Genomic DNA, 144179 nt, shown 5'->3' with positions numbered 1-144179 from the left:
ATTTTTTTATTTATTTGGCACTGTGTAAACTGAAGCACCATCCTCTATGACCATCCAAACTTCATGGTAGAAAGGAAGTGGGTGATTGGGTTAACTTTATTACGAATAAACTTTTGGAGTCAACTTCATAGGGACTGTATATCCGCTAGGATGTCATAGTACCAAGCAATCTGTGGGTTGGGAATAGGAGCTACCTTCTCCATCTTGCACTCAGTGGACAAATACTTAGACAGCCATTGTAAATTCTTGTCAAGGGCACCAGTGGTTTATGTGGTAAGTTCTTCAGGTGTAAGATGCTGATCTGGTCAACAACAGGAGCCATGGGAGGTATCGATATGGAGGACAGTGTGCTAGTAAACGATGCGAGTATAGCAGCTGGCACGAAGTATCCATCTGTGTAGCATATTTTGTAAAACTTGTAGACAATCAGTTTATTTTGGACCAGCAAGATCCTAGACTGAGCTGCTACACAGTACCTTAGAGAGAACCGTCGTCTTATATAATCGAATTTTTCTGTGGTACTGAGATTAGCACTCCTGAAAAAGCTTTTCTCCTGAGACAGTCAATATGTTTATGGAGAAAGAAGTGTTTGTCTAAAGTGACCCCTGGGTAAGTCACCATTGACCCCACCCCTCATGGTATATCCCGCCCATGCAGTTTCAGTTTGGTGGGCATCAAGGGGGTTTGTGCTGAAATTGAAGGTTGTCGTCTTAGTGGGATTTAGTACACTTTATTGATCTTACACCAAGTGGCTGTGGCATCCAGTTGATACTGAAGGCATCGAATGTTGGTGTGAATATGTTTTCCGCTGGTGAAGAAAGCTGTATCGTCGGCATACTGTGGAATCTATACCCCTGTGGCAGTTGCCATGTAATTTACATACAGATTAAATAGTAGTGGAGATAAAATAGATCGTTGAGGTAGCTCAGCCTGCGCCAGTCAGGTATCAGACGATTGGCCCTCTACTGTTACAATCATTTCTCTGTCTGTCAAAAAACTAGCTATAAGTTCCACATAACAAATGGATATCGACGTCAGTTCATCCGAATTCGTTGTACTCTCCATACCATAACATAGACCCTACCAATGTCTAAACAGACCGCTGCAGTAGCACTAGACATATTGAAATTTCTGGTAATATGTTCTGCCAAACGAAGGAGTTGCAGCTCTGCCCTGATAATACGATCTGCCACCAGTGGTTCCAAAAAGTGGGCCTGGTTCACTCTCTCGAAGGTTTTGCCCAAACCACAACGAAGACTAATGGGCTGGTAGTTTGTGCCCAGGTTAACATCCTTCTGTGGTTTGGGATTAGGAGCTTCCTTCTCCATCTTGCACTCAGTGGGCTTACTTAGTCAGGAGACAGCCATTGTAAATTCTTGTCAAGGGCACCAGTGGTTTATGTGATACGTTCTTCAGGTGTAAGATGCTGATCTTGTCAACAACAGGTGCCTTCTTCCCATTTAGCTTCCTCAGTATGGCTCTAATTTCGCTAGGTGTAGTGAGACGGGAACGGAACTGGTCAGGAGTGCGAGGATATGATCGACGAGTTGTATGGAGGCGTACTCGTATTCACTCTGGGCTCTGTTCACAGACTCTCTCAGAAGCATCATTTGTAGATCAAACGCCCTCATGAATGTTTCTGTGAATGTGAGTCCTCTGTTAATCCTGAAGAGTCTAAAGAGGTCAGTTGGGCGTGAACTCGGCCCTCAAATTTCTCACTAACCGCCATTCTTCCTTGAATTTCAGGAGAAAAGAGGACATCTTTTCCTCCAACATTTCCACTCGTCAGTCAAGTAATCATAGTCGAAGCTGCCTATCCAGGTGACGTACCCATCGATAGTAAGTTGAGTTGTGTCAGTTGTCATAGCTTTCGGTACTGGTTCTCCTGTAGACGTAATTCTTTAAGTAAGGGAGGCAAGGGATCATGGGTCTGGAAGTCATCAAAAACCGTTACAGACTACAGTTCGTGGGCCTTCTGCAGTTTCTGCCTTAAGTAATCAATGACACAATCGATTTGGGCCGGTGTCTAAACCTCCAGGGTAGGCACAACATTGCTATTTAAGTATGTCTTGAACTTGGGCCAGTTATTTTCCTTGTGAACTTACTGGTTCAGCAGGTGACTGATCTTTGATAGCGTCGCCAGAACAGGATCATGGTTCGACGATAAGTCATTAATAGTCACAAAACAGAAGTCAGTCCCAAGTCCTTGGGTGATAACAGTGTCAACAGCATCTGGACGTTGGTAGCTGTTGGAGGGAGTGTGGGCCAGATCAAGAGTTCCCCAGATCTGTAGGTTTAAGTCTTACTCCAGGCAGTGCAGCACCAGTCCCCTAGGATTGGTGCTATGTGAATTCCAGGTGGGATGCTTCCCATTCCAGACTCCGCCAGTAAAAGTGTTGTCCGTTGGTGGTAAGATATGATGTAAGTCTTGAGCTGTGAGCTGCACTGTGGGGTGAAGATATGCCGTCACAAAAGCTACCTCCCCGAAACTTGTCCAGACTGAAACTGCAGTGGCCTCCAGCTCCTGTAGCTTGGTTAGGTCGACATGCTGTGAGTAACAGCATGGCGAAGGTAAGCTGCTGTGCCACCACTTCGTGCATGTCTGTCAGTGCAGTAACCCACCATATTTCGAAGTTTGAAAGTTTCATTCGCCTATAGGTGAGTCTCTGACATGAGGACTACGTCGATGTTGTGACAGCCAATGAAGTCTTTAAAATCTTGTTATTCAAGCTTCTCGCTGAAAACTCCAGCAACATTCCATAGACAGGTGTAAAGATCCTTCATGTGTGCGGCCATGACGTTAGTCTGACACCTCAAACTGAGCCATTATTTCCAACAGTAGAGCTTGTCTTTATCTGCCAACATCTTTTTCCCAGCAGTGATGAGTTTGTGTAGAAAGTTCTGGCTGCTAAGAAATTTGAGAATGGTGGCATCCTTATCTTTGTCCTGAGATGTCCTCTTTGTTGAATGACCAGTGTCATGCTAGACACCCTATAATGCTGAAGCAAATGGTCAATCCTCCCAAACGAGCGAGGTGGCGCTGTGGTTAGCACACTGGACTCCCATTCGGGAGGATGACAGTTCAAACCCGCGGCCGCCCATCTTGATTTAGGTTTTCCATGATTTTCCTAAACCACTGTAGACAAATGCCAGTATGGTTCCTTTGAAAGGGCACTCCTGTGTTAGATGCAGTCCACTCCTGGTCCCATGGTGGTGGAGTGGGGGGGGGGGGGGAATCTTTTGAGCAGCCACGCCAACCATGTCAGCAATTTCAAGTTTCACACTGTTGGGAACTGTTCGAGATCCGCTATGTGGCTGTGCAGGATGTGAGGCTGATGTGCAAAACTTCTTGAGAGCTTTCTGAAATTCACTACAGCCCTTGCAAGAAGTTGCATCAGGCGCTGGCAACCTGCACATTTAGGAGGTAAGCCTGGAGGTACTGTACATTCGGTTCTAGGGTTCATGGCGCCACACTTAACACAGCATGCTAATAGCCAACAATAATTAGATGTGTGTGTCTAACGTTGACAACATTTACACTGGGACAGTTCCTTGCAAGAGCAATAATCCGCCAGCTGCACTTTCGTCGGCAGCACATAGCAAACTCCATAAACGGTATCTGCCTTTGGTAATGTCACAGTATACACTGACAGTGGGTGGAGCTTTCCCTACTTCCTACATTTGAGCTAGTCTTCATCTTTTATAGCAAAGCCTTGGTATTGTGTGTCTGTGTGCACTTTCTCCACGGTAACCGAAGGTGGCAAATCTTTGATCACCACTTTCATATCCCTCCTGGGGACATCCTGATACGTGTGAAATAATAATTGTTGATTCTTGCAAAAGTCGAGCACCTTCTTGTAATCCTCGGGGTGTTAACGTAAAATTTTACACCCATCAACACGCAAACAGCCAGAATTCTGTTTCCTGATGTCGTGGCACAGCTTAACATGGTTGCCACAGTTGTACATCATTATAGGTGGTATCTTTGGCGCCTTTGGGACCGACAGAGGTGGTGGTGGTTGTGCGTCGGTGGTCATACACTCCTGCGCCGACGCTCCATCTAGGTTGTCATATCTGTTTGTAGTGACAAGTGTCGGTTGCGCGGCTCGTTCCAGTGCCTGGGCAGCACTGCAGCGAAGGATCATCTGAGCTGAACAGGTTGAAACCCCTATTTAGCCACAGTGCCAACAATAGGTTGGCATTCCATAGAGTCACCGACTGGATTTATTGTCCAGTTAGGACCTGTTGCTGTCGCTCCATGCTTGGAGACAGACGGAGATAATTCCTAAGACCTTCAGGCTTTCCCTCACGGTGCTGTAGTTGCACTACAGTGTCACCAAGTGTAGTGTCCAACCCGATGTCGGTGACGTGAGTCAAGCCGTCATCAGAAGGGGAACTGATAGCAGTCTACAATCGTCTTCACGTGTTTGCCGACGTGGCCGTGGGAAACACAGTTGTGCAGGTACTTCCGCGAGCGCACGAAAACTGTCTTACTAATGACGTACGCTGCAGTAAGAACCCTTCGATATAATCGAAAACTCCTAGTGAAACATATCCCTTTTTTTTCTTTATTGTTATTTTCAACACCTTGTACAAAGGTGGGCTGTCAGCAGCGTAATACGCTGCTCTTCAGCCGAGAGTGATACAGTATAAAACATAACGGTGGTACAGGTGATACAAGACAAGTGGCGGGTAAAAAACTGTAGACACTGAAAAATAATATACAAGAAGCCATTCACGCTGGACAAGAAAAAAACACTAAAAGCTGTTGACATGGCGCACATAACACGGATGACTGCGGCGGCACGCGTGAACAGTGGTGGCGTGACGGCGAAAGAGCACTAAACACAAAACGAATGCACACACACGGGACACTGATGGCGATGATCTCTGGTGCGCGAATGTCCACTGAGTGTGTACGAGTCCGGGGACCTGCCAAGAGAGAAGGAGAGGGGGGAGAGGGAGAGGGGAGAGCAGAGATGCCACGGGCAGGGGAAATAATGGGAAGGGTGGAAGGGGGAGGGGAAGCCCAGGGGAAGAGGGGTGGAGGAAGGGGGATGGGGGGAAAAGGAGAGAGAGGGGAGGGAGGGTGCCCAAAAGGAAAAGACACAGGAAGTGGGAGGGGATGATCAAAGTTGATAGGAGGGGTAGATGGAGGGAGGAGGACATCATCAGGGAGGGGGAGCTGGCAGAAGCCACCCTGGGAAAGGGTAAGGAGAGTGGAGAGATGGAGACCAGGTGGGACGTGGGAATACAGGCGCAGCAGCGGGCAGGGGTGGGAGAGGATGGGTGAGACAAGTGGGTGAGGAGGATCGAGTTTACAGGAGGTGTACAGGATCTGTATCCTTTCAAGGAAAAGGAGGAGGTGGGGGAACGGAATGAGTTCGTACAGGATCCGCATTGGGGGAGGGTAGACGGATGCGATAGGCAAGGCAGAGAGCATGGCGTTCAAGGATCTGAAGGGATTTATAAAAGGTAGGGGGGGTGGAGATCCCGGCCGGATGGGCGTAACAAAGGATAGGGCGGCTGAGAGGATTTATAGGTGTGGACTATGGTGGAGGGGACCAGACCCCACGTATGGCTGGAAAGGAGCTTGAGGAGACAGAGTCGGGAGCATGCCTTGTCTTGGATCGTCCGGAGATGGGGGGTCCAGGAGAGGCGACGGTCGAGGGTGATGCCAAGATACCTAAGGGTGGGGGTGAGGGCGATAGGACAGCCATAGATCGTTAGATAGAAATCGAGGAGGTGGAAGGAAGGGGTGGTTTTGCCTACAATGATCGCCTGGGTTTTGGAGGGATTGACCTTGAGCAACCACTTGTTGCGCCAAGCAATGAACCGGTCAAGATGGGATTGGAGAAGGTGTTGGATGCGCTGCAGGGTGGGAGCAAGGGCAAGGAAGGCGGTGTCATCGGCAAACTGGAGATGGTGGACGGGGGGTGACGGCGGCATCATGTCCGCCGTATACAAAAGGTACAGAAGAGGTGAGAGGACGAAGCCTTGGGGCACACCTGCGGCGGGTAAAAAGGTGTAGGAACCCGTGTTATGGATGGTGATGTAGGAAGGAAGTTGGGAGAGAAAGGAGCCGATCAGACGGACGTAGTTAATGGGAAGGGCGAAGGTTTGGAGCTTGAAGAGGAGACTGGAATGCCATACGCAGTCATAGGCACGTTCAATGTCCAGGGACAGGAAGATTGCGGAGCGACGGGAATTAAGCTGCTTGGAAAGTAGACGAGTGAGGTGAAAGAGAAGGTCATCGGAAGAGAAGGATGGCCGAAAGCCACATTAGGTAATGGGAAGGAGGCGGTGCTGGCGGAGATGCTGGTGGATGCGTCAGGTGAGGATGGATTCCAGGACCTTGCTGAAGACTGATGGGATGGCTGATGGGATGCTAGGAGGAGATGGCAGACGGCGGTTTACCAGGTTTAAGGAACATCAGGATACGGGAGGTTTTCCACAGGTTGCGGTAGTAGCCGGTGGACAGGACTACATTGTAGAGCCTTGCCAGGGTGGAGAGGAAAGAGACAGGAGCTTCACGAAGGTGGCGGTAAGTGACACGATCGTGACCAGGAGCAGTGTTGAGTTTTGTGCAGAGTGTAGCAATGAGATCCTGTGTAGTGATAGGGGCATTGAGTTCCGTGTGTGCAATGTTGTCCAAGTACTGGAAACAAGGTGCGATAGGAGGGACAGAGGTGTCACTTCGATTACGTACATCCGGGAAGAGGGAGTAATCGAACTGGGTATCATCAGGGATGGAAAAGATATCGGAGAGGTAGGAGGCAAAGTGATTGGCCTTACTGAGGGTGTCAGGGAAGGGGTGATCATCATGGAGAAGAGGATAGTAGGGGGAGGGTTTAGTTCTGGTAAGGCGATGGAAGGCTGACCAGAACTTGGATGAGTTTATAGGTAGGGTAGCATTTAAATGGGTGCATGTCTGTCGCCAGTCCCAGCGTTTCTTAGCTGCGAGCAAATTTCGAATGTGTCGCTGGAGTTGCCGGTGGCGTCGTAGTGTGTCCTGGTCACGCGTGTGGAGGAAGGCATGGTAGAAACGGCGGGATTCACAGAGGAGGAGGACGGCCTGTGGGGGTAAGATAGGACGGTGGGGGTGCATGGCGACAGTAGGGACATGGGCCTCCATGGCATCAGACAAGGTCTGCTGGAGAAAGAAGATGGCATGGGTAACATCGTCAGGGCGGTGGTAGGTGAAGGGGTGGCTATGGACCCGGGTGTAGAGGGTATCCCGGTACTCATTCCAGTTGGCACAGTCATGGACGTACTTTGGGGGAGGGTCATTACGAGGGTCGGGGCGGGGGCGACGACTGTCTGAAACGGTGAGGAGGACAGGGAGATGGTCACTACCAGTATGCTCCAGGAAATCCACCACTATGCGGCCAAGGAGGTTAGGGGAGGAAAGGATAACATCGGGAGTGGAGTTGGATTCGGGATGGGTGTGCTGGGGAATGGGGATGAGGTCGCCTTGAAGGGAGGAGAGGAACCGATGCCACCACCGTAACTGGGCGGCGGAACGACTATGTATGTTGAGGTTGGAGGCGATCACGTAGGAGATGAAGGTACGGTCAATGTGGGAGAGGAAGTCGAAGGGAATAGGGGCGTTAGGGCGGACATAGATGGTGGCGCAGTTGAAGGTAAGGCCAGGGAAGAATATACTAAGGATCAGGTGTTCAGTGGAGTCGGGAAGGAGAGGTTGGAGCCGAACTGGGATCTGGCAGTGGTGACCAATGGCAACTCCGCCACGCGCAATCGGGAGGGGATTATCGGAGTGGTGCAGGAGGTAGGGCGAAGTGTGGACAGTGTGGTGAGGTTGGAGGAAGGTTTCATTGAGGAGGAAGGCATCCACGCGGTGGGTGGCAAGGGTGTGGAGGAAGAGGATCTTGTTGGCAGGAAGGGAGTGGATGTTGTTGAAAAGGATATGGCGCTGTCTCACCATGACAGGGATTTAGACAAGGGTGTCAAGACGGGAGAAGGAGAAATGGGCCTGGTTGTGGGAGTAGGTGGCATACATTTTTAGGTGGAAAACAGAATGGGCGGCGAGGGATATCTGTTGGAGGGTGTGGGGGCGCTGGAATGGGTGAACATTTTTGAGGATGATGGTAAGGAATCTGATGATGTCCTCAGCGATAGGGGCTGGTTGAAGGGAATTTCCGGGAGGGGTGGGGGCGTCCAGAGGGCGGACAGGAACAGTGAGTTCAGGAGTGGTAGGAGGGGGTTGGGCCTTACATTTCTGGGAGTAGGTACGATGAAGGAGGTTACAGGTATTACAGGAGGGGGGACTGGAGATTGGGGCACTGCTGTAAGAAGTGGGCTTGGTTACAGTGCGGGCAGGTGAGGGCCTTGCGCCACTCAGATGTCGGGTGTGCATTATACTGCAAGCACCTCTGGCAGCGGAGGGATTGAGGAGGGGCACGGGAAGGGTTAACTTGGTAGCGTTGGTGAAAGAGAAGGACACCCTCCTTCAGGAGACAGTCTATGGAGGGGGTGTGTTCGGAAAAGACCCGCATAAGGTGGGTGAGGTCAGCTGAGTTATGGATGTGGCGAACTGCACGTACCTCCAGATGGGGATGCACCTTGAGCTCCGCCAACACTTGCTCCTCCGTGATCTTTGGACTAAGCCTACTGATCACGGCGGTGAGGGTCGGCAGGCAACGTGGGGGTTGGGATTTGTGGGAGGGAGGCAGGGAAGGGGCAGGGGTGAGGGAGGCATTAGGGCCAAAGCGGGTGACAGGGATTTGGGAAATGAGATCTGTGTGAAGGGTAGGGCTGTTGGAGGAGATGAGGACCGAATCATGGCGAAGAGTGAGGAGGGAGTTGGGGGCACCAGGAAAATGCTGGTGAAGGAAGAGGGTGAGGTTCCGGGCCTCAAGAAGGGAGGGATCAGGACGTGAGAGGAGGTAGTGGTAGGAGGAGGGAAGGAGGAAGAGGAGAAGGAGGGGGCAAGGACAGGTGGGGTGACATCCATGGCATCCTGGGCAGGGGAAGGGGGATGAGACAGAGCCTTTTTAGATGCAGAGGAGGCAGAGGTGGCACTGGGGCGTTTGACGGCGGCAGAGGAGGTGTGGGGGATGGGAGCAACTGGAAGATGGTGAGGAGTGGCAGGTCCCGGTGCTGGAGTCAGCGCCGGAGATGGTGAGGGCGAAGGCAATGGCGACAGCGACGGCGATGATGAAGACGATGAAGAGGGTGAAGGGGAAAGTTGAGCGTGGGTGGTGGCCCGAAGGCAGCAGAAACGGAAGGAGCAGAGGGAGGGAGTGGAGGGAAGGGGTCAGAGGGGGTGCAGCAGGGAGAAGCCAGGGATGGGGCAACAAAAAGTGAGGGAAATGGAAGAGTGAGGAGTGGGGGGATGGACTGAGGGGGGGTTGATTGGGCACACCACGTGATAGCGGTGGCGGCGGCGGAGGGAGATGTATATACAATGTGGCTGTAATAGTGGTGGTGGGGGTTGATACGGTGATAAGGGGAAAACACAGGACAGGACAAAGAAGCAAACGAGGGACAGGCAAGGCGACGAGAAACACAGAGTAAAAGGGACGGCTGGCTGGGCGGTGGAGACGCCACTGCTGCTGCTGCTGCTGCTGCTGGAGGTTGGCTGGGACCACTGCTGGCTGCTGGCTGGGACCGCTGCTGGATGCTGGCTGGGACCACTGGTGCTGCTGGCTGCTGGATGCTGGCTGGAACCGCTGTTGGCTGCTGGCTGGAACCGCTGCTGGCTGCTGGCTGCTGGCTGGACCGCTGCAGGGTGGCTGGCACCTGCAATAGACCTATCGCTTCGATTAGAGCCGCAAAGGCACAATCGAAGGGTGGTATCCTTCCGGATTACCGCCGGAGATGACATATCTCTGTAACATCGTGCCACATATACAACATCTTTCGGGAATGAAACATACATATACTTATTTACGAGTCCCAAGTCCCATCCCAGCCAGCAGAATCTTGGGAAATACATTGTATGATATTTTGTACGAATGTAGTGCTCATTTTCTTATCTGAACACGATGTCTCAAGACAAAAAAGAAAACTTACCAATCACCACCAGTAACCTCCAGTCTAGTCCAGCGCCATCTACCAGGTTTATTGTGTAACAGAAGAGCCAGATAGCCGGGAAACTGCAGCTCGTGACAGCCTTCTTAAGCCTCTACCTCCAGTCTCTCCATACCGCTTACCGTGGCACAATGCGGTGCGACTCAGACCAACTGCAGCTCCACCTCCGTCTGAACAGGCCTTGGAAGGCCCAATGGTATGGACCGGCCGCCATGTCATCCTCAGACCTCACGCATCACAGGATGCGGATATGGAGGGGCATGTGATCAGCATAGCGCTCTCCCGGCAGTATGTTCACGAGACCGGAGCCCCTACTTCCCAGTAAAGCCACTCCTCAATTTGCCTCACAAGTGTCAGTGCACCCTGCTTGTCAACAGCGCTCGACAGACCGGATGGTCACCCATCCAACCCAACAGCGCATAACCTCAGTGATCTGGCGGGAACCCGTGTTACCATAGCTGCAAGGCCGTTGGCCAAAAATCCGAAACACGGATGTAATTTAGTCAAAACACCTTGAATGTCTCATGAAGTGTAGAGTCCTCCCTCATAGACGAGTTATTTTTGAAGATCGGTCCGACACTCTTTTTCAAATCGCTCAAGTATCGTTACTTTTCGTAAAAATCCAGTACAACACTACGGCGTAGGCTACATTTCCTCTAAGCATTTTCACAAGTAGAAAAATTCCTTTTCTTGTCTGGGATGTTCTGTATCACGGGACTAGAACATGATGATTGATGACGGAGAGCTACGAGCATGCGCTACCTCTGTCACAGGATCCCTCCTCCCTTTCGAACAAATGTCCAATCACAAACTAAGTCTCTCAAAGTAACAGTACAGAGAAGTTGTAAATATCAGGTTTATACTACATGTCACTTTATAAATTCGGTAATATAGCTGATTTTATTATTACGATGATCATCTCTCCCTCTGTAGGTGGGAGACTAAAAGTCCATTAAAAGTCTCGCTGCAACGAAAAAACGCTTGATTACCGCTACAACTCTCTCTTGCCCGGTGGCACGTCATTGATCTCAAACTGATAGTCTAATTAATTATACTGGTCGTGAGAGTCACTGTGCACGGTGAGAGTTTTCCCGCAGTCGGATTGCACACGCCAGATAACCGTTACAGACACTGCCGCGACCTCTCTGTAGGCTTCCCACAGTCTAGGTAGTCGTTTTCTCTGACACCAAAATGTGGTAACCGTCGTGAAATAGCTGATGACATTAAACTGTGTTCTGTAGTCTGTTCATGCTGGTGGAAGCAAATCAGTTAGAACTCAGTTATACAGCTCCTGAACTAATCCTGCTGAGAACCGTCGGTATATGGGGACAGTAGGAAATTTCACTCTCTTCTCCATCCCAGTGTCGCCTCCACCACCAGATCGATGGGAATAGCTTTCACCACGTCGGGAACCTCCAACCACTCGACGAGACTGTACCGCTCCCGGCCGACAACTCACTGTACGCCGTACTGGATAGCTATTAACGATTCCAGGCTCACAGTAGTTGTCCTATCCTTCTCAGAAGGACTGGGCGTTTAAATGTCGTCGACTTAAATACCAGGATGTTAAATAAATTCTTCTCCTCATCAGTTATGCAAACAGAAACCTTCTGATATGTGTTTTTGAAATATCTCGGAAAGGCTGACACAGTGAACAATAAAAAAATATCTCTGTGCTGACTACCACATCCCAAAAGTGTACTAGTCTGAAGACCTAGGTTTCCCTCAGAATAAAGCCTATAGAAGCGTTCCTATTGGCTCCCGCCAAGGTAGTGGGCAGATGATTCGAAAACTTGAATGGGAATCGCTGGATGGAAGGCAGTGTTCTTTCCGAGGAACACTATTGAGAACTGACATTTGAAGCTGACTGCCGCCAGCATACTTTTCGCGTAAGGACCACGAAGATAAGATACGAAAAATTAGCGCTCTACAGGATGCATATAAGTAGTCTTAATCCCTCGTGTATCTGCGAGCAGAATACGAAAGGGAATGAATAATAGTGGTATAGAATATCGTCCGCCACACGCCGTTCAATGGCTTGCGATGTAAGCATATTGTCGTAAATTTATTCTACCTGTTAAGACGTCAGTCCATCCATTTATAGGGACACAAAACACGTGCAAGATTGTTGTCTGGACTGTGCGGCTGATCCCGGCGGAGGTTCGAGTCCTCCCTCGGGCATGGGTGTGTGTTTGTCATATGATAATTTAGGTTAAGTAGTGTGTAAGCTTAGGGACTGATGACCTTAGCAATTAAGTCCCATAAAATTTCACACACATTTTTTTTTTTAGTAATCACCCTTGCTAGTGGAGGACTGGAACGCCATATCACAAGACCTCCTTACCAACGTTGTAGCCAAAATGAAACACGTTGCAGAGGGTCCATTGTCGCACTACCACCCTGTATCAACCATGGCCCACGTTCTGTAATGGCGAGGGGATCATCATAAGTGGCGGTGACTTGAGTGAAACTATTCTTTTCCAATAAACGTGTTCTCTTCGTGTCTTTGTGAATTCCTATCATTTTCCTTCTGTACTATACTGCAGCAGTGTTCTCTATGTATAGTACAAGTTTGATCGAGCTGTGATGCATGGCAGTGACACATCATTATTATTACAGGATTATAAGTTTATGGTCTTGCAAACTACGTGATCAGTTGGAGGAAATATGTAATCTTGTTGGCCGGCCGGAGTGGCCGAGCGGTTCTAGGTGCTACAGTCTGGAACCGCGCGACCGCTCCGGTTGCAGGTTCGAATCCTGCCTCGGGCATGGATGTGTGTGATGTCCTTACGTTAGTTAGGCTTAAGTAGTTCTAAGTTCTAGGTGACTAATGACCTTAGAAGTTAAGTCCCATAGCACTCAGAGCCATTTGAACCATTTTTTTGTAATCTTGTTATTACATTCTGCTGTCTGTTTGATGAATAATAATCCCCACACCTATTTTTCACTTTGGTGTATTTTATACGTATTAGGTTGCCGCCCGCTGCTGCGCTCAAATATGCTGTATGGTCTGCACAGGTTTCTTTTTGCTTTTCGTTAATCGAATTTTTATGCAGGTAAATTTCTCTGTCGAAAAGTTTGCTACAGTGTTCGCATTCATGATAATTCAGTCATAGCGATAGGGATGAACCTCTGAGCCTTTGAGTTATTGCGATGGGCAAAATTCTTTATTTTCTATTCTCGTGTGTGAGAATCGTGGCTGTTTGTGTGAACTTTTCCTATGCGGGCCTAATGTTTGAAAAATTCGAACATCTACATCTACATCTACATCTACATGACTACTCTGCAATTAACATTTAAGTGCTTGGCAGAGGGTTCATCGAACCACAATCATACTATCTCTCTACCATTCCACTCCCGAACAGCACGCGGGAAAAACGAACACCTAAACCTCTCTGTTCGAGCTCTGATTTCTCTTATTTTATTTTGATGATCATTCCTACCCATGTAGGCTGGGCTCAACAAAATATTTTCGCATTCGGAAGAGAAAGTTGGTGACTGAAATTTCGTAAATAGATCTCCCCGCGACGAAAAATGTCTTTGCTTTAATGACTTCCATCCCAACTCGCGTATCATATCTTCCACATTCTCTCCCCTATTACGCGATAATACAAAACGAGCTGCCCTTTTCTGCACCCTTTCGATGTCCTCCGTCAATCCCACCTGGTAAGGATCCCACACCGCGCAGCAATATTCTAACAGAGGACGAACGAGTGTAGTGTAAGCTGTCTCTTTAGTGGACTTGTTGCATCTTCTAAGTGTCCTGCCAATGAAACGCAACCTTTGGCTCGCCTTCCCCACAATATTATCTATGTGGTCTTTCCAACTGAAGTTGTTCGTTGTTTTAACACCGAAGTACTTAGTTGTATTGACAGCCTTGAGAATTGTACTGTTTCTCGAGTAATCGAATTACAACGGATTTCTTTTGGAACTCATGTGGATCATCTCACACTTTTCGTTATTTAGCGTCAACTGCCACCTGCCACACCATACAGCAATCTTTTCTAAATCGCTCTGCGACTGATACTGGTCTTCGGATGACCTTACTAGACGGTAAATTACAGCATCATCTGCGAATAACCTAAGAGAACTGCTCAGATTGTCACCCAGGTCATTTATATTGATCAGGAACAGCAGAGGTCCCAGGACGCTTCCCTGAGGAACACCTGATATCACTGCAGTTTTACTCGATGATTTTCCGTCTATTACTACGAACTGCGACCTTCCTGACAGGAAATCACGAATCCAGTCGCACAACTGAGACGATACCCCATAGGCCCGCAGCTTGATTAGAAGTCGCTTGTGAGGAACGGTGTCAAAAGCTTTCCGGAAATCCAGAAATACGAAATCAACCTGAGATCCCCTGTCGATAGCGGCCATTACTTCGTGCGAATAAAGAACTAGCTGCGTTGCACAATTCCGTGCCAAATTTCGCGCGTCTGTAAATTTTAGCCAATCTTCGGGATTTCGCGTTCTTCTTAACTTCGCATGCTTTTTCCGTTGCCTCTGCAACAGCGTTCGGACCTGTTTTGTGTACCATAGGGGATCAGTTGCATCTCTTACCAATTTATGAGGTAGGAATCTCTCAATTGCTGTTGCTACTACATCTTTTAATTTGAGCCACATCTCGTCTACAGTTGCGTAGTTAGTTCGGAAGGAATGGAGATTGTCTCTTAGGAAGGCTTCTAGTGACACTTTATCCGCTTTTTTAAATAAAATTATTTTGCGTTTGTTTCTGGTGGATTTGGAAGAAACGGTATTGAGCCTATCTACAACGACCTTGTGATCACTGACCCCTGTATCAGTCATGATCCTCTATTAGCTCTGTATTGTTTGTGGCTAAGAGGTCAAGTGTGTTTTCGCAACCATTTACAATTCGCGTGGGTTCGTGGACTAACTGCTCGAAATAATTTTCGGAGAAAGCATTTAGGACAATGTTTTTTCCCTACCACCGGTTTTGAACAAGTATTTTTGCCAACATATCGAGGGAAGGTTGAAGTCCCCACCAACTATAACCGTATGAGTGGGGTATTTATTTGTTATGTGACTCAAATTTTCTCCGAACTATTCAGCAACTATATCATCGGAGTCTGGGGGTCGGTAGAAGGAGCCAATTATTATCTTAGTTCGGCTGTTAAGTATAACCCCCATCCATACCAATTCGCACTGAGTATCTACTTCGACTTCACTACAAGATAAATCACTACTGACAGACACAAACACCCCACCACCAGTTCTGCCTAATCTATCTTTCCTGAACACCGTCTGAGACTTCGTAAAAATTTCTGCAGAACTTATTTCAGGCTTTAGCCAGCTTTCTGTACCTATAACGATTTCAGCTTCTGTGCTTCCTATTAGCGCTTGTAGCTCAGGGACTTTCCCAGCACAACTACAACAATTTACAACTACAATTCCGACTGTTCCTTGATCCAAGCACGTCCTGTATTTGCCATGCACCCTTTGAGATTGCAGTCCACCCCGTACTTTCCCGAGGCCTTCTTACCTAAAAAACCGCCCAGTCCACGCCACACAGCCTCCGCTACCCGTGTAGCCGCCAGCTGAGTGTAGTGAACTCCTGACCTATTCAGCGGAACCCGAAACCCCACCACCCTATGGCGCAAGTCAAGGAATCTGCAGCCATCACGGTCGCAAAACCGTCTGAGCTTCTGATTCAGACCCTCCACCCGGCTCTGCACCAAAGGTCCGCAGTCGGTTCTGTCGACGATGCTGCAGATGGTGAGCTCTGCCTTCATCTCGTAAGCAAGACCGGCAGCCTTTACCAAATCAGATAGCCGCTGGAATCCAGAGAGATTTTCCTCAGATCCAAAGCGACACACGTCATTAGTGCCGACATGTGCCACCACCTGCAGCTGGCTGCACCCTGTGCTCTTCATGGCATCCGGAAGGACTCTTTCCATATCAGGAATGACTCCACCCGGAATGCACACGGAGTGCACACTGGATTTCTTCCCCTCCTTAGCCGCCATATCATTAAGGGGCCCCATTACGCGCCTAACATTGGAGCTCCCAACTACCAATAAGCCCACCCTCTGTGATTGCCCGGACCTTGAAGGCTGAGAATGATCCTCTGAAACAGGGCAGGCAGCTGCATCTGGCTCAGCCAGAGACAGTGGCTGAAACCTGTTTGTCAGACGCACCGGGGAGGCTTTCTGATCAGCCTCCGGGGAAGTCTTTCGCTGCCTGCCACGCCTTGTAACAACTTCCCAATCAACCACAGGCGAGAGCTCAGCCCCACTGCGGGCAGCAACCGGGGCAACCACAGAGGCAGACCGATCTGGGGACAGACGGGACGTGGTTGCCATCCCCGTGATACCCAAGGCCGGCTCCCCATAGTGGTGCCCATTGGCAACAGCCTCAAGCTGCACGACCGAAGTCAGCGCCGCTTGCAGCTGTGAGCGAAGGGATGCCAACTCAGCCCTCATCTGAACACAGCAATCGCAGTCCCTGTCCATTCTAATTGATGTTGAACAACAGTTACTGAAACACGAGTCGGTGCCTATATAACGCAAGGGAAACACGCAACGAATGTGTGAACTAACCTGTACAAATGCCTAACGACTTCGCTACAATCTGCTTGAATTTACGATTACAGTAAATAAAACTCGAAATTACACCTCCTATACCAAACTCACATGCAATTTAAGTTAGAATCTACGAAGTAAACACTAAAGCGCGATGCTACAACTCTCAAATACCATAATACGCCCGAAATTTATGAATTAAACAATGCAAGTACCCAAAAACACGCAAAGCAATTAAGAATTAAACTATATAACAAGTAAGTAAGCTAAGAGTATACGACTTGTTGCTGGCAGCTGCTTATCCAACGGCGGCAGGGAACACCTGCTCAACTTTTCACGCTAATTAAGGTCACAGGAGCACGGTCTTTTCCGAATGTGGTTGCGACGAAAAGCGATTCTGGTGGCTGGAGTCCAAGCTTTTTGTTAATCATGCCTTTTATCTTCTTGTGGTGTTATTTCCATACAAATTTTCATGATACAAATTTTTTTTTTGCATCTTATGGAGAAGTGAAATGCCAGTTTGATAGATTTAGCTTTACAATTCTTTAACGTAATGAAATACAGTCCTAAAAATTTTAATTCCCTATATCAGGCCATTAAGGGTTCAATTCTCAAAAGTAGTGAAACATATTTTTTTTTAATTTGTAACAAAGAAGCCAAATAAAATTTTCGTAGATTTAGCACTCAAAATTAAATGGTTATTAATGGGTGGAAAGTGATTTGCAAAGAGAGAGTGAGAGAAGTTAGTCAATGTGGAGCTCTGCAGTCTACTGTAAGTTTCGTGTGCCACAAAATTTTGCTGGGTCGCCATCCAAATCAATTAAAATTGAGAAAATTTAACAGAATAACTGAATGAATCATTGAATTGGTAAGCATAAATGACGTGTTAATATTAATAATGAGGTCCAAGTGAATAAATGGAATGAGCATGTGGGAACAATTTAAGTACAACCATTAAATCAAGTGATTCAGAGGAAGCAGGAGCTTAAGCCTCAACAAGAAGAATAAGATAAGCAGACAAAATTCTACAAAATAAGGCCTGCCTTTCACGCTTCAGAAAAGCCGGGTGGGTTGTATTAAAAATAATCTTTCAAAACCTGAGGGGGTTGTCAGAGAAATAGTCATCACAGTTTAACATAGTTTATTAAAATAAAATATAATATTAAAAATTCAGAAAGTAATTCTAAACTGTGATCTGTCTGTTATTTAATCAAGTAACCCACTTATATTATCATTGTATTGAGTGCTGAGGTACATTGCGGTCATTAGTCAATTACAGTGCCTCCACCAGCTTGAGCACTCCCCTGCTGACATGCTGGGTCCAAGGATTCATGAGGTTGTCTCCATACCTGTGCACTTTTATCCACTCAATGCAATTTTAAACGAGACTCGTCCGATCAGGCAACATGTTTCCAGTTATCAACAGTCCAATGTCAGTGCTGACGGGCCCAGACGAGGCCTGAAGCTTTGTGTCGTGCAGTCATCAAGGGTACACGAGTTGGCCTTCGGCTCCGGAAGCCCATATCGATGATGTTTCGTCGAATGGTTCGCGCGCTCTCAGTCGTTGATGGCCCAGCATTGAAATCGGCAGAAATTTGCGGAAGAGTTGCACTTCTGTCACGCTGAACGATTCTCTTCAGTCGTCGTTGGCCCCGTTCTTGCAGGATCTTTTTCCGCAGCGATGTCGGATATTTGATGTTTTTTTCCGGATTCCTGATATTTACGGTACACTCGTGAAATGGTGGTACGGGAAAATCCCCACTTCATCGCTACCTCGCAGATGCTGTCTTCCACCGCCCGTGCGGTGACTACAACACCACTTTCAGACTCACTTAAATCTTGATAACCTGCCATTGTAGCAGCAGTAACTGATCTAAAAACTGCACCAGGCACTTCTCTTATGTAGGCGTTGCCGGCCGCAGTGCCGTATTCTGGCTATTTACGTACGAGGTGCATTCAAGTTCTAAGGCCTCCGATTTTTTTTCTCTCGAGTGGAAAGAGATAGAAACATGCGCATTGTTTTAAAATGAGGCCGCGTTCATTGTCAATAAGTCCCAGAGATGGCAGCACCGTACGGCAGATGGAATTTTACCTCCAGCGGCGAGAATGAGAACTGTTTTAAATACTTAAAATGGCGACGTTTTCCATACTTGAACAGCGTGCAATCATTCGTTTTCCGAACTTTCGTGGTGTGAAACCAATTGAAATTCATCGACAGTTGAAGGAGACATGTGGTGATGGAGTTATGGAGGTGTCGAAAGTGCGTTCGTGGGTGCGACAGTTTAATGAAGGCAGAACATCGTGTGACAACAAAGCGAAACAACCTCGGGCTCGCACAAGCCGGTCTGACGACATGATCGAGAAAGTGGAGAGAATTGTTTTGGGGGATCGCCGAATGACTGTTGAACAGATCGCCTCCTGAGTTGGCATTTCTGTTGGTTTTGTGCACACAATCCTGCATGACGACCTGGAAATGCGAAAAGTGTCATCCAGGTGGGTGCCACGAATGCTGACGGACGACCACATGGCTGCGTGTGTGGCATGTTGCCAAGCAATGTTGACGCGCAACGACAACATGAATGGGACTTTGTTTTCATCGGTTGTGACAATGGATGAGACGTGGATGCCATTTTTCAATCCAGAAACAAAGCGCCAGTCAGCTAAATGGAAGCACACAGATTCACTGCCACCAAAAAAATTTCAGGTAACCGCCAGTGCTGAAAAAATGATGGTGTCCATGTTCTGGGACAGCGAGTGCGTAATCCTTACCCATTGCGTTACAAAGGACACTACGGTAACAGGTGCATCCTACGAAAATGTTTTGAAGAACAAATTCCTTCCTGCACTGCAACAAAAACGTCCGGGAAGGGCTGCGCGTGTGCTGTTTCACCAAGACAACGCACCCGCACATCGAGCTAACGTTAGGCAACAGTTTCTTCGTGATAACAACTTTGAAGTGATTCCTCATGCTCCCTACTCACCTGACCTGGCTCCTAGTGACTTTTGGCTTTTTCCAACAATGAAAGACAATCTCCGTGGCCGTACATTCACCAGCCGTGCTGCTATTGCCACAGCGATTTTCCAGTGGTCAAAACAGACTCCTAAAGAAGCCTTCGCCGCTGCCATGGAATCATGGCGTCAGCGTTGTGAAAAATGTGTACGTCTGCAGGGCGATTACGTCGAGAAGTAACGCCAGTTTCATCGATTTCGGGTGAGTAGTTAATTAGAAAAAAAATCGGAGGGCTTAGAACTTGAATGAACCTCGTATCTCTGCATTCGAAACGCGTGCCTGTAGCAGTTTCTTTTTCACTTCAGTGTACAACGAGTGCGTCTTAATAGGTATCTGTGTTCCAAAGTGCTTCTGCAGCTGCGCTGCACGCACGAGACGCTGCCCCCTGCCTGACAGTACGGAACGCCAAAATCCGCTGGGCGCGCCGTAAGCTGGCAGGCGCGCAGATCGGCAGGAAGGAGCCATCAGGCCCGAGGGGCTCGTCCGGCGCCAGAGCCAGCGCAGGCCACCAGCAGAAGCCCCTATTTCCGTTCCGTCTCGAGGGCCTACTTCAGCTCCAATCAAACACGGACAGGCTCACGGCTCGACCTAAATTTACTGCCTGCTCCTCGCTGCGCTCTCTCATTTGCTGCCCACAATATTGCCGCGTCTCCGCCACGAAAACACCACCCTCGATCAAGGAGGCAGTGGGGTGTATTCGACACATTATTACGTACCCAGAGACAAATCTTCCATTTTATAGCAGAAGCTATAATGCGATCAAATTTGTGGAGATATTAAGATGTGTGATACTCGAGGACATGAAATCAGAGCTTAGCCAGATAATGGGATGCTTCTTTCTTACTTACGAGTACAATAGGCAGCTGAGACTGCGAGCAAGGGGTGAGACGGAGGTGCGGAAATACACCGCCGGAGAAAAAAGTAGTGTACCTGGAAAGAAGACGTCGACTTTGATCCGATGGACATGCATATGCTTCCTGGGGGATAGTAGCTGTAGTGATAATGGTTTCAGCATCGTAAGCCAACAGATAACGTAGTCGCTACCTACCAGAGCCCTATCTGTGTCTACCCTGTAATAGGGAATGCTCACAGACGAAAGCTCTCTCTGGTGCAAAAGTGTGAAGCAAATGGGCAATCATGCCACAGAGACATACTCGTGCTTCCTTCCTATAACCACTTGGGATGGACACTATTCAAACTGCGACATTACAGCCGTCTTGCTTTCTACGATACATTGATGACACCTTCCTGATATGGCCTCATGGTGGAGATACACGACAGTAGTTCGTCGATCACATGAACAGCGTCCATCCCAACATTAAATTTACTGTCGAGATGGAGAAGCACGGCAAGCTACCGTTCTTGGATGTTTTGGTTGAGCGGAAGCCAGGAGGCCAGTTTGGTCATTCAGTGTACGGGAAACCAACACACACTGATCGGTATTTGAACGTCAATAGTTTCCACCCTCATGTGCACGAGAAAACTGTCCTGAATACGTGGTTCATAGAGGCAAGATTATCTCTGACGACGACCACCTACAGTCTGAATTGCAGAATTTAAAACGTGTTTTTTTGGGGGAAAATGGATACAGCAAAAGAGACATCGCAAACGCTTTCAAGGGCCGCCGATGAAAGACACCTGGTGAATCAGTAGAAGAGACCAAAGGGACTGTATTCCTGCCATACTCTGCAGCAACTAGCAGTAAGTTAGGACGTCTGCTGCAGAAGCATGGGCTAAGACCAGTGTTCCGGCCCTCCTCCAAGATACGAGATATGTTGCGCCCTGTTAAAGACGACATCGCTCTTCGAGTGTCCGGTGTTTATGGTGTACCCTGTGAAAGTGGCAGCATGTGTATTGGACAAACAATTCGCACGGTTGTGGAGCGTTGTACTGAACACAAGCGCCATATAAAAAAAGGGAGATTGACAAGTCGACCATAGCGGAGCATTGCCTAGAAGATGGACATAAAATACAGTTCGAAAATACAAAAGTGTTGGCTCATGCGCCTACATATTGGGACTGCGTTGTAAAGGAAGCGGCCGAGATTCGTTTAAACAACAACAATTTTAACAGAGACCAGGGGTACACTCTCAGCAGGGCACAGGGACGGGCTTTGGACATCGAAAGAAAGCAAAGACAGATGCGCGACGCTGGAGCGTCAGTTTGAAACGTGGCGCCTGCCCCTGGCGCCACCTGATGTCACTGGTGCTGCCACGGGCAATAATAGCTCCGCTAGCTGCCCGGGTCGACTTAAGCGGGCGCCACATTGGGTCGATCTGATTGGCTGCTGATGATGTCATCATGCCTATGCAAACGAGAAACCGTAGCAGCTCCGGCAGTCAGTGAACTCCCGACGACGATGGCGGAGATGGCCATCGAAAGATCGAGGATTTTATTCCAACTGACGCGTCTGGAAAACCGAGAACGTTTTATTCAAGATTGAAAGGGGTCAAATTGCGGACTTCCGAGCGACGGGATGGTCCTTCCGGAGAATTGCCACACAAGTTGGACGTGCCGTATCACTTGTGCAACGATGCTAGTAGCTACGGTCACGTGAAGGTTCTGACACCCGCAGACGAGGTTCTGGACGTCCACGCAGCACAGACGACAGTGAGGATCGTCATATTGTAAGGACAGCAGAGACAGACCGTACAGCTACCACATCGCAAATAAGAGGGCTTGTGAACCCAGACAACATGAACTGTTGCGAACTGATTATTAACAGTGGGAATACAGGCACATACAACCATACCCGTGGTCTAGGGGTAGCGTCTTTGATTCATAATCAAAACGTCTTCGGTCCCGGGTTCGATAATGTTGATAAATAATCAGCATTGGCGGCCGAAGAAGGCCGCCGTGCGGTTAAAGGCGCTGCAGTCTGGAACCGCAAGACCACTACGGTCGCAGGTTCGAATCCTGCCTCGGGCATGGATGTTTGTGATGTCCTTAGGTTAGTTAGGTTTAACTAGTTCTAAGTTCTAGGGGACTAATGACCTCAGAAGTTGAGTCCCATAGTGCTCAGAGCCATTTGAACCATTTTGAAGAAGGCCATAAGAAGTCAGCCTCATTCTGCCAACGGCAGACAGAGATTCCGAAATCAGATACTGGATTGTAAGGCGTACCCAGGAGCAGATATAGACTCAGATCACAATATAGTAGTGATGAAGAGTAGGCTGAAGTTCAAGACGTTAGTCAGGAAGAATCAATACGCAAAGAAGTGGGATACGGAAGTACTAAAGAATGACGAGATACGTTTGAAGTTCTCTAACGCTATACATACAGCAATAAGGAATAGCGCAGTAGGTAGTACAATTGAAGAGGAATGGACATCTCTAAAAAGGGCCATCACAGAAGTTGGGAAGGAAAACATAGGTACAAAGAAGGTAGCTGTGAAGAAACCATGGGTAACAGAAGAAATACTTCAGTTGATTGATGAAAGGAGGAAGTACAAACATGTTCCGGGAAAATCAGGAATACAGAAATACAAGTCGCTGAGGAATGAAATAAATAGGAAGTGCAGGGAAGCTAAGACTGAAACGTCCCCTTTCAACAATTTATACATGACTGTGTTTAAACTGACACACAATATTTCTAGCGCAACGCAATCTGACTTTCAATAATCTCTACAAAAGAATGACCCTGACTAACATTAACCTATACCTTTCACAAATCACTTACCTCACAAAAATCTTCATTTCTCGAACTACTGCAATACAGCGAGCGCCACTACTGCCAGCTAAATAAAAGATTCAAACTACGGAAGGCACTAACTACTGATAGGAATAGTTAGCAAATGAAATATTTTAATAGAGAACAAACAATGTATTTACCTTAATAGTCATAATATATATAGCAGTTCATGACATCCAGTCTTACAAATTTCAAAACTCCGCCATCTCTCTCCCCACATCCACCACTGCTGGCGGCTAAACTCCAACTGCGCAACGCTACGCGCTGTTCACATCCAGCTGCCACTGCCCAACACTACAATGGCAGACAACAATGCAAACTAGCCACAGACTGCACACAGCACAGCCAGTGATTTTCATACAGAGCGCTACGTAACGTTGCAAATAAGAAAACATAAACAGCCTACTTACAAGACGAAATGGCTGCAGGAAAAATGTGAAGACATCGAAAAAGATATGATTGTCGGAAGGACAGACTCAGCATACAGGAAAGACAAAACAACCTTTGGTGACATTAAAAGTAACGGTGGTAACATTACGAGTGCAACGGGAATTCCACTGTTAAATGCAGAGGAGAGAGCAGATAGGTGGAAAGAATACATTGAAAGCCTCTATGAGGGTGAAGATTTGTCTGATGTGATAGAAGAAGAAACAGGAGTCGATTTAGAAGAGATAGGGGATCCAGTATTAGAATCGGAATTTAAAAGAGCTTTGGAGGACTTACGGTCAAATAAGGCAGAAGGAGTAGATAACATTCCATCAGAATTTCTAAAATCATTGGGGGAAGTGGCAACAAAACGACTATTCACGTTGGTGTGTAGAATATATGAGTCTGGCGATATACCATCTGACTTTCGGAAAAGCATCATCCACACAATTCCGAAGATGGAAAGAGCTGACGAGTGCGAGAATTATCGCACAATCAGCTTAACAGCTCATGCATCGAAACTGCATACAAGAATAATATACAGAAGAATGGAAAAGAAAATTGAGAATGCGCTAGGTGACGATCAGTTTGGCTTTAGGAAAAGTAAAGGGACGAGAGAGGCAATTCTGACGTTACGGCTAATAATGGAAGCAAGGCTAAAGAAAAATCAAGACACTTCCATAGGATTTGTCGACCTGGAAAAAGCGTTCGTCAATATAAAATGGTACAAGCTGTTCGAGATTCTGAAAAAAGTAGGGGTAAGCTATAGGGAGAGACGGGTCATATACAATATGTACAACAACCAAGAGGGAATAATAAGAGTGGACGATCAAGAACGAAGTGCTCGTATTAAGAAGGGTGTCAGACAAGGCTGTAGCCTTTCGCCCCTACTCTTCAATCTGTACATCGAGGAAGCAATGATGGAAATAAAAGAAAGGTTCAGGAGTGGAATTAAAATACAAGGTGAAGGGATATAAATGATACGATTCGCTGATGACATTGCTATCCTGAGTGAAAGTGAAGAAGAATTAAATAATCTGCTGAACGGAATGAACTGTCTAATGAGTACACAGTATGGCTTGAGAGTAAATCGGAGAAAGACGAAGGTAATGAGAAGTAGTAGAAATGTGAACAGCGAGAAACTTAACATCAGGATTGATGGTCACGAAGTCAATGAAGTTAAGGAATTCTGATACTTAGGCAGTAAAATAACCAATGACGGACGGAGCAAGGAGGACATCAAAAGCAGACACGCTATGGCAAAAAAGGCATTTCTGGCCAAGAGAAGTATACTAATATCAAATATCAGCCTTAATTTGAGGAAGAAAGTTCTGAGGATGTACGTCTGGAGTACAGCATTGTATGGTAGTGAAAGATGGACTGTGGGAAAACCGGAACAGAAGAGAATCGAAGCATTTGAGATGTGGTGCTATAGACTAATGTTGAAAATTAGGTGGACTGATAAGGTAAGGAATGAGGAGGTTCTACGCAGAATCGGAGAGGAAAGGAATATGTGGAAAACACTGATAAGGAGAAGGGACAGGCTGATAGGACATCTGCTAAGACATGAGGGAATGACTTCTATGTTACTAGAGGGAGCTGTAGAAGGCAAAAACTGTAGAGGAAGACAGAGATTGGAATACGTCAAGCAAATAATTTAGGACGTAGGTTGCAAGTGCTACTCTGAGATTAAGAGGTTAGCACAGGAAAGGAATTCGTGGCGGGCCGCATCAAACCAGTCAGTAGACTGATGACCAAAAAAAAAAAAACACCTCTTCCGAATGCGTAAATATTTTGTTGACACCCACCTACGTAGGGAGAAATGATCATCATGATAAAATAAGAGAAATCATAGCTCGGACGGAAAGATTTAGGTGTTCCTTTTTGCCACGCGCCATTCGAGAGTGTAATGGTAGAGAAGTAGTATGAAAATGGTTCAAGAAACCCTCTGCAAGGCACTTAAGTGAGAATTTCAGAGTAATCAGGTAGATATATGAAATGTCGTGTGACGAGGGCCTCCCGTCGGGTAGACCGTTCGCCTGGTGCCAGTCTTTCGATTTGACGCCACTTCGGCGACTTGCGCGTCTATGGGGATGAAATGATGATGATTAGGACAACACAACACACAGTCCCTGAGAGGAGAAAATCTCCGACCCAGCCGGGAATCGAACCCGGGCCCTTTGGATTGACAGTCTGTCGCGCTGACCAGTCAGCTACCGGGGCGGACGTCAGGTAGATGTAGATGTAGATGTAGCCCGTCTACCACTCACGCCATAGCATCTACGCGCGTGGCTCGACTGGTGCCATCAGAGGATCACTTGGATGATGGAACTACATGCCGTGGTCTTCAGCGATGAAAGATGACTCTTCCTGCACGCAAGTGATGGTCGGTGGTGCGTACGACATAGACCTGACGAACGCTGTCTCGTAGAACGCGTACATCCAAAAGACAATGCCCCCTCCCGCCCCCCCCCCCCCGCCCCCTCCTTCCCATGCCTTATGGTCTGGGTGCGACGAGCTACAAGTCTCGTACACCTCGGGTGTTTCTGGAGAGGGACGCTAACCAGCACTCGGTACATGCAGAATTTTGTTAGACGCGTTTTTTTTTTTTTTCGTCTTTGCAACAGGAAGGTGATCTGTTATTCCAATAGCGTAAAGTTCACTCCCACGCTGCCCGTGAAACTCAACGTGCTCTGCAAGACGGGCAGCGGCTTCTTGGCTAGCATGCCTCCGGACTTGCCTCAATCCATCACCAGTGGCATATGATGGGGCAAGAAGTGTCTCCTGCAGTCCTGCGACTCATCAGTCAACAGCTCTTACAGAACTACGCGAGCAGTTGGAGCAAGCATGGAACTGCGTATCTCAAGACAATATTCGCCATCCGTAAGATCGACTGGATGCTGAGCCAGCGCCTGCATTGCCACCTGTGTAGGCTACACCAGATACCAATACGGATGTTGTAGCGTGGGTGGACTCCTGGTACCCAAGAACCGCTTGTGTTATTGATCTGTAAATGTAATCATTTCATGAAATCCATAAGCATTGTTCCAGAAATAAATCTTGAGTGAACTGGAAACCTCAAAAAGGGTGTACTAATTTTTTTTTCCGGCGGTATATTCCTTCCACTCGCTTCCTTAGACTCCTTAACTATCCACGCTCTGTGTTATAGGCCACCCGAAAGAAATATTGCCTTGTTACTAGGTTTTATTGTCAGTATTGTTGTGCTTTGTTATTCGCCGTTTATGGACTTCCAGTTTCCTTTGCCGTTATTGTATAGAACCGGCGCAAAAGCGGGAAATTCCAGTGAAATATACATGTAAAGATCACATCCCCCTTGTAAGCGTGACTTTGAGAAGGAAATCCTAACCGTTATTTATACTTTAACTGAATAAAACGAAATAGTCAGCAACTGGTACACTTTTCATACAAACGAAAAATTTTACCGATATTATTCTTGTGTAATTAAAGTGAAGAAGGGAGACATTTTACAGACTTATGTTTCTCGAAACACGTTTGTAATCTCATCAAGTGAGTGACGGGTGCAGTGATGACGTAACTGTCTCCGTTAAATTGTTTTAGAACGATGTACACTATTGTGGTCTAGACTACGTCACAGCACATACCAGAGGCGCTGACGCATACCTGTTCCGCTAATTCCTCTCAGTGACCGCCAGTATAAACAACAATGAGCAACTGAATCGCAATGAGCATTACATTGGAGTGATAGCAATCTTATCGACTCAGCGAACAAAATAGTTTAGATACGGTCACTCCTTTTACCGGCTCTCTGCATGATTGTAAAGGATGAAAAAGATAAGAGACATTACTGCATCTGGTAGTGTCCGTTCGTCTTAACGAAAGATAAATGAGTTGCCTTGTCTCAACAGCGCACAAACAACGAACTATGCAAAGATTATCTTGACAATGGCCTAACATAATAGTGTCTCGATTCATGAACAGCGCTCTCTAAGGTCAATAATTTATAGATGCCAAGGACGACATCGAATAGATGGATTGTACTGCAGTAAATCACCTGCCAGTTCAGAGACTGTACACCAGCGACGATACGTGCAATACTGCTGTCAGACACTGCCAGTCACTATTCCTTTGTGCTCAACATAACTTCTTAACACAAAAATGTTTCATCCCTGCATGTGAGTTGTTGTACTACACAGTCAGAAATCAGGAAGAACTTTGAATCTTACAGATAGTGTTTCGTAACTACAAGACGTCTACCTTTTAGAGCTATACTACCGTCGCATTATACGAAAAGCCACAGATAATACTGGAATAGTTTGCAATGATTACTAGACGATGCTTTAACGCACGATGAAATGTGGATGCATTAATATCGGAATGTGTGCACCTAATGGAAAATCATAGTTATCGTTTGTTGCTGAAGAGACAAAAAACTGGCAGCTGAGGATGGCAGCGACATCGTTGCAGAAACTAGCTGTACAGAACCTGGGACCTGTATTGCTGTAGCGGGTTGACAATAATATCTGTGACTATTCACTCGAGTAATGTGTACTGCCACCCAGTTTTTAACAATACCTGAGAGCATCTGGTTTACACTCCATCGTCACCTCCCCTACTTCCACCCCCTCGCCCCTCTGTCTCTCTAGCATGTAAACACAACGTCATGGTACAATAGACAGATCGTTGAGAGTACACTTTCGTTACTTTCCTTAAGTCTTCATTTCCGCTTTGTAAAAAGTATTCGAATTACGTCTTTAGTGCGGAAAACATTTGTCCACTACCGTATCCAAATTACCCTCCGAGCGATTACAGGCATGACAATTAAAAAACAATCAAAGGGTTAATAATATTCCTTTTCGTTCAAATGCCTGATGAACACAATGCTGTCTTGTATATCAATTTATTCTAGACCTGTTTCACTATTAACACCATTTTTACAGAGTGCTGTACACAAAAAATGAAAAGAACAGAAAATAGTAAACTTAAAAAACGCAATACAGTTTGTCCAGGAAAACATTTGCAAGGGTGCTAGCCTGACAGCATCCTACGGTAAGGCTATTTAGCTGTTTATAAAAAATTCTCCATTAAAAGGAAAGTGATTATGACGTAAGACTGGGGACAAAAGTTGATTTAATTTCATACTTTTAATAATGCGCAATTCCTTGTGTTGTGAGAGGTTAGTCCCAACTAACTTGATGAACTCATTAACTAGTACATTAGTATATAAAATCGCTACATCAAAAGAACATAAGGTAGTATTTTCTGGCACATAGATCTCATTCAGACATCTAACCAGTTCATCAGTATTCTCCATCACACATTTCTAATGGAAGACATAATTATTGTTAATGATCTAGTTAAGCTTTTGACGAAGTTAGTAACCTAGGCTGTTGATGTAATTGACAACTAATCTAAACGGCATACCATTTCTGTGTATCTTCGGTTGGGCCCTGAATCTAGGTGGTTTGGGTTCATTTCAAGTGCTTCCTTTTTTCTGAAAAATCTTTAAATAACTATTGAGTACTACAAAATTTATTTTATTTTAGAGCTTTCTGAAAATAATTTGTGGAGTCATTTTCTGGTTCAGCAATGTTATTTTATGCAAAATATTCAAGGATTTTACTAACGTAATCACTAGTAAATAAATGACAGAAAAATTGCCCTTTGATTGATGAGTTTAGCTACCTTACATGAAATTGTAAAAAAAATGTTAACAAAAATCTGATTGTAGAGCAATCCTTAATAGTAATTACAGTGACTGAACTAAAGAGTATACAAAATGCTGATTGTAAGTAGACAAAAAAGTGAATACGGAATAGAAAATTTTTGTCGCATTGAATAAATTTTTTTCTGAAAGTATATTGAATGTGACGTTTTATAGACGTGAAACTTGGACGATAAACGGTACAGACAAGAGCGGAATATAAGCTTTTGAAATATGGTGTCATGAAAGACTGTTAGAAATTAGTGAGCTGTGTGTGTGCTCACATAGGTTATTGAACTTTACTGATCTTCTTTTGTTAGGAACGGTTTCCTGGGATACAGCGAGAGGGATTTTGATGTAGCGATTTTATATACTAATGTACTAGTTAATGAGTTCATCAAGTTAGTCGCATGTGCGATTCTGTGAGATTTTGTCTTGCTGGTTGTTCTGGATGCTAATAGGGATCGCTCGCTGAGGACGGAGATCTGGTCGCCATGTTGCGGTTGGCGATCGTTTACTGTGAAACCACACAGAAACCATTTGAAGAATGACTGCTTCCCTCAGCCTTCGAGGTCGCGGGCTGTCAGTTGGTTCGGCATAGTTCCTCGGCTGGTGGGTGTGATCCTGCAAGCATTCCTTATTTCACCAAGGTCCGGCACAAAAATAAAGGGCGAGCACATTATTTTGGGTGTGATTTTGTATCGGATCCATTTTGCGAAAATCCCTGTTCTTTTACTGAGGCCTTGTTACTGATATTTGTTTTGGGTTCTCGCCTACAGCTTTGCATATCTTTCGCTAGGGACCATTATTTTAGCCTGTGTTCTTAATGTGGATGAACGTCCCCTGTAATCGGAACATGCTCAATTTATTATGAAGACTGTAGTGAGAGGTCCAACATTTCGCCCGTTCTAATTCTCTTATGATCTGATTAAGCGTAAATGTATACCCTTTAAAACTGTATGTGTGTTTTATCCAGAATTCTTTCGTTTTGAAACTATCATAATACATTTTTATCTGCAATTTTCTGTTAACTTGTAAGCACTCGTGCGTTAAAGCCACATAGTTTTTCCTGCTTTAAGTTTACTATACCAAGGTCAAAGACCCACGACCAATCGGTAATTTATTTCTGTTACATCATTTTAATGTGTATCCTGTATGTTTTAGAGTCTGAGCTGAATCAAGCAACTGTTTGATGCGTGGGCTGAGCTCAAACCGGTAATCCAATGTCGGCAAACGCTATCACTTTCGTCTCCGTTGTTTCTGTTTTAAATTTGTTTATCATACACCTTTATTTTTTGCTCTTTGGCGATTTATGATTTGAAAACCAGTCAATCTTGGTAACATTCATTTTAGTACAGAATTTAAAAGCCGAGTGAAATGTTTTAAGAAACTCAAAATTTTCTTTAAATATTTAATGTCTCATTCAGATGGCGGTTGCTCAAACGCATGTTTTGCGAGTAGGTAAACTACCTGTTAATAGTTTTCTGAATAACTCTGTGGCAAAATTTCAGATGTTTTTGAGATTTAAGAATCTACCAAAAATTGAATTGTGTGAAAATAACTCTGTGTCAGTTTAATTACTCCAATTTTCTGCAGTTTAATCGTTTATTATTGTTTATACTATGAAATCCTGCTGAGGCAAGATAAAGATGTTAAATGTTCTTATTTTGTATACTCAGCATCTTACCACCTCAGCTTGACGCTACCTGCAATTTCAGCTACACAGGTGGATTGAGTAACTAATGAGAAACTGCAGAATCGAATGAGGGAGAAGAGAAACTTATGGCTCATCTTGGCTAAATGATAGGCTGTGTTGACAGGGTATATCTCGAATGATCAAGGACTAACTAATTTGGTAGTGAAGGGGAATATGAGGAGGCGAAGCTGTTGAGGAAGAGTAAGGCTTGATTGCAGCAAGTAGATTCAAGAGGATTTAGGTTGCTACGGTTATGCAGAGACGAAGAGACGTGTACAGGATAGACTAGCGTTGAACCAGCATGAAACCTGTCTTCAGCTTGAATACGACAAAATCAACGCAGCAACAAACATCTCAAGGAGGTGTATCATTTGAGTCATTTTGCAAGTACATTCGTCAGTTGTTTAATAAACATAACAACAATGATGACTAGGAGTTACCTCCAAAACGAACGGAAAAGTCGACTGAGGTCCTTGACAGAGCTTCCTCTGAAAGGAATTATCAGTCCAAGAGGAAACGGCACTGCTGTTAGTCTGTTTACGGATCTGCACACATTTCAGATAGATTTTTGGTACAGGAGGGTAATTAAAATATGGTATTTTGTGAAATGTTATCATTATTACCAGTGATATGCTGATGACAATTCTGAATTGTTGTTATTACCGTGTGAACCAAATCGTCTCGTTTTGATAAGTTTTAAGTTGATTCGCCATTTGAGCTTTAAGGACAGTGATTATCTTGTCCAACATACAATGATTTGCAATCTACAGTTTCTTCGCAACAATGCTAATTACATCAAATGTCAGAGATAAAAGACACGGTGACATGCGCTGCCTACAGCTTAGACATATTTTTAAAGGACTGCAGATGAGATACATTAGAACTTGGTGCGACCTGAGTCTGATCTGTGCACGTCATCCTGCGCTGGAACACGTAAGCTTTGAAGTTGTTACTCCGGACAGAATTCTGACTTCCTTAGTAGCAACGTCCAGTGGCGTTATTTGGCTCTGACACATAAAAATTTCTCATTCCGGTATTACTAGGATACTGGGACATGTGCAGTATCTGATGAAAAGTGTCCGGACACGCCTATTTAATGCAGGATTGTCAACTAGGTGTCTCGAGAGGCGCTCCCGCCAGTTTACAAGGACACGGGGAGTACTGTGTCTTGGATAGAGAAGCACTATTAGCAGAATCGTTCTATGAGGAGAGCGAAGTGGCTTCCCCCCGTGAATTGATCATTGGAAGACAGCTGAATAACAGATCTGTCAGGGATACGCCAGTCCTTCTAAAGCTGCTCAAGTCGACTGTTGATTGTGAAGTGGAAACGTTAAGGAATAAGTATAGCCAAACCAAAACCATGCAGACTTCACGTACTGACGGAGGTGGTCCGTCAAGCCTTTCGGAAGGTGGTCGCAAAAGTGGTATGAAATTAAGGGAGAGAATCATTCGTGAGTTCCATAGTGCATCTAGCACAATGTACGAGTACAAGAAATTAGAAAGAATGTTACAGTGGTCGATCAGCTCCTCAGATGCCATACGTTTCTGTTGTCAGTTATAAGAGATACTTGAGATGGTATAAAGAATGACGCCATTGGACAGTGGATGACGGGAAACGAGTCATTCGGGATGAAGAATTACGCTACATCTTGCGGTAATACGATGGAAGGGTTTGTATTTGGTGAATGCCTGGAGAATATTGGCAACCATCATGTGTACTGCCAACAATGAAGTACCGAGTGGGTAATGTTGACTATGAGGGTGTATTTCGTGGTTGGGGGTGTGGTTCTCTTACCGTCCTTCAGAAAACGCCTAATGCGAAAGATGTGAGCTCATTTTATCGCACTGCGTAATCAGTACCGTAAAGAAATAGTTTGTAGACGATGTCTTATCAACCTGACGATGCAACTTGTAATAAAGCAACGTATGTGAGCCATCGGTTTGTGAACAATAACATTCCCGAAACGGCCTGGCATTCCTAGAGTCCTCACCTGAACCAAATGGGTTAAAATGTGGAGTGTTAAATCCAGTCTAGTCGTCAAGAATGGGGTGTCTAGGAAACCTGCTTTCTCGGGAAGGTAGACAACATTCAAACAAATCGCATTAATGAGTCTTATTACAAATAAGGAAATGACGATACTTAACTTTGACGATTACACAGAAGTGTCGCAAGCAAAGAGCGACAAGCAGAACAAGTTATGTTTCTCAATATAAACTATCCTAAGTCGCCGCTGTACAAGTGCCTAACTTTGAAGCTACACTTCAACTGGGCTGCAACCAGTCGGCTTTTGGCGCTTATGTCCTCTTCACCTAGGGGCCACTGCTGTCGCGTTGTCATACTGGAGAGGGATCAGTCAGCATGCTATTGGATGACCTCTTCCCACAGCCATCTCTTTTATATCATTCCCAACTGGTGTGCCAGCGCATGACTTTACATGGAGTCCACACTAGAGCCCAGTATCCAACATCACTACCTTCTCTGGTTTTGTCTCTTGAAGAAGAATGGGTTGCCATTCCTCAAAAGATATTCAGACACTTCATTGAATGCCTCTCCCCCACCCTCACCTACCTTGACCTCACCATTGACCGTCACCTCACCTGGATCCCTCTTCTCCTCTCTATCCAATCCAAAGCCCACAACTGCCTCTGATTCCTCAAACTCCTCTCTGGGTGGACATGGGGGTTGATTCCCTCTACCATCCTCCACACCTACAAATCCTTAATCTGTCCCATCCTCTGCTATGCAAGTCCCACCTGGACATCCGCCCCCCTCCCCCACCCAAATTCTATAAGCCCCTCCAGATCCTCGAGCGCCATGCACTCCACCTCACCTTCTGTGTACGGCTCCTGTCCCCCATGCGGATCCTCTACAACCTGATTCCTTTCCGCCATCTGCTCCTTTTCTTCAGACATAACTGCATCCTCTACACCTCCTGCCGCCTTGTAACCCCTCATCCCCTGGTTGCTCCTCTCCTCTCCAACCCCTCACATTGCTGCGCCTTCACTGTTGTGTCCTCCCTACCCTTCACCTCTACACCCTTCATCTCATTTCCCAAGATGGCTTCTGTCGAGTCCCGGATGATGCCCTCTCTCCCTCCATTTATCCCTCCCATCAACTCTGATCCTCACCTTCCCCTCCCTTCCTCTGTCCTTTTCTCGGGCTCCCTCTCCCCTCTTCCATCCTGTTTTTTCCCATCCTACCCTCTCTCTGTCTCCCTTCTCTTCCCTGAGTCCTTCTGCATTCCTCTCGTCTGCCTTTCCCCACTCCTTCTCGGGTCTGCCCTGCCCCCACTTATTAGTCCTCTCTCTCCATAGGTCCCCCCCCACTTCGTTTTTCCTCTCCTCCCCCCATTTTTCCCCTCATCTGTCCATGTCCCCCCATCTGCCCTTGGCTGTGGTGTGTCATCTTCGTGCCAACTTTTTAATGCGGAGTTTCAAGTGAGTGTTAAGTGTCGTGCGTCTTCTCCGAAGTGTTGCGAACGGAAATCATACTGTCGCTGGGTGTAATGTTTATATCTCTTGAGAACAGAAACCAGACTGTCGCCGTGTTTTTTTAATTGTCTGCTACTATTTTACTTGTCTGCTTCTGTGTATTTTATTAGCATCGCCAACACTTTATTTTATGTTTTACTTCCACAATTTTCGGCCATTTTCCTATTTAAGTCACTGTTTTTATCGCCTGCTTTTATTGTTAATTATCTTCTTCTTATGTTTCAAAAATTCTGTAGGCTGAAGAGCGGCGTACTAAGCTGGTGCCAGCCCGCCCCCTTTGGGGGGAATCGAAACTCAATAAAGGAAAAAAAAATCAAAAATCATTGAATGTGTCCGCAGAAACGTTCAAGTTGTCCTAAAGGGAAAGGAGGGCATACACCTTATAATTATATCCACTAATAGGTGTCCAAATACATTTGGTTGGATAGTGTATTCGAGATTGAGTTCAAAGCTGAATGAGGATAGTTTCGCAGCACCTTTGTCGCGAACAGGTGTTGCGAGGGGCCTCAACGTGATCCGATGGGAGCGGCGGGAGTAGAGGAGCTGATGTGACGCTTGCGGTGAGGCGTGGGCGGCGGCAGTGACAGACAAGGCGCCGTCCTCACGCCGGCACCGTTACCAGCGTGGGATCCGCCCGCCGTCTCGTTACGCGCGTGCTCGGGCTGCCTCTCTCCCTATAGCCCGGCTCCATCAGGCGTCACGAGGAGCCTTGAACAGAGCGTCTCTGGCATCGATAGCTCCTTCTGCCTCACTAAGGAAAGGTTGAGGTGTTGTTCAGATATGTATGAAATCTTATGGGACTTAGCTGCTAAGGTCATCAGTCCCTAAGCTTACACACTACTTAACCTTAATCATCCTAAGGACAAACACACACACCCATGCCCGAGGGAGGACTCGAACCTCCGCCGGGACCAGCCGCACAGTCCATGACTGCAGCGCCTCAGACCGCTAGGCTAACCCTGCGCGGCGGTTGAGGTGTGGGGACGCAAATACTTATAAACCTTCGTACAATTTTTTAGTGACACACCTTCAAAAAAGAACGTATCAGTACATCTCTTGACAAAACCATAAACTAAATATTGCTTTACCAAGAAAAGAACAGGATATCTTATAACAAATGCTTTATTGACAAGAACGTGATGAATACAATGAATATTGTCTGACGAATACAGAAAAATCAGCAAATTTAAAACTAATTAATATACAACAGTAAAACACAATAATGGGAAAGGCTCCTACGTCCAAGATTACAAACTAAAGCAGGCCGACCGGTGTGGCCGAGCCGTTCAAGGCGTTTCAGTCTGGAACCTCGCGGCCGCTACAGTCGCAGGTTCGAATCCTGCCTCGGGCATGGCTGTGTGTGATGTCCCTAGGTTAGTTAGGTTTAACTAGTTCTAAGTTCTAGGGGACTGATGACCTCAGATGTTAAGTGCCAAAGTGCTCAGAGCCATTTGAACCATTTTAAACTAAAGCAGAGAGTACACAGAAATACCCCAAATTACTTCTGCAGTCCAAACTTAACATGGCAACAATAATAATTTCGAGCAGTGCAGACAAGATACACACTTTTCTGGAATATGGGGACAACAAAAAGGGCACAAACTAAACGAAAGAAGTCAAACCACCCAACACAAGCTTAGCAGTGATATAATAATACTCCCAATGGAAGCCAACAAGTGCACTGCCCCTACACGTCATCACCGATTTCTTCATAATGTATGATATATCTAAGTCTTGGTCAGAAATGAAAGTAACAGTAATGGGAGCCCAGGTGGCAAAGTGTTTGGAAAAAAAATAGCCTTTTGGCGCAGGTCAGTTGAGGCATGAGCCATACACTGATGAACCAAAACATTATGATCACCTGCTTAATACCTTGTTTGCCCGTCTTTGGAATGGATCCTGCGTATCAGTTGGGTGGGTTGGGTTGGGTTGTTTGGGGGAAGAGACGAAACTGCGAGGTCATCGGTCTCATCGCATTAGGGAACGACGGAGAGGGAAGCCGGTCGTACCCTTTCAAAGGAACCATCCCGGCATTTGCCTGGAGTGATTTAGGGAAATCACGGAAAACCTAAATCAGGATGGCCGAATGCGAGTACAGTGTGCTAACCACTGCGCCACCTCGCTCGGTTCCTGCATATCAGTGATCCAACAGATTGCAGGTAGGTTTGTGGTAGTATGTGGCATTATATATCAAAGCGCAGGTGATGTATATCGCGTAAATAACCGTCCGCTGATTTGCGTAGGCGGTGATGAAGACCGAAGCGACTCAGATGGGTCCCATAGGATTTACATCAGGTGAATTTGATTGCTTGGATATCAACGTCACTATAATGCTCCTCAAACCACTGTTGCACGGTTCTGGCTCCGAGATACGAACAATTATCAATTATACTGATGAAAAGTGACACCACCTTTGGGGAAGACACCAACCTTGAAGGAATGCAAGTGGTTCGCAGCTGTCAGCGTGTCTTAAAATACCACCACAGGTCCAACGTAAGGGCAGGAGAATGTCTCACATAGCATAATACTGCTCCCACCACCGCGAGTCCGTGGCGCGCTGCACGTCTAGAGCCGTCGTTCACCTCGAAGACAGCTTTTGTGAAGACGACCATCGACATAGTGTAGCAAAACTATGATTCACCCGAAGACATTGATCGACGGTCCAGTCTCGATGGCCCCGTGCCCACGGCAGTCGCCCACTGCAATCGTAAATGACGTTGTCTTTGGGCCAACGTATGTAAACGTAGGGGTGGTCTGCTGTGGAGCTCCATGTTTAACAATATACGATGAACGGTGTCCTTCGAAACATTTGTGAGTGCATAAGCATTTTTCCCTTTCGGCAGATATGCCACAGATCACCGTCAGTCCTACTTTAGCGAACAGGCGAGCCTCCGAACCCAACGCTCAGTGAAGAGTCGTGAACGTCCAACCATTTAGCGCCTAGTGGTAGTTTCACAGCCCTTCTACCTCTTTTTGTAGATGTTAACGACAGTACCACGTGAACATTCGAACAGCTTTGCCGTTTTCGAGATACTCGTTCTCAGGCTCGGCGTAATAATCATTTGTGCTTTGTCAAAGTCGCTTATCTCAATGGATTTCCCCATTGCCAGCCCATACCTTCGCTAGGATGATTCTCTGTCACCGTGGGCAATGGTCATAATGTTTTGGCTGATCGCTGTACATGTTAGTGTACTTTCCAGGTAGAGTTTGGTGCAGTAGAGAGTACAGAATGATAATCCTAGGGTCGTGTTCGAGTCTCTATGTGGAAACCTCATTTCTTTTCTTTGTTTAGATTACTTACACTGCAAAGAATTCAAAATAATGGTCAGTATATCGTAGTTGTTAATACTATGCAAAAAGACATGAAAAAGAAAGGCAAAAGAAAATTTCGGATTACAAATAAACTTCGAGGAAGTGATTGTTAAGGTGTACACGACAGTGAGTCTTATTATTTTACAGTTGATAGTTTACAGATACTTGGGTGATATTCAATGTAAAAGAAAAGGAAGCAGTGATTTTTTCGCCATCTTGTGGAAGTCATAAACGGCACATTTTTATAATTACTGGTTGTTTTAAAGATTCTATAGAATAACAAACTTGGTTTACATACATAAATAGTTTTCTCTCATCCTGCAGTTTTTAAGCAAGCAACGCGTGTCACATTATTTCCTAAAATATTGGCGAGGATATTAGGAAATGTGCAATGGAATGTATTCTCGGGATGTGATTTCTTTTTCTCTCTCGATGAGATAACAGCAGCTTTGAAGTTTTTGAGCAAATTGTTTATCCGGCAATGAAAATAGACACCACAGGATTGCATTGGCTGCCGAGTGCTGATGGGATGTCAATAGAAGCACACGGTATACAAAGTCCTGTGTGCTTTAATTACAATCCGTTCTTGGAAAGTTATTTGGAGAGTTGTCTTGGACGCTATAAGCACAGTCCTTTCTTTGTAAATTTATTTGTAACCCCAAATTTTTCTTTATATTTCCTATTCAATATTTTTCTGAAAATATTAATATTAATATAAATACAATATATTGAGCATTATTTCGGTTTATCTGCAGTGTAAGTAACGAAGGAAAAGAGGTTTCCACCCAGGGACTCGACCCCACGACCCTCAGATTACCGTACCGTACATCTTCCGCTACACCAACCGCTGCGTGCCAGCTACGCTAACACAAATGGCCCACGCGTCGCACGACGCGCAACAAAAATGCTATTGTTCCAAACAGTGGTCATGTGGGTCTTCGATTTCCGACACTTTCATCTGTGAGCAGGACATGGATATACCATACATGTGAACGAAATCGGTGATGACAAACAGGCACAGTCGCCTTGTAAATCAGTATAGAACAGTCCAGCACAGAAGTGTGCTTCAAGATAGGACAACTTAACCTTACAGAGGCAGTGGCGCTAAGGTAATAACACACAGAATGACACTGAATGATGCTTGCTGAGACCACACAAAAAAAAAACATTAATCAAAACGCACAACCGATTTTTCTGGCGAACGCCACAGGGACGTCTCTCTCTCTCTCTTTCTCTGTCTTTGTCTGTCACTCTCTCTCTCTCTCTCTCTCTCTCCCTCCCTACCTCTATGTGCCGCAGTGCATTGACCCACACCATGGAGAGACTACACTAGTGCACATCCATTCCAGTGTATAGCAACAACGACGCCAGCCACCATCTGCCGGGTCGGCGCAATAACCGAGAACTGGCCGCCGCACGAGGCTGCCCCACTGCTGGCCACGCAACTTGTTGCTCGCTCCATGTTGTTCACCCGGTGTGTAATTCTTTCCCTGATCGTTTCCTTGCGGTCTCTCCACCGACTGCCTGCCTGCTCCAACTGACGCCCCGCGCAGCTCTAGTATAGTGGTAGTGTTGGCAGACCGGCACACTTGACGCTCCCCTTGGACAACCAAGCGACAAGCAAACGCGGGATACGGCCATCTCAGCGGATGGGAAGACAATGTGGCGTAATTACCATTACAGAATACTTTCCGTTAGGTAAAAGCTTAATGACATGCCTTTTGTATCCTCAACGTATTTCTGAACCTCAGTTTTCTCCACATTAACGAAAATGAAAATTGTTACGTCATAAACATCTTGACTGGCTGCTGTCATGTAGATATCCTGCGTGTGACATATGTCGATTAACATTTCATCCTTGTATAGATTCACTTACAAAAAGTCTTTGCTGCAGATGGCGAACGCTTTAGGACGTGACGGCTGTCGGATATTTTAAGTATGTAGACTAAAGCGGAGTGTTTTTTCACTCGCAGCTCCGGTCTGTGTACCAAAAATCGTATCTGTGTGAGACCAGAAAAGTATCTGAAATTGGGTCATTTCCTTTGTTGTTAGATATTTCTGACGCTAATGGAATCTTTCAACTGGAGGTCCCTTCACAGCGTGCCCAGAAGTAGTGTATGTGCGGTTTATTGCCATCATTCAATTTTGATAAACAAGTTGTGATTAGCATGTGGAGTACGGAAGCGTCATGCCGATCGCACAGACGTTTGGCTGTAGTGCAGTAGCTGGACACATATTTGTATCTGCGCTGATAACCTCGCATTGAGCTCCTGTAAACCCCAAAAAACACGCAACACAATACTTGCAGAATGAGCGGAGACGAGCTGTACTCGGGACAACAGTGTGCTACGAAAGTAAGCATGAATCTTTCCAGGACAACATCACTTGAAGAGGTTAGGGTTGTCCGACCAGCTCTGACGGATAGCTGGATGAAGCCTGAACGGATGTTATAGACAGAGTGTCACCACAAACCGTTGGCAACAGATTACTGGAAGCTGCTCCGAGATCTTGAATTGCTACAACTCGTTGATGACTTCTTACCACACACAACAGAGACTTGCATAGTGCAGAGTCTGTTGGGGCATTCTTTGTTGTTCAGTGGTGCGTCTCGCTTCTGTCTGTGGCGGTCATATCGACGCCAACGTGTGCATGGATGATCTGTTGAAAGGTCATAGGAAGCAGCGAATATACGGATTCATACCTTTACAATTCGTTCAGTACTGGTATGGCGAGCTATTGGTTTTGTCAGTAGGGCCGGTTTGCGTACATGTCGAAAAGGAGCTGGAAGCTTGCAAGAATGTCTCATGAATGGTAAACCTCATTAGCACATCCATCGTGATCAAGGTACCGAGAAATGTGGCGCAGTTGTTAGCACACTGGACTCGCATTCGAGAGGTCGATGGTTCCAATACCCATCAGGCCTTCCATATTTAGGTTTTCAGTGATTTCCATAAATCTCTCTAGCCAAATGTGGTGATGGTTATCTTCAAAACGGTGGATTTCCCTCCTCACCCTTTCGTAATCCGAGCTTGTTCTCCGCCTCAAATCACGGTGCTATCGTTGGGACGTTCAACTCTAATCTTCAACAATGCCCAGTGTATCAAATGGTATATCCTAGCACGACACTGCAGTTCGCACGATAAACGCCTGTGGAATGTGAGGCACCCTGACTGACCTGCTTGTTCCCCTGAATCGCCATCCAGAGAGCAAAAGTCGGATATGACAGCGAGGAGTACACCTTCATACCACTAAGCAGCCTTCATGATCTGACACATCCTGTGTTTCAAGCAAGTCACGAAATTTCTAAAGTTCATGTTCGGAGGCTGCTTCCTTCCTTGCCACAGTGAACATAAGAGTGTATTCGTGCCCTTGGGACGTTACGCGTTATACTCTTGACCACAAATATTACATTCCGAACGGAATTCAAGTTTAACCGTTTAATACCCATTATGTGATGAAAATCTCCACAAAGTGTGATGTATATCACACCAGTTTTATTTAATCGTATGGCTATGGGCCCCCGTCGGGCAGACCGTTCGCCGTGTGCCGGTCTTACAATCTGACGCCACTTCGGCGACCTGCAGTCGATGAGGATGATAGGATGATGATCAGGACAGCACAACACCCAGTCACTGGGCGGAGAAAATTCTCTGACCCAGCCGGAAACCGAACCCGGGCCCAGAGGACTCACAATCCGTCACGCTGACCATTCAGCTAACGGGGGTGGACATCAGACCAGTGGCTAATGCTGTAACTTTCCATCAGTGTACCATTCACATCCTTGTCATCACGGATATCACTATGAAGTAGAAAATTGGCTAAACAACCCTACCTGGAATGTAGAGTAATTTACTTCCCAATATGAATAAATGTTTTATTGAATCATAATTATGAAGACACCTCTTACTACATTCATTAGTTGTCGGGACTGGCCTGACACAGCTGCTGCCAAAATCGAATTATGCACGACACTGCACTTTCTTAATGAGCGCCTGAACGTTTGTTTTCACTCTTCTACTGGCGTGCGTTAGTACTGTGGCGTTGTGATTCTAATGTGCACTAGGGCTCCAGTCACGTACGACCAAACAAATAAATAATGAATTATATAACTATGTATTTTCGAGATGATAATTTCAATTTTATGACTGCTTCTTGTATAGATGTAATCTCTGATGTAATGAAACGTAGGAGACACAAGGGGTGTGGTTCAGCCTCCAGTCAAGGTGTAAAGCATTTGCGTTGGAATCCTCTGAAGCACCTGTTTGCTGTTACTGAACCTCTTACAATGTAGTAGCGTTAAGAATATTCAAGAATGGATCAAGCCACCCTCTTCCAATCCCCCTCAAGGTCCCCACTCAAGGTCACACTTCCCCCACACCCACCCTCATTCTCCCCCTTCCACAATCCACTACATCAGCCATCTCCCAATGCTCAACTCCCCTGTCCCCAATTCTCCTTCGTGTGTGTGTGTGTGTGTGTGTGTGTGTGTGTGTGCCCAGGACATTTTCACTACATTTAATTAATTCAGGAGTGCTACTGCTACTCCTCAGTAAAACCATTTACATCTGTGTTCCCTGTTATTCATTTAAACAATTACAACGGTTTATAGTAGTGGCCCCCGAGAACACGGCCCCACCTCTGGAACAATTTTGGATAAAATATGCCTGTATCACACAGTAACACCCCGGGGATGCAAGCATGACTACTTTCTTTCTCATTCATTGCTGCGACAGCAAACTGTACAACTGTGGCCCAGCTGCGCCATTTCTGAGACAGTTTTGGATGATCTGGGACTGATACATTTTTTAATTATGCATGACTGAATCATGATTGTCCATCCAGGAATGGAAGCACACCTACCTTTTTTCCCACAACAGCCACCTGGGGTAACAAAATCGAGACTTGGAGCCCCAGTCGTTTCTGAGCCAGTTTTATATTCGACTATGACCGTGTCAGGAGGGAAACATACGTGCTTTTTCTGACATGTATGCCAGGAAATTGGCTATATTAACCTGCGCGACCATCCCACACACAGCGACGGAATCTCTGGTTACTGATTAGAATAATAAAAAAGCTAAAAACATAACAAAAAATAGGTAACAAGAAATATAGCTAGCTCACTGAAGTAATACATCCAACACAACACAAAATAGGTAACAAGAAATATAGCTAGCTCACTGAAGTAATACATCCAGCACAAGAATTATAACTTAATTTTGCTCAAAATTTTCGATGTTTCAGGAATGCCTGGAACTGTGTCATCATAATTTGAATAACGCAAACTACACCAGTTTTTTTATGCTTAGCACAACGCGTTTTGAGAATTCATTTTGATTTTCAAGTGCATTTGTGCATTTGTTATATGAATATGGGGTTGTAGAAAAATAACCGCTACCAGTCACAATAAAAGGTTGTTTATTCGTCATACGACCGGTTTCGGGCTTGCGCCCATCTTCAGGTGTTTATACATTCAAGTACATGTTTGTACTGTTGGAGATCACTGTAATACAAAAAATTATTTGCTAGTGACTAGACAGATACAAGTGGGACAACTGTAAGTGGTAAGGCAGCATTTGACGAAAATGTATCTGTACTTACAAAAAGATGAAGCACCATTGTTACAGTTATGCTGTGGTGATAGTTTTGCCACTTAGTTACACACTTATGGTCATTTTCACGTCCATATATCAATTTTACCGAGTATAGCTCCGTATTACACTATTATGATGTGCACTCGTGAAATACATTATGTTTACATAAAAACATGTGGGCTGTGGTCGAAGAACTTAGATGTAGCAAATGTAAAGATGTTGCTCACACAGAAGCTTGTAGGTTCTGGTCAAAGAACTTAGCTACAGGAAGTGCAAAGGTGTTGCATATATAGAAATTTAAAAATCTATTATAGACTGCGACGTTTTTTTGACACACATTATGAAATTTTTTCGATTCAAATTGTTGATGAAAAACTTAGATCTAGGAAGTACAATGTTGTTATATATATGAAATTGCTCAAAGCTATTACAAATTTAAAAAATGACAGCTAGAACTGTTTTGAGCCACACTGTTGTCAGAGAACTTAGATCTAGGAGGTACAATAATGCCACACATATGAAATTTTTGAAAGCTATTACACATTATAGAATGCCAGTTACAGCTTGTGTTTACAATATGACTATTACAAATTATGATAATGACCCTTGGAATGTTGTATGACTGCTACATCGAATTTCCATAGAATATTACTTTGTTATTATATCAGAGCATAATTATTTTCTGTTTTTGAATATGTCATGAAGTATGTGAAGATAGGATTTGTTTGCAAGTTCCAGTTGTTCGTTCAGAAAAAGGTCTGGTGAGTTAGAGCTGTGGATATAAATTTCTAGCTCTTCAACCAGATTCATTTTCTTTCCTTTGTTCACAGTGTGTAGTATTTGTAGGTTTCCTGTAATGGCTGTGGCTGTGTGACCATGGTCTTTTAGGTGCATTGCAAATGTGGATTTATCAAAATTATTTAGCTGGAAGGCATCCATATGCTCACAGTATCTTATAGTGAAACTCCTTCCAGTTTGGCCTATGTAGAACTGTGGGCAATTGTCACATAAAAGTTTGTAAATACCTGATTTGTGGTTGCATTGGTTGTTTGTCTTACTGTAGTGGATCATGTGCTGTTGTAGCTTGTTGTTAGTGGTGAAAAAAATTTGAATACCAGTTTTCTGGAAGAGTTGGCAATTTGGTATGAAATTTTGCCTATAAATGGAATGCAGGCGAATGTGTTTTTTCTTTCTTGTGAATCTAATTTAGTAGGTGTGCATTGTTTCTTCTTGATTTTGTTGTTAAGTTTATCAATTACATCTGGGTTGTGTCCATTTCTCCATGCAATTTCTTTTATTATATTAATTTCTTTTTGTTCATCATGTAGGCTGAGTGGGATTTTATGCATACGATTAAGTGTGGATCTGAAGAATGCCATTTTGTGTTGTGCTGGATGACATGAGGAGTTGTTAATGACACCGTCACTAGAAGTAGGTTTTCTTTAAATCTAGAAGGCATGTTGTTTAGATTAGATATTGTAAGGTCAAGAAAATTGATGCCTTTATCTACTTGATGTTCTACAGTGAATTTGATGTTGTGTGCATGCTGCTGAGGCCTTTAGCAAGTTTCTCAATCTCCTCAGTTGTACCATTGTACAAGATAACAGTATCATCCACATACCTTTTGTAGTGTATTATTTTATTTTTAAGTGAACTATCTGATCTGAAAAAATTATTTTCTATGTGGTTAATGTAAATATCTGCACGTATTCCTGCCAAACTACTGCCCATGCAAGACCATCTTCCTGTTTATAAATTCTGTTATTAAAAGTAAAATAATTGTGTGATAGAACTAGTTCTAGGAAGTCAATGAGTTCACATATCTCAGCCTTGGATAGCTTTTTGTGTTTTAATATGTTGTTTCTAATTATCTGAATAGTGACATTTACAGAAATGTTGGTGTAAAGGTTTACTATGTCAATTGAAGCAAATTTTTCTACAACCCCATAAAGGAACAGACAAGAAGTTCGACAGCATCCACTATGGATAAAATTCATTATATGAATATGTTTGGTGAAGCGACCTTGTGCGATTTTCTGCCTCTCTTCAATCTTTTTGAGGTTAGAGGGTATTGTGCCTCCTCCATTGTATGGAATATCACACACATGCAAGTCATCACTTACACTGTTTGTTTACAAAACGCCCTAAAAAGATATTACAAAAAAAATTATGAATAACACATTTATCAAAAGGTTGGTGTTTTGTTTAATCATTATGTAAGCTAATAAAATATACATTTACCCTCCTCTAGCCACTATAAAAGCGTTTTTAGGCTCACATATCCATTCATAAACACTTATCCCAGCATCATGAGGAAAAGCCTTATCAAATCAATCCTTTGAACAAACATTGTGGGTAAATTAAGTACTGGTCTGTATATGTATTCACTTTATAGTGACTTGGAAATACAGTTTTCTTATACAAATGTGACAATGATGTAGATAACTGCACATTATTCGGAGGATTCAGGCTACAATTACGTCAGACTTTACAAATAAATTACCAATGACATTCCTTCTCAATAAAACAAAAAGATGACTTCGAAATGTGGCCGTACTCACCGTCATTTAACCCTATTAATCTATTTGTTTCTTTTTTTTGTGTTCTGTGTGCAAGGTTTTGATTAGCTTGCAAGAGACGAACTGCAAAAGATTTTTTCCTGTTAATTACAAGAATCGAAACCAATTTATTGTATTTCTGTTTTTTCTTCTTTTTCGCGTGAGTATTCCACGATTCCCCAGTGATATCGTAAATATTGCAAATCAAACAGTAGTTTGGTCCAGCACCAACTCGGTGTTAAGGACAGCTTAGTGCTGGCGTGGTGTCATATCACATTACTAATGAGACGCTGCACCAAACGAGGGCCGATCGTAATGACGTTTTCTAACAGAATACTATAACATATTCTGAATGACATCACATCTTTTTGCAGTATGCAGATATCTCAACTACTCTGTTGAAAAATAACTAGTATTTCTGTAACTGGAAGATATATAGGGCTACAAATCCTCCTGAATTCCTTTATGGATGCACAACTGAATTGTTTCTAGGCTTTCAAAGTTCGCTTACCAACATTTTGGAGCTCTTGGAACTGCAGGCCTATAATAGTTTCCTAGCAGAGCACAACCAATCAAAGGCTGCTTACTAGTGATACCAGCTCAGTCATCATAAAGTGTTCAGTTCAGTTACCATGTGCTGTGTTGTATTAAAATGACTAAACATTCCTGATATCTGAGAGGTAAGAATTTCAAAGTTCTCTACAAGTTTGCATTCAAGCCTATTCATGACATGAACACCAACATCCGAGGTATGCAGACCTCTCTCACAGAATGATTACAGCGACTGTGTGATGGAGAATGTGTCGACCTTATGCAACGTTCCTATGGACTTACAGCAGAGCGAAACATCTATTAAGAGCTCAACGAGAACCCAGCTAGTGGCTATGAAATACCACCGGTCTTTAATGAAGTAATTTGCAGCATGTCTCCAACTGGGATTACGCTAAAGTGTCGTCCATCATCATCATCTTCTTTTTCTTCTTGTTCTTCTTCTAAAGGCAATGCTTTGTTGTTGCGATTATTCTCATTATCCTCCGTCCCTTTCATTTCTCTATTTTTGTTACACTTTTTTAATTTCAGCAGATCTTCAACTATTTACTTGTGCACTTGTGTGAGTAGCTACTTTGATTGCCCTAGATTTTTATTTATTTATTTATTATTTTTTTGATTTTTTTTGTAATGTCTTGTTTGTATTCATTTGCAATATCATTTTATTTCATTACCTTTACTTTGTGTGTGTGTAGTTCTGAGGTTTGAGAGATGTTCTTTTTGACCTATGGGGTATGCCAGGGAAACTGGCATATTTATGTGTTGTAAGATGGTTGAATGTGTTGTGAATAATAGTGCTGGTAGCTGTGAGTTTCCTGTGAATGAGAAATTCCTGTTGGTTGCTGTGCCTTGTTCTTGTGAGATTCTTGAAATTCACTTTCTTCCTTTTCTTTGTTTCCACTGTGGAGTGTATTTGTGAGTGTACGGCATTGATATTATTGTGTATCTCTCCTATCCTGCTTTGTGTATGAAAAATTATGCCATCCACATATTTGAACCAGAATATTATGTTCTTTTCTCTTTATTTCCCTTTTGTTCATCTTCATTTACATGGATACTCTGTAAATCACATTTAAGTGCCTGGCAGAGGGTTCATCGAAGTACCTTCACAATTCTCTTATTATTCTAATCTCGTAAAGCGCGCGGAATGAATAAACATCTATATCTTTCCCTGCGAGCTCTAATTTTCCTTATTTTATCATAATGATCGTTTCTCCCTACGTAGGTGGGTGACAACAAAATATTTCGCATTCGGAGGAGAAAGTTGGCTATTGGAATTTCGTGAGAAGATTTCACCGCCACAAAAAACGCTTTGGTTTAATATTGTCCACCTCAAATCCTGTATCATTTCAATGACACTCTCCTCCCTATTTCACTATAATACAGTACGTGCTGCTCTTCTTTGAACTGTTTCGATGTACTCCGTCAATTCTATCTTGTAAGGATAGCACACGCCCAGCAGTATTCTAAAAGAGGACGGATAAACGTAGTGTAGGCAGTCTCATTAGTAGGTCTGTTACATTTTCTAAGCGCCCTGCCAATAAAAGGCAGTCTTTGGTTAGCCTTCCCAACAACATTTTCTATGTGTTCTTTCCAATTTAAGTTGTTCGTAATTGTACTTCGTAGGTATTTAGTTGAATTAACGGCCTGTAGATTTGACTGATTTATCGTGTAACCGACGTTTAACGGATTCCTTTTAGGACTCATGTGGATGACTTTCCACTTTTCGTTATTTAGAGTCAATTGCCAACTTTTCCTGTACATAGATATCTTTTCTAAATCGTTTTTCAATTTGTTTTGATCTTCTGATGACTTCACTAGTCCATAAATGACAGCGTCATCGTCAAACAACCTAAGACGGTTGCTTGGATTGTCCCCCAAATCGTTCATACAGATAAGGAACAGCAAAGGGTCTATAACGCTACCTTGGGAAACGCCAGAAATCACTCCCTTTTACTGGATGACTTTCCATCAATTACTACGAACTGCGACCTGTCTGACAGAAGTCACACTCTCTGGTGAACAAATGAACCCTGACTGGGCTGGGACACACAACAAACCACAATCACACTATGTTTTGGTGAAGTGAAAAGTGTTTTACTACGTTATTTGTGGAAAATACTTTTTATAGTTACGTGTGCATCTCGCGACAAACTAAATTACATTCTAGAACATAGGTTAACACCCAGCAAAAAACATTCTCATCAACATTGTTTGGTTGCAGATGACAAGCTACCTGTAGTAATTAACATACAAGTGATCCAGAAAATTCATGCACACCAAATGTAAAGATATTTACAAACAGAAATGATCTATTGTTTCAACTAATCATCCACATAATTTTATAATCATTTAACAAAAATGTTCACATTACAGAATAAATAAAAACGAAAACCCACTGATGATGGCACAGTGGTGCCGAAACATGTTTGGGTACCGAGAGAAAACGGTGTTTTGCATAACTGGTGGACCTCACATCCAACAATTATTATTAAATGTTTGCCTGAGACATTAAGGTCGAAGCAGAAGAAGTGAATTAAAATTTGGGCCCTAGTCAGGACTGGAACCCGGGTTTTCTTGCTTACTACGCAGAAATGCTAACAATACACTGGTCAACACTGCTGCACGAACTACCCACTTTGCGTGCCCTCCACAACACAAACTTCAATTAATATCTTTTGCTTATTTTCCCTTACATTATCACTGCTGCCCGGCCGGAGCACAAATTTTAATTCATTTCTTCTGCCTCAATCATTATCGTATATATGAAGAGACTTAAATGTCTCAGGAAAGCATTTAACTATGAGATCTATAAGATCTCCTATGGTACAGGTCTTTCCCATTACGTCCAACGCTGGGGTGCTATTCCAATGTCGGAGAGCCCTGGCAGTAGTGACAATATAAGGGAAAACAAGCAGAAGATATGAGCTAATGTTTGTGTAGTGGAGGGCACACAACTTGTGTAGTTCGTGCACCAATGTTGACCATCGTACTACGGTGGTGTAGTGGTTTGCGTTTCTGCGTAGCAAGCAAGAAGACCTGGGTTTGAGTCCCAGCCGGAGCACAAACGTTAATTCATTTCTTCTGCTTCGATCATTATCCTACTCAACACTTCATTCGAGTAAAGATCTAGTTGTGTTTCACAAGAACGATTATTTCTAAATCGGTGTTGACTGTGTGTCAATAGACTGCTTTCTTCGAGGTAATTCATAATGTTCGAGCACAATATATGTTCCTAAATTCTGCTGCATATCGACGTTAATGATGCGGGACTGTAATTTAGTGGATTACTCTGACAACCTTTCTTGAATATTGGTGTGAACTGTGCAGCTTTCCAGTCTTTGGCTACAGATCTTTCGTCGAGTGAACAGTTGTATATGATTGGTAAAGTATGGAGCTATTGCATCAGCATACTCTGAAAGGAACCTAATGGGTATACAGTCTAGATCACAATACTTGCTTTTATTCAGTGTTACTAGTCCATCAACAGGGGAAATTATCTGACGGTATTGGGGAGCATTCAGCGAGGATCCTGCACGCCATGATCAGGTTTCGGAAGATGGGGAAGTTAGTTTGACTGCTGCTCGAGGCTACGGCGGAAATTGAGTAGATCTTCGCTTATTTCTTCCGACTAAATAGTTTTCGGGCTACGATCCCTTACCTCAAAGTAATAAGTTTACGCTTCTCAATCATCCCTAGAAGTTTGTAATATCATCATGGGATCGTCCTGTGTATTTTTGCTTAAGAAAGTCTAGTTTCAGGCAGTGTTCCTTGTAGTGTGATGACGCTGAACGTTTCTACAGCATCGTATTCTGACGTACGCCGACAAATTCTACAAAAAGCTGGATAACTGGCAGCTGTATAATCAAATCACACTGCGCTGAATACCGGTGGTCTCACTGTTTTTGTGGATAAACACATAAAGCGCAAAAGAACACACAGCTTAATGCATAAAACCAAGAGGAGAAATCAGAAGCCGAAGCACGCGCTGCAGGCGATGTCGTTTCGCAAGGAGGGAGAGGAATATACGTGTCCAGCGTTTTGCGATTTACTGCCCTGGTACTCTGAATACCTGTTCTCGCTCTGATTAACATTGGGTGTAGCGAATTGATGCAAATCTTACTGCAATTCCGCTACTGACTCTGCACTCCCTCCAATTTGCATTCGATTTTAGATGCAACATTTACATTTAGCCGTTAATAAAAGGCGAAAAGAAACCTTTGAGAGGCCCCTTACAACTTCATCGACATCAGATGGATTCACGTCTTTGCTGACAAGTCGCAGCTCACTTTGCGAGTGGGTGAACTGGGATGTATCCAGCACATCGTCCGTAATATCTGTTTCATTTCCGCATGGCTACGCGCAAACCAAGAACGTCTACACTAAAGGTGCACCCCAAGATCGAATTTAGCGCAGGTTTCCCTGTTCCTCTTTATCACCACTGAGTAAATCAGCAAATGACGTTCCCTTTTTTCTGAGTTACCACCACAGTGATTTGCTTCTTTTCTTTATTGTCTTTGCCTTTTCAGACAGTCGTTCCCGGATTCATCAAAACGTCACCACGAAGATCGCTGCACCACTAGATGTACAGGGTGTCCACAATTAAAGTTCCAGTTTCAAGGATAGTGCGCTGCTGGTAAAGCTCTTTTTAAAGAACGATGACTGTTAAGGGTCTGGAAAAAACGATAATAAAATTCAGAAAAACAGGTTCTCTTGGAGTGAATGTGCCAGAGGAAGTAAAGCAGTTGATTCGACGTCTGTCGAAGACGTGGTGGCCACAGCATTACAGGATAGGTGAAGCGATGTTGTGCAAACATGAGTGCACGGGGAATTGCCAAAACGTTGGACATGGCTGCGAGCACGCTGCATAAAATACTACGAAACATCTTGCAGTGCAGCCTATAAAAATCACCCACGTTCAGTGAGCCGTGCCGGCTTCCGTCCTATCGATTCTCCACCAGAGAACCCTTTCGGTGTTCGGTATGCGGTCCCAAGGGGGCGCGCAAGAGAGAGGATCGGCCGAGCGAACGTGTGGAGTGACAAGCAGTTAGTGACGGCGTGTTGTTGACAGTGCACCTGAGAGCCAACCTTGTCGACGAATACTGCCGCTATGTAAGCGTCCATTCGAGTCGGTGCCAGCTTTGTTGGGCAAGTTTTGGTATGGACTGCATAGTGAAGAAGTTTGTTGGTCGTTAGCCGATTATATGTTATTGTGGGTCCTGACTCGTGACCCACCTTTCCGATGCCGTTGGACACGAACTGACGTAATAAGGTGACGTCGTTGTATTTATAACATTCGTTGGAGCCACATTTTCTGCCCTCCGTGTTGCAACTGAGATGAACCTGAGACAGGATACTGGTTGACTGTCACGAAACTCTGTACACAGTTTACTTTGTGGTTCGCCGCTACGAAACTTGTTGTACCATTCTGATTGTAGTAATTCGTTTTGGTGTCTGATTGCGTCGATATTCTGGTTTATCATTTAAAACTTCGGGCTTACCGAGTATTATTTCTTAATCTTTGTGTTTAGTCTGTTTCAAAAAGCACTGTGTATCACTGAACAGACCGATGTATCAATGTATGGTGATTCCGCCAGATCTTTCTCCGGAGCCTTGAATGTTTGGGTACATCAAGGACGTGTAATTATTGTAAGACTAATTTATTATTTTATGCTTTTCTTGGAGTAATCTTATGTTAGAGTGATTTGAATTGCTTGTTTAAAATAACTGGGTTTCGAGTGTGACTTGGTTACTGCTTGGAGGCAGTGACAATTTGTTTAATGTGTTTTGATACTAAATTGATGCTATTTTATCTAATATTGTTCTAAGTGCACTGTGTTGGGTTCACTAGGATAAAATTATTTATTTAAAGAGTTTACGCTGTAGCGCGTTCGTTATCGTACTGGGACGCGCGATTTACTCCATCGTAATTTCTTACGATTCATTTTATCCCTGAGTCGGGGCTGTGGGTTTCACCTACACCTTCAGCCTGTTGCGTATCTTTGTTATATGTTAGACTCTGTTTATGCTCCAGGTACACACAATAACAGTTGTCTGTTCTGAAGTTCATACCGTGTGAGGGTGTATATGTGAAACAAACTTGTTTTATCTAATACAAAGACTTGTATACATCGCATATTTGGTCGGGTCGACAGTTGGTGATCGAATGGGGCAACTCGCCGTCGTCCACACTGCCTGTTGTGTACGGTGTTCTCGTCTCTGCCTGGTTACGCCTGGAGATCAGATACATTTATAAGATAAGTGTATTTCACTGATCCGAGATTCACAAACTTAAAAGGAATTTCTGTCTATATAATTATACCCTGTTATTTTCAGGCGTTGGGTAAGATGTGTTTCAGATGAAAGACTTCCATGTTTAAAGTTGCTTATTCGATTTATTCAGTTACGAATGTATTTGACAAACGAGTTAGTTACTGCCTTTAAGTCAGTTTTCACTGTTTCGTTTCTCTTCAGTCTAGTCCTCGAGATACTTAACATCGAATGCATTAGTATGGTCCCATGAAATATACATTAACATAAATCTGCTGCTGCCGTTTGATCTGTAACGATTAATCACTATCATTCTGCTGTTAGCCGTGGTACAATAATCTAATGAGAGTTGCATTAGCGTAAATGCAACTAATAATTACTAAAACGACAAGCTGTTCAGAAAGTTGTTATTTAATCCTAGTTTGTTGTTTTTACTGATTGTATCTGTATCAGAATTATTTCTCAAAGGTAAAATTGTGCAGAACGTTTCAGGGAAAGTGTTGAGTACACAGGAAATAAATATCCAAATTATCTATTAGTTATAGGTGGAGACTTTAGTCTGGAACGCATTGACTGCGAAAATTACACGTTTATCACAGGCGACAGAAGAAAAGACTCGTATGAAGTTATTCTAGGAGCGCTCTCAATGTACAGCCTTGAGCAATTGGTTAGAAAACCAACTCAAGATGGGAACATATTTTGGCGACAAACAGACCTGATCTTTTTGAGGAAGTTAATATGGAAGAAGGTATTAGCGATCATAACGTCGCTGTGGCTTCTATGTCAGTGAAAGTTGCAAAAAAACCAAAGAAACAGCATAGAGTTTTCTTGTTTGGGACAGCAAATACAAGTGTCATTAATGAATATCTTCATAATCAGCTCCAAGCATTCACAAAGATATTGAGCATTTTTGGTCGGTATTTAAAGGTAGGCTAGAGAAGTATGTGCCTAGCAAAAATATAGCGGAGGAAAGGATCCACCTTGGTACAACAAACATATTAGGAAGTTGCTGAGGAAGCAGAGAATTTTGCACAGTCGTCTTAAACGTAGTCACTGCCCCGTTGACAAACAGAAATAATGCGAAATGAAAGCAGTTGTCAAAAGGTCAATGACAGATCCTTTTAACGAAATTTTTCGCAATATTTTATCAGCAGACTCTAAAAATAACCCCAAAAAATTTTCGTCGTACGTAAAATCCATGAGCGCCTCAAATAATTCGATACCTTCACTTGCTGACAGTAGAGGTAATGCAACGAATGATGATAAACAGAAGGCCTAAATTCTAAACCTAGCTTTCAAAAACTCGTTTACGGTAGAGGAGTGCAGCACAATTCCCCCTTACATTTATCGAACATACGCAAGGATGGCTGACATAGTGCTTAGTGTATCTGGGATTGTAAAACAGTTAAGATCCTTAGACGCCAGGAAGGCATCTGGCCCGGACGGTGTCCCCGTAAGATTACATGTTGACTACGCTACAAATAAAGCACCATTATTACCCATCATCCATCAGAGATCATTGGAACTGCGGAAAGTTCCACGGGACTGGAAGAAGGCCCAGGTCATAGCAGTCTATAAAAAGGGGAGCAAATCGGATGCACATAATTACCGGCCAATTTCACTGACATCGATTTGTTGTAGAATCATGGAACATATTTTGTGTTCAGACATATTGACCTTTCTATACTCTGAGAAGCTCATCTGTAGAAACCAGCACGGCTTTAGGAAACAGCGGTCATGTGAGGCACAGCAGGCCCTCTTTGTGAATGAAATACTATAGGCTCCAGATACCGGCTCCCAGGTTGATGCCACATTTCTCGACTTTCGAAAGGCGTTCGACTCAGTTTCGCATTGTCGCTTGTTCCAAAAAGTGCGCGCTTGCGGTCTATCCGATGACATATACGGTTGGATAGATAGTTTTCTAAGACAGGGAGCAGTATGTCGTCCTGAATGGGGTGATTTCAACAGAAATAAGCGTAACTTCAGGTGTGCCCCAGGGCAGCGTACTAGGTCCGCAGCTTTTTACGATTTACGTAAACGATCTGGTTGATGGTACTGACAGCGGTATTAGACTGTTTGCCGATGATGCTGTAGTCTACAGGAAAGTAGTATCACACGAAAGTTGGGAACAAATCAATGAGGATTTGCAGAAAATAAATGCGTGATGTAATGACTGGAAGTTATCTCTCAAAATTAGTAATTGTAACCTACTGCGTATAAAAAGGCGAAAATCCCCATTAATGTACAAGCACAAAATAAATGCCCAGTCTTTGGAAGGGGTAACATCCGTCAAGTATCTGGGTGTGACTATTCGAAATGATCTCAAATGGAATGATCAGATTGTGGTTTATTGGTAGAATCCTGAAGAGATGCAGTCCTTCAAGAAAGGAAATTGCTTACAATACGTTAGTTCGTCCAGTCTTAGTGTATTGTTCGTTTGTATGGGACACTTACCAGTTGGGTCTGATTCAAGAGATTGAGAAGGTGCAAAGAAGAGCGGCAAGATTCATGACTGATGCATTTAGCCATCGCGAGAGTCTTACAAATCTCATAGAAAGTTTGAAGTCGGGCACACTTGCAGTCAGACGACGCGCTAAACGGAAGGGGCTGCTCACTAAATTCCGAAATCCGATCTTCGCCAAGGATGTAGAGCATATATTATTACCACCAACTTTCAAATCGTGCCACCATTCAAAGATAAGGGAAATTAGAGCTCGTACTGAGGCGTTCAGACAGTCGTTTTTCCCTCGCGTGAGTTCTGCGTCCGCCACACACCGCTTGGAGGCTAGCGGAGTATATGTGTAGATGCAGACGTAGATATCTGGTAACCACTCGTTTGCAAAATATTTCATTATAATTGTTATTTGAATTAATGGTTTACATGAATAAGACTGTGTGCAATAAAAGGTGAATGAAGTTCTTCTTCTCCCCAAGGTCTAGTCTTCCACTTAGTCCCTTATGGGCGTTTTGTGAGACGCCGATGTATCCCCTTATTCCTGCTGACCTGCCATCAAGACAAACGTTCGCTCTGAAATGTCTTGCTCGCGTGAAAGTGGGTACTAAAGGCCCATGGAACATTCTGTGGATACACGCATCCCTTTCCACCTCCAAGGACTTGTCACTACACAGAATTGCAGGATATGGGTAAGGAAAAATGCGCTTGCACTTCAACCGGTGCCACTTCATCCTGATCAGGTGTTGGTGTGTGGCGCGGCTAGACGGCATCGTTTATCGTAGGGACGTACTTTTTCGAGGATATGGGTCCTGCGGGTCCTGTTAACTGTACCGTCATTGGTAAACGCTGTGGGAGGCTTGTGCGCACCATTTTTATACAAGATGGCGCCCTTCCGCAAATTGTACAGCCAGTGAAGCGGCTGCTGCGGCAGCATTTCGGAAGTGCTAGAATTATCAGCCGTACAGATCACTTATCTTAGTCCGTGTGACTTCTGGCTGTGGGGATTATCTGAAAGAAGTTGAGTTCAATGCTCCAACTACGAACGTAGCTGAAATGAAGGCACGCACTGCGCAACGCATTCTGAACGTGACACCCGGCACACTCTGACCTGTTGTGGAATACGCTGTTTCTCGATATCAACTTGTGGCACAAAACTGTGGACAGCATACTGAGCATGTCTTGCATCAGTCTTACGACAGTTAGAAACCGGTGTCCTTTTGCTTCTTATGCGGCTTTTGGCATAGGGACAGTTAAAAACCGATTTTTCCCATCTGAAGTGGTACAATCTTGCCATTGTGGATGGCTTACCTAACTAACAGTGCAACATCTGTTGACTGATAAACTTGTGCAGTCACCCATATTGAGCACTACAGATCGTGTAATGTGAAACGTCCCCTTAGAAAAATTATACACGACTGTGCTTAAACTGACACACAATATTTTTAGCGCAACGCAATCTGACTTTCAAAAATCCCTACAAAAGAATGGCCCTGACTAACATTAACCTATACATTTCACAAATCACTTACCTCACAAAAATCTTCGTTACTCGAACTACTGCAATACAGCGAGCGCCACTACTGCCAGCTAAATAAAAGATTCAAACTACTGAAGGCACTAACTACTGATAGGCATAGTTAGCAAAAGAAAGATTTAGATAGAGAACAAACAATGTATTTACCTTAATATTGTTCAAAAGTCATAATATATACATAGCAGTTCATGACATCCATTCTTACAAATGTACTGTTTCTGATGGACACACGTCCAGATCATCTGCTCTCAAAAATCCGCCATCTCACTTCCCCACATCCACCACTGCTGGCGGATCACCTCCAACTGCGCAACGCTATGCGCTGTTAACATCCAGCTGCCCAACACTGCAATGGCAGACAACAATGCAAACTAGCCACAGACTGCACACAGCACAGCCAGTGATTTTCATACAGAGCTCTACGTGGCGTTACCAATATGAAAACCTAAACAGCCTACTTACATAGCCCCCATGCTCCCCACAAAAAATTTTACAAATTGTTTTGGGCAGTGGCCAATACAGATTTGAAAAAAAATTTTCGTAATTACAATAACAAAGAAATCAAATGCACACGCTTATTGATACAACGTTGGTCAAAAGCTAAAATTTTCTCACAGTCCATAAAGACAGTCCTGATCGTTCATCACAGTAAAATTGTAGTGCTTTTCTCAAAGTCTGAGCAGTAAAAGAAAATGCACACAGAAGTAGTGGATTTCCATGCAGTCTTGAAGAAGTAGTGTTGTCCTTCCAACGGAAAGACAGTGCTGACTCTTGACATGCAGACAGGTAATGGGCCACAACAGAGCAAACCCACTGCAGAGTCAGTCGAACTTTTGAAGAATATTGGTAGGAAGGTCATCACAGAGCAGACCCACTGTAGTCCTGGTAGAGACTATGGTATTGGTGGGCCACCGGAGGTGCAGACCCAGTGCAGTAATTGTAGAAATAATGGTATTGGTGGGTCATCAAAGGTGCAGACCCACTGTAGTCCTTGTAGAGATGGCTAGCAGCCATCTGTTGTGACTGTGCAGGTGCACAATCACCATAGAAGAGTCTTGTCGACAATATAGCAAGTCCATGAACCACCACTTGTGCACTCACAAAAAAATTTTTTTTGGAATGCCCTTAGAATCAGCAATGCTGTTATCCAGTCCCTTGCTGAATTATTAACACACATGCAAACACTATCAGTCCCTACTTCTCACATGTTGTCCATATACTATGACCAATAAAAACGTGTGCAGTGAAATGTAACTTACAAGTTAACAATTTGATGAACTGGTGTCAATTACAATTTTATAACATAAGAATACAGTAACAAAGGTACAAAATACATCATTAAAGAACATAACAATACAGATAACATTTGTAGTAGTACGGGCTTTACAAAAGAATCGAACTAACATATACATCAGTTTTGCACGAATTATGACGTAAGTAAATACATAAAAGATCAGAATAACTTTTGAAACATCAACTTCACACATGAGCATTAGAACAAAACAGAATAAATAATGGCTAAACATCTTTACAAAGTAAATAACATATTATCAGAAAAATTCTACAATGTAACTCTCATCAGATAAACATATTACAAACAAGAAGAACACAAATACCCAAGGGTACACACACACATGGTGGGATAACACGAGGAAAGGACAGGGTTTGTTTTACTGCAGTATTTTGTAAACAAAACTTTCTTTAGTTTTTGGAGATCTCCCTTCATTCATCATTATTCCCAAAAAGTCCTATCTATAATTGCTTTCTGTGTTCTATTCATATTTCTTTCAAAATAATTATTTCTCAGTGTACAATACTTATTTTGGCCCAAATCTTTTTCATATAACTTCTCAATGCATTTCTTCCAATTCATCAAAACTCGTTCTCTCATATAGCCTACCCCATCTTAAGCTAACTTAAATCTACTGAGCTCAGATGCTAAACTAAGGGACAAGGCAATGCAGCAGCACAAAACAATTAACACAAACAGCAATGACAAAAAATTCAAATTGGCAAAGCAAGCAGCAATATTACAACTAATATAAGGCAATGAGCAGCAAACAAGAAAAATAAATCAGTAGTAAAACTGGCTTAAAAGAGTAATGCAAAGTGTAATTTAGTAGCACTATGCCTGGCAAACAGCAGCAGCAAATGCAATAACTTATACCTAAACATGACAAAGCTCAAGCAGACAAAATAGTACACCAAAAACAACAATGAAGCTAAGGGAAATGTCTATTCACATCTTAATATCTATGTCATTAAAGTGGTGCACCTCAAAACCTTATACTACAAAAAATTGCCAAGTACTTTAAAAGAAAATTATGTATGCAATTACTGTTATTAGTCCCTTCTTATTGTTTTTTCCTTTCCAAGTGCTCCTTTTTCGAAGAATGTGGATCATAAAATTATTATTTAATAGATCTGTTGGCAGAGAATGTTCACATTAGCAAATGCACTTAATTTTATTTTATAAAACCAATGCTGCAACACAGCTGGAAACCAGATATTAAACAAAATGAGCAATCTCTCAACTAGAAAGACAATAGATGTAAAATGTTTCTCATCATTTCATTAGGCATTTTAGTAAATATCATTAAGTAAGAGCTCCACAGTGTAATCATATGTTTTCAAGTTCGAGCGTGTCGTATTTGCAATGCTTTCTACAAAGAAATGTCAATAGCGAGGATAATGGCCTCCTTTTTTCTCCACACTAATGGCTTTTTTCCAGGCGACTGTCACGCAGCTGGGTGCCCACAACACATTACGTGAAGGTCACTTAACTTTCTTATCGAAATATTTACGACACCAGTTTCTACTACAGTGACAGTCTCATATAAAAAAATTCACAGGTCAAGAATTTGCGTTACAAATGTGTAGAAAAAAAATCCTGTTCATATAACAGTGTCCAAAAAATTTTCGGCGGCATTGTAATGCATTCACGCATTTACATACATTTAATAACTCTTAAGGTACGATTCTTGGTTTCGAACATCCTTTTTCACAAGTCAGTCCCTAACCACTACTCATTATTCCCTATCTTATTACACATATACATATTCGTCGAAACTTCTTCAATATTTCATCATAACAGATACGTAGCATAATCAAATTCCTCATATAGCATCAGCTTATTGATCATAAACATACCTCAGCAGCATAATACACGTCGTCGTCGTAATAATATCATAACACCTCATTCAAATCTCAAAATCGTCGTAACTTCCTCCAATAATTTCAAAACCTAAAAAATTCCCTGCTCATTTCAATAGTGTCATCTACCTCAAACGTACTTTACAAATCATGATCCCATACAAAATACATCATTCAAGGCTCACATAGTATCACAATGGTTCCAAAAAATATGAACAGTTCACACAGTACAGACAAAATAGAATTTCATAAGAGTGAAGTTATCCAACTGTGTAATTACGTAAACATCTGTCACTGATGTAGTAAAATGAATGTTTTTCTCTCTCAGTTAAATAATCAGATAGCTGTGTAATTCTGTGTTAGAGAAATATGGTACTGATGTGTAAAGTTGTACAATCAAATACCATATTAGCTAGGGCTCCTTGGGCTCGCCACACACATGGTGCACAAAGTAAGCGTGTGCACCCCTGAGGGTTAATGTAATTATACCCTCAGGTGTTACAGATTACAGCAATGGAATGAATTATATCACAGAAAACCTTTGTATCATTGTAATTCAAAAGTCTTTAAAAATAAATGTTTTAAGTACAAAATTAATCACTCAAATATGTGTACTGTAGCGCTAAACTGTGCCTCTTGTTGTAAGATAATCTCTGTGGAAGTGTCGTAGTTATCGTCCTCCGAAAGCTAAGTTCTGCAGAAGTCAACGTACTTACCTCATGATAAAGAAAAGTGAAATGCTTTGCATATATATATCTTACTTATTACGCTTATTGCTGTGATGAAGAAAGTACTGTGCTGTAATGTATTGTTGTGCTACACAAAAGGCTGTCTCATTGTAGCTATACCACAAAAGTTACTGCTAAAACATGTTTTACTTTCCAGAAGAATTCAGAAAAACTGTGCAGTCATAAGACAGAAACACGACAAAAGCAACTTGTCAGTCATTAGTAGCATCGTGATAAAATCGTGTAGCTGTCACATAAACTAACCACTGTGTCATCTGGTATCTCACAGAAAGTACTTTAAATCCAGAATGTATTTTCAATTAAACCAAAATATTGCATTAAAATCTCATTAGCGGTACCAGTATATGTTCTAAGTATGTAAGCCTGATAGTCGTTAAGTAATCGTGCAACTAACAAGCAAGAATGTACAAATAACAACACTGTGTCGTCTGTTCACTATAACAATGCATTCGTAATTTCTGTTTAAAAATGTTCCCTAGGTTCTAGACTGGATAGTTAACTTCAAAACATTGTTGCATGTTAACAGTTTCTCAGTGTGACAAATTGTACTAGTAGTGTGAAGTGAAAAGTTTTATGGCAAAGACTAAGTTAAAAAACAGATTATCTTTCAATAAACGGTTTTACATGTGAAATGTGGTGCAAGCCTTTACTCTTCCTACTATGCAGAGCTCCAGCATCAATGGAATTATCATGTGGCATGCGGTGCATCGGTAAAGAATGCTCAAATTTTTCTCAAGGTTAGTGTCTGTTATTTTTCTCTGAGCCAGCCGGCGCATGTGGCTGCCTGCGGTGCGAGTCATTGTCTGCTATCTCTTTGTTGGCGTGCGTCGTTATTGGGATTAGGAGACCTAACTTCTACAAATTCACCTTGCTGAGAGGGCCCAGCCCTGTTTGAATCCCGCCAGTTCTGATGAAATTCAGGTCTGTCGTTATGATTATATCGTCTGTCGTCATGTCGGTAGTTCCTGTAGTTTCTTTCTTGTCGGTTAAGTGGTGGAGAATTTCTCCTTGAATTATCACTGCACGGTGGACCATTGCATCTGGAGTTATTCTGTCTCCCGTGATAATAATAGTTTTGGTTCTCATATTGTCTGTTTCTCTGAATGTCTCTGCGATAGTCACTACCACAGAGAGGTGATCTTTCCCTGTAATTATTATTACTCTGCCAACGGTTGTCATTTGGGTGGTGTCTGTTTTGGTCACGATTTGTGTTGTGAGAGTAGCCTTGTCGTGTCCAGTCATTATTTCTTTCATCGTGGAATTGCGACGGATGTGACCTGTAATTGTTGTGTTCCTGTTTTCGCGTTCTGCGACTGTCAGTGTCAATTTCTAATTCTTGTAAGAGTCCCTGAAAAGCTTCAATGTCGTCTTTGCAACGTCCTGCCAAAATAATACGTCGTAACTGTTCAGGTAATTTGATTAAGCAAATGCGGATGAGTTCTGAGGGGCTGTATGGGTTTGACAGGTACTGATTCTTGTGCAACGTGTCTTCAAAATATTTCACAAGACTGGAAAATTCAGATTGTTCGAAATGTTTCATCATTATGATGCTATGTTTAACTCGGTCTTGTGTAGCTTGAGACCAATATGCTGAGAGGAAGGCATGATTAAATTCTCCTTCACTGTGGCAATCGTGAATGACCGATCGCATTCTTACAGCTGGTTCATTCTCTAAATAGCCACACATAAATTCTAATCTGTGCTCTAATGACCAGTTGGGGGGGGGGGACAATGAGAGAATTGATTGAGCCACGCTTGTGGATGAATGTCGTAGCCAGAATTCTTGAATGTTTTGAATTTACGTGTAGTAATGTACAGCTTATAGTCAAAATCATCGTACCGGCGAGTAGCATATCGGTCATTGTTACGTCGTGTCGGCGGTTCCATCTCAAAATTCGGTGAACCTTGCCAATTTCTTTCATAATTTCCGAAATGCCCTCTGTTATTATTTTGTGGCTTTTCCATATTTCTAAGTTCCTCTTCCCGTGTTGGAGCACGAGTGTCCTCTGAAATATGTAATTTTTGTATTACTTGTGCCAACTGATCTTGTACTTCCCGAATTTCCCTTTTGTGTTGCGTATTAATTTTATTCTGATTTTGTTTGCATTTCTTAATTTGTTCATACTCTTCTGTGTCAGTGATGGCTACAGGTCTTGTGTCTTTCAGATCATCATCTACCTTTGCAGATAAGTTAGTGAACTGATCCGAAAATTCGGCTACTTTTTCCGATAGTGTACTTATTTCCTCAGTGTGTTTTTCTGAACCAAGTTTCAGAGTGTCCATTTGTGTTGAAATCGTATCTACTGTGTCCTTTAAGTTTTCCTGAGGTTTTGAAAGTTGCGTAACCGAATCGGTGGATGCAACTGAGTCAATTATAGCTTGCAAGGTCTCATGATTTTCATGAACAATAGTTTGCAGTTCTTTTATGGCTGCTTGGTGATTCTGTAATGCATTTTCATGCCACGAAAAAAAAGGTTGGAAATGCTCACAAATTTGTGTTTTTATGTCATTACAGACTTTATGACATTTCGATTCGATTTTATGTAACTCAGTAGTTAAATCTTATGTTCCACTGAGTCTAACTTTTGAAGCTTTTGTTCCATTGCGTCTAACTGTTGCTGTGTTTGTCTCTGGTGTTGTTCCATTGTGTCTAACTTTTGAAGATTTTGTTCCATTGTGTCTAACTTTTGAAGATTTTGTTCCATTGTCTAACTTTTGAAGATTTTGTTCCATTGTGTCTAACTTTTGAAGATTTTGTTCCATTGTGTCTAACTTTTGAAGATTTTGTTCCATTGTGTCTTACTTTTGAAGATTTTGTTCCATTGTGTCTAACTTTTGTAGCCTTTGTCCCATTTGTTGCATTAACTGTAATAACAGTGCACTGGTGTCTGAAACATGTTCCTCAGTGCTTTTCGGCAGTGAAGTTGCACCGGCAACATTCACATTTTGACAAGCAGAAAATGTGTCTTGACTTATTTGAGAAAACGGTGAGGACCCAAAACCTGAATCTGCAATATTTGCGAGATTGTGTCCTGTCATTTCGGATTCCTGAGGCGAGCTGTTGCCGACCGATCGATCGATAATGCTTCCCTGTTCACTAATTGTTTCACTGTCTACGCCATTATTTGCCGCCCGCTCCTTTTCCCTATTCACAATTACCAAATTACTATGTTGAACATTAGTTAATTCATTACATGGTGGCGCTAACACACTGCTTTCGTCTTCACTGTCATTTCTCAGTTTACTTTGGAGCCTAGTGTTACGTTTTTCACACGCCATTATTGTCACAATATTTCACACGATAACACAGAAAAGCACAATTTGAAGAGCAAAATAAGAAAACACATTAACATAGCACTGAAAATAATATCTAGTTAATTGCAAGCGCAGCTGCGAAATACTTGGTGCAAATCTACATGCATGCCACAACTGTTTTACTGTACAACAATGAAAGACTACAACTACAAAGGAGATTCTCTCTACAATTACGCGCTAGCAACAAACAAAAGCTACACTAATTACACAAACTACAAGAAAAAAATCAGAAGATTCCAGTGAGGTATCCTCGGCTAAGGGTCGACATATGAAACGTCCCCTTAGAAAAATTATACACGACTGTGCTTAAACAAATATTTTTAGCGCAACGCAATCTGACTTTCAAAAATCCCTACAAAAGAATGGCCCTGACTAACATTAACCTATACGTTTCACAAATCACTTACCTCACAAAAATCTTCGTTACTCGAACTACTGCAATACAGTGAGCGCCACTACTGCCAGCTAAATAAAAGATTCAAACTACTGAAGGCACTAACTACTGATAGGCACAGTCAGCAAAAGAAAGATTTTGCTAGAGAACAAATAATGTATTTACCTTAATATTGTTCAAAAGTCATAATATATATAGCTGTTCATGACATCCATTCTTACAAATGTACTGTTTCTAATGGAAACACGTCCAGATCATCTGCTCTCAAAAATCCGCCATCTCACTTCCCCACATCCACCACTGCTGGCGGATCACCTCCAACTGTGCATCGCTACGCGCTGTTAACATCCAGCTGCCCAACACTACAATGGTAGACAACAATGCAAACTAGCCACAGACTGCACACAGCACAGCCAGTGATTTTCATACAGAGCGCTACGTGGCGTTACCAATAAGAAAACCTAAACAGCCTACTTACAAATGTGCAACGCAAACCATAGTTGTCGTACTGCGATTCAGCTGTCATCTGTAGGTGGCCCCATTTTTGTTTAAGACACATGCAGCGCCATGTTTTAGTAGGATTTTGTTAACTTTTTTCCTGATTGCCCTCCCCCCCCCCCCCCCCACCTGTGTCCAGTGTCAATAATGGGCTGTTCAAATTTGACGTCATTCTGAGCAATGGTTCTCTTTCTATAGCGCTATGAAAATGGAACTTGAAGCATGGACATCCTGTATAAAGTGCTTTCAGTGGAAACTCACGAGAAATAGAATTAGAGATACAAACTCAGTGAGAAAAACATTAGCTGTCCCCTCAAAAGAGCACACTGGTCACTTTAAAGCACTATAGACTGCCTGGAACAGACCGCCACGTGTGCCTCCACGCCTGATGTTAACTCCAGAGAAGTGTGTGTATGTGCCAGTCACTGGGGTGGAATCATGGCTGTAAGATGGGTCGACGGGAGACGTGAGAGAACGGCAGAAAGTGCTGTCTTCTTCGGGCGTACCCGTGACCACCACTTCGCGAATGAAGTTGCTCGGCTTATTGGTGTGCCGAAGCAGCGGTCTACAAGGAACAGTGTACCACTCGCAGCTTTGTACCAACAAGGCGTTAAAAAGTGCTCGTAAAAAGATCTTAACTGACAGTGTCTGGGCATGGGTGTCATGCTACGTCAACGACAATTCATTTCAAAACAGTATTTGCTGTTGTCAGTGATTGCAGCTCCATTTCAACCAGTCTTCGTAATGTTTTCCAACGAGTGGCGGTTTGCCTCTTTTCTAATGATGCAAAACGTCGAGTGCACCGAGGCTCAATGAGGCGTCTAACCCGCAATATGTGAAGGTTGCATTTCAGGCCACAGTTGGTTCTGTGATGTTTTTGGGGTGTTTTCCTTACAGTGACTTACGTCTACTTATTCATGCCACCGTGAATATGTTCGGCTGAACATCCTAGATGTCAAACTGTTGTCTTTTCTTCTACATCTTAAAGATGAACATGGTGTGTACATTTCCTTCTTCCAAGATGACAATGCCATATTCACATAGTTGCACACATACGTTCCGGTTTGACGAACACTTGAGCGCACTCCAGGACCAGAATCTTTGAAAACTGCGCCCAGTGAAATTTGCGCCCAACCAGAAATCTGTGAAATCTGCTGCCAATACCTGTTCTCTTTGCCTCATTGTTTACCCCTGCGCCCGGACCGTCGTAATTGCTCTAAAGTACCTGCACCCTAGACATGGCGGAACTGCGGCCCGACAGACCTCTATCACAGAAGCCAATTATATGAAAAACAGCCTTAACATTCTCGGTGACCTAGAGCCGACATCGTGCAACTTGTGTATTTCTGTCTTAATAGTTCCGACATGGAAGTTTCTACGATTATTCACCGTAGGTTATGTTACCACTATGAAGGTTACTCTTTCATGGGAGGAGAACGTAGGAAGGGACTGTAGTGTGGCACTGTTCAAGACAGAAAGCAAACCATCGCCAAGGAATGCTTAAAACTAAGGGTTCGACAGTACTCTTTGCACTCGAGTATCAATGAGCTCCGGATGACGCCCGGTTGAAAGTACGGAAGACTTCAACCGGGCAAAAAAAAAAAAAAAAAAAAAAAAAAAAAAAAAAAAAAAAAAAAAAAGGGCACGAGAGGAAGAGACATCTATTTCAAAAATATATTCGTAAGAGCTGGTTGGCTGGATAATGAACAATATGATTTTGTCATTGAAATACCAGAGAAGCAATCAGCTAAGAGAATCACAGGAAAATGAGAGAGATCCGCAGACAAGAGAAGAAATTGACCCCAAGAGACATAAATAATAGCTATGAATGAAGGCAGCAGTTTGCTGTTAAGCGACGACCTACTAGGAAAAAAGACAACAGTTTTTAGCGGAAGAGCAAGGAGACAGGCTCTGAGAAGTAAATACACTCCTGGAAATTGAAATAAGAACACCGTGAATTCATTGTCCCAGGAAGAGGAAACTTTATTGACACATTCCTGGGGTCAGATACATCACATGATCACACTGACAGAACCACAGGCACATAGACACAGGCAACAGAGCATGCACAATGTCGGCACTAGTACAGTGTATATCCACCTTTCGCAGCAATGCAGGCTGCTATTCTCCCATGGAGACGATCGTAGAGATGCTGGATGTAGTCCTGTGGAACGGCTTGCCATGCCATTTCCACCTGGCGCCTCAGTTGGACCAGCGTTCGTGCTGGACGTGCAGACCGCGTGAGACGACGCTTCATCCAGTCCCAAACATGCTCAATGGGGGACAGATCCGGAGATCTTGCTGGCCAGGGTAGTTGACTTACACCTTCTAGAGCACGTTGGGTGGCACGGGATACATGCGGACGCGCATTGTCCTGTTGGAACAGCAAGTTCCCTTGCCGGTCTAGGAATGGTAGAACGATGGGTTCGATGACGGTTTGGATGTACCGTGCACTATTCAGTGTCCCCTCGACGATCACCAGTGGTGTACGGCCAGTGTAGGAGATCGCTCCCCACACCATGATGCCGGGTGTTGGCCCTGTGTGCCTCGGTCGTATGCAGTCCTGATTGTGGCGCTCACCTGCACGGCGCCAAACACGCATACGACCATCATTGGCACCAAGGCAGAAGCGACTCTCATCGCTGAAGACGACACGTCTCCATTCGTCCCTCCATTCACGCCTGTCGCGACACCACTGGAGGCGGGCTGCACGATGTTGGGGCGTGAGCGAAGACGGCCTAACGGTGTGCGGGACCGTAGCCCAGCTTCATGGAGACGGTAGCGAATGGTCCTCGCCGATACCCCAGGAGCAACAGTGTCCCTAATTTGCTGGGAAGTGGCGGTGCGGTCCCCTACGGCACTGCGTAGGATCTTACGGTCTTGGCGTGCATCCGTGCGTCGCTGCGGTCCGGTCCCAGGTCGACGGGCACGTGCACCTTCCGCCGATCACTGGCGACAACATCGATGTACTGTGGAGACCTCACGCCCCACGTGTTGAGCAATTCGGCGGTACGTCCACCCGGCCTCCCGCATGCCCACTATACGCCCTCGCTCAGAGTCCGTCAACTGCACATACGGTTCACGTCCACGCTGTCGCGGCATGCTATCAGTGTTAAAGACTGCGATGGAGCTCCGTATGCCACGGCAAACTGGCTGACACTGACGGCGGCGGTGCACAAATGCTGCGCAGCTAGCGCCATTCGACGGCCAACACCGCGGTTCCTGGTGTGTCCGCTGTGCCGTGCGTGTGATCATTGCTTCTACAGCCCTCTCGCAGTGTCCGGAGCAAGTATGGTGGGTCTGACACACCGGTGTCAATGTGTTCTTTTTTCCATTTCCAGGAGTGTAAGACTTCTTCATGGATGATACTTTCAAATGCTGTACCAAACGGTTTTCGCAAATATACACCATTCACGCCGAATTAGGGAGTATAAATAGTAAGACAAACATATATTCAATTGCCTTTGCATTATTGCCCACCAAGAGGAGAGAGACATGCATCCATCTTTTCCGAAATTTGGTGTAAAATATTCCCGAATGGAATGACCATAGATTTCGAATCAGCGGTGAATTCTAGGGTTGAAGTTGACTACCGACAGCCGAAGTGCGTGGATGTTATTTCCACATGAGAAAGTCTCTCTGGAGAAAAGTGCAAGATCTAGGACTTACTCATGAATATAAAGAAAATGAAGAAGTGAGACAAGAAAGTCGCATGTGTACGAAAGCTAAATCTCTAACCATAGCAACAGTCGAGGCGACGTAAAGCAGCAAACGCAAAACTTGTCTTTGCTACATTGTAATGACGATGAGTGAAGATATACTGAGCTAAAATTAAACATACCGGTGGAATGTAAACTCTGTTTTTATGGGTGAACTGGTCATTCACATTATAGACACATTACACACACTTTAATGACTTAAAGATAAGAATCATGAACTATTTAAATGTTGTTGAGTGTCTTAGCGATATTTGCTGTGATCAGTTTCGAACTTGTACAAATTGGATTGATTTGATGGAAGACACCAAACAGCGAGGTCATCGGTCTCATCGGATTAGGGAAGGATCGAGAAAGAAGTCGGCCGTACCCTTCGAAAGCAACCATCCCAGCATCCGCCTGAAGCGATTTAGGGACATCGCGGGAAAACTAAATCAGGATGGCCGGTCGCGGGACTCAACCGTCGTCCTGCGGAATGCGAGTCCCGTGTGCTAACCATTGCACCACCTCGTTCGGTGGAACTTGTACAGAACTGTACAAGGAGTTCCCTACTTGTTAGCTACCTAGCTAGGTAGTTTGGTATCCAGCGCAGATTAAATTTGTGATCCCTCTCCCCCCTCCCCTCCCCCCAACCCCCCCCCCTCTCAAATTGCGAGTCTCAGAAAAGCAAAAAATGCAACATTTGTGTATAGGAGCATTTTCATATGCGTGATTATGTAATCAAAGCATAAACTACTTCTGAAACAGTTTTTACGGACGAAAACAATTTATTAAAGCGTATTAAAACAAAACATACATACATACACACACACCGCACACACACACACACATACACACACACACACACACACACACACACACACTGTTAACTGATTATTAAAAGAGCAGAACAATTAACCGAAGATTTACTTAGTGACATGTGACCAGTATGTAGCTTAGAATTTCTTCATTCTTTTTCGGCTGCCTCATCAGTATCGATATCTTTAGCTAGCCCATTTTTAGTGACTAACTGCTAGATTAGACACTCGTGCCTTACTCATAGGGGACTAAAGATAATTCTTAATTAATTCAACTTCTGAAAAAAAAAGAATTCTCTTACATAACGCTATCGAAACACACAAAGTTAAAAAAATTCTTAGCGGCAAAATAAAGTTGGTAACAGAGTTAGAAAAAAATTTTTTAGTCGTGATATTTGTGCAACGAATCTCATAACTGTGAACTGATTTTTGTATCATCTTGAAAAGTTTAGTTTCTGAAGTTTTAATCGAATGTCCAGGATCTGAAACAGCATCTGATATACGTCCCATGGTTTTGCAACATGTATCGATTTCTTGTGCACTCTTAAGATTGACCTCAGTTTGCTTGAAAATGCGAGCCCTGCCAGACAAGGGATTTATTGGACCCTTCCTCGACAATTTCAGGGCCCAGATTTCAGTGGACAGTTTTCAGTACACCGTAGGACCTTGATCAGGCCGCTAAATCTCCCGATCTAGATCCTACAATAATTGACAAATTTCCTGTTAGATTCTGTCATGGGTTCTTAGCTCTAAGCACTATGGGACTTAACATCTAAGGTCATCAGTCCCCGAGACTTAGAACTACTTATACCCAACTAACCTAAGGACATCACAAACATCCATGCCCGAGACAGGAATCGAACCTGCGACCGTAGCAGCAGCGCGGTTCGACACTGAAGCGCCTAGAACCGCTCGGCCACACGGGACGGCTGTGTGAACTGTCTGTGGTTTAGAAATTTCATCCCTGTGGTCGGTTCTCAGAATCATTCTTAAACTAATTACTAGGTTTTAGTTATTGGCTTTAGTGTAGTGAGAATCCTAACCCTGCCTCGCGGAATAAAGCTAGTCTGGAATCACTTATCTGCACTGACTTAATAGTGTAGCTCTCAGGCAATTAACCCGGAGTTACCATAAATATTTCCAATTAAATCCGCGGCGCGATATGTCGCATAATTTGCCTCTTCCCAATCACATCGTTAAGGGGAAGTACATTGCAGCCGCAGCCACTATTCCGACTTCGTGCCATGCCCACGAAGCACCAAAGATGGATGAAAGGCACGTTTCAGTCAGAGTAAAACAACACATGTCTTAGTCACGCTTCCGTGCTGCATCAGACCAACTTGGATACGAAGAAAACAAAATGTTGATCGAAGAATACAGGAGGGCTGAAGTACTCCAGTAGGTTATTAAAAACTGCAATACGCTGTATTAAAGTTCTACAATAATATAAATTTTATGTTTTGTTATGAACCGGCTTTTGGCTTTCTAGGCCGTCCTCAGATAACTTAAGTCTGAACTGAGAATCCAGACAACATGAGCGAGAGCTTCTAGTTGTACAAAGACTGTCATTTCAAAAGGTATGTGACGCTTAAAGATTACGCATGTGTAAGATAAAAGCTTCAGTTTGTGATGGGTACACAAGAAATGTTATGTAATGATACACTGAGTGTGTTAGGCTCTAAAGATATAGCTGTAAATGGGTAAACACAATGTTTCACTGACCTAAACATATTGCACTACACAAGTCATACACATATTAGTTAAAATCTGTAAACTGTACACAAACTGATTGAAATATACACAAAGGAGATACGCACCAACAATCCCTATATTACACTGAGGTGACAAAATTCATGAGACATCTCCTAATATCGTGTCGGAAGTCCTTTTCCCCGGAGTAGTATAGCAACTCGACGTGGCATGAACTCAGAAAGGATTTGGCAGTCCGCTACAGAAATACTGAGCCATTCTGCCTCTGTAGCCGTCTGCAATTGCGAAAGTGTTGCCAGTGCAGGATTTTGTGCACGAATTGACATCTCGATTGTGTTCCATAAATGTTCGATGGGATTAACATTGGTCGATGTGGATGGCTAAATAATTCGCTCAAATTGTCCAGAATGTTTCTCAAACTATTCGCGAACAACAGTGGCCCGTTGACATGGCGTATTGTCATTCATAACAATCCATCTTTGTTTGAGAACATGAAGTCCATGAATGGCGGGAAATGGTCTCCAAGTAGCCGAACATAACTATTTTCAGCAATCATCGTTTCACTCGCACCACAGGACCCAGTCCATTCCATGTAAACACAGCCCACACTGTTAAGGAGCCACTACCAGCTTGCACAGGCCTTTTTGATAACCTGCGCCACTCTCGAAACCTAGCATCAGCTCTTACCAACTGAAATCAGGGCTCATCTGACCAGGCCACGGTTTTCCAGTCGTCTAGGGACCAACCGAGTCCAGGAGAGGCACTGCAGACGATGTCGTGCTGTTAACAAAGGCATTACCGTCGGTTTTCTGCTGCCATAGCCCATTAACGCACGATTTCGCCTGACTGCCCTAACGGATTCGTTCATGTCCTACATTGATTTCTGCAGTTATTTCACACAGTGTTGCTTGTCTGTTAGCACTTACAACACTACGAAAACGTCGCTATTTTCAGTCGTTAAGTGAAGGCCGTCGGCCACTGTGTTGTTCGTAGTGAGACGTAATGCATGAAATGTGGTATTCTAGGCACACTCTTGAAAGTGTATCTCGGAATATTGAACCCCCTAACGACTATCAAAATTGAATGTCCCGTGCGTATACCTCCAACTCCCATTCTTCGTTAAAAAAATGTGAATTCCCGTCGTGTGCAGTAATCGCTTCGGCAGTCTTTTTACGTGAATCGCCTGACTATAAATGACAGCTTTGTCAAAGTGCTGCCCTTCTGTAGCTTGTGTACGTGATACTACTGCCATCTGTATATGTGCATATCTTATCCCATCACTTTTGACACCTCCGTGTACACTTTACTGGAAGATTAAAACTATGTGAATGTAAAGGAGGAAAACAGTACGCAGAGTACAGGCACAGACTACTGTGGTGCATGGAAGAAATCCAGATGTGGCGAATATGACGAACAAGGAGAGAAGAAGAAGGGAGCTGAGTGGTGGCAGGAGACAATCCACTGTAGGAAGTGGGAAACAGTTACATAATTAGATCTAGCATGTCATCTTAGTCTAAGATCATTGTTAACTGGCTGCTGCTACTCTACCACGGACGAATAATGGAACTGTATTTATCATTATAACTGAGGATCGTGTAATTGATGATTGATGGTAGCCATAATGAAAGTTTTCTGCCTTTATATGATGTATGGTGAACACTGCAGTAAATATCATGAGAATGACAATTATTCAGAGCACGGTTAGTAAAGTTGGAATCATTCTTTTGACATCAAGATGTCTGTTCGCTGGTCGGTCGTACTACCTTGCGAGACAGAATACCATGAGATTTTAATCGCTGATAACTACGAGACTAACAAATGCGTGAACAATGGCTGAGCTCACAACGTATGGACCATGTCTATACCTGTCTGTCACGTCGTATTTGCTTCTCCTGTGAATTCATAGTACTAGTGTAGGGGCATGCGCTTGAGACAGAACACCATGAGATTTTAATCGCTGATAACTACGAGACTAACAAATGCGTGAACAATGGCTGAGCTCACAACGTATGGACCATGTCTGTACCTGTCTGTCACGTCGTATTTGCTTCTCCTTTGAATTCATACTACTAGTGTAGGGGCATGCGCTTGATAGTTACGAATTAGCTTTGTGTGAAGTTGAGGATGTGACATGTAGAGGCGAACACGTCCACAATTCATAACTTAAAAGAGAGAGAGAGAGAGAGATACGAAATGGAATGGCACATATAGGATATGCAGAATCTAACTACAACATGCAAACATGCAATTTAAGTGAAGTCGAACACGCGCCATGACACAAGACTTGTCAATACATGGTTCAGAGCAAACATGAACCTGTACACACATACAAGCAACAAACCGCTATTCCCGCGTCCTGTGTCTAAGGCACGATATAATCATAAAGATGTCCATATGACCGTGTGCTGCCTGGAAGATGGCATTCCGGTCAAAGCACAACCACGCCGACGATGACGTCAGGGCGCCTACCAAACGGGGTAGTGTTTGTCTGGTAGTCCCACAACCACAAGTTACAGAGGGTGCAGTATGTCACAGTTAAGACGCCTACCACACACTCTGAGGTGCAGGGATATAGGAAGAATGGAAGCAGGAGAATGGAACTGATGTGGCCCAGTGGCTTAATGTGTATCAGTCTGCTCTTTCTCGGATGTGGGGACAGTTTATAGAGCCCGAAATTTTATACCGGAGACAATCCTGTTGGCAGAACATCCGGAACTGAGTATTATAGAAGAGGTAGAAAATACCGCTTCAGTTGTAAATTACTTTATTTTCACACAACCGGTTTCGGACTGTTAAAAGCCCATACTCAGGTGTCGTAGCTGTGCTGTGGTCCCTGAGCGCCGCGTGTGCCACGCGCGGTCTGCTGCCTATGAGCGCAGAACAGGGAGCAGTCACCTGAGAATGGGCTTATAACAGTTGGAAACCGGTCGTGTGAAAATAAAGTAATTTACAACTTAAGCGGTATTTTCAGCATCTGCTTTATATCGAAGACCAGTGAAGGACCTATGTCGTGTGACATCTGAAAGAGAGGACCGTTATTTGACCTTAGTACTGCACCGCAACTGGCATCTGACCTCGCAGCATCCACTGGACGGGTTGTATCGAAGCAAACTGTGTACAGAAGGCTTCCGCTGATTGGCCTTTGTTGTCGGAGGCCTGCTGTATGTGTACCGGTGAGTGTATTCACAGAAGGAAACGACTAGAGTGGAGTCGTCGACATGCCATCTGGACGGTGGGACAGTGGACCAATGTTCTCACAAATCAGTCCCGATTGATTTGGAGAGTGATTCTAAACGGATTCACATCTGGAGGGAATGTGGAATACGATTTCGGGACCCGAACGATGCGGAAAGACACCGATATCGAGTAGGACCCCTGATGGTGTGGGGAGGGATTATGTTGACCACTCTACAGCCTCTTCATGAAATTGTACGCGTGAGTCGGCAAGTATTAACCACTGTCACGTATCGTGACGAGCTCTTGGGAACTCATGTGCGATTGTTGCGAGGTGCTGTGGGTCCAGAGTTCGTACTGATAGACGATAATGCTGGATCCCATAGAGCATGGGTTATTGATGTTTTCTTGGAAACGGAAGATATTGTATGGATGGCGTAGTCTGGTCGCTCTCTCGATTTTAATCCCTTGGAGCATGTCTGGGATGCACCATGGAGAGGGGTTGCATCGCGTCAGCATCCACCAGCCACTCTCCAAGACTTGCGAGCAGCTCTGCAGGAAGAATGTGACTTATTACCTAAATACGAGCTCGATGACGTTATTCGCAGCAATCCCAAACGTTGTCAGGTCTCTATTGCTGACAGAGGTGGTCACACCCCCCACTGCCGACATTAACCGGTTGTCGGAATACGTGTGCAAACGCATTAAGTTGGAAAAAACGAAGAACATTTTTGTCTACCAGTTGCAGTTGTTTACGTTCTGCATTCTTCACGTTATTTCTACTTTCCTGTGAGTTTCCATTTCATTCATCGCCAGGCGTTCTCGCGGAGAGCAGCTGTTAGCATCCTCTCCCTTGTAATAATATTGTATGGTACTAATATCAATGATTATTATTAGGAGGACAGAGTTGGTTATCTGCTGACCTCATTTTCGGTAGAGAGGCGTCTACCAGAAAGGTTAACAATTGTAATAAAAGAGTAATATAATTAGGTCTATAAGTCAGTGGGTGAAGTAAGAAAGATTAGAGAGTGACAGATATGAAATCCCTACGTAAAGGCCTAAGCAATTTAGATGACATAACTGAACTGAAACAACTTTTCATACAGTGGTACAAAGCTATGGGAAACAGTCGTATTGATATCGAGGCAACTGCGCTCTACAGGTCCCAACACGGTATACACTGACAGTTAAAACATTATTTCCACGTACTTAAAAGATTTGGTCCATCCCTGGAACGCAACTCAACAGTGATTCTACGTACCATGGATTCTGCAATTACTTGACAGGTTTCCAGAGGTTTGTGGCACCGGTTGGTTTGTAGGAGTAGGACTGGCTTCCGATACCAACCCAGTTGGGTTTCACTGGATTCAGATAAGCCGAATTTGGTGGCTGACGCTCCTCAAACCATTGCAGCGCGATTCTGTCCTTGTGACACGAACCGCTATGCTGCTAGTAGATGCCATCGCTGCTGCGGAAGACATCGAGCATGAGGGGTTACAGGTGGTCCCTAATAATGCTCGCGCAGTCCACGGCTGTCATGGTGCCTTCGATTACTACCGCAGGTCCCATGGAAGCCCAGTTGAATGTCACCCACAGCATAATACTTCTCCCACTGCCCTGCGTCCGTGGCGCGCTACATGTTTTCGAGCAGGCGTTCGCCTGGATGACGGACATAGACTTTGTTGAACAATAAACGGGGTTCCAGAATGAGATTCGCAGGAGAGCATCTGTAAAGTCTGGAAGGTAGGAGACGAGATACTGGCAGAAGTAAAGCTGTGAGTATCGGGCGTGAGTCGTGCTTCGGTAGCTCAGATGGTAGAGCACTTGCCCGCGAAAGGCAAAGGTCCCGAGTTCGAGTCGCGGTCGGGCACACAGTTTTAATCTGCCAGAAAGTTTCAATAAACGGGGTTTATGCGACCAGGCAACACGATTCCATTGATCCGTGGTCCAATCTCGACGATACCGTGCTCGCTATAATCATAACTGACGATGTTGTTGGGTCAGCATGGGAACACGTAGGCGTGCCCTGCTGCGGAACACCATTTTCAACACTGTGCGCTGAACGCTGTGCTCCAAAACACTCGTGCCTACGCCAGCTCTGTACTCTGAAGTCAGGCCTGCCACAGTTCACCTCCTATCCTGCTTTAGAGAGCGGGCAAGCCTCCGATCCCTATGACCTGTGATGAGATATGGAGGCCCAACTGCTTGTCGCCTACTCGTGGTTTCAGCATTCTTCAACTAGTTTACATAGATGTTCACGACAGCCCACTAGCTTAGCCAGTTGCGAGATGCTCACTCCCAAGCACTGGGCCACAACAGTCTGGCTTTTATCAAAGTAGCTTAAAAAGTCGGCGGATCTCCGCATTTGAGCCACTTATCGTCGCCAAAAGGATTTTCCATTCGCCTCTGCTCTATTCACACACTTCTCGTACTGCATCATGTGTTATCAGCGCCATCAGGTAGCATACAACCTCGCCGTGGGCAGTTGTCATAACGTTTTGGCCCATCAGTGTACAAGAGCGAAAGTCTCTCTAGAAACGAGAATGGATCATTGGACTTTTCTCAACCGCTAGCTGAAATACTTATCACTCATCTAGTAACAGATGATAAAAAGGATGTTTACGGTATACTGTAAACTGTTTTCAGAGAAGACTGGCAAAATCAAGAGTACTGAAGTTGGTATACCTCCATCATTGACAATATGCTCACGTTCTTCATCAAAGAGGTGAAGAAATTTAATGTGGCCATACTCTGATTAAATTATGTTTTACATAGTCCTTGAAAGTTTTATTATGTTAATTACATATTACTACTTCAGTTTCGGAACCGTGCTGCTGCTACGGTCGCAGGTTCTAATCCTGCCTCGAGCATGTATGCGTGTGAGGTCCTTTGGTTAGTTAGGTTTAAGTAGTTCTAAGTCTAGGGAACTGATGACCCCAGATGTTAGGTCCCATAGTACTTAGAGCCATCTGAGCCATTTGAACTACTTCAGTGACATTGTCTGTGTGTGGCGTAATATTGCTACAATTGATAAAACAGTAAAAACAATCTAGCAAAGCTATAAAAATTCTAGACACATACGATCGATATCTTACGAACACATTAAAGCGCAACGAAATGTACCTTGATAATTATTCGTCAAAATAAATGTACTTTTTGCTGCCATTGTGTTTTTAAACGTGCTAGGTCACACATAATGTTCACTCTTAGTAACGGAAGTCGTCGTCTTTTAGATGTAGTATAGGCCAAGGCCTAATTTCACATAATACCTTGAAACTACTCGCAAATTCTTCAATAAAACTGCCTGGTCTTGGTCTCCAGCTTTGCTAGAAGAATAATTATTAAACAATCAGCACTGATAGTAACGTGTCTGTAAAATAATAATGTAATTTTAATTGTGCCCTGTAATGGTGGTGGACTCCAGCGATGCTGTTTTCGCCCCGCTGCAGATAATGTTATAATTCTAAAAACTGAGACTATCTGAAACAGGTTTAACACTTCTATAAATGAAAGTCAGCTGAAATGTTAACTTATTATCTGTTTGACATCAGCTCAGCAAATTACGTGATATTACATTACAGAACTGGACAAGTAGTTGACAACCGCAGATGATAACTAATCTGTACAATGATATCGTTTATTTTTCAAATACATCATTATTGTTTTTGTTTTCTAAGTTATTAATTTTCGTAATTGTTCTCATAACACACTGTATTTATGCATTTCATAGTTACACGACCTTTTTTATAGTTTTTATACGTCTCACTTCACTTGCAAAAAATATTATTATTGCATATTTATATTGGGCCGCTATTGAAATAGCTCGTGATTGGTTAGAAGATGCTTCTGATTTATACTTTTAAGTGTAACAATTACGTCAAAGACAAGTTCTAATAATAAATAATGCTATTGTTACCTCACTTTATTCCGTTATCGTCATTGGAAACATTTTAAATAATTGTGAAGGAACAACGAAATCAGGACTTTCGGAAAAACGCTGAATGTCAATATGAAAGTTGGCAATTTATAATCCTTTCCCATGATTTCACGTACTAAATTGTTACCAACACGTAAATGATATAACATACCACTCATTATACAGTAATATGAAAGTTATTTTGAGAAAAAAGGATGCTTTTGAACATCATTCAATGTCTAACATGCCCAAATGTTTCATGCAAATGAGAACATGTCCATATTTAAATGAACTTTTTAAAGGAATATTTTTATTGTAGATTTGTTTTACGGATATGAACTGTCTTGACAAAGTAAAAATGTATGCATTGTGATATGTTATTGTTTTTCATATGTATGCCTGAAATAAGTTTTATACTGATGGTGAAAAACTGAGTTTGGTGGACATGTACGTCTTTGCATGTACAGGTGTAGCGCAGAAACGCGTGAAGGAAGGAGATGGAGTCGGGTGACATGCGGAGGACTACTAGGACCCAGTGTCAGACAAAAAGTATTTGGCGGAATATAAATAAAAATCTATATTAAATTGAAAATTACAAAATAATTAAAAATGTCGTTTCACATGACTCGTAAATATGATCGGAATCACAGAAATCTCAAGACAGTCGAGAGGATTAAAGCTCAAGTCGAGAGGAATCCAAAAACCTTAAAAATTCCAGTGCCAAGAGAAAATGGGAATTACAGAAAGAGGCATGTGAAGTGTATACGTGTTACTTCATCTACAAAAGAGCCTTGTTACATGCGATAAACTTGTAGTTCACGTATTCTATGTAACCATTGTATTAAAGAGATTGAAACATTTTATTATTATTTTATCCCCACGTTTCACAAAAAATGTACGGCGCGGACACGAATTGCGCACGTAGGGACTTTCTTTTAGTCTCCAGCTCCTTTCATGTTCACTCAGTCTAGTAGTTATCAGTGTTGTCGTGATACGCTTTATCTGCTTCAACAGTTGCGTAATTTCTTGTTTCGCACGTCAGTTACTCTGATGCGAAGCGGAAGCGTGCCCTGGAACGTGCCGTTGTTATTCCATTGTTATATTGTCTGGATTGTCAGTCCTGCTGAGAGGACATTTGTGGTACGATCTCGAATGCTATGTGTCTAAAACCGTGTCACGCGGGACGAGGCATGTAACGTTGACGTGGACGCGGACGGGACATCCGACGAGACAGCGCCGACGGCACACGGGAAGAGCTGATTAACGTGATTTACGTTCTGAGTGGTTTATTTGGCTCGCAAACCACACAGTTTCTGTACGAAAATGGGCGCGGGGAAAATAGCTGCGTAAACTGTGTTAGCGTTGTTGAAGAACAGCGGAGAAGAGTGTGGACTCGTCGGTGACGTGAACAGCGGATTGCGGGTAGAAGAACGCAGCGTAATGCTTATAACGATCTGAGATACATACTATTCAAAGTTAATCGTTAACTCAATTGAATTTTAATCTCATTTTCGGTCTTAAATTGAATGTAATAGGTTTTAAGTGTAAGGTCTTCATGTCAGTTAGCGCACGCATAATATCCATATTCGCGATGTCGCATTGACTTCCAGTACCCTGAAATATCATACTTCATCACATAGATTCCAAAATCGAGATTCGTTTCGTAATTTCCTTCGAATGGCTGAGGAGATTTTTTCAAAGTTGCTTACCTTCACTGAAAAAATATTTATCGGCAAGATACAAGTAGTTCAAATGGCTCTGAGCACAATGGGACTTAATATCTGAGGTCATCAGTCCCCTAGAACTTAGAATTACTTAAACCTAACTAACATAAGGACATCAAATACATCCATGACCGAGACAGGATTCGAACCTGTGGTCGCGTGGTTCCAGACTGAAGCGCCTAGAACAGCTCGGCCACAACGGCCGGCATATAAACAGTCCATAAACCTAGTAATAGGTATAAATATTTTATAGGAAATTTCATAACATCAAAAACTTTCATCGTGTAGCTTGTATTTAACTTTCAGACGTAGACTGGCAATCATATTAAGATCTCTGGCCACTAGGGAAACAGTCGTTGGCCTTTGCAACAACAGTTGCAGCAATTGTTTATAATAAATAACTTCTACTTTTGAGATAATACTTCTGTTAAATAAGAAAGACGCAGAATCATTTAGAAAATAAAAGACGAAAAAAATTGGAAAGAGCTGGACGCCAGCCCAGTCTTTCGCGTCATAGCTCATAACGCCAATACTGTGATACAACTGTAGCGTGATTCGTAGCCCTGTATATGTGGTATACAGTGTGAAAGGATTGTATTTACAAATGACTTTATTTGATATTTACTATGCAAACTCTACCAGAAAGACGCGCTTTGTACCGTAGCATTGAAACGGCATGCAACCGTAGCACACAAGTTATAATACTAGAAACAACAACTACAGGAAACCTTTATCAAACTATATTTAGAATCTTATAATTTTATTATAACAAATACTAGGTAAAACGACGCGTTTTGGAGAGATCCTCAGTTGGCCGATGCTTTGAAACAGTTTTTATGCATACCACATTCTCTATGAGAAAGAAAAACCACCAAATACGATGTTTAACCCCGTACAGTACGGCGACTCCTAATCTCCTATGTTCTGCTTCTGACGTAAAATGATACCGCATCTCATTGGCCACGATCCTCTCCAAGAAGCAAAATCTAACATGATAGAAGGCGGCAAACTCCACATCCGGAGGACTTTGTTAAAGTAAATATACACATGGAAATAGTTGATAAAGATAATAAAAAAATAGCCGTAAATTTACTTGAATAAACAGCAGTTTTTTTGAATGAATTCAAATGTCTCTAAGCACTATGGGAGTTAACATCTGAGGTCATCAGTCCCCTTGACTTAGAACTACTTAAACCTAAATAATCTAAGGACATCACACTCACCCATGCCCAAGGCAGGATTCGAACTTTCTACAATAGCAGCTGCGCGGTTCCGGACTGAAGTGGCTAGAACCTCTCGGCCACAGCGACCAGCTTGAATGAATTATCGTAGTTTCTGCATGCCAAGGTCACAAAATGAAGTTTAGACTCACTCTGAATTATTGTCACAGGTAGTACCAAATTAACCCGCCAGGGTAGCCGAGAGCGCTAACGCGCTGATTCCTGGACTCGGGTAGACGCGCCGGCCCGCCGGCCAGCCTCGATGTGGTTTTGGGGCGGTTTTCCACATCCTCCTAGTTGAATATTGGGCTGGACCCCACGTCCCGCCTCAGTTATACGACTCGCAGACATTTGAAACGCATTCTCACTATTTCACGATTTACACTAGACGCAGACAGCTGAGGTACACTAATTCCGTCCCAGGGGGTATGGGGTGGCGGCAGGAAGGGCATTCGGCCACCCATTAAAAATTGCCATGCCAAATCCGTACTTAACCCTGCCGACCCTGCGCACAATGCGGGATAAAGGCAGCAGCAAAAAAAAGTAGTACCAAATTGTATTTTGTATTTCCAATTTTTTTAAATTTTAACCATATTAACGTACAGTATAGTACTTTATAAGGTGAAAGACAAACAGAAACAGGCCCATAAACGTAGTGTAAGAGAACGAGCAATTCGGCGGTGTAAAGTCGCCAGCTTCCCGTTCACATGCGATTTCGTATGGCGTGAGAGGACGGCCTCATACGCAGCTTCATGTGATGTGGCGTGAAACGTGGTGGCGCTCGGTGCCTGGCGCCCCTAGGGCGGCTTCGGGGCCTGGACGGGGCCGGTGGGCGATCACCTGGAGAGTGGTGGAGGCTGCGCCGGCCAGCTGCCGCCACAAAAACAGCCGAGCAGCGCAGCGCGTCGCCGCACGGCAGCAGCCAGGCGAAAGTTGACACCCCGCCCCACAGCCAGCCAGCGGCGCCTCAACCCCACGCGGGCTGTTTACCTGTGGGCCAGCACCTCTCTGCCGGCTGGCTTCTGTCACACGGCTACCCTCCCCCTTTCCTGTTTTTGTTTCCCCTTTCCGCTCGTCCTCAAGCAGTCGCTGTTTACGACTTTGCACGTAATCATAATGTTTCACGACTTTCAGCTGCTTAAGACGAAACACACAGTTATAGCTAGACCCACTAAGAGTAGGCAAATACTTCCCGTACATTTTTCTTTTATTAAAAAATCATAACAAATATCATTCTACGATTATGGGCCTGTTTCTGTTTGCCTTTCGCCTTATAAAGTACTATACTATACTTTAATATGGTTAAAATTTTAAAAAATAGAAATAAAAAAATACATTTTTTGTACTGAAGGGCATATTTTGCCCTGGGTTGGGACTACCTACGACAGTTATTCAGACTGAGACTAAATTTCATTTTGTGACTTTGGTATGCAGCAACTACAATAACTCATTCAAAAAACTGCTGTTTCTTCAAGTAAATTTACGGCTATTTCTTTATTACTTTTACGTACTATCACCATTTGTTTATTTATTTTCACGAACTCCTCCAGATGTGGAGTTCGTCGCTTTCTGTGTAAGTCATTCAGAGTCAACCACTTTGTGTGCAGGTGTAAATGTCATCTGTAAATGTCAATATTCTTCCCAATCGAAAGTTTTGAATATACTGTAACCTATATTTGTGCACGTACATTTATTTCTGTTTTTGAAACTTTCTGTCAAGGACAAAAATGTATTTGTCTGTTTTTATATCAGAGAGTGAACAGAAATTTTGCACAGTCTGTGTATTAAAATACATTTATGTTGCTAGTGTATACAAACATTCACTGTCCAAATTGTGACTACCGTTGCTTGTTATACCTTTCACAAAAAATATAGAAAATTAACTTATACGTTTTTGCACACCTCGTATTTTCCAAAGATTACCTATCAATTTATAGTGTCACTGATAACGTTTAAATTGATTTCACATTGGAAACACAATCACTTAAAATAAATGCATATTACAAGATGCGTAGGTTGTTGTAATACAGGCAAACTTTTCCCTTCGCTGGTGTTCCGTATAATCTAAAATAACTTGATGCGTCTAGCGTTATGTTAATAACGATCATTTTGGATCCGGTAATCACAACTGATTTAAAGGAATTTTTCATCTCATATACTTTCGCCTTCATCGTTTGGAAGGCATCTCCAGTGGCCTGAAAGATAAACATGTTTGTTTTTACACTACTTTATTTTACATATTGGATATTGTACATTGAGGTTATGAACAGCTTTCGCTTATCTGATTTTCTACGTGGTCATAGTAGTTCAAATTTCTGAGATTTACTGAAGGTGCATGAAAAGCGTGTTGATGTTCCTGTTCTTTCTCGTTCAGGATGTAACTGTATTCTTGTGTGTCTTTTGTCGTTGGTTTCAGTATTGTCTATTTATGCAAATTTTGCATGTGTTTCACTGCTGAGTGATTGTATTTTCAAATAACTCCTCTCCATTTCATTTAGTGACTAACAGTTTACTGCATAAGTTTCGACTTTTTTACCACTGTAGAACTGTTTTTAACCTTCACATTTTTGTAACGTGTAGTGAAGTTGTTTCTCTTGCGAGATACGTTGAATTTTATATGCTGTATCGTCTTTTGGACCCTCCGATGTATTTTCTTAAACTTTTTATACTTGTTTACGGAAAAGGCTTAACATACCAGTAGCAACGTCTTTAACAATTGTTGTCGTAGCATAGTCACGAGGAAAGGCTCAAACGGGAATTCCATGTTCCTCTTGTATTGAGAAGCTTTGCTTACCACTGTGATTGGTATCGTGAAAACTTTCAATTCTGTTACGCTTAGTTTGCCCACTGTAGTAGTTTAAAAATTGTACCTGAGGTTCCTCAACAAAATGCTTGAAACAATATGCAAAATCACAATAGGAAGTAATATCTGGACAATCCTCAGAATCACATTCTCGTGCTGAAAAATCAAATGCCACTTGAACCATATTCTCGAATTCAGCTACATGTACAAGAGTACAGTACCCAGCTGCTTTTTTTCCTGAAGGCAAATATAGAGATTTATGTTAGGCAACCACTCATTGAAAGTCCAACATCTATTCTATGACGATGTATTGTATTGTGTGCAGACTAGATCGAAGCAATTGTTGATTTTGCCCTCTATTTAGATAGTGCCTCAGCAGAAGTTAGTTCATAATTAAATCTACTCCGATCAGTGTTCTAAATGCAGTGTGGCTGTGTCTGAAATCTTGCAGTTTTCTGGTTTACTTCTTCGAAAAGACGGGTCCCAGAGTGGTGAATATCTTGGTCTTCTCGTACATCTTTACCTGTAATGAATGCAGCAATGTATCTGTGACTCATTCTGTATTCTTTCTTGAGACGTGCAATCAAAACCGCAGAACATTTAAACTTTGTGTGCCTAATTACTCTTGTTTTTTGCATTGAACAAAAGAATCAGGTGCCAGTAATGGAGACACTTTCCTTCATTCATTGACACGTCAGATTGCGATGGAAAGTGTTGTTTTATCTCCAGTTATTTGATTGCCTTGTATCCTCGAAATGGGTGTTCGTTCCGTCATGTTTTCTTCACATGATCAAATATTACTTCGATGTAATTAGCAACGTTACATGGGTGTGTATGATAACCATCATGAATACTTTCATGACGTTTTTTCCGAAAGCTTTGTCAAAATATTAAGAGTATTGGATTTCTTTTCTGGTGAATGTCACCAGAACTGCTCTTTGAAGAGCACTGTTTCAGCCACTGCCATTAGCACTACAATCTTGAAGACTATTAATCGCGTTATCGTCTATTTAGTTGTTTTCTTCATCCACTATCTTATACAATGTAACCTCAGTTGAGTAGGCAAATGAATATTCATGTCTCTGAATAATGAGATCCACCAAAAACATTGGGAAGTATCATCTTCCAATTCTACACCGTCTTCCGCTGGATAACGCCACAAAATTTAAAAGCGTTCCAAACATTAATGATTTCGTTCATTTTTGCAGTATTTGTATGACAATACTGGCAAATTTATAAGGAACACATCAGTTACTTGCTTAGGTAACTGGAAACTGGATGGATGATTGGCATGTAACCCCTCCCCCCCCCCCTCCCCCACCCCCCTGCTCCAAGACTGCAAGCGCTGATGTGACCAAACCAAGAGTAACACTGTCACACGCAGTCGCAGGTGTGGTTAGAAATGTGAGATGGGTCTCTGTACAAATGCTTAAATACAAATTCCTGTTCGAGTAGAGCAACGCCCCTTGTCATTTGCGTATAATATGCCATTCATTCACAGTTAAGGCACCTCATGGAAAATTCCACAATCGTCACGGTGTAGAAGGAAAAAATTGAAACTCCACGTAAATAACAGTGAAAAATATGCAAAGCAAGCGTAAATAGAAAATAATGAGACTAACAACAAACAAGACACAAGCACACAATTAGAACGAGAAGGCACAGTAACATGAATACGCATTTCACTCACGTTTAATAAACCTCAAAAAGGAATTTAAACTATTATGACCTCATAGAAAATCAGAAAGTACGAAAATCGTTTATAATCTCAAAGTACAATTTGTAAAATAAAGAACTGTAATTACAAACATGTATAAATTTCAGGACAAACAATACGCCTTTCAGACAATATGGGCAAAACGCTTATGGTACGAAAAAATTGTTCCATTCAGTGGTAACTAGACATATCCAGATACGTACTAAGACAATATTGTACGCAACTGAGGACGACGTGACAGAATCAGTTTCTACTTGTAGAATGTCACCACTAGAAGAATGTAAGGGCAAGTGTAGAATGGGAGATATAGATCGATCAGCTACTGTGGAACAAGCTTTGCAGCCAGATGATATACGATTTCATAAATCCTCGTTGCCACGAGTGGATAACGCAGTAAGCTGTATAGAGAAGCGACGGACTATTAAAGACGAATATAAATTTAATCGAAAGGAGGGGAGTGTGAAATTGATTGGAGTCTGGATATCGACGCTGAAAAATTATGTCCTCTACTATGCGGCCATAGCAATAGCGGACAATAGCAACCCACAAATATCAATAGCGCTCTAGTTTTGAGAAGCATGTGAAGCCTCGCGTTCATTGAGAGCACACGGAAATGCAATGTTACTTCATTGAGTAGCGAGCCATGGAGTGCATCGACCTTAACAGAGCCTACAACCACCCTCAGACATGCCCTTCGCACAAGCTGACAAAACGTTGGGTCTCTATAGGAGTTCCATTCAACCACTGCATAATTGCTCGGCATATTGTAGCAAGTGCTGCAGGAAGACTGTAGAACTGTTTCAGCTGAGATAGTTGTCTTGAAAGTTTATCTGTGCCTACAGGAAACCAAATGACGCATCGTAGAGAACATTCGTCTTTGGAGATCGGAAAGAGAAAATGTTGATGTGTTATTAGTCAAACGCAGGAACGTTTGTGCTAAGATCCCAGAATTAGTCTTATTGTCTAATGGTAATAAAGTCAACATGTAGTTCATATGTAAGTGTAACTTAGGTGACAAACACTACATGAAAAGAGAATACAAGTTTTTAAAATGTGGTGCTTTAGAAGTATCTTGAAGATGATATGGGCAGAAGGAACAACTAATGAGAACAATGGACTAATTATCACAAAAACAACGTGTACGTATCTGCCTGAAACGAGAAGTAGACAGCAATTTTTTGAACACAATACAGTAGCGTTCGTTTAACATGTCCTTGGTAGGCTTCAGGATATATGTGGCCCCAAATGTCTAGGTAACGGTCACGTATTTCCCTCAAGTTTCTGGGCGGCAGTTTGTGCACGCACGGCAGGCGCCCGAAACCACCCCTGATGTGATCCATCAGGTTCTGGTCTGGCGAATATGGTAGCCACAAAATCAACGTGAGTTGAGTGGCACACGTTATTTCTTCCGTTCTATTTCTTTCCCGTAATTCTTCAGTCCTCCTTCGTTTTGTCCAGTCACTAGACCCCAAAAATTCTGAAAGAGGCTGCCCCAAAATATGGGATTTTTCCGAAAGTTGTTTATGTTCTTAGAAAGAAACAAACACGCTCAACCATTCAGAATAATAATTTCTCGAGACTTCCTGCCGCTTTTTATGGAAGTCATGCAATAACTTGCGGACGACAGGTTTTACATTGTCTGATAGAGAGAAGGGGCGTTGCAGTTTAGCAGACATGAAATGTTCGATCACTGCGTACATTTCAGTCACTTTCTCATTCAAATGATCCTTCCATATCGAAAAAATTTCCACTGTTGTCAGGCCACACGCTTCGTCTTCATCAGCAAATGATTCTGAAATTGTAAAATATAATATCTATATAAGCGGATACTGTACTGTTTCCCCTGGGTGGTCTTGGGTTTAAAAAATGTAAACTAAATATTACGATAAATTTTATAAAGAACCGATAAGCTACGCCAAGGAAGAAGAGATAGAACTACAGTGGACATGTTATTCCATGGACTCTTGCGCTTCTGTGTATGAACTATCTTTCCTTTCCCATTCGTTTATCTTATCTGCTTGGATTCGGACCTAAGAGGACGTTCTTGTGTGAAGCTCATCTTGCTGTACCAGCTAATAATGTAAGTTGTACCAGAAAAATGTAATGGTTATTTTGTCAAAAGAATGTGTGCATGCAGTCAATCAATTTGTAATCTGATACCTGGATTGTCCTAAGTAGATATGAGCCTCAACAAAGAATTTTCATTGTTAGGCGCCATCTTAGGAAATCTTTAACATTTTTCTTTTAGCTCATCTACGAAACGTGCCGCCGGTTAGGACAATTAACTTTCTTTCAGATCCTACGAGCCCGGCGGCCGCTGATGATAATTTAACAAATTTATATAACGAGATAACATCCCAGGCAGAAAAAGGTCTGGTTATAGGATTCCAGTTCCATTATAGGATTTCATTTGTAGATGCTACTCTTGTTATCTTATATTGGAGAATCGAGACGAAACTACGATATTAAGTTACGTATTGCAGTAGCTTACATCGAACAGACTTGTGAAATAGTCTTTGGTGCAATAAGCACACGACTTCTCGCGAGCCTGGAATAATATCTGTGGTGTTGGGTAAAGAAAGGACAATTAACTATCGACGATTACGTAACTACCCTTAGAACTGAGCTAGTTTACTAATTACTGATCTGTGTCGGACTAAGTTAAAAGATATTGCACTATTAAGAACATTCTTGTGAGTCATTTGCAGAAAACTGTTTTCAGCTGCTACTATTGAGCCATGAAGGATACGATTACTTGGCAGACTGCCGTATATTTTTAACATATCACTGTTTTTATATTTTTACATTACAATATTTCTATATTTAACATCGTTACTATTACTCATTCCAAAATATTATTTGAAAAGAAGAGTACATTCATAAAAGTGAATTATGTATCAGAACTCGAAATACAATGAAAACCGCAGATAAATTAAAGAAAAAGGGTAACATTCCGCTTCGTTGATGTATGAAATTCAGCAAACTATGTTTTACGTTGCAGGAATTCGTACCAGTGATACATTTGCAGCTAAATGCAGTAAGTTTTAATTTTTTTCATTTGGTAATAGTTCCATCTACAACGTGCGATTGGTAAGATCGTTGAATTCCGCTGAACTTATAAACTTTTCTCTTCGTCTTTAAAATTTTTTCGTTGTAATTTTCCGTTCATTTACGCTTAAATGATGCATTTATTGTTATCGCATGGACTATTATTATTAATTTTAGGTTACACAACGATTTTCTACTTAGTTGTGGGTGTTGATTCCATCCTTAAGAATTTAAATCGATTCATTTTTAGAGATTTGGCGTCCTGTTGAATGTAGCGTTGAAATATTTGTTCACTGCGCGAAGCGTGTACCTTGCTGAACGGTTTCCTTTCAACTGTCTTACTATAGCAGGTATAGAGGCTAGGCGGCTCTGGCGCCCGGAATTTGACCTTCGTACCCTTACGCAACCTAACTCTTGACTAGAAATTACCGGAACTTGAACTTTATTCTTCGATTTCTGACCAGTTTTTTGGGATTTGGCCGTAGTGTGCTGCGGCTGAATCAGGAAACACTTGGAGCGAACAGATCTGGTCGGTTCTGAGCGTTACCCTAAATACCACTCAGCACCATGATACAACCAGGCCTACTTTTGGTAAAGTGTCTTGCAGAAGAGGACAGGTTTGTGGAGCCCACAGTCTCTAGCAGCTTTGAGGTTTTCTCTTGGTGGACAGCCAGAGCTTGGAGGTATATTTTCTGGAAAATTGTCCCCTGTGTCTTAGGCATCTTCAAAGCACCAATGTGATGTTGGTGGCTGACACCACAGGCATTACGTCTTGGTGCAGCATCCCTCCCAACCTATGGAGATAAGGATGCGATGGTGAAGCCCATCTTGAAGCCTTTGATGAGGGTACATATCTTACTGGCGGCTGGGGCGGTTGTGGGGATAAAGTCCATATCCATTGGTATCAGTCCTAATGTTGTGCGTGGAGTTGTTGAGATGGCCTGGTGGAGTCTGGATTGGTGAAGGTGGGTGGCTCCATCTTTACAATATAAGGAAGTGGTAGTTTCTTTGTGTCAGCAGAAGGGCCACACCAAGATCGTAATTGGTTGACATGTCTGCGGCGCATTGTGCCGTCCTTGAGTGTCATGTTGATTGTGTCCTGCCTATAAAATCAGAAATTAATGCCAGGAAACAATATTAGCGTCCCTTAGTAAGCCCATGGGCCCACACTGGGTCTTTAGGTCAGAGATAGTGGCAGCTAGACCACCTTATAGAGGGCTGTGAGGTGAAGCATAGGAAGTTGAGACCGATAAGATTGACCATGAAATTTCTGAGCAGGAGTCAAGTGGTCCTGTGGAGTTGACCTGTAGCATGCCAAGAAAAGGGTGAGAGGCTCGTCCTGAGTTGGGTGACAGTGAGGTCTAAAGATCTGAGTTTTAAAAGTGTGGACAAAACCGTCCACATGTCCATTTAAGGTAGGGTGGGATGATACTGAGTGAAATAGGGTGATGCCATTTCTGAGACAGAAAGCAGAGAATTCTGCAGATGCAAACTGGGGACCGCTGTCGGTAACAATGCTGTCAGGAAATCCTTCAATGGAAAAAAAATTTGAACTAAGGCTTGAATAGTTAGTCTAGCTGATGTGGCCGACATGCAAGAAATGTATGGGGACCCGCTACCTGTGTCTACTGCCATGAGCCACGTCTGGCCTAAGAAAGGTTCAGCAAAACAGATTGCTCTTGCAGGTAATTTAAGACGATACATTTTCAGTTATAGCACTGTCCATGCCAAACCAATACACATGATGGCAGCCTCAATGTTTAGTGAGTACCCTTCCCCCGCCCCAGCGTCTTATGTGGAGAGGTAACAAAACTGGAGAGATGTGGGATGATCATCCTGGTGTATGTTTTCTCCTTGGAGCAGCAGTACATCTTTCATTCTTGGGAGAGCGTTCTCACAGTACCCGCAGGCCTGTACCTTTGGCTGCTGGATCTATTTGCCGTCAGACAACCAAGCTATATACAGGATAGGAGATCTCGCTGAGAGTTGGGTCCTCAGCAGTGCGGCGTGCGATCATCTTACCGTCCAGTGGTACAATACACATAACCATAGAATTTTTTAAGGGAAAATGTGATGGCTAATGCTCCTTTCTCAATCTGGCTATAATTGCGCGTTGCACCACGTCAGTCACATGGGACAGGACTGCACCCATACCATTGTCTGATGCATCTGCTGCCAGGATAAGAGGTTTTGCAGGATTATATGCTGTGAGACGCGAGAGGTGGCGAAGAGCCTGCTTTAAGTCTTTGAAAGCCACGTCACACACCAGGTTCCATTGGCGAAAGTGGTGTAGTTGTTCAGGAATGGTGGCAACAAGGGGAATAGACTATCAGTAAGAATTTAATTGTTCCAACCCTGATTTCAGCTGGCTGGTGTTGGTAGGAGTCCAAAGTTTTTGTAGTTCCTCAATGTACTGAGGCATGCGGTGGATTTTGGAAGCATTGAAAATGTGATTGAGATATTGAGACTGACTAACAAACTTTTTAGATTGACCTCTTTGGGGACCGTGAACATAGTGTCCAGGTTGTTGGCTGGGTCCTGGGCATCTTTGCTTGCAACGAAAAAGTCGTCTAAGTAATTTTCTGTCCCTGATATATCGCAAGTGAGATGATACAGATATTGTTGAAATGTTGGTCGGGCACTGTGTGTACCAAAGGGAAGTCTTTCGTGCTGGAACAACATGAAGGCAGTGTTGATTAACCGGATATGTCAGGGCTCTTCGTCCAGTTGCAGTTGGAGGTATATCTTTCAGGTCAGTTTTTGCAAACTCTTTTCCGCTTGCTAGACGGGTCATGCTGTGCTGTACCTTACGTATCGAGCGTATATCATTGACAGACTGGGCATTGACGATCGTCTTGAAATCTCCACAAATGCATAAGGCATGATTTGATTTTTCAACAATGACAATGGGCGTGGAAAGAGAGCCAAGTGGGTTTCAAACTCTCCAACATCTGAAAAGAATTGTGAAAACAGAGAGTTGAATTTTGAAGAAAGATATCTGAGTTACAGGTTTGTACCCAGGATTTGACTCTTGGGGTGAGTCGTGCATTTCTAACCCAAGAGCATTAGAAGGTTGTAAGAGGTCCGAGCAGATGTAATTTCGATGTATTGCTCATGCGCTGCCTGCAATATGCAAGGTATAAGAGAATCTCTGACCAGAGAGCAGTGTTGACTGCAGTACGAACTGTGTAGCTGTAGCAGTAAGTTGTTGCTAGTCTGCAGTCTGCTCTGGTCTCGTCTGGCGTATCGTGTTGGCTGGGCCGGTCGCGATGCAGCGATGCCGGAGCCTGAGTATTACTGTATAAGGTAAAAAGCAGCCTCGCGCATATGTAGTAATGTCATCTCAAGTCCAATGTAAATGTTTTAAAAATCTCGTAATAATAATCTTTCTCATAAAAAGTAACTTTTAACAACCATTCATTTCAATTTAAAGAATTTACTAATTTCTCCCATCCATGATCATCCCGATTGTTGCAAAAGAAAAACCAGTTGCTTCCTTTCATAAATGACAAATCTATCGGCCAGCATTGCACAGGGCTGTGCCAGAAAACATTATTTTAAGAGCAGATATATATGCGTTATCCGGCGACTTCATTGAGGTAATAATTTTTCTCTTTTTTATTCTGAATGATCTTTCAAGGCCATGACGCAGCACTGCTGACGTCCAAAATTTACCAGGTTAAATTCACAGTCAATTATTGAAAAGTTATAAGGGAGTGACAATTTAATTGTGAGGTTAGTTACATTGTATTATCACCAGGTTACTGAATTTTTTTTTTTTTTTGGGACGTTACACTGAATGTGAACGACATAATTATAAATTTTTACTGTTGAGAGGTGAATAATATTAATGTTAATATTTTCTGTTGAGAGGTTGCGGTAAATTATTTTGTGGGGAGGTTACACTAAATTATTTTGTGGGGAGGTTACACTTGGCGACAACCGGCCAGGATCGTATTTCTTTGTGAATTTCTGAGAAGTAGTCATATATCTGCTCTTATTTACTTAAATGTAGTTTGCATCTGGCGCAACGCATTTACTAATTTGTTACACTTTCTTTCACAGATCATTGGCAATTTATTGCTCTTTGTTGTAATTGTGTTTGTTCCATTTTTGCTTTGTCTTTGTTTCATTTTTGTGCTTAATTTTGATTTGTGAAAAATGCCGCGAAAAACTGTTAACAGTACATCGCGATGTGCAATGATTGAAATAGCCGACTCGAATAATTTGACCGATAATACTTGCGACACTCAGTGTAATAGCGATAATCCTCTAATTACTGATAATCAGTGCGTACCGATCACTAGTAATGATTTTAATTCTAATGATGAGCAAACAAATTCAATTATGTCCACAGTAAATGTAACAATTGATGACGCGGCACGTTCCGTTACAATGAACGCTGCTCAGTTTGACACAACCGGTTTGCAAAATTTGAATTGTGAACAGATAATAGTTTCTAACGAAGGTGAACAACGTACTCAAAGTACGTCAGATTTGTTGGATTCCGATGTAGTGGCCAACAGTGCACATCCGATTGGCAAACCTTTACAAGAATCACAGAATGACCAAATGGTTATATAAAACGTGACACATACAGATACATCATCACACAGCACAGAGAATACAGTAGCTAATTTTGACATGGATCGAGTTATAGCATTAATGCTACAACTTAATGAAAATCTCAAACAACAAATTAATGAAAATAATGAAAAACAACATAACAATTACAAACAAATCAATGAAAATCTCAAACAGTCTAAGAAAGAACAAGACGACAATTTCAAACAACTTAATGAAAAACAAGACAACCTTAATGAACAGAACAAACAACTTAGTGATCAGATTGCAGCCGTTGCCACGCAATGTCATGATACTAAAGAATAATTACGTGAGGAAATTAAGTCTTGTTCTAGGAATAGCAGTGAAGAAATTAGATCTGTGGCACAAGAATTAAGTAATATACATGCAGCCACAACTAAATTACTTAGAGACGAAATTAGTGCAGTCGCTAAACAATGTTCCGAAACCGCAACATAGTTACGCGACGAGTTTAAATTAATGTCTGCAGAACTTTCACGCACGCTGGATGCGAAAGTAGACGCGAAATTTGACCAACAAAACAGATAAATTGACGAACGTTTTAATCACCACTTACAAAGCAGTGAAACGCGTTACCGTAAATTTATACAGGAACATAATAAAGTAAAGCAACAAGTCATGGAAACAATTACTGCGCAGAGACAGGAAGATAAGCGTAAATTGTTTACGAAAGCAAAAACATACGTAGACAACAATATTGCTATAGTATCGGACGAAATCAAACAGTTGAACACCGAATTGCGTGATGAAATCTCCGATCTTAAAACATGAACAGACACACACACATTAGACTTTCAGACAATGAGCAACAGACTTGAAAAGTTGGAACTAATACAGGATCCTGATGCCATCAAAGCAGATGTTAAGAAATTGAACAAAACCACACGTAAAATACAAAAACACATTAATGCTTGTGACACTAAAAACGACGATCACGTAAAAGCACTGACTGAAAAATATGATGAATTGGCCAGTCGTATTGACGTTATCGAAAGTAATAATGACACCAAATCAGACGATACGTCACCTGTTTCGTTTAATCAAACACCCGAATTCCAAAATTTACAGCAGACGATCAGGGAGATAGGTTCATCCAGTAATACATTACGTAGAAAATTGTCATCTTTACAGCAAGAAGTGACGCAGATGAAAAATATATCAGCCTTTAACACATCACAGCATACGCCACTTTCCGAACATTTGTCAGACTCACACAGCCAGTATAATTTAGGTAATTTACAGAGAGTACGTGAGTTAGATTCCGAACAGTCCCAGACAAATAGATTCTCATACAATTCTGAACCTGTTCAGACATACCGAGATGATAATTTTGATTACAAGAACTTTCTATCCGTGAGAAAATTTAAGGTATTTAAAAATGACAGAACACAGATTCACCCCTTGGATTAGATACAACAATTTAGCTTTGCTTTTCCACCAACTTGGCCCGTAACACACAAACTTGAATTTATTTAAAGTTTTTTGGAAGGCGAACCGGCAACTTGTATGAGACCGATCGCGAGACAATGCTACTCGGTAGAAGAATTTCAGAATGCTTTTCTGTCAGCGTATTGGTCGAAGACGACACAGAATCAAGGATCAATTAATTAGTTTACCAAATTATGAGACCTCAACTTTTCCCACTGTCACGCAATTTTTTGAGCACATGGTCCAACAAAACCAGTACTTAAGTGAACCATACAGTGAATCTGCACTTATTCGATTACGTATTTCTAAATTTCCACGATCATTAAGAGTATCACTTTTAACGGGTAAGCAGAAAGAAAAATATTTCGGCATTCAGAGATCTGTTACAGTTTTTGGAAGTTCAGCAATCAGATTATTCCTTCATAAACAAAAATTTTTCACATTATAACCAAGGCCAACCAACATATAGTAATTACGATCAGCCACGCTATTTCAATAGCAAATGTAGTAGACGCTCTAGGAACGACAACCACCAGAACTTTAACAACAGACAAAATTTTAATTATCAGTATCGTCAAAATTATCAGCAACAGGAACCATATTTTGGTAACAATAGAGGTTTTTCCCAACAACAGCAACAAAACCAGCCGGTTAACATACCTAACCAACAATGTAATGTGCAAGGTCAACCAAGCTTTAATGTTTCGCCGCCTACACGTATAGCGTCGGCTCCACCAAATAGTAAAGCACAGCAACAAGGAAATCACTACGTACAGAAAACACACCATTTCAACTCATATCGCAATGCACCGTATAGAAATGAATATCATGACAGAAGTAAAAGTAATGAGCACAATTTTCAGCGTACGTTTAATAACAGTCGGTCTTACCAGCAGCAGAATCATCCCCAACAACAGATTATCATGAATGAACCAGACAGTAGATATCATCCCGAACGTAGTACGTCAGGAAGAAATAACAGAACAGTACAAATAGTCGAAATGCCACAGCATCCTCCTGCAAATAACAGCACGTCAGAAATAATTTGACTAGATACAGTACAGGTTGCATCTTCCAGCAACGCAAGCAATAGTTTTGACACAGAGAATCATGTTCACGAAAATGTTATTACTTTTGACGACATCCGAGACACACTTTTGCATGAAAAACCAGTTATTCAAAAGACCATTTCACACCCTGTTATTGCAGTAAAGATTGGATCATCCAGATTTTCAGCAGTAATCGATTCTGGATCACCTATGTCAGTTATAAATGAGGAAACTTTCAACGAATGTAACAAAGAGAATATCTATCCTACGTTACCATTAGGCAAAACTAAAGTAAAAGGTGCAGCATCTAGTAAAGGAGTAGATGTAAAGTTACAGACACACTTATCATTTTGTATTGCAGGTCATACGTTCCACTCAAATTTTTGGATTGTTCCCTCCCAACAGACGTTATTTTAGGTACGAATTTTCTGGTATAACACGACGCAATTATTGACTTTCAAAATTCCTATTTAATGTTAAAGGATGAAAATGTACAACTGGCTTTAGAATTTCAGCACTCTTTATTGCAGAAGAACAAACAATTAATCGTACAGAGGTCATTTCCACATCACGTAACATAGACTGTCATTCCACATTGTTCACAGATACGTACCTACACAGCAACAAGGAAATCAGATACGTACCTACACAACTATAACACTCCGGACGAAGCCGACTATCATGCTATGCAAATTATTTCTGATAAAGTGAAACAGAGCAGTGCAAATACAGACGACGAAAGCACGCAACTACGCAAAATTCTTTTACAGCAAGTTCCAGTTTTTGACAACATCCCTGGTACTATGTCCGGTTTTATGTATGAATTTCAAGTTAAACAGCACGATACATTTAACAAGTGAAGAAAGAGTTGCAAGCTATGCTTGACCAAGGAATTATTGAACCGGCAGTTAGTCCGTACATAAACCCGCTCCATATTGTTAAGATTAAGGATGGTTCACTTCGGCTCGTACTTGATTCGCGTCACATCATTGACATTATTATTAATGAAACAGATCGCCATCAAACACTACAAGAACTTCTACAGAAATTTCACGATACTGCTATTTATTCCACGTTAGATTTGAAATCGGGATTTTGGCAAATTCAGCTCCATCCGAATTGCAGAAAGTACACAGCTTTTCTCTGTTTTGGCGACTATCAATTTTGCAAATTACCGTTCGGTTTAACTATTTCTTCAGCAGCATTTATTCGCGGTTTGAATAGTATACTTCCGACAGAACTTAAAGACAGAATCACAACGTATGTAGACGACATTCTTATTGCAGACGCTAACTGGTCTGAACACAATCTGATTCTTGAACAATTGTTGCAAACTTTTCGTGCACAAGGACTCACAGTTAATCTCAGTAAATCGCACTTTGGTAAAACTCCTATAAAATTTCTTGGACGTGTAATTTCAGCAGAAATCATTGCGCCTGACCCGGAAAAACTTCAAGCTTTACGTGACATTACTGTTCCTACGACGAAGAAACAATTACGCAGCTTTCTCGGATTAATTAACTTTTTCCGTAAATTTATTCATTACTCTGCTTTAGACACCCCTAGATTATGTCAATTGACAGGTAAAAACACTATTTGGTCGTGGGATAGCCAAACACAGTCTGAATTTGTCAATCTGAAACAAGCTTTGTTGAATGCACCACTTTTATCACATCCAGATCTTACTAGAAATTTTTACATTGCCACCGACAGTTCTAACGCAGCTTTAGGCGTACACATTTTTCAGGAAATCGATGAAGACGGTAATACAGTAATTAAAAATATCGCCTTTGCGAGTCGCATTCTGTCACCTTCTGAACGCAATTATTCTGTTACAGAACTTGAAACATTATGTGTTGTATGGGCATTTACGAGATTTAGGCATTTTCTTTATGGAAGACATACGACCGTTTACACAGATCATAGAGCTATCCAGTTTTTACGTACTTTCCGCTAAATTTACACATGGCAGGTTAAGCAGGTGGAAACTTTATTTACAGGAATTTAATTCCCGGTACACAAAATATTGTAGCAGACGCACTATCCCGTTCTCTCAGCAACAATCAGCAAGACATCGCAACCAACTTCTGCCAAGCAAATTCTAGCGTCATGTATATTCAACAAGTTGCATTCGAAAATTTTATTTCGGCATCATTACGAGATATAGCACAAGAGCAGAGTAAAGACAACGTGTAGAAAGAAATTAAACACCTTTGGCAAGATAGGAATAATGTTACCATCAGAAATCATTACACTGTACGCAATAATATTCTGTTTCGCCGCTCTCACCCTGACAGCAACAACTGGTTATTATGTATCGCTGACGAGCTTGTTAACAAATTAATTTGGTATACTCATTTAAGTTATGCACATTACGGAGCCAGAAAATGTTTTCTTATACTGAGACAGAACTGTTATTTTGCCAACATGGAGAAACGTATTCGACGAGTTTTAGCGTCATGTAAAATCTGCCAGAAAGCTAAGTCAGACACGACTTCACATATTCCTCCGTTACATCCCAATGTACCTGTTAAATTGAGACACATGGCCGCTGTAGACATTTTTGGTGCGATTCCCAGAACTAATAGAGGTTTTTGCTACATCTTTGTCGCTGTTGAACTCACTTCAAAATTTGTAACCTTCACTCCGTTACGCAAAGCTACTGCTAAATCGATTTCGAATGCATTTGTAAAACATTTTTTATTTCATGTAGGGCATGTATTGAAAGTAATTTCCGACAATGGACCACAGTTTCGATCTGCTATATGGACACGTATGTTACGAGCAAGAAACATTTCTGCGATCTATATATCCAGGTACCACGCTTCTTCGAACCCTTGTGAACGTCTAATGAAAGTAATTGGTAAACTATGTAGAATATACTGCCATAAAAAACATATTGATTGGGACACACATATACTCTCATTCCAGGATGTAATTAACTCCATACCAAATGAATCTACTATGCTATCTCCGACTGTTATACTGAAAAATGTTGAACCACCTAACAAAATTAAAGAATTAGTAACCTTTCCTACATCTCGTCGACTACGACACCATGAAATAATTGACATTGCGCTCAGCAACATCAAACGTACCGCAGAGCGCCGGAGAAGACAACAAAAACAGGTTTGTACACGCCGTGACTTTCACATTGGACAGAAGATATTAGTACGCGCACAATATTTATCCAACAGAGGAAAGAGTAGATGTAGTAAATTTGAGCTTCTATACGCAGGTCCATATCGAATTCGCAGCATTCCTCACTCCAATGTAGTACACGTCGAAACTTTGAGAACCAGAAAAAGCAGGGGCAATCACCATGTCTCCAATATTAAACCCTTTATTGAATGAACATACTTTATGATTTATCACACTGTAATGCCATTTCCTGATTTTTATATGACCACTTATGCAATTATATTTCTATGAATACTTACTGATGATTATCATATTTTTTCCTGGCAAGTGCCTGGCAAGGTAAGGTTAGCAGGTCGCTTTTCTTGTCGTTATATATCAGACCGTGCACATTTTCCATTTTTCGTGTATGTATGATTGTTTTCCTGTTTTGTCTGTATGCACTATGAAATGTTTAAGATGTAACAAACACCAGTTGTCTTTGACATTTTTCCTTATGATACCTCAATATCTTGACTATTTTACATTTTTTTTTTTTGCTACTACATTATGATACTCTGTGTACATTTTTTTTTTTTTTTTTTTTTTTGGCACTGTCTATGTTTCTGACAATACGTTTTCTGTCATGCTATGCTGTGTGCATAATTATATCACTAGAAACAAATTTTTATTTAATGAGTATATGATTTAAATGCAAGATATTAATCCTTATTCATCATTTTCAGAAAGCAATAAAGTTTAAAAGAAATAAATTAAACGAACCACAGTGGATTACTATGAAATGGGAATTTCACCTTCGTAATGAACGAAAGAAAATGTAATACCATGTCATGAAGAGTAAATGGATCAGCATTAACAAGAATATACAACGTATGATAGCAGTCTTAACTAATTATTTTTCTTTCAGAATACGAGGCGATTGATGCAGGCTGTCAGACAGAACTACACATCTTAGTTTTAGTTATGAAATATGGTAGAAATAAGAAACTCCATACTATGAATAGTTGTATGAAGTAAATGGTAATATGAATAACGAAGTTTTTCTTTGCAGATGAGGATAATGATGAAGTTTATATATTTACTGTTAGTTAAGAAATGCTATGTAGTTATTTAAGTATTTGTTGCAGTTCGTTTTGACAGTATGTCTTATGTCACATGGTATAATGACTGAATGTTTTGGGAAGGACAGCTAGAGTACATACATATTGAGTACACGTTTCATTACCTGTTAATTCGAAGTTCGCTACTTTTCAGCATAATATGCGTTTCTTGTTTCAGCTCAATAATCCATTTTGTATTTTTTCTAGGAGAAGCTATCCATGAAATTAATGTGCTGTAAGCAGTTAGTCATTAAACCTGTTCTAGTACTTGCATTTTTTTACCCATTTGTGTGTGTCATTCATGAATGTGATCACATATACTCTACTTGTTTCATAACCTTGCTACAGCTCACTCATGATGAATGATGTTACTAATCCTTATATCCAGCAATAAGTCAAAAGGAAATATTTTCATGCCCCAGCAATTAATCATCGATCCCAACGCAATGCATTGCTACCACTACAAAAAAAAAAAAAAAAAAAAAAAAAACTTACCAGTCCCAGCTATTACCAGTATACAACCAAATAATGCTACTAGTTTAAGAGATATTTCTAGTTCTAAATATAACACAAATTTCTCAGATGTATTGAATCCATCATATCAATGTATTATTGGACCACAGACCTTGAGTAATAGTTACAGTGTGTTACATTTTAAATATGTCCTATGTCACTTGAATGATGAGTTCTGAGTAATACTGAATGATGTTTTCTAACCACAGACCTTGAGTAATAGTAACAGTGTGTTACATTTTAAATATGTCCTACTTCACTTGAATGATGAGTTCTGAGTAATACTGAATGATGTTTTGTAATAATGCATACATACTATGCCAATAATTTCTGTAAATAATATTTTTGTCATGTCACTTGAATGATGACTTCTGAATAATACTGAATAATGTTTTATAAAACGATATGAATACTTTGTAACTGGCCAATGAGTGCCAATAATTATTTTAAATATGTCATATGTCACTTGAATGATGAAAAATGTTTTGTAATATTCAATACTTGCTATATGTTTAGTAACTGGCCAATGAATGCCACTGTTTCTTATATTTTAAATTTGTCTTATGTCACTCACATGATATCATTTATGAATACCAGTAGCTTGATGCTACACTCATTAGCTCCTGTTTTGAATGATGACTTCTGAACAATGCATAAAAATGGTTTGTAACTGGCCAATGATTACTATCATTAGATGAATTATGTAAATGCTATGCCATTAATTAACTCTTGTTTTGCATGATCACTTCTGAATAATGCATAAAAATGGTTTGTAACTGGCCAATGAGTGCCAATATTTACTGTAATCAGATGACTTATGAATAATGTTAAGTAGTACTCCATACATAGTACAGAAATGTTTAGTAACTAAGCAATGAGTGCCAACAATTACTTAAATCGGTTGGTAGACTAGTGTAATTCTCAATGATGACTAGCATAAGACTTAATGTCCTTCACCTTCTGACCTAATTACCAGAAATTACTGCAATATCCGTTTGTCCTGTCCATCCTCATGATCATGGAGCACTATATTTGGTTTTTGCACTAATTCTACGTTGGTGAAAGAGTATGGATTCTACAAGAATGTGGTGTTGACACATCATGCTGTTCACCACCTTGAACGATGGAGATGATATTATGGTCCCACTGTTTGGTGTACCTAATGTACTACCAAAATGATAACATTGAATATTAATACGACATTTCAGTGTCTTGGCTACACTGATTAATACTTCAGGGAAGAGAACTTCAGATTGTCTCACTTCGTGTTGTGATTCTGTAGAAAGATATGGACTTTCAGTGCAGCTACGTGCAACTTACTGTGCTACAACCATGATGCAATCCTTCCCTTTCCTATCCTAGTTCTAGTAAAAAGGTAAAATATGTATATATACAGTGCGTGTGCACTTTGTCATTTGTTAATATGTTTTGTACTCATTGCGTATACATTTTGTCATTTCTTGATATGTTCTGTACTCAGTGCATGTGCACTCTATTTCATTTCTTGTTCTGCACTTCTGTAGACTTAGTTAATTATGTAGATTATAGAAAAAATTGTTGCTCATGGCAAGTCCAATTGACTCACCATCGCTGCCAAATTTTTGCCCCTCAGTGGAGGGCTATGTAAGAGGTCCGAGCAGATGTAATTTCGATGTATTGCTCATGCGCTGCCTGCGATATGCAAGGTATAAGAGAATCTCTGACCAGAGAGCAGTGTTGACTGCAGTACAAACTGTGTAGCTGTAGCAGTAAGTTGTTGCTAGTGTGCAGTCTGCTCTGGTCTGGTGTATTGTGTTGCCTGGGCCGGTCGCGATGCACCAGACCAGACCAGACCAGAGCAGACTGCAGACTAACAACAACTTACTGCTACAGCTACACAGTTCGTACTGCAGTCAACACTGCTCTCTGGTCAGAGATTCTCTTATACCTTGCATATTGCAGGCAGCGCATGAGCAATACATCGAAATTACATCTGCTCGGACCTCTTACAATGTCCATGCCTAAGAGACTGACGTCTTTCAGGGCATTTACCACCAGACTCCTGGCCGTGGTGCTGCGTGATTGATTCTGTACTTGCAACGTGAATTGTCCGTTAGGTTTTATAAGGTCATTGCTATAACTTTCCATTGGGGTATCGGAGGGATGGAGGGAAAGTGACCTGGTGTTGTGAAATTACTCCTAACTGATAACGGTCAGGGCAGAGAGTGCATCTATATGCAAGGAGATGGGTATGTTATTGAATTTGACAGTTAATGAGAGACTTTCTGTAGAATGTGGGGACACCTTTGCACATATGTTGTGTCTGGGTACAGTTCAGCCAAGTTGTCTGCCTCCAAATCTGAGGAGTCAGAGTGGTTGCAGTCTATTGACATCTACAGAGTTTATTGACACACTTTGGTCCAATGTCTGGATTTTCCACAAGAGTTGTACTTGCAGGTAGGAAGCTGTTGGAGATGGGGTGATGTGTCTTTACCTGAACTTGGGACATGAACTGTCCATTACGTTTTATAAGATCACTGCAATAGTCCACTTGGACAGATGTCCGTAATTGAGTTTGAAGTTAACTTGTTATCCAAATTGCAAACACTTATGAGAGATGCTGTAATCCAAGGACTGCAGGAATGGTTCGAGTGCCTTGATGATGAGAAGACAAGTTTCTAGAGATGGGTCTTAGAGTTTCAAGAGACCAGTTCTAAGACCATCATGTAAGGCATACAGTAAAATTATATCTCTAACCAAAAAAAGTAGCATGTGATAGCTTGCACTCGGTGACACTGTATTGAAAGTGGCATCCCTGAGCTAAACCTGGTAGGCAGGCGATACATTTTGTGTATCACTATCCACGGAGTTTATGACAATTAAAAACTTGTGGCAGGCTGCTGGCATGTGCACTTGAGAGTTGAAGTATTCAGGCAAACTAGTCTTCAACGTGTCCTGCAGAAGGGCACAGAGCTCTGCTTCGACATGCAGTTGCTTTAATAGACGATAATGTCCAGGTCTAAGGATGCTTGGCATAATCTGAGATGTCACGAGCCAGGAAGTGCTACTCCGTGTGTGCAACCCAGTTTGCCCATGGTTCTACCTTCCTGTCGAATGATTGGAAAGATGATGGCGCCAAGTGCAAAACCTTGATCGTGGAGCTGATCTTAGAGAGGTGGAACGACGTTCCTGGAGGCGATATGGAAATGACCATCAAATGTTCGGAGTTTCTGGGTGCACTGCATCTGCTGGAGTAGTATCAATACCTGGCAGGGGATCCAATGGTTCTGTCATGCTCTAAGCTGTGTTACAATGAGTACACTGTCAAGTGGAACACATACGCAAGCGCTAATAACCTGGATTGGAGCAGCTACATGAGCCTGACATGAACACACCTCATCACCAATTGATCTGCCTGCCGACAGCGTCACTAAAAATATTCAGTTAGCAATGATTGAACAGATTTACTTATCTAAAATTAGTAGGAAGTCTGCTCTGATATGGATTTAAATGAAACATGTCACTTCTAGAAACGGAACAATGATGCTCTCGATGCCTGGAAGCTGGTTGGATTGTTTCTAAGTTCATTAAGGTTACGTGATAAAAGTCTGTCTCTTAGGACACTCATGGTTAAAGTACAAATTGAATGAACAAGATTTAGTACCATATGGAGCAAAATTAGCTAAGTCCACAGTGTAGCCATTTGAAAGTTAAGCAGGAATAAATATTCGTGTTCAAAGTCTGCCAAGACAACAGAGTCTCCAGGGTCATCTTCTACGAGGAGACCACGAGGCCTCTAAGTTCACAGCTGGTAGCTCCCAGTCTCTCGACATGAGACGTGAGCAGCAACGATGGTATGGAGGTGGCTCTCGAGTGAGAACCTTGAATGATGGAATTTCTGCAGAATGGGCGCCTGTCCCAGGAAATTCAGTCAGAGCGAGCTGGTCTTCTCTGACTTGGGTGCCTTCCTAAATGCCAGTCGGCACTAGAATACAGCTGGGCAAATTTGTAATCAAGTGTTTTGTGTAAGACAGTAGCTCCATGCGGCCCGTGGCCTCTACTGGTGCTAGGGTCGTCTCCTGGTGGAGAGCCCACGTATAATGGTCTGTCTTCTGAAAATTGTCCCGTGTGTGTTAGGTAGCTTCCAAGCCCTAGTGTTGGTTGCTGACGCCGCAGGTATTAAGCATTGGTATAGCACACATATAAGGAACCCTTTGATTATGATGTCCCAAAAGGTCAATGACGTTTAAGACATTCAGTACTTGACATATTGTCGACCATGCAACCACAATATTGGCTGCTAATGGCAAAAGAGGGCGGGACTGAAGGCATCCGATGGTGAGCACAGCATGAGACGATGGAGTGTAGTTAAACTGCTTAGTCGACGAGAAACTCACAACAGTGCTACAGTGTTAGTGGTGTTAATAGAAAGCAGAACAATGGCAACGATAAACAAAGAAAACATTGTAATGTATCTACAACAGTTGCCAAAGTTTACATTCGTCAGAACTGAACCCAAGGAATTTCACAGATTGCGAAAGAAATGGCAGACGAAGTGTTAGCGCTTCTGAAAGATGAATCAGTGGAATTTGTGGTGTCTATGTGCTCGATTGTGCGGACAATGTGCACCAGGAGTACGATGATGGCGATATTCGTTTAACAACTGATAGTGATATTAAAACACATGTCGAGCTATGTTGTTAATCATGCTTGTCGACAGGTGGCCACAAATCCCGCCTCCAGGAAAAGTAGTAAAGGACAATAGTTGTCGAAGGAGCGGGTACTAAACACAGTTACGCACATGGAACATTATCCGCAGCATTCGGTTACATGCCATGTTCTATCAGTTCTCATCACCCCGTTGCATCTGTATGACTCTATATGCATACTTTAAGAACATCCTACACGGTTTGTAACGCCCAAGGCGTTCGCCTCCGATATTGATGGTGAGAACCTTTGTGTTCATTGTGGCACATCATTTTTCATTCGGTGCTCATGGTACAGGTTAATCGTTTGTTTTGGACATTTCTTCAGTGTTGACAATCTTCATTCTCTGAAGTGTAATACACATATCAAATGGTTCAAATGGCTCTGAGCACTGTGGGACTAAGCATCCGAGGTCATCTGTCCCCTAGACTTAGAACTACTCAAACCTAACTAACCTAACGACATCACACACATCCATGCCCGAGACAGGATTCGAACCTGCGAGCGTAGCAGCAGCGTGGTTCCGGACTGAAGCTCCTAGAACCGCTCGGCCACAACGGCTGGCCCATATATCCCAAAGATGGCAGATCTCTGCACCTCCCAGACATTTTCTGTCGCCTTCCTGATGTATATGGTAAGTCATTAGCAGCTAATTTTTTTCCTGCCGTAATTGCTAACACTACACTTTCAAAAAAAAAAAAAAAAAAAAAGGTTCAAATGACTCTGAGCACTATGGGACTAAACTTCTCAGGTCATCAGTCCCCTAGAACTTAGAACTACTTAAACCTAACTAACCTAAGGACGTCACACACATCCATGACCGAGGCAGGATTCAAACCTGCGACCGTAGCGGTCGCGCGGTTCCAGACTGAAGCGCCTAGAACCGCTCGGCCACTCCGGCCGGCTAACACTACACTTTCAAATGAGCCTTACTGAAGAGTGAATTTGCGATCTCGCTGTCATGGGGTTGCTTGTTAGTTAGAACTGTGTCTTTGACGTAACTGTTATCGCCAATAGAGCTTTCGGACATGGGTTTTCAATCTCACTGAGTCCTGCTAAAATGAGCAAACACTCAACTATCCAGACCTCAGTTTCCTGTTGCCAAAGTGGGCTGCAATTTTTTTTTTCATGTGCGTGCATTCTTCGTAGTGACACACGGTAAAAGCATAGCATCTCCAAGAGATATGTTCAGCCATGGATAAGCCAAACCCTCTGCCATATCAATTCTGCTGGAGGTACTAGTCGAAAGTCATTACTTGAGAGCCTCCTAAGAGTTTTTACGGAACAGAGAATGAGAGCAAGGAAGCGCATAGCACATCTGTTAGGACACGGCCCATGAAAGCCCATATCTGGTTCTAGTGGCAGTCTGGCATAGTGCGCTAATTTGCCACAAGCATCCAGTTCCTGCTAACGTATTCTGGGATTGTAGGTGGTATATTTCAGCCATTATACGAAATAGTGATGTGCTATGATTGAGCATTTCACGTAAATTTCCTCCTATTCAATCAGATTGTCTTCTCGAAGTGGTGAATCCACTATCTCCCATGCATCTGGCACGCAACTTGGACCACTACAGCTACTCTTATATCACTCAAGTATCGTTATATTGTTCTACTCCAATACCTTTTCCGTAAAGTATCACTGATAATGCACAAATTTTCTCTGCCACTTTGTTGCAGACAAACAACAAATGTAAATCTCATTCGTTTTTTATCGCGTTCTGTATCTTATCTCGAAGGTCCTTGAGGGATACAGACATTGGTAAGGAATGTAATAAGTGAATAAGAGATAAAAAGTAGCTGGCAGAAATTATTAACCTTGAACTACAGCGAATCCGCAATACTCGACGTATGCTTAAAAAGACTGTGAGTAAACATAACGCAATTAGTGGAAAAGTTGTTACTTTCAACAAATCCACTACGTCTCCTTTTACATTCAGTAACATGTCTGTTTCCAGCGAGTGCTCAAAATTAGTGTGAGCAGTCTGATATCCGAAAAACAAAATCCTTTATCTGCTTGCTGAAGAAATAGAACATCACTGTTCCGAATGAACATATTGATGAAGGACATTTCAATACTTTCATACAGATAAGCAGTTAAATCTTGCAGTATGTGTCTTTTCCTGCAGACAGCTTGTAGGAGTTCTTTAAGCCAAAACAACGAACATTCACTCTGAACAAAAGACGAAGCAACAAAGTCTGCATGAAAATATCTTATTTTTTCTTATATCGAAGTTATGTAAATTGCACTTCACCTGAAACTAATTTTCATTATTGCCCTCAAATACTATTGAGTAGAAAATATACTGAAATATAAAAATAAGTATTTCAAGATGTTTCAAGATCTCTCCAAGGTGTGCGGGTATATGTTTGTACAAAATTTATATTACTCACTGCTTGTTCGCCTTAATTTGTTTAACATGAGTTACCATGGAATAAGATCTAACATTTTTGATATTATCAGGGTCTTTTTAAATTCGCTTACTACCTATGTTTTGAATGTTAATAATTCCTTTGACTGCTTTCGGATTTTTATGCATTTATCTGCAGAAGCTACACATTAATTTCCTGCAATATTATGTAGTGTAATCAACAGCTTATGTCCTTGCAGCTTCCTAGTGGCTCTTGGTGTTTCAAGCAAAAAATTCACATTATAATGCGCGTTACATACGCCTTATGAGCCGGTTATACTAGTACCGTGAAACAAACGACAAAAATAAATCGTTCATAAACTATCCTAAGCGTTAGGAAAACGCTAGCACCTCAATAACCTAAAAATGATGTTGTGCAATCATGCTGTCTTTCCGCTTAGGATGAGTTTCAATAGTATTTCATAGTTGTACTTTTACTATAAGAATAAGAAAGAAGTATGTCAAAAACACAAGAAGTAAACTGAAAACTGCTATCCCTTCCTCAAATAAATAGATACTGAAATGTTGGCCAAATAGTGGCGTTGTACTTAATTTTTTTTTTAAAAGTGATCAAATTTTTCTCTGTGTCGCTATACTTTCCCTGTGACATAGGTGTAAATTTCACGAGCTTTCAAAAAACAGATATTTATTTTTCAGGCACTATTAATCGAACAACTTTCTATTCCACATGTAGGCTATTACTTCGCATAATGCTTATCAGCTTTAACGTACTGATCTAGAGAAACGATTTAGTTTATTATATTCCTCGAACTACTAAAGTAATGACTCGCTATTTACGAAGTCTGCTCTTTACCACAGTTTCCGCTTAGAATACTCATAGCTATCAGATATATTATTTCTATGTGATCTTTAATTTGTAGGTTGCTTTATTTGATAAATACCGTAGGAAATAAAAAATCTAAGTGACAGGAACAGATTGTGGTGTTAGACGAAACCCCGACAAACCGAGGCGTACACTTCAATGGCTCGGCATCTAGTATCTGCCAAAACAAAATGTTCCACTTATGATATCAACCGGAAACGTGTCTTTACTGGGTAATTTTCGCTATTTTTGTAGTGCAGAAAATCTAGTCTTGTTGTACCATCTTAACTCATATGATGAAATCGAATTTTTTGCATTCTGATAGGTACAACTCTTTTACAGCTAATGATCCTTAATCCCGTGACTGCATCTCCAAACTAACATCAAATTCTTATCGGTGTTTAGATTTCCTTCTTTCTTTTTCTACCTGCATTTACTACTCCTGTACATGTCGTTCACGATTTTCATAATGTCAATCGTGCAATCATTGCGTTCATTGCGGTTCTTGAGTATTTTACTGTTATCTACATGGATCACATTATTTCTCACAGAAATAATATAAGAACACAGAAAGTTTTAAAACTGAATTCGTACCACAATATCTGAAGCCATCTTTTGATTAAAGATGTGGTGAGAGCAAGGTTTGACATCGATAGAACCTTGTCAGTTCCGTCTACGCTTTATTTGTGTAGACAACTTTTTGCTACACACAGTAGGTCTACAGCGATATCAATAACTCTTGGTGAGTTACTGTTCACAGCGGGATCTGTATTTTAGTTTCTATCGAAAACAATTACTGGTCCATCTATAAATCCCTGTTACACGGTGCGTGTAATTCTGGTCGTAGTGCGTAACGCACTGTTTCAGAATTTATAGCCAGGATTAAATACGGGTAAATGGGGTGGGAGGCAATTTGGGAGCGAAGAGTTGCACCTGAGCCCCACAGCACCACCCCCAAATCCCGGATTATACGCAGCACCAGCAGAGCTCCGCCAGTAGCTTTAATCGCATGTGTTCACTGCGCCGCAAACACAGGCTGGGGAAGAGATGAGGGTTGGTGGCAGCAATGGCGGATGCTAATCTCTTCAATCTCCCCACTCGCAGTAGCCCTTTCAAATGTGTCCCTTCATACAAGATTACACAGTATTAAGTGGTATTAGAGTAAGTCTGCGTCGTAACTTACCGAATAGAAGCATTAGTGGAAGTTTATCAGCCTTGGCACGACTGTGGCTCAACCATATTCAAAACTGTTTTGCATCCTTCCACCGAATACGTGAGTAGTGAAAAAAAGTTATTACTATTCGTAACTGCCATATTTTTTCCCTTTTTCTTAGCTCACAATCCCGATACATTGTCTTCCGTTCCTTAATAAGTCTTAAGTAAATTTTTATCAAGGCTTCCACCCTGTCGGTCCAAAATTTTGGAGACTAGAGTAATAGCAAAATAGAGAGAAGTTGAGACCATGGTTTCGATGCTTCTTGTATTATACATAGTCTCCCCCAGTTGAGTAAAACGCATAGAACGTTCACAACGCCATGTGAAACCATCAGAAAAGTCCTTCTTTGGGATGTTATATCGTCAAAGGATTGACCCCTCATGTTGATTTCTGCAGTTTGTAGCTTGGTGGTAGGTTCATATTGATAAAACGCTAAGTCTCGCCACCTTTTCCAGAAAAAAATTCTCTCAATTTTGCATTTCAATCAAGTAGCCATAGGCGTCCCCGCACTTTCGTTCTTATGTTTGGGAGTCAAAGTGTGCGGCGGAAACATTACACACACTTATAGCTTTCTCAAAACATTCTGGAGAAGGTCTTGAAAACTTGATTTGGAGATGTGGCTCTGTTAAGACATGTGACACAATAACGGACAACGTTGACGCACTACGGCCGCATGCAGCCTTCTCACAGGAGAGTGGTTGAATGCACGACTGTTGTTTACCGTTGTTAGTTCAAGCTGCCGACTTGTTATTGTGCTGGCGTAGCTCGCACGCTACGAATGAAATCAGTATAGCAACATTTTGGTCGGACGATGTATACCTTTTCTCCCTTCAACTGCTTTGATTACCTTTTTCTTCTTCACTGCCCTCTACTGTTAAGGTAAGGGAGCAAGCTTTAGCAGCAACTGATAATTCTGTTTTAGTCAATACGAAATGCAAAGAGACATTAGATAGATTAAACGAATACCAGATATTTCATGACGTAAGGAATTATGGAAGTAAAGGGTGTTGAAGGAGTCTGAAAGTCCTTCCAGTTAAAAAGAACGATAGCTATTGACGGAAAAAGAGGAGAAATGTTGCAAAGTCACCTGCACCAGAAGGCACGGAGACAAAGAGAACAGCAAAATTAACACTTTTCATCGAGCATTTTTATTCAATGCTACACGCGTTACACATACCTTGATGAGCTAAAAAGCTGTAGCCACTATTCACAGCGATAGTGAATCCTGTCTGGTAACGGTGTGGGGTACCTGACGTGGTAAGGAAAGCGCATAAGCAGGAAAGAGACGAACCGAGATACATTCTACCGACAATAAGGGCCGCGAAAGGGGAAATCCACTGACATGAGCGACGTCGATAAAGGGCTGATCGTTACTGCCCGGAACCACGGGATGAACATCTCTGAATCGACGAAGCTGACTGATTGCTCGCGCGCTACTGTCGTGAACATCTGTGGAAAGTGATTGAAGGACGGAGAAACCACGAGTTTACGACAGGGTGTTGGATGTCAACGTACCATCACAGAACGCGGAGGTCAGGGGCTTGCCAGCTCTGTACAGCGGGATAGGCTGTGATCTGTGTCATATCTGACGACACAGTTCAATGCCGGCGCAGGAAGAAGTGTTTCAGAGTACATAACTCAGCGGACATTGTTAAATATGGGACACCGCAGCAGATGAGCACTACATGATACCAACACGAAAAAATTGTCAATCACTGTTGCAGTCCGCACGGAATGATCGAGACTGGACCGCGTGTCAATGGAAACGTATCGCTTGTTAAAATGTACATATACACCTACATCATACTTCGGAAATCACTCATGGATACTTCTGGTACTTCCCACTTATTCTCGCAAATGGCACGTGACAACGATGATTGACGATGAGCCTCCGCACTCGTATTAGTTCTAATTTCTGAAATTTTCTCGTCGAGTTCATTTCGCTAGATGTATGTGGGAGGAAGTGATATGTCGTTTGGGCGTTCCCGGAAAGTGCTCTGACTTGTAACGTCTGCCACTGGAGTTTGTTGAACATCTCGGTAACGCTCTCGCGTTTCCCGTGACGAAACGTGCCTACCGTCGTTGGATCTTCTTTATATCTTCTATCAGTCCTACCCGCCAAAGATCCCACACTCATGAACAATACTCAAGAATCGATCGAACAAGCGCCTGGTAAGCCACTTCCCTAGTCGATAAGTGTCCTTTCCGTAAGGTTCTTCCTGGTCTGGCATCTGCTTTTCGACAACTTTTTTCTGTGTGATCATTCCACGGCAGGTCACTCTGGACAGTTCCTCTCAGATACACTCCTGGAAATTGAAATAAGAACACCGTGAATTCATTGTCCCAGGAAGGGGAAACTTTATTGACACATTCCTGGGGTCAGATACATCACATGATCACACTGACAGAACCACAGGCACATAGACACAGGCAACAGAGCATCCACAATGTCGGCACTAGTACAGTGTATATCCACCTTTCGCAGCAATGCAGGCTGCTATTCTCCCATGGAGACGATCGTAGAGATGCTGGATGTAGTCCTGTGGAACGGCTTGCCATGCCATTTCCACCTGGCGCCTCAGTTGGACCAGCGTTCGTGCTGGACGTGCAGACCGCGTGAGACGACGCTTCATCCAGTCCCAAACATGCTCAATTGGGGACAGATCCGGAGATCTTGCTGGCCAGGGTAGTTGACTTACACCTTCTAGAGCACGTTGGGTGGCACGGGATACATGCGGACGTGCATTGTCCTGTTGGAACAGCAAGTTCCCTTGCCGGTCTAGGAATGGTAGAACGATGGGTTCGATGACGGTTTAGATGTACCGTGCACTATTCAGTGTCCCCTCGACGATCACCAGTGGTGTACGGCCAGTGTAGGAGATCGCTCCCCACACCATGATGCCGGGTGTTGGCCCTGTGTGCCTCGGTCGTATGCAGTCCTGATTGTGGCGCTCACCTGCACGGCGCCAAACACGCATACGACTATCATTGGCACCAAGGCAGAAGCGACTCTCATCGCTGAAGACGACACGTCTCCATTCGTCCCTCCATTCACGCCTGTCGCGACACCACTGGAGGCGGGCTGCACGATGTTGGGGCGTGAGCGGAAGACGGCCTAACGGTGTGCGGGACCGTAGCCCAGCTTCATGGAGACGGTTGCGAATGGTCCTCGCCGATACCCCAGGAGCAACAGTGTCCCTAATTGGCTGGGAAGTGGCGGTACGGTCCCCTGCGGCACTGCGTAGGATCCTACGGTCTTGGCGTGCATCCGTGCGTCGCTGCGGTCCGGTCCCAGGTCGACGGGCACGCGCACCTTCCGCCGACCACTGGCGACAACATCGATGTACTGTGGAGACCTCACGCCCCACGTGTTGAGCAATTCGGCGGTACGTCCACCCGGCCTCCCGCATGCCCACTATACGCCCTCGCTCAAAGTCCGTCAACTGCACATACGGTTCACGTCCACGCTGTCGCGGCATGCTACCAGTGTTAAAGACTGCGATGGAGCTCCTTATGCCACGGCAAACTGGCTGACACTGACGGCGGCGGTGCACAAATGCTGCGCAGCTAGCGCCATTCGACGGCCAACACCGCGGTTCCTGGTGTGTCCGCTGTGCCGTGCGAGTGATCATTGCTTGTACAGCCCTCTCGCAGTGTCCGGAGCAAGTATGGTGGGTCTGACACACCGGTATCAATGTGTTCTTTTTTCCATTTCCAGGAGTGTATTTTACTGTAGATACTGTCTCCAGCCACTTGTCATCTATAGTACAGTTGTACAGTAGTGGATTTCTTTTCGTACGTATACGCCATATGTTGTATATATTCAAGTTCAGGGTCAACTGTCAGAGCCTCCACCATTCATTAGTCCTCTGAAGATCACTCTGTAAGTCGTTACTGTCTTCAGGCGCTGCTACTTTCTTATAGACACTTCCGTCATCTGCGAACAGTTTCCGACGTCGTCTACTAGATCATTTATAAACATTGTGAACAGTAACGGTTCTATCACACTTCCTTGGAGTACTCCGGGAATTTCCTTTCCATCTGTCGATTTTGTTGCGTTAAGAGCGACTTGTTGAGTTCTACCTGAAAGTCTTCAGTCCAGTCCCAAATCTCGTCCGATACTCGATATGCTTGGAACTTTTGTTTTTCACCAAACGGCAGTGCGGGACGGTGTCAAATGGCTTCCTGAAGACAAGAAACACGCCATCAACCTGCCGTTGTCTATAGCGCTATTGATCTTGTGGAGGAACAGATTGAGCTGAGTTTCATAATATCTCTGTTTGAGGAATCCATGTTGATTGTTGTAGAGGAGATTCTCGTTCTCCAGACACGTCATAATCACTGAGTATCGAACATGCTCCCTAAATCTACGACAGATTGACGTCAACGATAAATGCCTTTAATTATGTACACCCGGGTTCCCGGGTTCGATTCCCGGCGGGGTCAGGGATTTTCTCTGCCTCGTGATGGCTGGGTGTTGTGTGCTGACCTTAGGTTAGTTAGGTTTAAGTAGTTCTAAGTTCTAGGGGACTTATGACCACAGCAGTTGAGTCCCATAGTGCTCAGAGCCATTTGAACCATTTTTTTTAATTATGTACATCTGACCTACGACCCTTCTAAAACGGGAATTATCTGAACTTTTTTCCGGTTGCTACGTACGCTTCGTTGCTTCAGGGATCTACGATACGTTGCTGCTAGATGGGGAGCACATTGTTTCGCATAATATTTGTAGAATCTTATAGGAACCTCGTCTGGTTCCGCTGCCTGTCCTCAACTAAGCGATTGTAGTCGCTTTCCTCTCATGTGATTGATTATCGCAACATTGCCATTTCGACGTTCGTACGGAGACTGCAGGTGAGGCCATGTTACGGTCTTCCAAGGTGAAACAGCTCCGGAAGACTGAATACGGTATTTCGGCGTTCTCTCTGCTGTCTTCCGTTTCGGTGACAGTATGTCACTGAGTCAAGAATTAGACGATTTTGAACTGTGCTTCTTGTTACACCAGGGCGATGGTTGTGTCCGGATAGGACCTCATCCGGGTGTACAGTTTCTTGAAACGTGTACAGCACCGTGGACGCATGGTGGTGGGAGCAGTACTACGCTATGGGTGGACATTTATTTGGGCTTCCAGGATATCTGTGACAGTAATCGAACCCATTATGATAGCTGTGGATCACGTGTATGCTTCATGTCATTCCCCGCGACAACGGCATCTTCCATCAGGATAACTGTAGGCTACGTGTCACAAGGCCAGAATCGTGCTAGTTTGTACAACTCACGTTGATGTCTTGGGCGCCATTTCCGGCTAATCCGAACCCAATGGAACACATCTAGGACGCTATCGGGCACAATCCCAGCGTTCATAAATTACCAACAAGTAACTTACGGGAACTACGTTACCTGTGTGGAGACATCTTATGCTTTTAAGCCACTTAACCCCGGAAACATACCAAAGTCTTGACTAATCTATGCTAAGCAGAATCGCTGCTATATTGTAAAACAACTACCAAATTATCTAAATCTAAATAACACAAACATATCTTACGTAAGAGAGCAGAAAACAAAACTCCAGGTTCTCGCGCAGACAGGTTAATCGCGACCGACCGCCGTGCCACACTCTGCCAGTGCCATCATTTGGATGCAGTATTGAGAGGCATTAGGTCAGCACACAGTTTTCATGGTCGCGATCGGCTTTCTTGGTTTTGGAGCTGCTACTTCTCAATCAAGTAGCTCATCAGTTGGCGTTATGAAGCTGAGTGCAGCCTGTTCCAGTCCTCCTCACCAAGTGAAAATCCCTAGCATTACCGGGAACCGTAACCGGGTCGTCCACATAGCCAGACACGCTGATGTCTGAGCTACAGAGATGGACCTTAGGTAAACAAAGAACATTTATATCAGTCTACAGTTCCAAAAGAGAATATTAATTATTTTCTAAAATTCCATGTTTTACTATCAGTTATTTGGTTGGTAGTACTACGAATCATACACTGAAGAGCCAAAGAAACTGGTACATTTGCCTAATATCGTGCAGGGCCCCCGTGAGCACGCATAAGTGCCGCAACATGTGTCACCGGCCCGACTAATGTCTGAAATAGTGCTGGAGAGAACTGTCACCACGAATCCTGTAGAGCTGTCCATAAAGCCGTAAGAATACGAGGGAGTTGAGATCTCTTCTGCACAGTACGTTGCAAGGCATCCCAGATATGCCCAATAGTGTCCATGACTCGGGAGCTTGGTGGCCAACGGAAGTGTTTAAACTCAGAAGAGTGTTCCTGGAGCCACTCTGTAGCAATTCTGAGCGTGTGGGGTGTCGCATTGTCCTGCTGGAATCGCCCAAGTCCGTCGTAGTGTACATTGGACATGAATTGATGCTGGCTATCAGACAGGATGCTTACGTACGTGTCACCTGTCACAGTCGAATCTAGACTTACGAGGGGTCCCATTCCAGCTGCACACTCCCCACACCGTTACAGAGACTCCACCAGCTTGAACAGTCCCTTGCTGACATTCAGGGTCCATGGACTCATGAGATTGTCTCCATATCCGTACACGTCCATGCTCTCGATACAATTTGAAACGAGACTCGTCCGACCAGGTAAAAGGTTTCCAGTCATCAACAGTCCGGTGTCGGTGTTGACGGGCCCAGGTCAGGCGTAAAGCGTTGTCTTGCAAACATCAAGGTTACATGAGTGGGCCCCCGACTCCGAAAGTCCATTTCGATGATGTTTTGTTGAACGATTCGAACACTGACACTTGTTGATGGTCCAGCATTGAAATCTGCAGCAGTTTGCCGAAGGGTTGAGATTCTGTCATGTTAAACGATTCTCTTTTGCCGTCATTGATCCCGTTCTTGCAGGACCTTTTTCCGATCGCAGCGATGTTGGAGATCTTAAATTTTACCGGATTCCTGATACTCACGGTACATTTCGTGAAATGGTCGTACGGCAAAATCCCCACTTCATCGCCGCCTCAGAGATGTTGTATCCCATGCGCCGACTATAGCACCACGTTCAAACTCACTTAAATCTTGTCAACCTGCGATTGTAGCTGTAGTAACCGATCTAACGACTGTGCGAGACCCTAGTTGTCTTATATAGGAGTTGCCGAACGCAGTGCCGTATTCTGCCTGTTTATATCTCTCTGTATTTGAGTAGGCATGCCTATGTCAGTTTCTTCGGCGGTTCAGTGTAGCTAAGTCATCTTCAGCCTGCATAGTGATTCGCCAACTGAACAGGGCCGGAGAGGCGTTCATAACATAAACAATGTTTACATCTGATTATGATTTGGTAGCAATCTAAATAACTTGTTTCGTAAAATAACGAAAATTCGACGCTAGTGAATTAAGATGTACATATTTGGTAATAATTAAGTAGCACTTCGAAAACACTGAATGTACGCTTCAAGTATTTTAGAGAACAATGTGAACAGATCAGTGCCATTAACCTGTCTTACTGCAATATGTGGCTGTGTTCTACGAGCACACAATGGAACTCTGCTTATAACTTACGATAACCGAATGGCTGTTTCCCAAGGCTGAAAATGTTGCTTCTCTCCGAGTTATTCCCTCCCCTTTGTGGCGTCCGAGCCTGTTTCTTCTCAGGTTCATTCAGCGGGTCGATCACGTCGGGTATGCTATTCTCCTCGGTGCCCGTCGTTTCAGACAACAATGCTCGCGTGCTGATTGGTCATAGTGAAGCGGCGTGAAGGCAGCTGGCCAAAGACGTCTTCAATCTATGTTATTACGCCAGCACTCTAATTCTCTCGCCTCGTCGTCCTTTTGTGCCGGCCGCGGCCGCGGCCGCGTTCAGCGAATGGTGACATCACGGCGTGGGCATGTTGGACCGATTTCTCTGGCTCGTTTGACAGGGGACGGCGGGCGGCGGCCAGATACGAATCGGCAGCCGGCTGACGTCAGCGCAGCCTGGCCTCGCCTCGACTCAAGATCAAGGCTGGTCCCGCGCCAGCGGCCGGCCCTGCGCTTCGCCACGCCGACGCACCGCGAGCCGTACCCGCTGGCTGACTCGGCACCTCGTTGTTTGTTCTCTGGACGTACTGGGCGCACGAACCTAGCAGACAACTAAAACAAATCGTCGTATGTGATTGGCTGCCAAGTCTTTCGTGGCAGAGCCCTTGGGTAAATACTTCCGCCTGAGATTTGGATGAAATCCCAAGCTTTCTACACCGAAGAGCCAAAGAAACTGGTAGACCTACAGAACACGGCGCAGGGCTCCCTCGAGCACGCAGAAGTTCAAAAATGGCTCTGAGCACTATGGGACTTAACATCTGAGGTCGTCAGTCCCCTAGAACTTAAAACTACTAAAACCTAACTAACCTAAGGACATCACACACACCCATGCCCGAGGCAGGACTCGAACCTGCGACCGTAGCGGTCGCGCGGTTCCAGACTGAAGCGCCTAGAACCTCTCGGCCACACAGTAGTGCAGCAGCACGACATGGCATGGATTTGACTAATTTCTGAAGTAGTGCTGGAAGGAATTGATATCATGTATCCTGTAGGGCTGTCCATAAATCCGTAAGAGTACGAGGTGGAGATCTCTTCTGAACAGCACGTTGCAAGGCATCCCAAATATGCTCAATAATGTTTGTCTGGGGAGTTTGGTGGCCAGCGGAAGTTGTCAGATTCAGAAGAGCGTTCCTCGAGCCACTCTCTAGCAATTCTGGACGTGTGGGGTGTCACATTGTCCTACTGGAATCGCCGAAGTCCGTCGGAATGCGCAATGGACATGAATAGATGCAGGTGATCAGACAGCACACTTACGTACGTGTCACCCGTCAGAGTCGTATGTAGTCGTATCAGAGGTCCCATTGCACTCCAACTGCACACGTCCCACACCATTACAGAGTCTCCACCAGCTTGAACAACCCCTGCTAACATGCAGGGTCTATGGATCCATGACGTTGTCTCCATACACACACACACACACACATCCGCTCGATACAATCTGAAACGAGGCTTGTGCAACAAGGCAACATGTTTCCAGTCATCAACAGACCAATTTCGGTGTTTATGGTCCACCGCGAGACGCAAAGCTTTGTGCTATGCACTCATCAAGGCTACATGGGTGGGTCATCCGGCTCCAAAAGCCCATATCGATGATGTTTAGTTGAATGGTTTGCAGGCTGAGACTACCTGATATCCCAGCACTGATATCTGCAGCAGTTTATGGAAGGGTTGCACTTCTCTCACGTTGAACGATTCTCTTCAGTCGTCGTTGGTCCAGTTCTTGCAGGATCTTTTTCCATCCGCAGGAATGTCGGATTTTTGATGTTTTATTCGATTCTTGATATTCACGGTACACTCGTGAAATGCTCATACTGGAAGATCCCTACTTCATCGCTACCTCTGAGATGCTGTGTCCCATCACTCGTGCGCCGACTACAACACCACTTTCAGACTCACTTAAATACTGATAACCTGCCATTGTAGCAGCAGTAACCAATCTAACAACTGCGCCAGACACTTGTTTTCTTACACAGGCGTTGCCGACCACAGAGCCGTATTATGCCAGTTTAAATATCTCTGTATTTGAATAGGCATTTTTCATGTTTATACAGTCATCATCTCAGAGCTACAGTATTCTTTTACTGTAGATAGACAATATTTGGAAATTTGTGGGATGTTTCTATGAGACCACAAACTGCTAAGGTCATAGGTCCCTAGCCTGACACACTACTTAATCTAACTTAAAGTAACTTACGGTAAGGTCAACACACACACCCATGTCCAAGTAAGAACTCGAACCTCCGACGGGTGGGGAGGTGGGGGGGTGGTGGGGTGGTGGGTGGGGTGGGCGGGGGGGGGAGGGGGGCGTCGCGCGAACCGTGAGAAGACGCCCTAAGACCGCACGGCTACCCCGCGTTGCGTAGACAATATCGTAAAATGCGTTCATATGCTTCCACATATAGCAGGGTCCTAAGCGCAATAAGGGAGCCACAATCTTACCACGAAAAACTCCCCTGCACTGCAACACCACCTCGCCCGAGCTCCGCTGTTGCTGCAACACGTGAAAGCAGGCTACGATGTCAATGCATTCGCCGAACACAAACCCTTCCAGCAGATTAACACAGGGTATAGCGGTTCCATTATTCAGAATCACTCATTTCCAGTCACCCTCTGCCAAGAAGCGTCGCTCTCTGCACTACCTGAAGCGTCGTTTAGCATCGACTACAGAAAAGCGTGTCTTACGAGGAGCCTGTCGGTCACTGCACTCCACTGCTTTCAGCTCCCTACACAAAGGCGTTCTGCTAACTGGACTGCTGGTAGCACTATGGAGCCCACGAGTGATTCCTTCCCCTTATTTCATGTCATTTTTTACAGCCCTGCACCACACTGCTCGAACAATACCTGAGTGACACGACGTGAGGTCTGTGGTCGTTCCCTTGCGTTTGCACTTCACAGTCACGTCGCTAACAGCCGACCTGGGCAGCTTTAGATGGGATGAAATGTTCCTCACGAATTTGTTACTCAAATGACGTCCAGTGACAAGTCCACGTTGCAAGTCACGGAGCTGTCCCGGCTGACCCCTTGTCCTGTTACTATTTCTCTACTCACAGCACAATACTGCTCAACTCCTTTTACATTGGCCGGTGCGCCTCTTGGTCATTTGTGCATTATGTAGGGTGTCTGGACGCTTTTTTATCAGATTGTATATGTAAAGACTGTAACAGAGCGACGTTTTAAAAATCTGGGATTTTTCACTGGATGAAATTTTGAAAGTTTTGATATAAAGAACCAGAAATGTGAAATAAAGTTTCTACATTTTCGTGTAGTTTATACGCATTCGAGAGGCTAAAGGAAACACAAGAATTCTGTAGTTTGGAAAAAATTTATAGACAGAAAAGTACAGCCAAGTATAGCAAACCGAATCTGTGGCTTCACTACTGTGGAGTATATATTCAATTTGACGAACATCACGTTTGTTACATAATGCGCAAGGACGAACCATGTCTTGTCTGATTCTCTATAATATTCCGCGTTCTCCCCTGATGGTATCAAACGCTGTAAAGGTGCGCTCAGTAAGCTCAGGTACTGTTACTACTGGTTGGAGTACACGAAGTCGAGAGACTGGGTATACCTTCCAAGTGTGTGTGAGATATACTCTTGCTCTACGAACAAAGTGCGCTGGAGCATCATCGTTCTGAAACCACGATCTACTTGGCAGTTGCAAGGGAACGTAGTCCACATATACAGGTAAGGTATTGTCCAGAAAGTTCAAATATCATGCGCTATTCAAAGTACCTGGTGTAGTGAAGTGTGTGGCGAGGGTCTCCCGTCGGGTAGACCGGTCGTCTGGTGCAAGTCTTTTCGCTAACGCCACTTCGGAAACTTGTGTGTCGATGAAGATGATGATGAAGACAACACAACAGCCAGTCCCCGAGCGGAGGGAATCTCATATCCGACGAGATATCGAACCCGGGCCCATCGCATGGCATTCTCCCACGCTGACCACACAGCTATGGAGGCGGACAAACTCTCTGGTAAAATAGGTAGTTCAGTAAGGTGGCGTCCATGAATTCCAGCCCAAATGTTCAGTGAGATTCTCACCTGGTAGCTCGTGGAGCAGGTAATGCGTGCGTGCGTGTGGTAGCTGTAGAAACTATTTCACACTCCGGCTATAGGTTCCTGATACGAAACATTCAAAATTTCATTCCCTACACTCTCTGAGGTTTTTAAACATCATTCTTCTACACCATGTATACTCGATGTCATGATTACTGATCTTAAATCAACCGCATTTAAGATGAGTAAGAACGAATTATCTCGTAATACGCAAAGCACTTCCGGGGTATATTTTAACTTGTAAGTTAGACAAACTACTACTTTTGTATATACAGGGTGTTCGAAAATTCCAGTTTCAAACTCCTGGACCTGTAGAAGGAATCGAACAGATAATATTTTGAATTGGAGCCCATGTACCGTTTCCGTGCAACAACCATTTTAAAATGTGTTGGTAACGCGACCGCTTCTACAAGTAACTGATTTGTGTGACACTGTACATCAATTGTTTTACAGTTCTACTCACTAATAGCCAAAGAAACTGCTTGTGTACTAGTCGACAGGTTGTCGTCAACCTGATGCAGTACGTCCCCTCCCAGCTCGGGTCTGTGGCGTCTCCTTCGAGTACCACAGTTACGCCTGCTGACGGTGAAGGTACCCTTTGTCCAAGCCCTAGCGTAATTGTGGCGAAAATGGTTTGCGATGGAGTCGGACTTTGTGGAGAACGATCTTTGATAAAGGCGACGAACAGCTCTTTTGTTACCGTGAGTTTCGGCATTCAGAACGATCATGTCGGTGTATTCTGCAAACATGTACTCAGAAACCTTACTTTAACACTCACGAACACGTGAATGAGGCTCGAAGCAGGTCAGAGAGGTAGGATGGACGTCAAACATCAGCCGACCCGATGCAACCAACCCCTACCATGTCTGCCTTGTTGCTTACCTACCAAGCAAACATGTTTTCAAACGGCTGTAGCACGGGAATGGTAAGTTTCCGAACATGGGTCCTTATGCAAAATATTATGTACTCACTCCCCCCTACAAGTCCTAGAAGTTTGTAGCGTGAATTTCCGCCGGCCGGTGTGGCCGTGCAGTTCTAGGCGCTACAGTCTGGAACCGAGCGACCGCTACGGTCGCAGGTTCGAATCCTGCCTCGAGCATGGATGTGTGTGATGCCCTTAGGTTAGTTAGGTTTAATTAGTTCTAAGTTCTGGGCGACTGATGACCACAGAAGTTAAGTCGCATAGTGCTCAGAGCCATTTGAACCATTTTTGTGAATTTCCAACACCCTGTATACACGTGGTAATTTTGTGGAATAACCTCGCACTGATTTTGTTCTTCTAAATTGGCTCGAAAATATTCCCGCTTCCAATAATTAAACCAGTGAGTTTTATACTCAACCGTATCACCTGACATCCAACCCGACCACGAGATTCCGCCCATGGGTTCACACAGAAATATTATACTGCGGAGTCCCGACAACAGGTTGACTTCAGACGCAGCTGCACTGCCCTATATCGTTAATCGAAGGTACTGTACAACCGATATCACAAACCGTCCATGCATACCACCCTTTACACAATAACTTTTCCTTACAACTAAAATATCATAACTTTTTTTTTATTTGGATGTATTCAACACAGTAACACTCCTTTCAGTTTTGTTACGAGAAATTAATGATGAAAAACAATGCATTGTATTCAGACAACCATGTAGTGTAAGTGCACAATAAAGGATCTAGGTAACATTTAAAACTTCATTAACAATTCAATTCAATTTAACGTAACCATTGTTACAAGAACAGACTTTACTTATATTGTGAAACAATAGCGCTGGAAAACCTGTTACTCAGTAACATATATGCCATAATAAACACGTCGGAACAAGAAACGTTGAATTACTATGCTCGGATATGTGGTTCCCAACATACGTAAACTCTGTTCTTGTAACAATGGTTACGTTAAAAGGCATTGAACTGTTAATCAAGTTATAAAAGCTACCTAGATCCTTTATTGCGCGCTTGTACTACATGGTTTGAAGACAGTAACACGAAAGATAAATTGAAAATTGTAGGTTACAACAAAATTATAAACCACTGTGGAGAAGTAATTTACTAAACTAAATATTTGAAACAATAAGGGTTACAGTATGACTTCTTGTCGAAGGGAAGGACATTATACTCTTACATTGTTACTTATCTCTAGAGATGGACTATTAACTTTTGTCTAGTAGGTTCAGGGAAACCTACGAAAATCGTAACAGGATGCTTAACTGAGGACTTGTGTCCCAGAGCTCTAGAGTAGAACTTCTTAACCATAGTAAAATTTCTCTCAGTCTGAATCTTCGATCGCAAGGAATGATTCATGTGGTTGTACGCCCTAATAAAATCAAAATGTAATTTCACTTACTGTGATACCAACATTACTTCAACTAGTAACTAAAGTAGTAAAAAACACGATATCAAGTTAAGTGGCGTGTATATTCCTGAGAGACGCTCATGAACTCCTTCATTGTGGAATGAAAGAATATGCAGTTTTGTTGAGCCACTTTTCAGAAGTTTCTGTATGTCCATCTTTTTTAGCGATGATCGTGGGACTCGGTTGTTCGATTGAGGGTTACGTTTGAAGTGGTCACTGTAGCAATTAGGTATCTGCTAATACCAGTATTGCTGTCCCCTGCTTCGATCACAAGCGAGGTAGATTATTCCTACACGTCGGTCATGGGCCTGAAGATGGCGTAATAAAGAGCCAAAACTGCTTGCCTAATAAAAACTGACTGCTGAAAGGTGTTTAATTTGACACTTTACTGAAGTTTTTGATATGATGATAAGAAACACACTCTGTTGCAGTCAAGACGTTAAAATCTGTGTAAAGGACAGATTTTGATAATGTTGTTTGAAATGTGGCTGCGATTCTAAGTGGCTCGTTACATAGCACAATAGATGGTGGTCAAATGGACCAGATTCACCAGTCGACCCCCGAGAGGACGGGTGAACGGCTTACTAGCTACGGTATGATTATCTTTGAGTCACCAAAGAGGCGAAGAACAGTTTTTCTATGCGTTGCAGTTGTTTGGTCGTGACCCGCTGAGTCGCGTGGTTCATTCTAATAAGAGGAGACGCTTGGCGAAAAGGACTCATTAGGAAGATTCCAGTGAAGCGAGTCGTGGTCTCCTTGTGAGATTCCGCCCCGTTTTAGTGGGTAGAATGCTGTTATAGTCCTGATTTTTATACTTGTTCACAATGAGAAAGGAGACCGGTAGTTTTCATCCAAGCAATTTCGTGGAGTCCAGTCGTGTATTTACAGAGATTTTGTGTGTGATTATTCTATTCTAATTTCGAAGTTCGACTTGAGTAGGTAGTGTACATGGATGATCGGGGTATTTGCAAGCTGCATTTTTTGGGACACAGTCTAATTTTTCGCGAGATAACTTTCGCCGAATTTAACAACGACTTTTTCTGAAAATTTCCCAAATGCATCCTGTTCAGAACCCAGAATGAAAAATTTTTGTTTAATCACTGTCATTTCTTTATGCCATCTGTTTAATGTACATTACGATTCACTTTCACAAAATTTACATCTGGATTTTTATTGTAATCTTTCTTGAATGTACTCACATGGTTGGGGTTTTGTCGTTATTGAGTTCAGAGGCATTTCCACCACCTTTGTAATGAAATACAGAGGATAAATGTCTTAAAAGCTGTCTACGCCTTACGGGTAAAAATGTACAGTTCATTTCATTTCCATTTTGTTAACAATGAATCACTAGAGGTCACACTAATTGCTAACCGTGCTATCAACGTGGTTGGCTTTTATCTATCTGTCTCCTGAATGGCATCATGTATTTAAGGTCGATATTTGACCGACTGATGGATTAGTGAATTATCTAGATTTATGGAGCATTCGAATTTGACCGTAGCCCGACGTTGCACTGCTTGTCAAGGTGAGGGCAGGGGTCTGACAGCTTAACAGTTCGTCACGGACATCCTGCGTACTCATGTGTTACCTGTCATGCGAAGGTATCGCGATGCGCTTTTTCAACAGGACAATACTCGTCCACACATGAAACATGTCCCTATGATCTGTCTGCGTGGTGCTGAGACCGTCCCCCGGCCACCAAGATCCACATAACTGTTATTAATACGTTAATAGCAGTTTTTTTAATGGTACTGAAATCTGCTTTGATACAATGTATTGATGCTGTAGAGCTTTAAGGATTTTATCGACAAGAGAAGTTTCTTTAAGCATGGGATTTCGTAATATTCAAATTTGCAGTGCCAGTATCGAAGATATCAAGGACCAGTCACAACAGACGTAGGCCAGATTGCCTCAGGAGCAGGTACACCACCTTTATGATATCCTCCTCAACCAAAACAGTGCATGCACACAGGCCAATACCTATCAGTGGGCTCATACTGCCAAGTTCTTCGTAAATTTGACTCGATTTTGAAATCACTGATATTACTTCACTTACACGTTCAACCTGTAAGGTTCAGGGCACATCATTATTTTTTGTGTGGCAGTGTAGTTCACATTTTGACCAAGAACCGATGCATGATCATAACTTATTAACATTGGTCAATGTTTTACAGTGTCCTACACCATTCGGAAACCTTGAAAAACATGATCGCCTGCTTCTACTATTTGTTAGGTGTCGTGTATGAACATTGTTTCGCACACATTGTATTTCCTGTACTAACAATCATCTTTTAAGAGAACAACTTTTTCACAGTTAAAAGCTGCAGATAAGTATTACTGTTTCCTTCTTTACTTCTTTCGAAATAGCATCATCATGTAACAGACTTTACAGCTCAAAGATGTAAAAACCATATGTCCATAAAATAATTAATGAAAACTGTAACTGTATTCTGAATGTTATCGTGCTTTGATTCGGGCCCACTTGCTTTCACAGTGTTAAGTACGTATTTTAGGTATTTTTTGATCATGTCCGCGTTATTTTAACAACTTTCAAGCTGTAAAGTCTGCCAGATGACGTTGAAACCAGTAGCAGTAGAAAACTTTTTTGATCGTATTAAAATCTGCTTTGATACAAACTATTGACGCTGGAGAGCTTTAAGAATTTTATCGACAAGAGAAATTTCTTTTGACCTGGGAATCGTAATATTCAAGGTTGGAGTACTCTATAGGATTCTGCAACAAAACATCGTAGAGATATCGATCTGTAGTTCTTGAGTTGGTTCTTTTACTTTCCTTACAAGTGGGATGCCATGCGCTCCTTTCCAATCTGAGTGCACTGTCAGCTGAGTCTCAGGGGTTCTTTCTTGTTCTGCTTTAGAAGGGAGACTTATACTCTGACGTATTATCTGAAAATCCAAATAGGAGATTTAATTCAGTTTCAGTATTTTAAGACGTTTATTCAACCACGTGGATGCTTCTTTAAAGAACCATCAGTGAATTTGTGATTCAGCATGTAAGAAAATTGGGTTAACTTCTTAGCTAAAGAAGAAGGAATGTTTCTTCCATTCCATCCTTGCGGATGATGCAGCAACCATTGTAAGATTTGAGATAAAGATATAGCCTTGGTTGCGGAGGTTTTTATTTTCAAATTTCAATGATGCGTTTCGCCTTTGTTAGGCATCTTCAGATTACACAAACTGGACACAACCTCCACAAAAATGGTTATACAATGCGAATACATCGACAAAACCCCGATATAAATTTTTTGATATCCTAATCGCAATTTACCGATGTATTCACATCGTGTAATCATTTTTTGGACGGCGTGTGACATGACCAGTTTTTGTACTCGGAAGATTACAGAAGGTGAAACGATTCGATGAAATTTGAAAATAAAACCTTCTACAACCAAGAGTACATTTTTATCTCGAAGAAGGGATATTCACTTATACACACATCCTGAAATATCCTAATAATTTACGGTAGGATCTGACATGCTGAGTTATACAAACAGTTAAGCAATGTCTACCTATCAGTGACAGTCGAAGTTTCGGAAAGATGTAGCAGGATTTTTCAGAAAACCCTAGCTTAAGATTGTCAGTCATTCACCGTAAGTTATGTCTTTCGGTAATTTTCATAGTTACGACTAAAATATATTAACTGGAGACAGTGTTGAGTAAGAAAATCTGAAAACCATGTAAAACGAGACACTAATACTTTGCATCGACAAATTTTATGGCGATGGACGAGCGTTTCATCTTCTTCATCGAGAACGGATGATGATTGAATTAAGTCCTTCAAACGCTTGTAGCCTCTTTTGAAGAACTGTTAAGACAGAATTCACTCAGGTACACTGATAAGCCAAAACATTACGACCACTGCCCACCGCGACTTTGGATGCCGCCTTGTGGCGTTGCGAGTACGTGATGCAGTAGCAAAAGTATGTAAGTGGAGCAGACAGGGACGGAGGATAACCCTAGGGAAGATATGGGCTGCAAATGGGGGCACCCATCGACGTAAGTGACTTTGACAAAGGGCATATTATTATTACGCAGAGCCTGTAAACGGGAATCTCTAAAACTGCGAAGCTAGTGGAATGTTGGCTTGTTACACTCGTGAGCATCTACAGAAAGTGGCAGAAGCACAGTGAAGCAACCATTAAGCGCTAAATGGTTTAGACGTCCATGACTCTTCATAGGACGTGGGTTTCACAGGCTTTTCTGCTCTGTGAAGTACGATAGATGGTGATCTGTGGCATCTCTGCCAAAAGACCACAATGCTAGTCCACACACAGGTGTTTCGAAGCACACCGTTCGTCGTATATTGTTGAACTTGGAGGTCTGTAGCATACCACAGCTACGTTTTCACACGTTGTCCCAACGACATCGTCAATTATGATTGCAATGGACACGGAACCATCGATATTCGACCGTCGATCAATGGAAACGTGTCGGCTCTTCCTGTGACTCACATTTTTACTTCACTAAGTCGCTGGTAGTCTCCACAAACGCCGCCATCGACGTAAACGGCTGCTTGAAGCGTGCTGCGCGCCACGGACGCAGGTTGGTGGAAACACTGTTATGCTACGGGGGATATTTTCCTGCGCTTGCATGAGATGTGTGATAGTACTCGAAGACACGCCGACAGCTGCGAATCACATGCATCCCTTCCCTCTTGATGTCTTCCTTTGCTGCGATATCTTTCAGCAGTGTAATTGTCCGATCATCTTTCAGCAGTATAATTGTCCGTGGCTCGGAGCTAGAACCGTGTTACAGTGGTTTGATGAGCATTACAGTGTACTCACGTTGCTATCTACACGATCGAATTCTCCTGGTGTAAACCCTATACAACCCATCTGGGTCACTACCGGTCCCCATTACCGAGTAGGCAAATCAGCGGCCAGTTATTTAACCGAATTACATGAGCTGCGTGTAGACATCTAGTGCCACATACCTCCACAAACTCACCAAGAAATTGTCGCATCCTAGATACACAGAATCAGTGATGTATTTCGTTCCAAAGACGAACAAACAAGCTGTTAAACAGGTGGTATAATGTTTTGGCTTACAAGTGTACTACCAATGGTAAACATGAGGGGCCAATTACCCATTTAACAAGTATTTGGTTTTTATAAGATTTTGTTATTGTTGACAGATTTTCAATCTATACCGCAGTTTCCACGTTTTAACCGGATCGTATCACACGTAAAAACTCCAGCAACCACAAACTGTACCGTCACGCTAATGCACCACATTCTATCCGTCGACTATCGACAGCGCCTTTTCTAACACATACCTCTAACAGCTAGAATCTATATCTACATCTACATGGATACTCTGAAAATCACATTTAAGTGCCTGGCAGAGCGTTCATCGAACGACCTTCACAATTCTCTATTATTCCAATCTCGTATGGCGCGTGGAAAAAATGAACACCTATGTCTTTCCGTACGAGCTCTGATTTCCCTTATTTTATCGTGGTGATTGTTCCTCCCTATGTAGGTCGGTGTCAACAAAATATTTTCGCATTCGTAGGAGAAAGTTGGTGATTGGAATTTCGTGAGAAGATTCCGTCGCAACGAAATACGCCTTTCTTTTAATGATTTCCAGCCCAGATCCTGTATCAGTTCTATGATACTCTCTCCCATATTTCGCGATAATACAAAACATGCTGCCTTTCTGTGAACTTTTTCGATGTACTCCGTCAGTCCCATCTGGTAAGGATCCCACACCGCGCAGCAGTATTCTAAAAGAGGACGGACAAGTCGAGTGTAGGCAGTCTCCTAAGTAGGTCTGTCACATTTTCTAAGTGTCCTGCCAATAAAACGCAGCCTTTGGTTAGCCTTCCCCACAACATTTTATTTGTGTTCTTTCCAATTTAAGTTGTTCGTAATTGTAATACCTAGATATTTAGTTGAATAAAAGTCTTGGAAACAACATTAAGTTACACCCTGCATTTACACAACAATTATCAAATGTTGTCTGGCGTTAACATAAAAACAGGCTCTCACTGAACTATCTACAAAAAGAAAGGCATCACTGACAGCGTTATTGTTTTCGTGCTCTCAGTCTTATCGAAGCAGTTGAATAACACTTCCTAACACAAACTACACAGTCATCAATAAATGTACATAATCGTATTTCTTGTGACAGTTCATGATGAAGTTTCATATTTAAACTTACAGCTACCTTTCATCATGAGAGAATACAGTTGGTCCGGTTGCCCCATTTCACGGAGATCCTCAATACCATGGACTCACTTCCTGTGCACAGTCGTTTTTTATCTTCCCTCCTGCACCCAAGCTTCAAGCACCTCCACAGGCCACATTTCAACAGGGCAATGCCATGCCACATACTGCGAGATGTGTACAGGTCTTCTTCGCAGAGCGACGGGTACCATTGCTTCCCTGGCCTGCACGTTCACCAGACATGTCGCCCATCGAACACGTCTGGGATATGGTCGGCCGACATCTGGTGCGTCAGGGTCCTCCAGTAGCTGATGTCACGGGTTTGTGGGCTCAGAAACAGACTGCGTGGAGGGAAGTCCGTCAGGAACGTATGCAGAGCGTTACTGATTCAATGCCAAGGCGTATAGCAGCTCTAATTGCAGCGCATGGTGGCCACATGACATAGTGAATACTAGGGCTCAAAGGACATGTACAGATTTGAAATGGAAGTCATTTGTTACTTGTCACGTACCTAACCTGTGGTATTAAATTAATTAAATTCATGCGTTTCCTTCTTGGTGTTGCAATTTCCGCAAACGATAGTGTACTTAAATTTCACGACAAGATAAACTACTTCTAACAGCAACAAACACACCACCTCCAACTGTGTTTGGCCTATCCTTTTTCGAAAAAATTTCGGCTCTACTTATCTCCAATTTTAGCCAGCTTTCAGTGCCTGTAACGATTTGATTATCAGTGTTTTCTATTACCGCTTGGAGCTCTTTTACTTTCCCAAGACAGCTACGACAATTTACAACTGTTATACCGATGGTTCCTTTATCTACTTTCTTCCTGGGTTTGGCCTGCACCTCTTCTTTTGTTTTCCCGAGAACCTCTAACCTAAACAGCCTCCCAGCCCACACCACACGTCCCTTGCTAACCGTGTAGCTGCCTCCTGCGTGTAGTGGACTCCTGACCTATTCAGGGGAACCCGAAACCCAACCACCCTATGGCGCAAGTCGAGGAATCTGCAGAACCGTCTGAGCCTCTGATTCAGACCCTCCACACGGCTCTGTACCAGAGATCCGTCACCGGTCCTGTCGGCTATGCTGCAAATGATGAAATCAGAGCTCATCTCGCAACCAAGTCTGACAGCTTTTACCATTTCAGTTAGCCGCTCAAAACCAGAGAGAATCTCTTCCGATCCAAAGCGACACACGTCATTGGTACCGACTTGAGCCACCACCTGCAGTTGGCTGCACCCTGTTCTCTTCATGGTATCCGGAAAGACCCGTTCCAGGGTTGCAATGACTCCACCCGGTACTCACAAGGAGTGCACATTGGCATTCTTCCCCTACTTGGTAGGCATGTCCCTAAGGGACCCCATAATGCGCCTACCATTGGCGCTTCCAACTACCAGTAATCCCATGCTCTGTGATTGCCTAGATCTTGTAGGCTGATAGGTTTCCTCTGAAACAGGACAGGCGACTGCATCTGACTGAGCGACAGACACAGACAGCATCTGGAACCTCTTCGTCAGACGAACCATCAAGCCTTGCGTGCGGCTCCCTGGGAACTCTTTCGCCGCGAGGCGATCTTCCAGACGATCATGGGTGAGGGGTCAACATCAGTGCGAGGAGCAACTGGGCTGGCCAGCAGTGAGGACCGGTTGGAGGACTCAGATGTGCTGGGTGTACGTTGGATCCCCACGGCCATCCCACAACAGTGATGCCCCTCCGCTGCAGCTTCAAGCTGTGTAACCGAAGCCATCACAGCCTGGAGCTAAGAGCACAGTATCACCAACTCGGTTCACATCCACACACAACAGTCACAGCCCTTATCCATATCAAAGACCGCGGAAAACTACACTACTAAGATAAACAGACTGTCAACAAGTGCTGCAGAATTCTACTGCAAACCCTGACGAGAACACAAGAGCTGTGTCTAATGAATTAGATTAATATACAGAGAATCAAAACTGAACTACCAAAGCGCTCAGGTGAGGCTAAATAATTCTTTGCTGAGTCACAAAATCGGTTTACTTTCCGACGTAAACGTAAACACAGGAGCTGTATCTATTAGATATTAAATCAACATGCAAAAACTCAATAAACTATACTATCAAAGCACACAGATGAAACATTACAATTCGCTCCTGGCTAGGAACTCGTAAAAGTCGCAAAACCGGTGTACTTCCCCGTTGCTGCTTCTGTCTCGGCCCGCTACAGCTGGCTGAACGAGAAGACTCTTGAAGACAGACATCAACTAGCCCTAGAAAATCTATTAACAAAGTTTCAAGAACGGACTTTAAGTGATTACTCTAGGAATGTACTACAACCCCAGTGTATCGGTCACATAGGGACGATGAGGATAAGATTAGAATAATTAATACATGCACAGAGGCATTCAAACAGTCAGTCTCCATACGTGCATGGAACAGGAAGAAACGTTAATAACTGGTACAGTGATACGTACCCTCTGTCATGCACATCACGATATTCCCATACTTGTTCGTTGCAGCATACAATAGAGCGTCCTCCATTCAGTGTTTTCACATGCAGCATACTCTGACAAGCATCTCTTTCGGAAACCAGTCATCTTTCCGTCTTTCGAACTCTCGTATGCTGCGACCACCAATATTAAAGGTGGAAACAGACCCTTCTTTTAACTTTTTCACATCGTTTAACGGCTCTTCGTTGGCTGAGCTTGAGTTGTCACTGACCTTCCCTGTCACACAGAAGGAGGGGAGTTTACAGTACCGGCGCGCTGCCATTCCCACACCGACACATGGCACCTGCTCTGCACCCACACACCGCACTTCCTCTCCCAAGGAAACTTCAACCGGCTCCCTCTCCCAGACAACGACATCCATCTCGCCATTTGTCCCAGCCGTCAATTCTAACTCTTCCCACCGTACCCCACCCCTCTCGCCTGAACTTAAGCTACGTCGGATTCGGTGAACGGTTGGATGCGCGACTGTTTTACGCCAGGTGTTGTTGGCTCAGGTACATGAAAGTCGCCGAAATAGCGGCCAATTGGAAGACTTGTACTAGGCCGTTGATCCATCCGGAATTATTATATTATTGTTAATATCCCACCACACATCATGGCTTCCCATTCCATCTTCTCCTATCCCTTTGCTTTTCATAGCACGGCCGAATGCTCATTCCAGTCCCCTACTCCTGTTCTGTTTTTCCAACCCAAAACCTACCTTCATTTGTTCGTGTACAATTCAATGTACACCTCATACCCTATATCCCTAGGGAACACATAATCTCCTGCCCTAGCTTCACTTTCTTGGTGCAGGTCTTTCACCTTTAAACAAATGATCAGTTCTTCATATTAAGATTTACACCGTTCTGCTCCACGTTGTTTTATTTATTTTGTATCACTTTTTTGTACCGTCTTTTTAAATACTCTTATAGAGGGTTCTTCTTTTTCATTATCTTATTTCGACCCTGGTCATTTTAAATTCATTAGCTGAGGCTCTACCATTGCTCCGCTGACAGCTCACCTCATCCACGAAGGAAAAAAGGGAAAAATGAACTTGGGCTATCACCGATCTTCCTGCCAAATCTCAGTTATTTCTGGTACACCGTTATACACAATTACCGATGTTGGACTCATTCGCGTGAATCTTGCTGGGTGTGCCATAGTCACGAAACGTTCATCAAATTTTCCAAACGAGGAACTCTCCGAATAAAAAAGAAGGAATTCCATTTCTACTTCTAACTTAAAGACAATAATAATGACGAAGCTGATAATGATGTTTGTAGCCAAGTCAGTAAAATGTTAGTAGTGCTCTTCGTATAGGATGTCTGACGACGATGAGCAGGAGGTGCGTGTTACGTAGGAGCTCGCTCTATCACCATAAATGAAATATTTGAGGCAGTGACACTCTGATGGCGTCACAGCGCATTTACCATAAGATGAATGACTGAAATAGCACTTTACTAATATGCAAAGTGCTTGCGTCATGTTGGTGACACAGTAAACAACGGGTCGAGTCGTTACGGACTTTTTAGGTAGCATCTTAATCGTAAGTTGTGCTCGCTAATGAGAATACTTGAATTGTTTGCTCCATAACATTACGCTCTTGTTGGCTCTTCCCTCTCTTCCACTTGAGCGCTTTTCTTTTCCCTTAATTTTATATATCGTCTTAAATTTCCCTCGCCAATTTCTTTATTCATGGAAACGGAACAACTTGCACACGGGCTGCAATTCTAATACGTTCATACAAAAACAAACATTCTGAGTACGAGCTAGACTGCGTAGTGCTGGTAGGACGCCGGAAACTGGACGCAGAATTCTACGTTCAAGTTAATGAAACATGCAGTTACACAATTTTTGTTTCTGAAATGTTTAACGTGAGTGTAGCCATAAAATGTACAACTCAATGGTTCAACACTAAAGTGCAAGACTAAAAATACAAAGGTCTCAGTTCCGATCCCTGAACAGTTTTAGGATTTTTATCAGTCATTGATCACTTATTTCATCTCTGGCAATGTTTCTTGAAGTGAAAAATGAGACTGACGCTGCGGTTCGGATTCATGTTAAACTGTACCCACCTCCCTCCCCCCCACCTCCCCCACCTCCCCCCCCCCCCCCCTATAACTGGATGGGTGAATTCGTTCGAAGATCGCAGAATTGCAGCAACATATCACCTCCAATACAACCGACCATGCCCAGCAATGCAGTGTGGTCTTCAAAACAGTCTTCGGATTGATAACAGCTTTTCTTACTATGACCAGAAAACTAACTTTGTCCTCAGCCAACAATTATACAACATCAGGATAGATACCCACAGTGAAGTACTGCCAGAATGTCAGCTGGTCTGTTTATATGACGTTCCAGGCAGTGTGTACAACATTTCAATACATCGTTGTCAGATTTCACATAACTTGATGCAATGGTACCGAATTTTATCCCCCACTCCTTCTTACACTCCTCTGAGGTCACACTGGAAGTAGGTCACTTGTTCTAAGTATAGAATCCAAGATTGAGGGCATAGGCTACTTGTTCTGTGTTTAACTTGGTTGAAAATTGAAAAAAAAACTGGCGGGAAATTCAGAATAGCCTCCAACCCCTACTCTCCTAAATTTAAAATGGCGCGAAACGCAAATAGTCAAAGTTGTCCACTTTTGCAAAGTTTAAAACGGCAGTAGCCGAGTTGCTCTAAGTTTAAAATGGTGGTGAATTCAAAAAATCCAAAATAGTCATCTGAGCTGTGTTTAATATGTAATGAGAGATTAAAAGTACCCTGGATTTTCTGTTGTGCTAAAACTGGCATAGTCTGACCTACTCTTTCCATGCAATTTTACCAGCCCACTTACGTTATTCTCATATTTAACGTTCAAACAATTTCCCTCAGACCACTGAGTGCGTAGTAGGACAGAATAGAAACGTTTATCTGTTTAAACAATTGTGGCCCCCCAGCTGGGGAGTAGCTCTACGGTCCAGTAGCAAAGCTTACGACCGCCCACCATCCGTCTGTCGCCGCGCCTGCATCTCTCCCAAGCCGCCACAAAGTTGTCCTAAATTTAAAAAGGTGAAAAATTCAAAATAACCCCAAAGCCAAGTTTACCTAACTTCGAAATGGCAATTCAAACAGTCCAATTGTCCTAATTTTAAAACGGCAAGATAGCCCACTGGCACAATGTGCATTGTTGTCAGGCTTCCCCCTAAGTCAACTGTCCTAAACAAAAATCTGTGACATCACAAGTCACTGGCACAACCTACACCACTGTGTGTATGTATAGTACGATAGGAATGGTTTCATTTCATTTAAAACGGTATGGGGAGGAGGGTGGCGTCTGCATTCCATAATCTGACGTCAGGACGCTGTGCGCCGAGTGACCATAGCCACACCAGGCCAGTTGGTGTGTCAGTGTGAGCGCAGCCAGTGGCCATGAACAGAGGGTTGTCCACTCTTGCATCCATCGCAGCAGACTGACGGCTCAACACCTGGTGGGGGAAGGCATCTTGTTGATGCCGGGAGACATGGTTTGTCAACTACAAATCACAGTAAGCTTATGCCTCTCACATGTGGTCTAAGTTTAGACGTAAAGCACCAATAAAGTTCTGGTGGGAAGGTAATGTGGGGATACCTCTAATAAACTTCTGCCTGGAATATTCTACGACTCAGAACCACCCTTCAGCTTCACCAGTGTGAAACTAAATGCAACGGCAGATTTATATGCAGATGACTGATTTGGGGCTCTAGCAGTGAAACTGAAGTTGACGCAGTGTATTACACTCCAAAATAACTCCTATTATTCTCCACATAGTTGAAAAAAATGTAATAAATAGCCATGGAGTAGTGTCTTCTGGAATAAGATATGACATTGAAGATAACAATTGATATATTACACGGAGATCAAAAAGGTAAAACGTGAAATCATACATAAAAAGAAATAAACAAGCATTAATTCAATTCAAACACCTGGTGAAATAATTTACTATGCCTCCTTCTTTAAATATGGATCAAGCGACCTGAATTATTCTACTTCAGTTGATAGCGATTGTGAACTACAAAGCTGCAAGCTAGCACGATATGCAAACCATGGACAGCGACTGCTGCTCTTTGAAACAGTACGTCGTGGACAGTGAGAATTCACCCTAAAGCTGCAAAATGCTCACCACAAAACTGCAGTGCCGCATCCAGCATGCCTCTCCATCGAGTCTAACTGTGGACCTCAGTCTCCTTCTCTCACCCCGGGATCTGCAACAGCATCTCCAGATCGAACCCTAAGCCATGCTCTAACATGAATCTAGGCTCTTGCATGAATAAATGATGAGACACGCCTCAAGGCCAAACCCCAAATCCCTTTTTCTTAGTCTCTTCACTACATTTCTAAAGATAGTCCAGATGGATTACTCTCGAAAATCTAAAATTATCAGTCGAAATGCGGGAAAGCTCCTTTACACCAATCACGATTCTCCTCTCTCAGTACAGAGGCAGCGGCTAACCTGGCAACAGTGCGTCAGGTGTCCTGCCACGCTAACCAATTTGAGTGATCGTGGCGAAATGTTTTCATGATCCTTACAGATGCGGAACTCGCAGGAAGGTGCAGGGAAAACCATCAGGTGAATACCTGCAGAAACTAAGAGGGATTAATCATCAGAGCGCCGGTCCGTCGTGACTCTGCTAAAGGAGTTGTAAGTACTGTGTCACTAGCTTCTGCGACCATGTACTGTGGTCCACTAAAAACAATTCTATGCACGTGTCGGGGGGGGGGGGGGGGGGGGAATCCCTGCTGTTCTGGCCCTCCTCTGTATAAAAGCGACAACCGAGTCTTTGACACCTGTAACCTGTAAAGCGGCCTATCCGGTATCTCCGGCCAGCGGGCTTCCCTTGGCCCAGCTGCAGCCGTAACTGTCCAACAAAATCCAGTCCTATCACCTCACATCTCTCCAGGCAGTTAGATACCAGTGAACTCAGTATTCAGTCGCTGTCATGCCTCTTTCATAAGCATCGTATTGGTCACATTGTCGACATAACTAGATGCAAGTGTCCTGACTGCGTACGTCTGCGTGATCTGAATAATTAAAGAGAAAGACAGGCGAGCCCAAAAACTTTCTATCTTTCACACTATTTCCAATTAGAATACAGACACATTTCTAAGGCTCCACGATTTTTTACTTAACCATGTACCAGTTATAGAACGGGAGTGCAGCATGTCCTAACAGAACGCAGCCTAATGTGTTAGAGGATTGCAATGTCAGAATGAAGTCTCTATAACGACTTCAGGAGCTGTTTCTGGCCAGTTAGTCGTCACATATGTTCCCAGTGCCAGGAATGCGATGCTATGCTGTTGCCAGGGACGCTACTGACATTCTTCCATAGGAAATCATTCTGTTTCCAGGGCCAAGAATGTGACGTGACCTGCCTACGCGTATACTATTTCTAACAAAGTTTTTCTGTGTGGAGCTCCACACGCAGTGGTCGCCAACTTTAAGGGAATGAAACTCCAGTACAATAATAACGTATGGAAAATGTGTTCATAAAGCTTCATACATATGTGTGAGTATTGTATCAGATTTAGTAATGGGGTGGTGGTAATAGTCGTAGCAGTGGTAGTAGTAGTAGATTCATATGATGGATTCCAAATAGATTCCAAACTAGCTATTCTGAAAACACCACTCATTTATTTGATATATGACAATATTATTCTTTAACTAATACTGATTTTTGCTTTAGACAGGCTTTGATGAGATAAAAAATTGTCAGTAGTCGTACCCGAGGAGAGTTCTGGATGAACAGCACAGGTAACGATGCAAGGGAAGAGAGAGATATAGCATTTGTTGACGATGTACACATTCTTGTTGCGTAAGTCTGTTCCTATAACTGTGTAAGATTTTCGTGGACGTAGTCGATCGGTGGGGAGTGGCGCTTCTACCTGTTGGTGAGCATCTACATGATAAAATCTAACATGCATGTGCATGGCTGGTAGGTATACGAAATGGTGCCGTCAGTCAAGCATTACTGGGTGACATATGTTATCTGAAAGTTCACCCAAATTGAGACGTTCTCTGACTCTGGTAAGGATATCCTAAGAAAAGAGGTTGACTTGTATGACGTTTGAACTGATATACCATTCTACCTTTCTTTTGTGAAATATTTTCCAATGAAAACGTTTCCTTTTGAGCTTCATGGATACACACAAGACGAGAACGTTACAGTTACATTTCTGTTAAGACACTGCTGATGACGTTCATCTCGAATTAGTCAAAAAACGTAGAATCCATTCTGAAATGTGTAGTATTTCCCAATGAGAGCTGTGCTTCGTGGAGTCAAAGACTGGTTCCTTGATGCTTACTACGTGCGCTTGGTGATGTATCTTTCGAATCTCTGGAAGGTAGATAACCGGAAACCGTCAGTGCTCGCTCCAAAAACGTGGCTGATCAAAACTTAAAGTACGGTATGTGTTGGTGAACAACAGAAGATGTCTGTGAAAGGAAGAGACTGACCGCGCCGAGTTCAACACTAACTCGCACCGCGTCGCACAGTCGAAGGTATCGCGTGATAGTTACGTAATTCGGATATCGCACCTCATAATTCGGGTACAGGGTCGTACTGTTCCATTTGGGTACCACCGCTTCATACTATCCGGTCCGGGTACTGACGTGTAATACAAAATTTTTCTAAGACAACAGGCCACGTCTTATCTCTCTTCAAATTTCAACTTTCGATATTTCGATCCTCTTGCTGGAATGATTCTTCTTAATGACTCGACTGGTATTGCTAGATGACTGACCGTCTTTCCGTGTTTTTCTGGAGGAATGGAAAATCACAAGCTATGTCTAATACAGGATACCTCAACTGCTTGCTTGAGGGCCTGCCCAGGTCAATGGTCTAGCGACCTTACTGGCAGCAGAAGACATTCCAGCCAAGATACAGTGTCCATTCATAAGCTCATCGTGTCTGCTGCCAACAACAAACCCGACGCCGTCTGCTATTCCACAAATAGAACCGGAAAACTACAAGAAACCGAGTAAGGCAGGAACTGATAAATTGACTTTTCCTGAACCTAAGCGGAAACGACAAAAAGCAGCATTTCTCCGCTTTACACACACGAACAGCCATAGTCTGCAGACCTGTGTTCACCATCATAGTTCTAAACGATTACCGATGATGTAAATGATTACGTCAGAATTGTAAAAGTTTGTGCCTATTATAGTTTTTAAGTATCAAATTTTCTGGCGAATGCCTTGGAACTTGTATATCTCTCTAGACTGCAGTTTCTTGGAAGTTGTGATAAAGCGATGTAGTAAGCATTGTTTTAAATGATTTATGATTACAGCAAGCTCCCGATTATTGGGTTTAATGCGAACCCAAGATTGCATGGAAAGCCGAAAAACACGGATAATCCAATATACGTACAAATTTGATTGAATTTTCTTATGTTAGGAAATTAGAAAAAGCGACCTGTTTTACGTGGGTATAAATTCTTCTCACAAATGATTTCTACGTATACTGATACGGTCACCTGCACAAGGAGCTTTTTAATTGTAAATGATTTATTTCTGTCAGTCTTTGCATAATGTGCTACATTTTATGCACCATTATGGCAACATTGCGTGAGGTTCTTACTCATAATGAGCATTTTTTGTAACAAAAAAGTTAGAAGACCAGAAGATGACAGTTACGATGTATATCTGCTGAAACGGGTTGTCAAAAATAAACAATTTGTGCGATATTGACTCTAGAAAGCTTTATAGGCACGTTCGTATCGGAAACTGTTATTTACAGTATTTACAAATCATGTCAAACATCGTGTTTGAAAGCTCACTGCATTAGTTACGCATTGCTCGCCAGGGCAACAGGTTGGAGACTATCGACTTTTAGTTTCTAGGGAAAGGGCTAGGCAAGCATACACAGGATATGCAGAGTGAGGCAGCTAAAACAGTCCACACCGCATATATCCACATTAAATAACTATATGGAAGTGTGGTTCTCGCCAAGTTATAGCGGCCGACATGGCGTATTTCCTAACGTCCGCAAGTAATTTCTAGCTTTTAATTACAACATCGACCTTATTTTTCTTTTTTTTATGGGAACTATGGAACTATATATAGGGTGGCTCAAAAAGAACGCATGCATTTCAGATTACTGCGGTTAGGTTTATTTTGATCACCTATAAAATGTATTTCCACCAATACAATCTTTAAGTTGCCCAGTTTAAGAACTGCAATTATTTCTTACAGATAACATATGAAAGATGACTTCTTTTTTTTTTTGTGCACACCCATTAAAGATCTTTCTCTAAAGTTCTGCATAACTTCAGTAAAAGGGTCCAGTGAAACAACAGCAATTTCTTCAAGTGATATGGGCTTCAGTTCTTTGAGTGAACGAGATTTGCGGCAGTAAACTTTGCATTTCGAATCACCCCATAAGAAGAAGTCGCAAACCGACAGATCTGCCAAACGTGCGAGACAGTGGAGATCTCCGAAACGTGAGACTAAGTGTTGAGGAACATTTCCCGAGCAACTGCCGTAAATGCGGTAGCCATGTGGGTTGTGGCTCCATCTGTTGGAACCAAATTTCTTGCCATGTTGGTCCTCAAGTTGGGGCTGCAAAAAATTACATAGCATTGAACATAACGTCCAGAATTTAGTGTTACACTAGCACCGCCTTCTTCAAAATAGTAAGTCCCAACGATTCCCACTTTGGAAACCCCACACCACAGCGACAGTTTGCCTCATTTACAAAAAAAATCCAAATGAAAGTGAGCTTCTTCGCTCATTAACCAGAGGTCATCAGTTGCAACAACATCAAACACTCTCTCATAAAACAGTCTCCGTTCGTCAAAATCACGCTCGTGAAGCTTCTGAACGATCATAATTTTATAAGAATGGAAATGTAAGTCACAGTTCAGGATTCGCTGTAGCGAGCGACGGGACATGTCCGAACTCGAAACACGCTGGCCAGTGCACCAGCCAGGAGGAAGAGGCGCTCTCGTCCTGTCGATATTTTCTGGAGTTTGCGCCATATGAGGACGACCTGTCGACTTCTTCTTCATAAGCTATCTAGTTGTGCGAAAGGAGTTAACCCAACGAAATACTGTGTTCGATCAGGTATCTGACCATTACGCTCAATATTGAACGGTGTACTGAAAAGTCGTTGAACGGGGATGACATATTCATTACTTTTCAAATAATATTCAGCAGTGACAACACAATGGTGGACGGACTACTACGCCATTGTTAGTGAAACAGGATGCTCTAACCGGCAGAATAACAACGCTCGGCGGTGACTGATCGCTCCCCTCCACTACCACTACGCAACTGAAATCTACTCGTTCGTTTTGCCCCACCCTGTGTTTTTTCTGTGGCGGTTGAAAGAAGCTTGTAAGAGAACTTCAGCGGCATAAAATGTATGGGACTTCATCAAATCCTATCAAGGTAACAGTACCGCAAACCAGTAACCCACCGTCAGACGAAGATGTTCCACAAATGTCTTTCGTATTATATCAAAAGTAAGCTAGTACTTAACTCAGGTACGGTTCGTGTGTTTGTTATCACGGCTGTCATACCAAGGGCTCAAAATGTTGACCTTGAATATTAATACTAGCTGTTAAGTCATTCTGGAGAAACAACACTGCACACTGAATTTGATCTGGAGTTAAGGCCAGCAAAGGCCCGTGTTATAAAGCATTTCGTGCCTTTTGTTTTAATTTTTGCCATAGATAAAAGTACAAGTTAAGTTTCGCATGTGTGTAGAAAAATGTTCCCTTAAAAGGCTCTGTCACTACATCTGCAGAATAGTAGGGAGATCCTTTATATTGGCACCACAGTGATTGTCTTACGTCCAGTGAGACATCTTCCAATAACTGCGGCAGCTGCAGATCTTAGAAACTCGTTATACTTTATGTGGATTCCAGTCAATAAGAGAGGGACCAATGATTCAGGTCTCGAAAAACAAGCGGCAAACTTTGATTGACCAAGACCGTTGTTTTTATCAACTTCTTTGAATTACCGTGGATTTTCAACTGACAAATAGCGCATATTGTGAAGATTGACTTGTCCATTGTTTGTAGACGATGCTTCTTTCACAAGCAAAATTTTGTATACATATGTTGCATCATTTATCATAGATAACATTCGGAGAATTGTAACCAATTTTGGAAGACATTACCATGAAGCTGCAGGTACAGTGAAATGTCGAGAGGATGAAATTCGATGGATGTAGTGTTCGCAGAATACTCGTTTAGTTGATCCCTCTCGCACTTCCGAGATGCCTTTTAGAGAAATTTGCATTGTGTCTTACTACGCATCAAATTGCTCTTTTTCCTTGCCGTACTTTACTCTCCAAAATTCCAGTTTATAGAACTTTTTTTTAATATTGTTTGCAAACACCGATCGTATGTGAGTGGCACGATATGGGTCCTCTTCAGCATATAATTGCGCCGATATTCTGATAGTTTAGCGACGTCCCCATAAACATATTCACTTTTTCGACTGTCGTATGCACAGTGAATTTCTTAATAACTTTACAAGCATGTTATCTGATTGCTGCACTGTAGCACCCACACTGATGACCTTCAAGGACACAAATAACCACAGGAACCATACCAGAATTACGTGTTTGCTTACATCTGTCATGACAGGGCAGACCTCGTGGAAATGATTCTCTTGACGACGATACAGTGGTTTGCGGCGCTATTATCTTGAGACTATTTGATAATGTCCCACACATGTTATGTCGTTGAAGTTCTCTTAGAAGCTTCTTTCAAAAGCCACAGAAAAAAGGTATATAGTTCCGCCAGAAAAAAGTCTGCGTCGTAATTCGGGGACTGTAAAGAACGTCAGGAAATTTGCCATATTATCTGTTGTAACGTGGCGAAAATCGTACCTCGTTATACTTATTGATTCTGCATGCCTGTCTTATGTAGAGGCTCCACATTTTCCTGAAAACGGGAAAAATAAAAAAAATGTTTCAGAAATAACCGATCATATGATTGGGGCTCGCGTCTTTTCCCGATTGTAAAACATGGGTCACATGCGTAACAGTGTCTACTAAATGAAAAATTCGTTCTAATTATTATAAAATACTTCAGGCTCCATTTTACATATTATCAAAAGTCATCGGAATACGCGTAGATACTCCACAAGCCGAATAATTCGCATCTGGATAATCGGGAGCTTGCTTTATATTTTATATACACTAATGAGACCAAACATCATGACTACTGTCACTGCAAGCCTGGATGGCGGGTGGTGGCACTATGGGGATGTAATGCGATAAGCAGTGTTTAGCAGAGACCAATGAGAAATCATTTTTGTGACGAGGAAAGTGGGAATCCACTGACGCAAACGACTTACATGAAAGCGAGACTGCCATGGCCCATGGCCTGGGCACGAAAGCCTTGGGAATGACGAAGTAGTTCGGCTGTTTGCGAGCTACCGTCGTGATCATCAATCTAAAGTAGTCGGAGGACGACGAAACCACGAGTTGGTGATAAGGTATTGGATGTCAACGACTCATCAGACAACGCCGAGGTCGGAGGCTTTCCTGTTCTGTAAAACATAACAGGAGGCGATCTGTGGCAGATCTGACGACATAGTACAATGCTGGTACAGAGCCCACCACTCAGCGAACATTGTTCGACAAGGAGCCCAGCAGCAGACGTGTTCCCATGTTCACAGTGTCAGTTACCATTATACTGAGAGCGGGATCATCGATAGTGGACTGTCGATCAATGTCAATCTGTCGGCCAGTCGACTGGACCACATTTCTTGTTACACCAGGTCGACAGCTTGTCCCAGATGCGCTGCTCAAAATATGCATTTCATCACAGACGCAGGCAGTAT

This window comes from Schistocerca americana, chromosome 3 (genome assembly GCF_021461395.2).
Source record: "Schistocerca americana isolate TAMUIC-IGC-003095 chromosome 3, iqSchAmer2.1, whole genome shotgun sequence".
In the NCBI taxonomy this organism is placed as follows: domain Eukaryota; kingdom Metazoa; phylum Arthropoda; class Insecta; order Orthoptera; family Acrididae; genus Schistocerca; species Schistocerca americana.
The sequence above is the reverse complement of the archived record's forward strand: the minus strand, read 5'-3'. Positions refer to the sequence as shown.